This window comes from Erinaceus europaeus, chromosome 7 (assembly GCF_950295315.1).
Source record: "Erinaceus europaeus chromosome 7, mEriEur2.1, whole genome shotgun sequence".
NCBI lineage: Eukaryota > Metazoa > Chordata > Mammalia > Eulipotyphla > Erinaceidae > Erinaceus > Erinaceus europaeus.
The window spans coordinates 115,713,825-115,831,264 of NC_080168.1; the positions used below are offsets into that span (position 1 = coordinate 115,713,825).

A 117,440-nucleotide genomic window follows, 5' to 3' on the forward strand; every position below is an offset into this window, starting at 1 on the left:
GTTGAGTAACCAGCCTGAATCATGCAGTGGGTCAGCCAAGATTTGAAACCTGTCTGGATGACTGCAAAGCCTGTGTTCCGCTACTGTTTATCTGGGCTACAGTTGCCCAACTACTATACAATGAAGCCACGCTCGAGCAGTGGTTCTTGGAGCTGGTCCCCAGCACAGTGATCTCACACCACCCGGAAATTCATTCAAAAAGCACATTTGTGGGTCCTGCCCAGATCTACAAAACTTGTAGTGCTTTGTGCCATGGTCTCCCTGACAAAGCCGCCAAGTGAGTCTGAGGTAGAGGCCTTAGGAGAAGCACTATCAAGGTCTGCCAGTCCCAGCAGATCAAGCTTCAGTTCTTTTGTAAATTGCTCCTTGTGGTTCCTGGATTGAGCAAGGTCCTCAGAGAGGAACTAAGTACTTCCCATTTCCCTTAAATGGCTCCGTGTTTTACCCTCCATGCTAGCAGAAGTAGGCACTGCTCTCCTGCCTCTCCCTCCATATGGGGACTGAGAACTTGAACCCAGATCCTCATGCATGGTAGCATGAGCACTCTACCAGGTTAGCCAAATTCTAACTCACTTCCACTTTTAAATGATTTGTTTATTTATTTATTCCCTTTTGTTGCCCTTTTTTATTGTTGTAGTTATCACTGTTATTATTGATGTCATCCTTGTTAGATAGAAATAGAGAGAGGAGGGGAAGACAGAGAGGTGGAGAGAAAGATAGACACATGCAGACTTGCTTCACCACCTGTGAAGCCACCCCCCTGTAGGTGGGTAGCGGGGGGCTCCAACTGAGATCCTTATGCTGGTCCTTGTGCTTCGTACCACGAGCTCTTAACCAGCTGAGCTACTGCCTGACTCCCCCAATTCCACTTTTTTCCCCCATTTTTCTTTTCTTTTTTTAAATATTTATTTATTCCCTTTTGTTGCCCTAGTTGTTTTATTGTTGTAGTTATTGTTGTTGTAATTGATGTTGTCGTTAGATAGGACAGAGAGAAATGGATAGAGGAGAGGAAGACAGAGAGGAGGAGAGAAAGATAGACACCTGCTTCACTGCCTGTGAAGCGACTCCCAGGTGGGGAGCCAGGGGCTCGAACCGGGATCCTTAGTCGGTCCTTGAGCTTTGCGCCACCTGTGCTTAACCCACTGCGCTACCGCCCGACTCCCCTCACTTCCACTTTTAAATGATTTATTTATTCCCTTTTTTTGCCCTTTTTTTTTTTTTCACCAGAGCACTGCTCAGCTCCAGTTTATGGTGGTACGGGGGATTAAACCTGGGACTTTGGAGCCTCAGGCAGGAGAGTATCATTGCATAACCATTATGTTATCTACCTCGTTTTTTGTTGTTATTGTTGTAGTAGTTATTATTATTGTTATTTATGCCATTGTTGTTGGATAGGACAGAGAAATGGAGAGTGGAGGGGAAGACAGAGAGGGGGAGAGAAAGACAGACACTTGCAGACTTGCCTCACTGCCGGTGAAGCGACTCCCCTGTAGGTGGGGAGCCGGAGGCTTGAACCGGGATCCTTGAACTTTGCACCACATGCACTTAACCCACTGCACTACCGCCAGACTCCCAATTTATTTGTTTTTATTAATGAGAAAGAAATACATGAAGTGAGACAAAGAAGGCGGGGCCAGCAAGATACTTCACTTGGACAGTGTATCTCTTTGCTGTGTCAGTTGCCCAGGTTCAAGCTCAGTCTCCATCACATTGAAGAAAGCTTTGGCCCTGTGGTTTCTTTCACTTTTTCTGCCGAGAGAGAGAGAAAATGAGGGTTGAGGACTAGCATAATGGCTTTCATGCTTGAGGCCCCAAAGATCTCAGCACCACCATAAACCAGAGCTGAGGAGGGCTTTAGTCTTTCTCTCTGTATCACTTGTGTTAAAATAAAATATGGGAGTCGGCGGTAGCTCAGCGGGTTAAGCGCACGTGGCACAAAGCTCAAGGACCAGTGTAAGGATCCCGCTTTGAGCCGCAGGTTCCCCACCTATAGGGTAGTTGCTTCACAGGTGGTGAAGCAGGTCTGCAGGTGTCTATCTTTCTCTCCCCTTCTCCGTCTTCCCCTCCTCTCTCCATTTCTCTCTGTCCTGTCTAACAACGACATCAACAACAACTACAACAATGAAAACAAGAGCAACAAAAAGGGAAAATAAATAGATATAACAAAAAATTTAAAAATTGGGGAATGTTATGCATGTACAAACTATTGTATTTACTGTTGAATGTAAAACATTAATTCCCCAATAAAGAAATTAAAAAATAAATAAAATATTAAAAAATAAATAGATAAATAGAAACTGAGTGAGCAAGAACTAGAGATTGCTGAACAGTATTGTGTATGTTCAAGGGCGTCAATTCATTCCCTAGCACTGAGAAAAAGAAAAAAAAAGCTTAGAGTGGTGTACTGAATTGGAAGCATGCAGGCCTGAGTTAATTCTTGGCCTTGCCCCTCCCCACCATATATATATATGTTGTTTTGTTTAGCCGACAGCCTGTGGCAGAAGTCATGCTCCATGAGTTCCAGAGCTTAAAGCTTCCAGGAACCTTATCCTTCCTGCCATCATTCTCTTAGATTCTTCTGCCACTATGAAGGAGGCTTAAGCTAGCCAAAGGCTGAGAGAGATGCAGACAGCCAGGCCCAGAAGACAGCCAGCACCAAAGCTGTAGGAATGTGGTGTGATTCTTTTAGACTTCCATTCACGTATGAATGGGTCCAGGAGGGCAGGCAGTGGCACACGCAGTTAAATGCAGGGGTTCAAGCTCCCCACCTGCAGTGGGGATGTTTCACAAGTGGTGAAACAGGTCTGCAGGTGTCTATCTTTTTCTTTCCCTCTCTATCTCCCCTTTCTCTCTCAATTTCTCTTTCTCCTATTGAGTAAAATGAAGAAGGAAAAAAAAAAAATAACTAGAAGGAAAAAAAAATGGCTGCCAGGAGCAGTGGATTTATAATGCTGGCATTCCCAGCAGTAAAGCTGGGGGGCGGGGGGGGAATGGTTCCAGAAGAGAAAACAGAATTGCAAAGAGAATCCATTGAAAGATAGATATTGTCGGCCAGACAGGATAGCTCACCAGGGAAGGTGTCTGCTTCGCCCTGCACAGGCTTAAACCCAGTCTCTGCTACTGTGGGGTAAACATTGGTGTTGTGGTATCTTTCTCTCTCTCTCTCTCTTTTTTAAAATATTTATTTTCCCTTTTGTTGCCTTTATTGTTTTTTATTGTTGTAGTTATTATTGTTGTTGTTATTGATGTCATTGTTAGATGGGACAGAGAGAAATGGAGAGAGGAGGGGAAGAGAAAGATAGACACCTGCAGGTGCTTTTAACCCTCTGAGCTACAGCTGGGGCCCCAATACTTTTTTTTTTTTTTTTTGCCTCCAGGGTTATTCCTGGGGCTCGGTGTCCACACACTACAAATCTACTGCTCCTGGAAGCCATTTTTTTCTCTTTTGTTGCCCTTGTTTATCATTGCTGTTGTCATAGTACTGTTGTTGTTGTTGGATAGGGCAGAGAGAGAAATGGAGAAAAGAGAAGACAGAGAGGGGGAGAGAAAGACAGAAACCAAGGACGGAGGATAGACAGCATAATGGTTATGTAAACAGACTCTCATGCCTGAGGCTCCAGAGTCCCAGGTTCAATCCCCTGCACCACCATAAGCCAGAGCCGAACAGTGCTCTGGTAAAAAAAAAAAAAAAAGAAAAAAGAAAGAAAAAGAAAAGGAAAAAAAAAAGAAAGACAGACACCTGCAGATCTGCTTCATCACTTGTGAAGTGACCTCCCTGCAGGTGGGTCACCATGGGCTTGAACTGGGATCTTTACACTGGTCCTTGTGCTTTGCACCATGTGTGCTTGACCCACTGCGCTATCGCCGCCCCCCTCCACTTTTAAAGATTTTATTTATTCATGAGAAATATAGGAGGAGAAAAAAAAAATAGAAGTTACTCTAGTACATGTGCTGCCGAGGATCAAACTTGGGACCTCATGCTTGAGAGTCCAGTGCTTTCATCTACAGTGCCACCTCCCAGACCACAAGCAGTACTCTTCAAAACAAAACACCCTACTTTACTTTTCTGTGAGAGGGACTAGAGCACCATCCTACCATTTGTATTGCTGGGGATGAAACCCAGGGCTTGATGCATACCAGGCATTCATTCTACCATTTTTAGATAGAGACACGGAGAGAAACCACAGCACCAAAGCTGCTTACAGTGCTTAGGGTGGCATGGTGAGGGGTGGGGATTAAACATGGGATTTAGGAGAACGAGACTTGACAGTTATGCTCTGCATAACCATTATACTGTCTCCCCCTACCCACCCCCCTTTCTTAGATAGAGACAGAGAAGCAGAGATAGAGAGTGAATATGACTACAATGCCAAAGCCTCCTTTACTGTGGTGGGAGCTGGGTTCAAGCCTGAACGCCTGGCAAAAACAGCACACTATTTATGTGAGGTTTTTCCTCTGCTCCCTTTTCAAAAGAAAATATATATACTAGAGAGAGCCAGAGCACCACTCTGGTACATTCAGTTCGAGGGAGTCAGTACTCTACAGATACATTGTGGTTTTAGGTCTCCAGATGCAGCCTGGGAGGTGGCATGGAGTATAGAGTGAATTCATAAGTGTGAGGTCTTGAGTTCAGTCCCTAGTACTCCATGTGTAGAAGTGATGCTCTGGTTCTTTTTTTTTTTTTTAAATATTTTTTATTTATTTTATTTTTGAGAGAGATGCAGAGAGAGAGAGACAGAGAGAAACACCAGAGCACTGCTCAACTCTGGCTTATGGTGGTGTGGGGGATTGAATCTGGAATTTAGGAGCCTCAGGCATGAGAGGCTGTTTGCATAACCATTATGCTATCTTCCCTGCCCTGGTTCTTTCTTTATATCGTTGATAAATAAAACAAATTGAGGGAGTTAGGCGCTAGCTCAGCGGGTTAAGCACAGGTGGCGCGCAAAGCGCAAGGACCCGATGTAAGAATCCTGGTTCGAACCCCTCGCTCCCCACCTGCAGTGGAGACACTTCACAGGTGGTGAAGCAGGTCTGCAGGTGTCTATCTTTCTCTCCCCCTCCTCTTCCTCTTCCCCTCCTCTCTCCATTTCTCTGTCCTATCCAACAACAATGACATCAATAACAACAACAATAATAACTGCAACAATAAAAAAAACAAGGGCAACAAAAGGGAATATATAAATATTTTACCAGAGCACTGCTCAGCTCTGGTTTATGGTGGTGCAGGGGATTGAACCTGGGACTTTGGAGCCTCAGGCATGAGGGCTGTCATAACCATTATGCTATCTACCCCTGCATAAATAAATATTTTTTAAAAATAATAAAAAATAAATAAAACAAATCTAACAAATATGTCTAATATTTGTTGAATAAAATAATGCATTGATGATGATGATGACAACGAAATAGCAGACCACCCGGCCACAAATTATAACATTTCTCCAAGAATTGTAGTTCCAAAGTTAGATCTTGGAAGACTGTGGAAACCATGACAATAAAAGAATTGGAGCTGAAGGTTGGGGGAATCAGAACTTTGGCATTCTCCCCACCCCACCTCACCCCACCCCCATCGGAGCACCTCAGAGATTTTGCAAAGGAGAGTTCTAGAGTATTTTCACCAAAAATCCCAGCCAAGATACAACGGGTATTTTTCCACCCGCTATTCTTCGCAGCCATTTGTGATAGGCTGTTAATACGCAAACACCTCTAGGACTCCGGGTTCCTTTCTGTTTCTTTATGAATGAACCGGCTTCACTCTGCGCACGCGCAGCGCCTGGTTCTCCCGCTCCACGTGAGGCCCGCCCTTAGCTCCTGCGGGCAGCCCCGCCCTTACCCCATGTAAAGGACCAATGGGAAGCGACCTGGGGGGCGGAGCCCGGAGAGGCGCGGTAAGGTAATTCCCCCGGCGCCCACTGCCGCTCCAGTCTGGCTGTGTTGTGATCACGTGGCCGGCTCCGGGCGCGGCGCTTGTTTTGGTTTCCGTATAGCTTACCCAAGGCTGCTAGGTGAGCGGCTTTCTAGTGCCGGCTGTGGCGTCTGCAGACATTTGACCATCTCGACTTTGGGCTCGCTCAGCCTGCAGCTCTGCGAGCCCCTCGGAGCGGGCCGGCTCCTGCCATGCCGGTGGTGCGCTACAGGAAGGTGGTCCTCCTAGGATACCGCTCTGTAGGTGAGGCTGCGATCCAGGGAGAGTTGGGACGCGCCACGGCTGTGTAACTGGAGGAGGCGCGCCGCCAGAGCGCGAGCCGGGAGGAAGAGGGGCGAAGAGCGAGGGTTGAAGGAATGGATGGAGGAGGAAAGGTCCGAGTGGTGCTAACGTGAGAAGGGAGGGCTGCAGGAAGCTGGAGCATGCAAGCGCCTTGCTGTAGGGACTTCTAGTGGTTCACAGTGTTCCACTGCAGGATGAGGTATGGGTGGTACTAGCTGTAGGTGCGCTCTGCTAGCCACACTTAATCCTAAAGATTCTGGATCTTTCAAGGAGGTGGGGTGGATGGGGAGGGGAGGGGGGGATGGATGGCTTCCTGCGGTGCTATGGAATGCTTGTTGGAGCCTTGGTGCTGGAACCCTGAGTGAAAAGGAGAGAGGGGTAGGTAGGGTAAGGTAGGTATTGCACGGGCAATCACAGGTCAGGGCGTTAATTTAGGGTCCCCTTTCGTCCTGAGCCACAGCCTGAAAGGACAGAGGGTATGAATGTAAATAGGTGATACACTAACCACTTTTTGCCACAGGGAAGACATCTTTGGCACATCAATTTATGGAGGGCAAATTCCTGGAAGACTATGACCCCACAGTGGAGAATAGTGAGTAAACACCGTAGGGTTTGGTCAGGGAGGTGCTGGTTGCCCCACTCAACTCCATAACTTGAGATTTTCCTGGCGCTGAGGGTCTTTCTTGTTTAATTAGGCATTAAACCCAGTTGTGTCCTATCAGTGGAGCTAGAATGAGCATCATAAGATACTATGTAGAAGATGTAGGCAACTACAATGTCTCTGGTTTTCTGTACAGCTATGTCCCTTGGACTTGGTTCACCTGTCATCCCCAGAATTAAGAAAGTTTGGAGGGTGGGGCTAATATCCCTATGTGGAACCTCACGGTCAAGTTTTCTTTTCAGCTTACAGCAAGATAATGACTCTTGGCAAAGATGAATTTCACCTCCACCTGGAGGATACAGCAGGGCAGGTACCAGTTTGGGGTCTGGTGTCAGTCATGGGAGATGAAAGTCTGGTAGCTTTGGTGGCTCATCTATAAGAGAACTTTTAAAAGAAAGGTATTTAGCAGGTATGTACTATTCCTTGGAGCTACTCTGTAAACATCTGTTGAATAGACATGATGGAGGTAGGGAGTACCACAGTGAGAATTCTCACAATGCAGTCCCACTGACCTTTGCATTTGAGTGTTGTGGCTCCAGGTGCTGATTTGCCTTGATTTCTTTTTTTCCAGGATGAGTACAGCATTCTGCCCTATTCACTGGTTATCGGGGTCCATGGTTATGTGCTTGTGTATTCTGTCACTTCTCTGCATAGGTAAGGAGCCAAAGTTGGGGATGGGGGATTTGGAAAATCTGAGAGCTTTCCCAGAATAAGGTTATAATGTTAATTCCTGTGTTTAAAGTTTCCAAATCATTGAGAGCCTATACCAAAAGCTACATGAAGTCCACGGGAAAATTCGGTAAGTGGATAGAACCACAGTGTGGACATGAAAGGATGGAGGGGAGCACTGGCCCAAGTTGTGGGCGTGGGGTGGCAAGGGCATTGGTTTTATTTAATGGGAAGTTGTCCAGCCCTGATATGAGGCTATTGGGACCTGTAGGGAATGGGAAAGGGCAGGGGTTCCTGTAGTAACTGTGGCTTACTTACAGGCTGCCAGTGGTGCTAGTAGGGAATAAGGCAGATCTCTCACTGGAAAGGTATGGCAATTTCTTTTTATTTTTTAATTTTTTTATTTTTATTAATTTTTTAGCAATTTCTGTATTTCAAGGCAAAGGCAAATGAGCTGAACTAAGAATCTGTCAGGCTCTAGTCTGGCCTCTAGGATTGACGTGAACAAGTCATTTTATCTCTTTTCATTTTTTTTTTTTACCAGTGCACTGCTCATCTCTGGCTTATGGTGGTGTGGGGGATTGAACCTGGGACTCTGGAACTTCAGAAATGGGAGTCTCTTTGCATAACCACTATGCTATCTACCCCCCACCCTCTTCTTTTATTTCTAATTTAAAGATTCAGGCAGGAACCAAGAGAAAGCTTATCCAAGAAAACACACATTTTGGGGGTTGGGTGGTAGCACAGCAGGTTAAGCGCACAGGGCGCAAAGCAGAAGGACTGGCATAAGGATCCTGGTTTGAGCCCCTGGCTCCCCACCTGCAGGGGAGTCGCTTCACAAGCGGTGAAGCAGGTCTGCAGGTGTCTTATCTTTCTCACCCCCCTGTCTTCCCCTCCTCTTTCCATTTCTCTCTGTCCTATCCAACGCCGACAGCAATAATAACTACAGCAATAAAATAAGGACAACAAAAGGGAATAAATAAGTAAAGAGATGGATACATTTAAAAAAAGGAGAGAACACATTTTACCACATGTGAGTGAGGCTTATTTATTTATTTATTATTATCTTTATTTATTGGATAGAGACAGCCAGAAGTTGAGAGGAAGGGGGAGATAGGGAGGGAGAGAGACAGAGAGACTCCTGTAGCCCTGCTTCACCACTTGCAAAACTTTCCCCTTGCAGGTGGGGACTGGGGGCTCGAACCTGGGTCCTTGTGCATTGTAATATGTGTGTTTAACCAGGTGCACCATCACCCAGGCCTCTTTTTTAAAATTAATTAATTAATTTTTTTTTTTTTTTTTTTTTACCAGAGCACTGTTAAGCTCTTCCGGGGATTGAATTTGGGACTCTGGAGCCTCAGGCATGAGAGTCTCTTTGCGTTATGCTCTCTCCTTCTGCCCCGAGGCTTCATGTTTGAACCCCAGTAGGACATGGAGCTATCCCAGCACCAGGGAAAGCAGTATGTGTGGTGGAGCTTTGTCACTTTTTCTGAAACAAAAAGAAAAAAGTTGACCTGGGAAGGGTAGGCTGAAACATGTGTAAGGCTCTACCAACATACACTGGATTACTTTTAAGAGCACTGCTCATGGTGGGATTAAACTGGGGGCCTGGGGTTGGGCAGTGATGCACCTAGTAGACTGCACATATTACCACATGGACCCAGGTTCAAGCTCCCAGACCCCACCTGCAGGGGGGAGCTTCACAAGCAGTGAAGCAGTGTTGTAAGTGTTTCTTTTTCCTCTCTCCCTATTTCCTTCTTTTTTCCCTCTTAGTTTCTCTCTGTCCAAAAAAAGAAAGAAAAGAAATGGCATCTGGGAGTGGTAGATTTGATTTGTAAGTACTAGTGATAACCCTGGTACAGAACAAAACAAACAAACAAACAAACAAACAAAAAACAAGTTTCAGGCATGAAAGTCTTTCATATAGCTGTTATGCTAGTTCCCTAGTGGCTTCTCCCCCAAGTGTTTGTTTATGAGAGAACCAGAGTACTGTTCTGGCACATGCCTACTTGAGACTCTAATCTTTAATCCACTGGGCTTCCCCCCATCTTTTTAAATTTATTACACAGAAAGGAGAACCACAGCATGTGGGATTGAATTTGGGACCTCAGGCTTGAGGATCCAGTGGACTGCAAAGATAACTCATTTATTTATTTGGTTTTTTGTTTGTTCGTTTCCCTCCAGGGTTATTGCTGGATCTGGGTGCCTGTACCATGAATCCACTGCTCCTGGAGGCCAACCCCCTCCCCCTTTGTTGCCTTTGTTGTAGCCTTGTTGTGGTTATTATTGTTGATGTCGTCCGTTGTTGGACAGGACAGACAGAAATGGAGAGAGGAGGGGAAGACAGAGAGAGGGAGAGAAAGATAAGACACCTGCAGACCTGCTTCACAGCCTGTGAAGCGACTCCCCTGCAGGTGGGAAGCCAGGGGGCTCGAACCGGGATCCTTACCCTGGTCCCTGTGCTTTGCCACGTGCGCTTAACCCACTGCGCTACCGCCCAACCCCCTATTTTTAAAATATGTTTTAAAATATTTATTTATTTATGTATTGCCTTTTGTTGCCCTTGTTGTCTTTTTCTTGTAGTTATTACTGTCGTCGTTGTTGGATAAGACTGAGAGAAATGGAGAGAGGAGGGGTAGACAGAGAGGGGGAGAGAAAGACAGACACCTGCAGACCAGCTTCACCGCTTGTGAAGTGACTCCTCTGCTGGTGGGGAGCCGGGCCTCCAACCGGGATCCTTACTCCGGTCCTTGCGCCTTGTACCACTTGCGCTTTGCGCCACCTGTGCTTAACCTGCTGTGCTACCGTCCTACTCCCTATTTATTTGTTTTTTAATTAATTTTTTTTTTTTTTTTTTACCAGAGCACTGCTCTGGTATTATGGTAGTTCAAGGGATTGAACCTGGGACTTTAGAGCTTCAGGCATGAGAATCTCTTTGCATAACCATTATGCTATCTACCCCTGCCCTATTTATTTGTTTTTTATTCCTGCCGGGGTTATTGCTGGAGCTCAGTGCTGGTACTATGAATAACCCCCTGTTCCTGGTGACATTTTTTTCCTTTTAAATTTTATTGGATAGGATAGAGAGAAATTGTGAGAGAACTTGTAGCAAGAGAGAGGGAGAGATCAATAGACACGGTGTGGGGGCGGGGTGCAGGCGGTGGTGCACTCAGTTAAGGACATATCACCCATATCACCATGCACAAGGATCTGGGTTTGTGAGTAGGGAAGCTTCATGAGCAGTGAGGCAGGTCTAGTCTCCCTACACACACACACACACACACACACACACACACACACACACACACACACACTTTTAACTAGAGTACCGTTCAGCTCTAGTTTATGGTGGTGCAAAGGATTGAACCTGGGACTTTGGAGCCTCAGGCATGAAATTCTCTGTATATCCATTATGTTATCTACCCTCGCCCTTCATCTCCCTCTTTATCTCCTCTCTCTCAATTTCTTTCTGTCCTGTTAAAAGTAAAGTAGGAAAAAAAAAAAAGCCGCCAGGAGCTGTGGCTATGTAGTGCTGGCATGAGCAATAAATAAAAAAGACACCTGTAATGTGAGCACTTAACCAGGTGCACCACTGCCCCATCCCTAGACAAAGACACCTGTAGACTTGCTTATGGCTCATGGAGTGAACCCCCTGCAAGTAGGGAGCAGGAGTTTGAACCCAGGTCCTTGCACTTAGTAATAGGTGTGCTTAACTGGGTGTACCACCACCCAGCCCCCAAAGGTAACTCTTTTATTGCAAAAGTTATAACTTTTTTTTTCATGCCTCAGTCCTAGCCTTCTTGTTTTCTTAATATTTTTATTTATTTTATTTTTGAGAGAGATGCAGAGAGACAGAAACACCAGAACACTGCTCAGCTCTGGCTTATGGCGGTGCAGAGGATTGAACCTGAGACTAAGGAGCCTCAGGCATGAGAGTCTGTTTGCATAACCATTATGCTATTTCCCCTGCCCCCTTGTTTTCTCCTTTCTTAATCTTCTCCCAAACTTCAGAGAAGTTGGATGGAGCACAGGAAATCGAGATGCTAAAGATTTTTTTCAGATAACATTAGAACATTCTTTTTAAAAATATTTTGTTTTATTTATTCCCTTTTGTTGACCTTGTTGTTTTATTGTTGTAGTCATTGTTGTGTAGGACAGAGAGAAATGGAGAGAGAAGGGGAAGACAGAGAGAAAGATAGATAGATACCTGCAGACCTGCTTCACCATTTGTAAATCGACTTCCCTACAGGTGGGGAGCCGGGGGCTCGAGCCAGGATCCTTAGGTTGGTCCTTGAGTTTTGCCCTACCTGCGCTTAACCTGCTGCACTAGTGCCCAACTCCCACATGAGGACATTCTAATTTTCCATCTCCATGTCCCAAATTCACTTCTAGGGAAGTCCAGGCAGTTGAAGGGAAGAAATTGGCAGAATCCTGGGGTGCAATATATATGGAATCATCTGCTCGAAAGAATCAGGTACTGGGCCTGGAGATGAGGACGATAGTGTGTATGGGAGAGGGGTGTATCAGTGTTTTCCTAATGCAGTGCTTGGTGGTGAAATGGTGGGAAAGGGGGTTCACTGCTGTCAGTGAACTGACTTCTTGACCCTGATCCCTGTCCTTGCAGATGACTCATGCCGTCTTCACCAAAATCATCCAGGAGATTTCCCGGGTGGAAAATTCCTATGGACAAAAGTGCCACTGCCGTCTCATGTGAGGCCTCGGATCCAGGCAGCCACTTTGATTTTGCCCCTGGCCCTGGCAGGGCAGAACCTCAGGACTGCTATGACAGCTGACTGTTCCCAGCCTTCTGGGCACAAAGTAGTACTCTCATATTTGCACACTTTGTCTGGGCTCCAGTAGCCTGGTTGTCAATGTTTACAATGGGGCAAGGATGTCGCATAGGCACCGACCCCGACCCCCAACCCTGCTTTCTTTCTTCCTTTCCTCCTCCATTCCTTCCTTCCTCCCTTCTTCTTCTTCTCCTCCTCCTCCTCCTCCACCTTCTCCTCCTCCTCCTTCTCCTCCTCTTCCTCCTCCTCCTTCTCCTCCTCTTCCTCCTCCTCCTCCTCCTCCTCCTCCTCCTTCTCCTTTTTTCTTCTTAAATGAGTTGTTATAACCCGCAGGGCTCGGATATGAATCCTGGCCATTGTTTATTCAGGACCCAATCTCATGTAGTTTTGGGTGTTGGTGGGGTGATGGGGAGCTGAGTACTCCTGAGTGGAGCTGGCTACGTGGGGTGATAATGTATATATGCAAATAAACTGAGTAATCTTTTTGCCATTGACTTCTCTTCATTTGAGAACAGTTCAGGATCACTATCTACTTTTCCAAGAAGAGTTCCTGTGTCCTCCTGTTCATTAGTCCTCAATCACTAGGAACAGGCTGTTGCCTTTCCTGCTTTACAATACAGTTAACAGTTGGTTGCAAGTCGCCCCTCCCGTCCAAGTTCATAGCATCTCAAGATCCCTTTAACTGCAGAAATACCACCCTCTAGTGGCGGGCTGCCACATGTTGACCTGGCTTCTAGTCCAGGACCTCGGCATTTGCTGGAATTCAGGGTAGTGTTTGGAGAATAGATATGACAACACAACCCTTCCTTCCTTCCTTCCTTCCTTCCTTCCTTCCTTCCTTCCTCCCTCCCTCCCTCCCTCCCTCCCTCCCTCCCTCCCTTCCTCCCTTCCTTTCTTTTTTTCCTTTCTTTCTTTCTCTTCCTTTCCCTGTTCCCCCCCTCCCATCCTCTCCAGGGCTTCACTTTTCTAAGTGAGCTTTTTCAGATGGAGGCAGAAAAAAGAAGGTACCATAGCAAAGCTTCCTTCAATCCAGTGGGGTCTGGGTCCAAACTTGGATCATATGCATGGCAAAGAAGGCACACTATCCAGGTGAGCTATTTTGCCAGTTTCCTTCCTTTTCTTTTTTTTTTTCTTTCCTCCAGGATTATCACTGGGGTTTGGTGCCTGTACTACAAGTCCACAGCTCCTGGTGGCCATTTTTTTCTTTTTCTTTTTTTCTTCTTATTTTATTTGAGAGGGGTGGGGAGATAGAAAGACCTGCTTCACATCCTTGCTGCAGGTGGGGAACAGGGGCTCAAACTGGGTCCTTGACATAGTACTGTGTGCACTTAACCAGGTGTACCACTGCTCCCCTTCTTCCTTGTTTAGTGGTGTGAGGACTGATGAGCCGGAGGGTAGGAACTAAGGTATTGTAAGGCTTTTGTTTTTCCAAGAGAGTTGAGTAAATTAAGAAGTAATAGGGTACTTCCTTCCACTAGCCCTAACATTCATTTGGCCTATTCTTCCTCTAAGGATTTAAGGGTTACCTGAATGGAGAAGACAGACACAATGGGCATGATTTAACTAGGATCTTGCCAATGCTTAGCTCCAGGGTGTTTGGAGTTCATTTATCTAAGTAAAACAAACTTCCACTTACTTTTGCATTTGTGTAAACCCTAACAAGGATCAGACTGCTGAAAAACACCCAGCAGCTTCACAGTATCTTTAGGTTTGCATCTACCTGGTTCAGTCAGTACCTTGCACTGCATCTAAGAGTGGTGCTTTGGCTTCTGTGTCTTTCCAAAATCTTAGGTAATAAAGTAACTTTAAAAAATTAATCTTTTTGCACATCTGATCCGAAACACTCATAGAAGCCCTCCTGCTGCCATTTCCATGAGGTCTAAGGTAGGCTTGAAACTATTCTGAGGTTTTCTAGAATCTCATTAAGCAGTCAGTCTTATGGCCTGGTGGCAGCATAGTGTTCCAACGATAGGGCTGAAGTCATTTCTTCTCCATAGCTATGTGACCTTGGGTAGTTAACTTTTCTGAAGTTCAGTTTTCCCCTTAGGAAGGTAGTTAAACCATCACCTACTTAAGTAAGGTAATATAGGAAATGTTTGGCAGTACCTTATTCACACATACAATTTAAGAAATGTGCCTGTCCCGTTACTGGAGCTCATGGTGAGGGTCTGTTTCCCTGCATCTGGGCGTAAGTAGGTAGGGGGGAGCCTTCCATTATCCAACTTCTGCTTCCAAGGTAACCTCTTCCATTTTAATGGGACAACTTTGGGGTCACTGCTAGACTTTCCAGGGGAGCTATGTTGGTCAACACTTTCCCCAACCCTCCATCACAGCCATTTACTTGATTTTTAAAATTTTTTCTGAAATAGACCTGATGATCACTACAAGGTACCTATGGATATATAACTGATGACATTGATTACTTAGTCCTGATCCCTCCTGTGACCTGGTCAGAAGGGATCAGCTCTCCTGCATTGTCCAACGTGGAAACCACAAGTCACACAAGCATTTCAGTTTAATTTACTGTTCACACTAAATAAAGTGCTCCTCAGTTGTATCCCTACATTTCAGCAGCTGCACTTGGCTAAATCATATATATTAGGTAGCACAAACACAGTGCATTTGCACTACTGCAAAAAGTTCAGTAGAACAGCACTGCGAATGCTTTTCAACAAAACCAGCCCTGGCCCTTGTCTCTTTCCTCACATTTTCTGGAGCTTTATATAAAATTCCTTAAAAATCCCAGGAAAGAACATAACCACTAATTTGTCTCAGGGGTCAATTAACTGGTTTATTGGGCAATTTTTACCTATGCTAGCCCCAGTCTCATATTTAATATGGACACAATTCCATGTGGTTCATAACAAGTGTGAAGAATACCTAAAACATCTAGCACATAGTGTGTCTCCTCTAGTCCACACAGTGGGGAATAGCTATTGTAGAAAAGCCATTCCAATATTCCTCGTTCAGATTTGTGGCAGGGGGTGGGGGCGGGGGTGGGGGCATGCAAGTCATGTTTGGGATCCTGTTGGGATTAACAGCAGTTCGGTTAGGTAGCAGCAAGATTCCAAGGTACAAAAATAAAGGAGACCCAGGCCCTTAAGACCTGGAAAAGACTGGGGGTGGGAACACCCCAGAAAGGGAGAAACTACATTTATTTATGTTTTGAAGGGAAGGTATGTGTGTGTTGATGAGGGGAGTGGGGGGCTGACAACCCTCTACCCTCAGTAAGGGGTTTTGATAATCAGAGCAGCGACCGAGGACTCATTCCAGTCTCTGAGCCCCCAAACCTGGCAAGAGCCCATCCTTTGCAGCGCTAGGCGCCCTGCCTCACTTTCTCCATTTGCGGACTCCAGTTCCCAGGATGCAGAGCAGCGGCCAATCTCCGGGCTCCTCTTCCATCCCCCTCCCGGGAAAGACTGCTCCTGGCCAAGGCAAGGGGGTAGCTGGAGTTTCGAGGACTGAGAACTCGAAGGAAACGGGATTAGAAAGTGGCTGGAGTCCTCGCTTCACCATCCGGGCGGCCCAAGAGGCAGTCGCGGGGCCGGGGCGCGGAAGAGGGGGGCTTCCCACGTGTCTGCCCAGCGGCCGGCCCGGCGCCGTCGGGGTTAACCCGGGGCGGAGGGATCCCGCGGCGTGTGCGTAGAACTGCAGAGTCACAGCCTTTCCTCCGAGGGGGCCGTATCCCTCCGCCTCTCCGCTCCAACACAAAATAGGGCCGCGTCTTCTCCTTTCTCCCCTTCTCGAGTGGGGTTCCCCCCCGGCCAAAGGGCCTCCCGGATCGCGCGCCGGAGGCGTCCTGAATCTCCACGACCGCGGCCGAGCACTCGGGCCAGGAAGTAGCCCCCTTCGCAGGAACCACCCTACCGGCCGAGCAGGAGGCGGAGGGGGGGGAGGCGGAGCGGCGCCGCGCTGCACTACTTTCCTCTCCGGTTGCAAATGGCTGCCTCGTTCCCCACTTTCCGCTCAGTTTCCTGACCCCCCGGCGCCGGGAGCCGGGGCTGGGCCATGCACCTCTAGGCGCCCCCCGCGATCACTACCAGCCGGGGGTCGAGGGGGTGCCGCGGACCGGAGCCGGCCAGGCCGGGGGCGGGGCAGCTCCCGCGGCCAGAGGGGAAGGGAGGCAAGCGCCGGGCCTGGAGCGGCCGGAGGGGAGCGGGCAGAGGGCTCGCACCGCCCGCCCCTTCCTCTTCCTCGCCCACCTACCCTCCTCCCTTCCCCGGGGGGGAGCAGAAGGTGGGGGGCTCGCGGCCGCCGAGGGCGAGCGCTTGGGGTCGAGGAGCCCGGCGCTGGGTGTGTGTGTCAGCCGCGGCCCCGCCGCCCCGCCGGCGTCGCCGAAGCTCGCGCGGCCCTGCGCGCCGGCCGGGCGCTGAGAGGGGCTCGGCGCTCCGGCTCGCGCCTCCCGTTCCATCCGGGCCCGGCGCGGCGCCGCGTTCCTTCCGGGCTGCCGGGGAGGCGCCTCGACGTTCCATCTGGAGAGCCTCGACGTTCCGGCCGAGCCCGAGCCCCGGCCCCGGCCCCGGCCCCGGCCCCGGCCCCGGCCCCGCGCGGCCGGCCAGGGCGCTGGCCCGGCCCTAGGACTCCGAGGCCGCCCGGCGACGCGGATGCGGAGCCTGCTCGCCCAAGATCAAAGCCACCGGTGCTCTCTTTGTGTCCGCCCGGGACTCGCCGCCCTGGGGCTGTCCGTGGAAACCTAAACTGCTGGACCCGAGGCAGAGAACCCTTCTTCTCATTTTTGTTTTTGCTTTTTTTTTTTTTTTTTTTCTTGGAGGGGGGAGGGAGGAGGGTGTCCACTCCGACCTGGATTTACCGTTCTTGGCCCCTCTCAGCCCCCCCGTGCGGGGGGCGGCCGTGATCGCTCTGGCGCTTGGAGGTCGGGGAGCGGCCCGGGCTCTGGCCATGTTCTCGGATGAGGATTTCTGGATCGCCCTGTGAAGAGGTGAGTGCGCGGAGCCCGGCCCGGGCCCAGAAAGGGCTGCACCGGGGGCACGGCCAGATGGACTCTCTTGGCCGGAGCCGGCCTTTAGGTGGGAGAAAGAAAGGGGTGCCAGGGCCGGGGAGGGCTCCGCTGGCAGGCAGGGCATGCCGAGGAAGCCGAGCCCGTCGCCAGCACAGGACCGGGGCCTGCTGCTCTGGGGTGTGCCGCTTTAAAGACTGGGGGCTCGAGGGAACCACGGGAGTTTGGGAGCCCGGCCAGATCGCCTCTCTGCCTGTTTATTTTTGTGTTGGGGGCAGCTCCGCTAAACTAGGACCCAGGCCCCGATGCCAGCACCAATCCCAGGCGGCTGCTTCTCCCGCAGGGCTCCTTGTGGGCCTTGTGAGCGGAACAACTGGGGGGAGGGAGTCAGGTGCCCCTGCCAGGTCGGACTTACTGCCAGGGTGGACTTTAAGGTTGTTTTCTCCCCCTCCCGCGTGCAACGCAGCCTCCGGGAAGCTCATGGTACCTGAGCTCCTTCATCAGGCCTTATTTCACTTGCAAAGAGGGGCAGAGTGTGTGGAAACTGCCCAGTGGGATGAAGGGGTGACTGAGGCAAGAAGTAGGCGGGGCTGGGGGCAGCCCTGGCCTTGCTGTTAACTTTAAACAGCTCCTGCCTGGCAAAGTGACCCCAGCGAGGCCTAGTGCTGTCTTAGCCTGCTTTGCCGCCCCTCCTCTTGGGATGGGCATAATCTCCAGGGGATTATAGAGGAGGCTGTTGAGATTTGTTCCCTGCAAATGTGGGCTGCAAAAAAAAAAAAAAAAAAAAAGAAAAGAAAAGAAAAGAAAAGAAAAGGAAAAAAAAAAGGTTTTTGTCTCCTGCTTTGTCCTCCGGCCTTGTGTGGAGAGCTGGTTGTCCACAAGCCCCTGGCCAGTCCTGTAGACTCCCTTCCATTGCCGCACCAACGTTTTCAACCACACTCCCTTTTTGATCTGGGATGTTAGCTGTCCCTCTGCTCCTGTCCCAACTCTAGAACAGGATGACTAGTACCTCTCTGGGTCTGCTGAAGCCAGTGTTTCCAGCCCTGGTGGGGATAGTGGGGTGTTGGGGAAAAGGGGTGTGTATGTGAGTGCAATGTGGGGTGCAGCATGAGCCCCCTACCTCTGGGCCCTGGACTGGGACAGCATCCTCCCCCAGCTGTCTTGCTCCCCTGCAGGAACTCAGGTGGTGTGTTTTGTTCCTTCCGTCCGCCCCCTCTAACATACAGGGGCAAGATCTTTTTGAGCCTGGTCTTGCAAATGAAGACATCGGAATTTTTGCCTTTGAGAGATTTCTAGATGTAACCCTTAGGTGAGAGGTGGCACAGTGGTTGGTGGACGACTAGCTGTCATCCATACTCCTGCCCCTGCCTCTCCCTATTGTCCGTCTCTAGTGAACTTCCACAGGAGGGACCTCTTCTTATTAGCTGTGGCTGACCACAGGATGACCCAGGGACAGTCTGAAGGGTCCACAGGACCAGTGTTGCCATTTGAATTCTTCCTGTAGGGCCAACCCAAAATGGGGGTGGAGAGAGGTGTGGCTTGAGTCTCAGGCTGGGAACCAGGAAGTCCTGAGTCCGACAGAAGTGCTGTTCACTCAAGGGCCTGCTTCAGCCTTTCACCTCTCCAAGCCTCCATTTCCCTTTTGGCTGGGCAATTTTAATGAAAGCGGTTGGTCTGGGAAAGAGGCAGTGTGGAAAGTGGGTTGAGATGAGGCCCTCCCTCCCTCTTCCTTGCTGTTTTGGTCCTCCTAGACCAAGTACTAAGTAGAGCCAGCATAGTTCTACAACCTTAGATCTATACTTTGTTGGGTTCTCAAGCTCCCCAGGGAAAGCCTGACTAGGTACTGTTAGTCCATTCAGACTTGGGAGGAAAAAAAAAAAAAGAACAGAACCAAAACCTTGGGCTGTGTGTGCGCGTGCGCACTTTTTGACTGAATGATAGAATGGAGGGAATCTGTGGTCTTCAGCTCTTTAGGTCTCGGCCTCAGCATTTAAGGTATAGGTCTAGAGCGCACAGGTAGAAATGCAGGGCTCACACTTCTTGGGGGTACACTTAGATTCTTTTTGGTAAAGCTTGGAGGACACTCTTCTCCTTGCTCCCTAATCTCTCATCTCTTGCCTCACCATGAATGAGATTCAGCTTTGGAGGTTCTTGCCAGTACGTCTCCTTAGGCTGGAAGAAGGTGGGCTTGAACCTCACAGAGCAGCACCAGCCTCAACAGCATGAGAGGGCTGCGCTTGGGGGAGGCAGAGGAATTTGTCCCTCTGGCCTTGTGTGAGGCAGCCCTCCTCCCACTGGCTGTATTATCACTGCTCCTTTTTATTTCTTGCTGTGCGACTCTTTTAGCCTCAACTTTGAGAGCAGAGCAGGTGAAGAATCTTTGGGGGCCTGTAGTGGTAAGCTACAATAAGGTGGATACATTTAGGTAACTTTGAAGCCTTCTGGGTGTGGTCAGTTCTGGAATGACTGAATAGAAAGAGGGACCTGGCTGGTGCCCTCCCTCCCAGCTCCTTCTTACCATGGGTGGCTTCTAACAGCCCCTGGGAGCCCTAGAATAGCTTTTCTCTGCCAGCAGCCGATCAACCTCCCTTCCTTCAGGGGTGGTTGTGTGGCAGGTTTGGGGAAAAGATGATCAGGGAATGGAGGTAGCAGGTGTTAGGCGATTTTACTCTTCCAACCTAGTAGATTTTGATTGTGTGTGTGTGTGTGTGCGCGCGGGGTGGTAAAATAATTTCCCTTCCTGTGGTATGTCACAGGAGTCATATGACAGGTCTGTGGAAATGGAGTGTAAGCTGGCTCCACTTGCACTGAGAAGTGGGAAGGAGTGACACTGTGGTTCTTAAGCAGTTGGTTCACTGACCCTGGGCAGCGGTGAGGGTCCCTGTACCTTCTGCTAGCATCACTCAGCCCCATATGGCTGACCTGGGATATTTGGTTTGGGAAGAGGGGCCTTGGCCTTCCTAATGCTGGTGTGGTCCCTCTGGCTAAAGAAGGGAATGGACAAGGTGAGACATACATTTCACAGGCGTTTTATTTAGGGTTCTGTCTCAGGGTCCCCCCTCGTTCTCTAGCGACACTGCCTTTTCCCTGTTTAAGTCTCTTCTCACTGAGAGCTTTAGACCCCATTTCCTTTCTCCTTCCAAAGAATCTCTTCCCTCTTCTTCACCTCCATTATACTTCTTCTTTACATTGCTCGTCTTTAAACTGTGTAGTTCCTGCTGAGGTTTAGGAAAGGACTGCCAAAGGTGTGGGTCACCTTCTCAAGAGTAACTCTAGTTTGTTTCGTTTGGCTCTTGTATGGGCAGGTAGATCTTAGAATAGAGGACTGTTACCCCCTACCCCCACAGAATATGTGGAAACCCAGTTTGACGGAAGAGGAAGGAAGCTGCTCTGCTCTCCTGTGTCCTGCCCTGTTTAGAACTCCTCCAAGTGGCAGTGTGCTTCCTGAGACTACAACTCCCAGCATGCCTAGCCTCAGCCCTGACTACACATGCTCAGTAACTCTTGAGGCCCACTTCTGTTAACTACTAGGGATATATGAAGAGGAAGGGCAGTTGGCGTTGCTAAGAGCAACAACCTGAGGCCTCTGAGCTTCATGAGATCCTGATTTCAGTTGCAGCTTGGGGTAGGGGTGTGGGCATGAGCTGGATGAGGGTGAGCAGTGGGTGGGAGTGAGGGAGCTTCTCTGGCTGTGATTGATATGTCCTAGTTGAAACTAGTGGAAGTGGGAGAAGTCCATTCGTATCTGGGCTTTTGCTCTAGTCGTGTTCTACATCTTGCAAGACCGCAGACTGTCTTTGGGGGAGGGATTTTGGCTGGACTCGGGCTTCCTGGGTTATGACTGCTCTTGGGTTGGCAGCAACAGAGCCCTAGGATGGTGGCTGGCTTGGGACATGAGGATAAAGGTCAAGGGATAGGGCCCACCAGAACCAAGAACTCTGAGATGAGGCAGAGGGCCATCTCGATGTAGGTTGCATGTGCTTCTGTTTGGATGCTATTGTCCTGGGAACTCTTACACAGGAAGCTGGAAGTGGAGAAGAGGCTGGGTCTATAAAGAGGGCAGAGTCTCATCTGGAAAGGAAGTAGACAGTGAGACAGAGGTTAGGGAAAAACAGCTCTTTTTGTCATTAGTGTAAAAGTTTGCTCTGATTTCTGTTGGCTCTGGACACCATTAGCTGCCTTCTCCCTGGGGTGATGAGAAAAGTGCTTAGTGGGGAGACGTATTATACAGGTAGATGTCTCTCTTGGCATTCACAGGTCTCCCCGAGAGGGCCGAGCCCAGTCGGAGAGAGGGATGGACAGCCAGAAGCCGCCTGGTGAGGATAAAGATTCAGAACCAGCGGGTGAGTACAGCCAATTCTGGTGTCTTCTCTTCCAAAGCAACCTTAAATTTCTGGTCCTGGAATGAGGACAGAACCAAAGTTCATCTAATAGAACTGTAATTAAAGGACTTTGTTCTTTGGGACAGAGACTGAAATGCCATCACTGTAACCCACTAAGGGTTTAGGATAATCTGCTGGGTCTGAATGTGGACTAGAGTTAAGTAGAGGGTGACTGACGTGTGCTTCTCTGTTTGTTGATTTAGCTGATGGACCTACAGCCTCCGAGGAGTCAGGCACCACTGAGCCAGACCTTCCCAACCCGCATGTGGGGGAGGTTTCTGTGCCCGGTTCAGGGGGTTTCAGACTTCAGGATTCCCCCCAGGCCTGCAGGTAACTGGTTTGGGGAACATCGGCTTTGAGGCCACATAAGCATTTGGTTTGAGAGGCTGGGACTTTTGAGGAGGAGAATTTAAGAAAAATGGAAACTTGGGAAGCAGAGACAGCCAACTCCTTGGGTTTTGAGGGGCAGGGTACCTATGGGCAGGAGCCTGGCGAGGTGCTGATGCTTGTGTGTCCACAGTGGGGGTCTGGCGAGGCGCTGTGCTCTCTGTAACTGCGGGGAGCCCAGTCTCCATGGACAGCGGGAGCTACGGCGCTTTGAGTTGCCATTTGACTGGCCCCGGTGTCCAGTGGGGTCCCCTGGAGGAAACGCAGCGCCCAGAGAGGCACCGCTGCCCGGTGAGGACCTGTCGCAGATTGGTTTCCCCGAGGGCCTGACACCGGCCCATCTAGGAGAACCTGGAGGTAAGTAAGGAGAAACAGAGTAACTAACTAACTTGGCCCGGAAAGGGGGTTGGGAGTGGTTTGGGGCAACAGTCATCTGTTATGTTGACTCTTTTCTTCCTGTTTGTCTCTTCCCATCTCTCCAGGGTTCTGCTGGGCTCACCATTGGTGTGCTGCGTGGTCGGCAGGTGTATGGGGGCACCAGGGCCCAGAACTATGTGGTGTGGACAAGGCCATCTTCTCAGGGATCTCACAGGTAGGGCTGGGCCCGGGGCCATTTGAGAGTATGGGTAGAATGAGAAGGGCAGTGGGCTCACTGGGGCAGAGCGCGTGCCTGACCTGTTGCTCTGAAAGAAAGCCGGCTGGGACTGAAGCTTTGTCTCCACTTGGCAGCGCTGCTCCCACTGCACCAGGCTCGGCGCCTCCATCCCTTGCCGCTCCCCCGGATGTCCACGGCTTTACCACTTTCCCTGTGCAACTGCCAGCGGTTCCTTCTTATCCATGAAAACACTGCAGCTGCTATGCCCGGAGCACAGCGAGGGGGCTGCACATCTGGGTGAGGAGTCCTGCCCTTTGGGCAAAGCAAAGATACCCAAGTGTGTGTTGTTGGGTTTGGTACTTTGAACACTCATCAAACTTGGTAATTCGATACTGCCAGTCTGCTCCACTAAAGTGTGTACTTTGCAAGTACAGGGGCTCTGTCTGTCCTGTTGACCATAGTATCTGCAGTGCTTAGAACATTGCTTGGCATGTATCAGGCATACATGCGATGTCTGTTTATTATTCCTCCATTCAGTACCCATAGAATGCCCGTTACATAGACAATACTATGCTGAGTCTTCACCAGGAACCCATAGCCAACCTGTGTTCTCTGATCCTCCCCCCTTGCAGAGGAAGCTCGCTGTGCAGTGTGTGAGGGCCCAGGGGAACTGTGTGACCTGTTCTTCTGTACCAGCTGCGGGCATCACTATCATGGAGCTTGCCTGGACACTGCTCTGACTGCCCGCAAGCGTGCTGGCTGGCAGTGCCCTGAATGCAAAGTGTGCCAAGCCTGCAGGTAAGATTTTCAATCTTTTATCTGCTTGTTTATAAGAAAAAGAGGAAGGGAGAGAGAGAGAGAGAGAGAACCAGAGTATCGCTCTGACAGGAGGAATGCTAGGGCATAAACGGGGGACCTCAAGCTTAGAGTACCATGCTTTTGGACTGGGGAAGCAGTATAATGGTGACGCAAAAGACTTTCATGCCTGAGGCTCAGAGGTCCCCCAGGTTAAATCCTCAGCACCATCATAAGCCAGAGTTGAGCAGTGTGCTGGCCTCTCTTTCATTAAAAAAAAAAAAAAGTTAAATACTGTCCACTGCACCACTTTCCAGTCTACTTACTTATTTTTTATAAAGATTTATTTATTTATGAGAAAGAATCAGGATCACTGGCATAGTGATGCTGGGGACTGAACTCTGGACCCTAGATTTAGGAGGCCCATACCCAATCCACTGCACCCCTTCCTGAGCCACTTATTTGCTTTAATTTTAAAAATATGTTTTACGGGAGTCGGGCTGTAGTGCAGCAGACTAAGCGCAGGTGGCGCAAAGCACAAGGACCAGCATAAGGATCCCGGTTCGAACCCCGGCTCCCCACCTGCAGGGGAGTCGCTTCACAGGCGGTGAAGCAGGTCTGCAGGTGTCTATCTTTCTCTCCTCCTCTCTGTCTTCCCCTCCCTCTCTCCATTTCTCTCTGTCCTATCCAACAACAACAACAACAACAACAATAAAACAAGGGCAACAAAAGGGAATAAATAAAATAAATATAAAAAATTAAAAAAATATGTTTTACTTATTTATTTTGCATAGAAACAGAACAGACATTGAGAGGGGAAGGGGATATAGGGAGAGAGAGAGAGAGACCTGCAGCACTGCTTCACCACCTGTGAAAATTCCTTCCTACAGGTGGGGACCAGGAGCTTAAACTTGAGTTCTTGTTTTTGTTTTTTTAAGATTATTTATTTATTTACTTATTCATGAAGAATGATAGGAGGAGAGAGAGAAAGAACCAGACATTGCTCTGGTACATGTGCTGCCAGGGATTGAACTTAGGACCTTATACTTGAGAGTCCAATGCTTTATCCACTGCACTACCTCCGGGACCACAAACTTGGATTCTTGTGAACTGTAATGTTTCCACTCAGCCAGGTGCATCACCACCTGGCCTCTTATATATTTATTTTAAAGACTTCTTTATGGTGATCTGGGAGGTGGTGCAGTGGACAAAGCATTGGACTCTCAAGCATGAGGTCCTGAGTTTGATCCCCCGTGGCACATGTACCAGAGTGATGTCTGGTTCTTTTTCTCTTCTCCTGTCCCTCTCATAAATAAATAAATAAATAAAATATTAAAGAAAAGAAAGACTTCTTATGAAGTGCAGGAACCCGTGCAAGAATCCTGGCTTGACCCTGACTCCCTGCCCGTGGGGGGTGGGGCGTCGGGGTCACTTCATAAGCAGTGGAGCAGATCTGTAGGTGTCTGTCTTTCTCTCCCCTCCTCTCTCAATTTCTCTCTGTCCACCAGGAGTAGTAGACTTGTGCAGGCACCAAGCCCCAGCGATAACCCTGGAGGCAAAAAAAGGATTCCTTTATGGACAGAGAAAGAACCAGAGCACTACTCTGGCATATGGGAACCTGTTCTTCCCTTTTTCTTTCTTTTTAAATATTTATTTAAGAGAGAGAAATTTAGAGGGGATGGAGAAACAGGAAGGAAGAAAGCCCTGCAACACTGCTTCACCACTTATGAATCTTCTCCTCTGCAAGCTGGGGGCCTGGGGCCTGAACCTAGGTCTTTGTGCATGGTGATGTGTACATTCCGCCGGGGGAGCCGCCGTCTGGCCTCTGGGACCTCATTCTGGCAAATCTTTTACGCTACCAGGCACCATTTCCTGACTTCAGGAAGGAGGCCTTAAGCAAAGCACGGGTGAGGAATGAAAGTGAGGGGGACCAGGCCGTGGCGCACCTGGTTAAGAGCTCACATCACAGTGCACAAGGACCCAGGGTTCAAGTCCCCGGTCCCCACCTGCAGGGGGAAAGCTTCACAAGTGGTGATGCAGGGCTGTAGGTGTCTCTCTGTCTCTCGCCCTTTCTATCCCCCCTCCCCCTCTCCATTTCTCTCTGTCTCTATCCAATAATAAATAAATAAGTCTTAAAAAAAAGAAAAGAAAGTGAGGACAGGGAGGACTCTGTTATGTGCCCTGTGCCCTTACAGGAAGCCTGGGAATGACTCTAAGATGTTGGTCTGTGAGACATGTGACAAAGGATACCACACCTTCTGCCTGCAACCACCTATGGAGGAACTTCCTGCTCATTCGTGGAAGTGCAAGGTAACTTCTTTGTCCGCCTATGATTCTGCCTCAGTTCCATCTGGAGTTCCTCTGCTGTGTCAAGTGCCTTGCTCCCTTCCTCTCTCTGCTGTATGACCAGTTCCTGTTCTGCCTGCTCCCTTTCCTAGGCATGCCGGGTATGCCGAGCCTGTGGGGTGGGCTCAGCAGAGCTGAATCCTGACTCAGAGTGGTTTGAAAACTACTCGCTCTGTCATCGTTGTCACAAAGCCCAGGGAAGCCAGCCCATCAGCTCTATTGCTGAGCAACCTCCCCCAGTTTGCCACAGGTGAGTGGCCTGGGGTGGAAGAGATTGGGATGGGGGATCAGAAGTACTGAGGTTGGCAGGGGCCACATTCAAGTGGATTTTGCAAGGAGCACCCTAAGGTATGGGCAGTATGAGCCAGCATTCATGCCTCGCCCCTGTGAGCTCTCTAGTTGATAGCTAATGAGAGCCACGGTTCCTGCTCCCCTGTGCCCTCTGCAGATTCTCACCCCCAGAGCCTGGCGATACCCCCACTGATGAGCCCGATGCTCTGTACGTTGCATGCCAAGGGCAGCCAAAGGGTGGGCACGTGACCTCTATGCAACCCAAGGAACCGGGGCCCCTGCAATGTGAAGCCAAACCACTAGGTGAGTAGGGTCTTTGAGGGTCCCTGAAAGTCATCCCCACCTATCCTGTGGCAAGGGACAGTTTCTGATTTGCTGGGAGTGGAGCTGAGCCTGGGTAAGAACATCATGTGTTGTGTCTACAGGGAGAGCAGGGGCCCAACTTGAGCCCCAGTTGGATGCCCCCATAGATGAGGAGATGCCACTGCTGCCCCCACCTGAGGAGTCACCCCTGTCGCCACCACCTGAGGAATCACCTACATCCCCACCGCCTGAGGCTTCTCGTCTCTCCCCGCTGCCTGAGGAATCACCCCTCTCTCCACCTCCTGAGGAGTCTCCTCTGTCTCCCCCACCCGAGTCGTCACCTTTTTCCCCCCTGGAGGCGTCACCCTTCTCTCCTCCAGAGGAGTCCCCTCCATCTCCCCCACTCGAGACACCTCTTTCTCCACCACCTGAAGCATCACCCCTATCCCCACCACTTGAAGAGTCTCCCTTATCCCCACCTCCTGAGGCATTACCTACTTCCCCACCACCTGAAGCCTCACGCCTGTCTCCACCACCTGAGGAGTCACCTATGTCCCCACCACCTGAAGAGTCACCCATGTCACCACCACCTGAGGCTTCTCGTCTATTCCCTCCCTTTGAAGAGTCACCTCTGTCCCCACCACCTGAGGAGTCTCCTCTCTCCCCACCACCTGAGGCATCTCGTCTGTCCCCACCACCTGAGGATTCACCCATGTCCCCACCACCTGAAGACTCACCTATGTCCCCTCCACCTGAGGTATCACGCTTATCCCCCCTACCTGAGGTGTCACGCCTGTCCCCACCGCCTGAGGAGTCTCCTCTGTCTCCACCACCTGAGGAGTCTCCTACATCTCCTCCACCTGAGGCATCACGCGTGTCCCCACCACCTGAGGACTCACTCACATCCCCATCACTGGAAGACTCACCTGCTTCCCCAGCACCAGACAACGCACTCATGTCCCTACCACTGGAGGAGTCACCCCTGTCACCACTGCCTGAGGAGCCTCCACTCTGTCCCCTGCTTGAGGAGCCACACCTGTCTCCTGTACCCAAGGAGCCTCATCTGTCCCCTGTACCCAAGGAGCCTCATCTGTCCCCTGCACCGGAGGAGCCTCATCTGTCCCCTGCACCTGAGGAACCTCGTCTGTCCCCTGCACCTGAGGAACCTTGTCTGTTCCCTGCACCTGAGGAACCTCATCTGTCCCCTGCACCTAAGGAACCTTGTCGGTCCCCTGCACCTGAGGAACCTCATCTGTCCCCTGCACCTGAGGAGCCCCAGCTGTCCCCCGCACCTGAGGAACCCCAGCTGTCCCCTACACCTGAGGAGCCCCAGCTGTCCCCTGCACCTGAGGAGCCCCAGCTGTCCCCTGCACCTGAGGAACCTCATCTGTCCCCTGCACCTGAGGAGCCCCAGCTGTCCCCTACACCTGAGGAACCTCATCTGTCCCCCACACCTGAGGAACCTTCTCTGTCCCCTGCACCTGAGGAACCTCCTCTGTCTCCTGCACCTGAGGAGCCTTTTCTGTCCCCTGCACCTGAGGAACCTCCTCTGTCCCCTGCACCTGAGGAACCTGCCCTGTCCCCTGCACCTGAGGAACCCGCCCTGTCCCCTGCACCCAAGCAGCCAAGTCTGTCCCCTCAGCCTGAAAAGCCATGCCTCTCCCCTATACCTAAGGAGCTACATTTGACTCCCCAGCCTGAGAAGTTGCACCTGTCCCCTCAGCCTGAGGAGACTCATCTGTCCCCTCAGCCTGAGGAGCCCCAGCTGTCCCATGTACCTGAGGAGTCATGTCTGTCTCCACAACTTAAGGAGCTGCAACCATCCCCCAAGTCTAAGGAGTCATGCGTAGCCCCCCAGCCTGAGGAGTCGTGCCTGTCTCCCCAGCCTGAGGAACCACACCTTTCTCCTCAACCTGAAGAGCCCCCTGAGGAGCCAGGCCTGTGTCCTGCACCTGAGAACTTGCCCATGTTCCTCCCGCCTGGAGAGCCACACTTAGGCCCCTTGCTCAGAGAGCTGGCCCTGTCTGAGCCTGGGGAACCACCTCTATCCCCTCTGCCAGAGGAACTGCCATTGTCCCCATCTGAGGAGCCAGCCTTGTCACCTCAGCTGATGCCTCCAGGTAAGGGAATGCTGGTATCTTAACTCTTACAACCGCCCAAGCTCTTCCTGATGTGTTTAAATCTAAAAGCTGCTCTTTCTCTCTTTCCCTCTAGATCCTCTTCCTCCTCCGCTCTCACCCATCATCACAGCTGTGGCCCCACCAGCCCTGTCTCCTTTGGGGGAGTTAGAGTACCCCTTTGGTGCCAAAGGGGATAGTGACCCTGAGTCGCCATTGGCTGCCCCCATCCTGGAGACACCCATCAGCCCTCCACCAGAAGCTAACTGCACTGACCCTGAGCCTGTACCCCCAATGATCCTTCCCCCATCACCGGGTTCCCCAGTGGGACCTGCCTCCCCCCTCCTGATGGAGCCCCTTCCCCCTCAGTGTTCTCCATTTCTTCAGCAGCCCCTGCCTCCCCCTGCCTCCCATCCTTCCCAGGGCTCTCCCCCCACTCTGCCACTAGCTCTTCCCTCCCCACTGAGCCCCATGAAGAAAGCAACAGAAATCTCAGAAGAGGCTGAGCCGTATGAGATGGAGATTGAGAAAGTTCCAGAACCTGAGTGCCCAGCCTTGGAACCCAGCCCCACCAGTCCTCTCCCCTCCCCCATGGGGAACCTTTCATGCCCTGCACCTAGCCCTGCCCCCGCTCTGGATGACTTCTCTGGCCTGGGGGAAGACACAGCCCCTTTGGATGGGACTGACACTCCTGGTTCACAGCAAGAGGCTGGACAGGTCCCTGGCAGCTTGGCCAGTGAACTTAAGGGTTCCCCTGTGCTCCTGGACCCCGAGGAGCTGGCTCCAGTGACCCCTATGGAGGTCTATGGCCCAGAAGGCAAGCAGGCGAGGCAGGGCTCACCCTGTGAAGAGCAGGAGGAGCCACGCGCACCAGTGGCCCCCACCCCGCCCACGCTCATCAAGTCTGACATCGTTAACGAGATCTCCAACCTGAGCCAGGGCGATGCCAGCGCCAGTTTTCCTGGCTCAGAGCCCCTGCTTGGTTCTCCAGACCCCGAGGGGGGTGGCTCCCTGTCTATGGAGCTGGGGGTCTCTACAGACGTTAGTCCAGCCCGAGATGAGGGCTCCCTGCGACTCTGTACCGACTCTCTGCCAGAGACTGATGACTCCCTATTGTGTGATGCCGGGGCAGCTCTTGGCGGAGGCAAAGCCGAAGGGGACAAAGGGAGGCGGCGCAGTTCCCCAGCTCGATCCCGCATCAAGCAGGTGAGGGACTGACCAGCCACCGGATGTGACCCAAGTCTGTCACCATCAGAGTCATTCACCCTAGGTGCTCAGAGACCCTTCACTCCTCCCTGTGTATCAGGAGGATGCTATACCTAGTGTTCGGAAACGACTTGCCCGGTCCAGGGTTACTCAGTAGTGGAGGTGGGACTAGACAAATGCATCTCTCTACCACTGCTTTTCCTTGCTGGACTACATTGGCCCTTTTCAAGAGAGGTGGGTTGGTTTGGGTCAGAGCCACCTGGCTGTTGCTATCTGAGATCTCTGCTTTTTATCCTCACCCTGACCAGGACTCCTGGACTTGACTACCTATCATCTATTTTATTTTTTTTTTTGCCACTGGGGCTTGGTGCCTGCACTATGAATCTACTGCTTCCGGAGGCCATTCCCCCCCCCCCCTTTTGTTGTCCTTGTTTATCGTTGTTGTTGTTAGTATTATTGTTATTATTGTCATTGTTGGATAGGACAGAGAGAAATCGAGAGAGGACAAGAAGACAGAGGGGAAGAGAAAAATAGACACCTGCAGACCTGCTTCACTGTTTGTGAAGTGACCACCGTGCAGGTAGGGAGCTGGGGGCTCAAACCAGGATCCTTATGCCGGTCCTTGGTCCTTGCACTTTGCACCATGTGCGCTTAACCTGCTGTGCTACCGCCCGGCCCCAAATTTCTTTCATTTTTAAAAAAATATTTATTTATTTACTTATTCCCTTTGTTGCCCTTGTTTTATTGTTGTAGTTATTATTCTTGTTGGATAAGACAGAGAGAAATGGAGGGAGGAGGGAAAGATTGAAAGGGGAGAGAAAGACAGACGCCTACAGACCTGCTTCACCGCTTGTGAAGCGACTCCTCTGCAGGTGGGGAGCCGGGGGGCTTGAACTGGGATCCTTACGCTGGTCTTTGCACTTTGCGCCATGTGCGCTTAACCTGCTGCGCTACCGCCTGACTCCCTAATTTCTTTCATTTTTTATTGGAAAGGACAGAGAGGAATTGGAACCAAGATCCTTGTGCAGGTCCTTAGGCTTTGTACTATGTGAGCTTGACCCAGTGTGCCACCACCTGGCCCCTTTCTTCTTCTTCTTCGTCTAACACAGAATTTCACCTGTGATACAGGTCTAGCCAGATAAATCTTCAGGTTTAAAGGGAGCCCGAATAACTTTTTATTTTTAACATTTTTTTTCCTTTACTGGGGGATTAATATTTTACAGTTACCAGTAAATACAATCTGCAAGTGTCTACTTTTCTTTTTAATTTCTTTATTCGGGGATTAGTGTTTTACAGTCAACAGCAAATACAGTAGTTTGTACATGTATAGCATTTCTCAGTTTTCCACATAACAGTACAACCCCCACTATGTCCTCTGTCATCCTTCAGGACCTGTACTCTTCCCCCAACTCACCCCAGAGTCTTTTTTTAAAATTATTAGTCTGTTAATTTTTATTAAAAATTTATTTATAAAAAAGAAACACTGACAAAAAACATAGGATAAGAGGGGTAAAAGTCCACACAATTCCTACCACTAGAACTCTGTATCTGCAGTTTTATTTTTAGAGAGAGGCAGAAAAAGAGAGATCACAGAGGGGTCAGTGGTGGAGCTCTGAGTGAAGTGCAAGGACCTGAGCAAGGATCCTGGTTCAAGCCCAGGTTTCCCACCTGCAGGGGGGTTGCTTCACAAGCGATGAAGCAGGTCTGCAAGTGTCTACTCTTCTTTCTAATTTCTTTATTGGAGGATTAATGTTTTACAGTTGACAGTAAATGCACTAGTTTGTACATGCATAACATTTCTCAGTTTTCCACATACCAATACAACCCCCACAAGGTCCTCTGTCATCCTTTTCCAGGACCTGTACTCTCCCCCCAACTCACCCCAGAGTCTTTTACTCTGGTGCAGCACACCAACTCCAGTCCAGGTTCTGCTTAGTGTTTTCTCTTCTGATCTTGTTCTTCAGCTTCTGCCTGTGAATAAGATAATTCCATATTCATCCTTCTGTTTCTGACCTATTTTACTTAACATGGTTTTCTTCTTTTAAAAACACCTATTTAGTAGGAGAGCTGTGGGGAGGGGAACCAGACTATCACCCTGGCACATGTGATACTGGAAGTCAAACTTGGGACCTCATGTTCAAGAGTTGAAGGTCCCATCCACTGTCCCACCCCCTAAGCTGCCATTTACATTTTGCCTTCACTCCAAACTTGCAGACCCCGTGTAGTGCCCCAGCACTTGCTCCTGTAAACCTCCCCGTTCCCTCACTCAGGGTCGCAGCAGTAGTTTTCCAGGAAGACGCAGACCACGTGGAGGGGCACACGGAGGACGCGGGAGAGGACGGGCCCGGCTAAAATCAACTGCATCTTCTGTTGAGACTCTGGTAGTAAGGAGAGGACCCCGTCCCCTAAACATTGCTTCTGCTGACCCCTTCAAGATTAAATGCCCTTTAAGTCTTGCCAGGTCCCTGCATGCTCACCATTCTGCCCACTAGCCTTGAAGATGTAAGGCGGCTTAATTGCTTTGTCCACTTGGCCCCCAGCTTCTCTGAAATAGCTGTCATTCTCTGGAGTTTGGGAGCTGGGCTATTCTTCTGCCTGTTAGACCTGGCTCCTGGCCTTCATTTTTTACCTAGGGCGTTGTTTCTATCTCCTTTTCACAACACCAAAGAGAAAAACAATTTAGTTGGGGCAAATTTGCATAATCATTATGCTGTCTCCCTAGCCCTATTTGAGGCAAATTAAACTGCCTGACTTTCCCACAATTTTCTGCCTGTAAGGTTGCTGATATCGATAGCTCTCCCAGCAAGGAGGAGGAAGATGATGATGATGACACCATGCAAAATACCGTGGTCCTCTTCTCTAATACAGACAAGTTTGTCCTAATGCAGGTACCATATCTGACTGGCATGGGCCCATCCAAGGAGGGTGGGAGATGGGGGGAAACTTAGTGCCTGTCTCTGGGAGTATCTAGCAGGAGAGCAGATAGGCAACAAATCAGAATCACACTCATTCATTGGACTGTCCATCCCGTTTTTCTGAGTGTATCTGGGCACTGAGCTCAGAATACAGCATGAAAAAAGGGCAGACATGATCTTCACCTTTATCATAGTCTGTAAGTTATAGATTGTATGTCAGACTAAGCTCGTGGTCTCTGTCAGTACAAGTGTTGATGAGTAGTTGATCTAGACAAGCTGGGAAGCAGCAGAACTGCATGGTGACTTACAGTGTCCTTCTACCAGGGACTGGACTCTTGACTGACATTGCAGGCACTTGCTGGGACTGAGTGGGTTGAGGTGACCTACTCAGACATGCGGGTCTCTGTTTCCGCAGGACATGTGTGTGGTATGTGGCAGCTTTGGCCGGGGGGCAGAGGGCCACCTCCTTGCCTGTTCCCAGTGCTCTCAGTGCTACCACCCTTACTGTGTCAACAGCAAGGTGAGTTCAGGCTCCAGAGGTATGGTAGGCTGGGAAGTAAGGTAATTTCTTTCTTTCTTTCTTTCTTTCTTTCTTTCTTTCTTTCTTTCTTTCTTTCTTTCTTTCTTTCTTTCTTTCTTTCTTTCTTTCTTTCTTTCTTTCTTTCTTTCATTCATTCAACCAGAGCACTACTCAGCTCTGGCTTGTGGTGCCGGGGATTGAACCTGGGGTCTTGGAGCCTTAGGTATGAGAGTCTCTTTGCATAACCACTATGATATCCACCCCTGCCACTTCTTTCTTAATCTTGGGCTGCTGGACTGGTTGAACGCATTCACCATGCACAAGGACCCAACTCGACTCCCAGCCTGCAGGGGGAATGTTTCACAAGTGGTGAAGCAGGTCTTTAGGCGTCTTTCTCCCTCTATCTCCCCTTCCCTTCTCAATTTCTCTCTGCCCTGTCAAGTAAAAGAAACAAGAAACAATAATCACCAGGAGTGGTGGATACGTAATGCTGGCAATAAACCACAGCATTAACCCTGATGACAATAAAATAAGAAGGGGCTGGGCGGTAGCGCACCTGGTTAAGCACACACACTACAGCGTGAAAGGACCCAAGTTCTAGCCCCTGGTCCCCACCTGCAAAGGGAAAGCGTCATGAGTGGTGAAGCAGAGCTGCAGGTGTCTCTCTCTCCCTCCCTCTCTGTCTCCCCTTCTCCCCTGTTTCTCTCGTCTCTATCCAATATTAAATAAATAAAATAAAATAAATTTTTAAAATTAAGAATAATAAAAAGTGATTGCTGGGCAGTCATTTGTCAGTCACTAGTAGTTAATTAAATTCATCTCGAGGAAATGGTGGTGGTCTTCACAGGGTTTTTGTGGTAGAGCATGACTTACTGGTATAATTCAACCCATCATTTCAACTATGCAGACTTTTCCTGGTAGAAAACAATAATGCCATGTGGTCTGGAGAGAAAATGTAAATTCAAAGCCATGTCTGCAAAGCAGTAACTGTTTTTGACTCAGATGTGATCAGTTGTTTGGGGGTTTTCGTTAACATGAATTTAGATACTCGCAACAGTAGTAGGTGCTAATGCAAAGCTGGGGAAATATAGCCTATTCTCTCCACAACCTTTTTGGAGGCTTGCCTAATGAAAGCTTGTCATTCCGCTCATAGCAGGCATTGGAGGGCAAGGCTGTTCTTTCAGCAACAGAGGTTGCTGACAGCCTAAATTCAGAATCACTTTCTGGGGTCATGGTTGTCTGCATGGCCTCCCTGTTGTCAGGAGGAGATCGGATCTATGCACTGGGGGTCCCACCCCTAAGGCCCCCCCCCCCCACACACACACATACGCTGAGGAATTGCCGTCTTCTGCACCAGATCACCAAGGTGATGCTGCTGAAGGGCTGGCGCTGTGTAGAGTGCATTGTGTGCGAGGTGTGCGGCCAGGCCTCGGACCCCTCGCGCCTGCTGCTCTGCGATGACTGTGACATCAGCTACCACACATACTGCCTGGACCCTCCACTGCTCACTGTGCCCAAGGGTGGCTGGAAGTGCAAGTGGTAAGATGCCCCGGGATCTCCTGAGGTGCCTGAGTCGAAGGGGTGGAGGCGGTGCGGAGTACACACTACGGGTGTGTGTGTGTGTGTGTGTGTGTGTGTGTGTGTGTGGCCAGGTGAGGCTCTGGGTTCTCAGGAAGGCTGTCTCTGGGAGCCCTGGGTACATTAACTATTGAGGCTCTGTCTTTCTGCCCCCACCAGGTGTGTGTCTTGTATGCAGTGTGGGGCTGCCTCCCCCGGTTTCCACTGTGAATGGCAGAACAGTTACACTCATTGTGGGCCCTGTGCCAGCCTGGTGACCTGCCCCATCTGCCATGCCCCATACGTGGAGGAGGACCTGCTCATCCAGTGCCGCCACTGTGAACGGTGAGCCCCTGCCCACCTGCTGCTGCTCCCTCTGCCCCGTGTCAGCCTCTCACTGTCGGGCTTTCCCCTGCTGTCCTCCGCCCCCAGGTGGATGCACGCCGGCTGTGAGAGCCTCTTCACAGAGGATGATGTGGAACAGGCGGCCGATGAGGGCTTCGACTGTGTCTCCTGCCAGCCTTACGTGGTAAAGCCTGCAGGTGAGTCGGGGCTGGGGAGCAGGGTGCGCCAGGGCCTACCTCTGCGGCTGGGTCTCAAGCTGCCTTGGTTTGTTTTCCCACAGCACCTGTTGCACCTCCAGAGTCGGTGCCCGTGAAGGTCAAAGAGCCCGGTGAGTCACAGGCACTGAGCAGCTAACCGAGAGGCAGCTTTGCCCCATTCAGCTACAGGCCCCTAGCTGCACCTCCCCCTTTCTGGAGGAGAGAAATGAAGACCCAAGGAGTGGGCTGCCTAAAGTCACCCCGGTAGAGTCATGGCAAAGTTGGGCCATGAGCTAAGGCTCCCATTCCCCAGGCTCTTTCTCCCGCGTGAAGGGGCCAGGGCCATCTTCTCCAGTGTGATGTGGGTCCCTGGCCTCTGGGATGCCAAGCTCTGTAAATCGGGCCCTTCTAGCCCCAAGTAGGTGGAGAATAGATTTGGTGAGCCAGAGTCATTGTGAGCAGAGCCAGACTTCTCTCCAAATGTCTCTGTGTCACTTTGGGGACTCAAAGCTCACCTGCTGCCTGCTGGTGGCCTGTCACGTCCGGTCCTCGGATACCTTTAGTCTCTCACTGCTCCTATTCCGCTTAGGGACTTAGGCTGAAACACGGAGTTCTGGCTCTGCTGGGAGGGGCCTCCTCCATCCAAGGCTCACGTATTGTTCCCATCTGTTCAGAGCCTCAGTACTTTCGCTTCGAGGGTGTGTGGCTGACAGAGACTGGCATGGCAGTGCTTCGGAACCTGACCATGTCACCCCTGCACAAGCGGCGCCAGCGGCGAGGACGGCCGGGTCTCCCTGGAGAGGCAGGGCTGGAAGGTTCTGAGCCCCCAGATGCCCTTGGCTCTGATGACAAGAAGGATGGGGACCTGGATGCTGACGATCTGCTCAAGGGTGAAGGTGGGGCAGGAGACTCTAGAGTGCCAACATCGTAGGCCTGGGAGAGTTAGGATCGTGGGTGGGGGGCAGCATTGTCACTCCCAGTCACCCTCAAGCCACTGTGGGTGGCTTACCCATTGTCGGTGTGGCAAGGCACCCAACTCCCTTCTTGGGGTGGGGGGGTAGGATGACCAGGTTAAAGGGGCCTGTGCCTCGGACCCACCACCCCTTCCGACCCTTCCACAGGAGGTGTAGAGCACATGGAGTGTGAAATAAAACTGGAGGGCCCCGCCAGCCCCGATGTGGAAGCTGGCAAGGAGGAGACCGAGGAAAGCAAGAAACGCAAACGCAAACCTTACAGGCCTGGTGAGGCCCCGGGCGGGGAGGTGGCTGTGGGGCAGCCCACTGGTCACCAGCAGCTTCTCAGCCTCCATTCTGCCTCCTCACAGGCATTGGTGGTTTCATGGTACGACAGCGGAAGTCCCACACACGTGTGAAAAAGGGGCCTGCTGCACAGGCGGAGGTGTTGAGTGGGGATGGGCAGCCCGACGAGGGTGAGACGGGTGAGGGCACCAGTGGGGCCTGGGAGAAGGGAGGCTCATGGGCACCGTCAGGGAGGCTTGGGCTGGACTCGCTGAAAGGTGCGAGAGGGTGGTGGGACCAACTGGTGTTCGAGGAGAGAGCGGGCAGAGTGTCCACTGGCTGCACTGGGAGCAGTGCGCCCATTGTATGCAGAGACGATGACACCTCTTCCACCCTGTCCCCAGTGATAGCTACTGACCTGCCCGCAGAGAGCTCCATGGACCCAGGCTTAGCGGATGGGGATGAGAAGAAGAAACAGCAGCGGCGAGGCCGGAAGAAGAGCAAGCTTGAGGACATGTTCCCTGCCTACCTGCAGGTAGGCCTCAGGCTCTGAGGGTGCGGCGTGTCTGCCCTGTCTGGCATGAGAAAACCTGTTGTCTCTCACTTCTCCCACAGGAGGCCTTTTTCGGGAAGGAGCTGCTGGACCTGAGCCGGAAAGCCCTTTTTGCAGTCGGGGTGGGCAGACCGAGCTTTGGACTAGGAGCCCCCAAAGCCAAGGGGGATGGAGGCTCAGATAGGAAGGAGCTGCCCTCCTTACACAAAGGTGAGTCATAGTTCACGCCCAACCACACTGAAGCAGGCTTTGGTACTGTGGTCTCCTTTACTATCTTCTGGCCTTTTTTCTCAAAAAAGGAAGAATGAGGTAAAGTCAAAGCTTCCAACTTCCTATGCTTAGGAACTAGCAAGGAAATTTGGAGGGGAAGTGGACTGGTCTCCCAGAATTGAGAGTGGGTCATAGGGGTGGCCTGTGGAGCTGGGGAGCAACTCTGGGCCTCTGGTGGAAGGTGTATCTAACAGAAGTACGACTGTTGCCTGTAGGAGATGATGGTCCGGATGTTGCCGATGAAGAGTCGCGTGGCCCTGAGGGCAAGGCAGACACACCAGGTGAGGACTCCTGGGAGGGCCATGTACTGTCTTGGTTTGATCTCTCGGCTTGTCCTGCTCTGAGTGCCACATGTTCGGGGCTGGAAGCTGGAAGCTGGCCCACGTCTTCCATGGTTAGGGTGGCTCCCTGTTCCGTCTCCATCCCCATCTTGGCTGATGGGTTTCTCCTGGCAATTGCAGGACCTGAGGATGGGGGCGTGAAGGCATCCCCAGTGCCCAGTGACCCTGAGAAGCCAGGCACCCCAGGTGAAGGGATGCTTAGCTCTGACTTAGACAGGATTCCCACAGAAGGTGAGGCGGTGACCGCACTCTGCATGTGTAAGGGTCCCCTGTGGCACTCATCTGTGTAGCTTCCCTGGTGGGAAGTCTGGGGCGTCACGCCTGGCTATGGCCTGTGTCCCCTCCAACTCCCCAGTCTTCCTTAGCGGCATCATTCATTCATGCCCCGCAGAACTGCCCAAGATGGAATCCAAGGACCTACAGCAGCTCTTCAAGGATGTTCTGGGTTCTGAACGAGAGCAGCATCTGGGTTGTGGTACCCCCGGTCTAGATGGCAGCCGCACACCGCTGCAGAGGCCCTTTCTTCAAGGTGATACAGGTGGGAGTTGTCAGAGACGAGGTGGGCAGGTATGGCCAGACTTGCCCCCAGCGTGGTCCACTTACTCTCTTTTGCTAATCCTCTCACTTTTACAGGCGGGCTCCCTTTGGGCAGTCTCCCATCCAGCAGCCCAATGGACTCCTACCCGGGCCTCTGCCAGTCACCGTTTCTGGATTCAAGGTTGGTATCTATGCTTGGCCTCTGTGGGCAATTTCTGTCATCCCTTCTCTCTAACGGGCCACGTGCTGGGAGGGGACGTTGGACTCCTGGGTGCCGCAGCTGCTGTTTCCCCTGTTAATGGTCTTGGGTTGGGGTAGGACAGTGACCTACGGGGCTCTGGGCAGTTTGTCTTGGGTGGGACTTGGCATTCCTGCTCCCTGGTGACTCTTTGCCCCTGCGCCCCAGGGAGCGCGGGGGCTTCTTTAGCCCGGAACCCGGTGAGCCAGACAGCCCCTGGACAGGCTCAGGGGGCACCACCCCCTCCACCCCCACCACCCCCACCACCGAGGGTGAGGGCGACGGGCTCTCTTACAACCAGCGGAGTCTGCAGCGCTGGGAGAAGGACGAAGAGCTGGGCCAGCTCTCCACCATCTCACCTGTGCTGTATGCCAACATTAACTTTCCCAATCTCAAGCAAGATTACCCAGGTACCTTTGGGGTAGGGGCAGGGGGAGCCCAGTAACGAGGTGGGTGCAGGCCAAGTCTCTCATGCAGCCCCTCTGTCCTCCAGACTGGTCTAGCCGTTGCAAACAAATCATGAAACTCTGGAGAAAGGTTCCAGCTGCTGACAAAGCTCCCTACCTGGTGAGACACAGGGGACCCCAGGCCAGTGTGGGGACAGAGAGAAGGGGGTGCCTCTGGGAAATTCATCTCAGTTTTTTCCATTCCCTACTCCTAAAGCAACCTGGGCCGGAAGGGATCAGCTTCTGGGTAGGGAATATGAGTGACATTGTGAGGGATGGGGGCTGGGCACAGGACTGAGCCCAAAGACTCAGGCTGTGCTCTGTCTCTTCCTCAGCAAAAGGCCAAAGATAACCGGGCGGCTCACCGAATCAGCAAGGTGCAAAAGGTGAGCTGGTGTCAGGCTGGGCCGTGTACCCCCCCCCCCCCCGAGTCTTGCAGCAGGTGGTCTTGCTGGGGGGAGGGGGGAGGCCAGAGCTGCCTACTGCAGCCTGACTGCTCTGGGCCTGCTCTCCTCTGCAGCAGGCTGAGAGCCAGATCAACAAGCAGACCAAGGTGGGGGACATGGCCCGGAAGACTGACCGACCGGCCCTTCATCTTCGCATTCCCTCCCAGCCAGGGGCACTGGGCAGTCCGCCCCCTGCTGCCGCCCCCACCATTTTCATTGGCAGCCCCACTGCCCCTGCCGCCGGCTTGTCTACCTCTGCGGATGGGTTCCTGAAGCCGCCGGCGGGCACAGTGCCTGGCCCCGACTCGCCCGGTGAGCTCTTCCTCAAGCTGCCACCCCAGGTGCCCGCCCAAGTGCCTTCGCAGGACCCCTTTGGACTGGCCCCCGCCTATGCTCTGGAGCCCCGCTTCCCCACGGCACCACCCACCTACCCTCCCTATCCTAGTCCAACTGGAGCCCCCTCACAGCCCCCAACGCTGGGTGCCTCATCGCGTCCTGGGACTGGCCAGCCAGGGGAATTCCACACTACTCCACCTGGTACCCCCCGACACCAGCCCTCCACACCCGACCCCTTCCTCAAACCCCGCTGCCCCTCACTGGACAACCTGGCTGTGCCTGAGAGCCCAGGGGTAGGAGGAGGCAAGGCTTCGGAGCCTCTGCTGTCGCCCCCACCATTTGGGGAGTCTCGGAAGGCCCTGGAGGTGAAGAAGGAAGAGCTTGGGGCATCTTCTCCTAGCTACGGAGCCCCAGGCCTGGGCTTTGTCGACTCACCTTCCTCTGGCCCTCACTTGGGCAGTATGGAATTAAAGGCGCCTGATGTCTTCAAAGCCCCCATGACCCCTCGGGCATCTCAGGTAGAGCCCCAGAGCCCAGGCTTGGGCCTCAGGCCCCAGGAGCCGCCTCCCGCCCAGGCTCTGGCTCCCTCTCCCCCTGGTCACTCGGACATCTTTCGCCCTGGCCCATATCCCGACCCCTATGCCCAGCCCCCACTTACCCCTAGACCCCAGCCACCAGCCCCCGAGAGCTGCTGTCCCCTACCCCCACGCTCTCTGCCTTCTGACCCTTTCTCCCGAGTCCCCGCCAGCCCCCAGTCCCAATCCAGCTCCCAGTCCCCACTGACACCCCGTCCCCTGTCTGCTGAGGCTTTCTGCCCCTCCCCTGTCACCCCTCGCTTCCAGTCCCCTGACCCTTATTCCCGCCCACCCTCACGCCCTCAGTCCCGTGACCCATTTGCCCCATTACATAAGCCACCCCGACCCCAGCCTTCTGAAGTTGCCTTCAAGGCTGGGCCCCTAGCCCACACTCCACTGGGGGCTGGGGGCTTTCCAGCAGCTCTGCCCTCTGGGCCAGGAGGTGAGCTCCATGCCAAGGTCCCAAGTGGGCAGCCCCCCAATTTTGCCCGGTCCCCTGGTACTGGTGCATTTGTGGGCACCCCCCCTCCTATGCGCTTTACCTTCCCTCAGGCTGTAGGGGAACCTTCCCTAAAGCCCCCCGTCCCTCAGCCCAGTCTCCCTCCACCCCATGGGATCAACAGCCATTTTGGGCCTGGCCCTACCTTGGGCAAGCCTCAAAGCACAGATTACACAGTAGCCACAGGGAACTTCCACCCATCGGGCAGCCCCCTGGGACCCAGCAGTGGATCCACAGGAGAGGGCTATGGGCTGTCCCCACTACGTCCCCCGTCGGTCCTCCCACCTGCACCCGATGGAGCCCTTCCTTACCTGTCCCATGGAGCCTCACAGCGGGCAGGCATCACCTCCCCAGTCGATAAGCGAGAAGACCCAGGGGCTGGAATGGGCAGCTCTTTGGCAGCACCTGAACTGCCAGGTAGCCAAGACCCCAGTATGTCCAACCTGAGCCAGACAGAGCTGGAGAAGCAGCGCCAGGTAAGTCTGCGGCCTGGAGCCAAACCGCAAACTCTGTCGCCCTCACGCCAGCCCTGTGGCCAGAGCAGAATGGAGACTCACCCCTTCTCTGGTCTTAAAACAGCGCCAGCGGCTCCGGGAGCTGCTGATTCGGCAGCAGATCCAGCGCAACAACCTGCGGCAAGAGAAGGAAACAGCGGCGGCAGCTGCAGGAGCAGTGGGGCCTCCAGGCGGCTGGGGTGCTGAGGCCAGCGGCCCTGCCTTTGAGCAACTGAGTCGAGGCCAGACCCCCTTTTCTGGCACCCAGGTAGGTAGCGTGGCAGGGGGGCGATGGGTCCAGGATTCTGAAGGTGGTGGCTTCATCTTCCTCTCTCTCCTAGGACAAGAGTAGTCTTGTGGGGCTGCCCCCAAACAAGCTGGGTGGCCCTATCCTGGGGCCTGGGACTTTCCCCACGGATGACAGGCTCTCTCGGCCACCTCCACCAGCCACCCCTTCCTCTATGGATGTGAGCAGTCGGTGAGGCTCCAAAGGGTTCCCTGAGGGTCAGCTGAGGGGATAGGTTTTACTGCTGTTGTACACCATTTCTGATTTCCCTGTGTTTCCAGTCCTACTGCAGTATCAAACTTAATTACACTCACTCTTTGTTCCCCTTTCCCCCTTCTCCCTCCCTCATATTAAGTGCATTCTGCCCTGCTATCCTAAGCCCATGTTCTTCTTTTTTTTTTTTTCAATTTTAATTTCGTTATTGGGGAATTAATGTTTTACATTCAACAGTAAATACACTAGTTTGTACATGCATAACATTTCTCAGTTTTCCACATAACAATACAACCCCCACTGAGTCCTCTGTCATTCTTTTTGGACCTGTACTCTTCCCCCCCGCCCCCCAACCACCCCAGTCTTTTACTTTGGTGCAAAACACTAACTCCAGTTCAGGTTCTACTTGTGTTTTCTCTTCTGCCTGAGAGTGAGATCATCTCATATTCATCCTTCTGTTTCTGACTTATTTCACTTAACATGATTTCTTCAAGCTCTGTCTGTCTATCCAAGATGGGCTGAGCCCATGTTCTAACTGTTGTACTGACTACTGTGTCTCCTTGCAGGCAACTGGTGGGAGGTTCCCAAGCCTTCTATCAGCGCGCACCCTATCCTGGGTCCCTGCCCTTGCAGCAGCAGCAGCAGCAGCAGCAGCAGCAACTGTGGCAGCAGCAGCAGGCAACAGCAGCAACCACCATGCGACTTGCCATGTCTGCTCGCTTTCCATCATCAGCTCCTGGCCCTGAACTTGGTCGCCAGACCCTAAGTTCCCCCTTGGCTGGAATTCCTCCACGCCTGCCTGGCCCTGGAGAGCCAGTGCCCGGCCCGGCCGGTCCTGCTCAGTTCATCGAGCTACGGCACAATGTACAGAAAGGACTAGGGCCTGGAGGGGCTCCCTTTCCCGGTCAGGGCCCCCCTCAAAGACCCCGCTTTTACCCTCTAAGTGAGGATTCTCACCGACTGGCTGCAGAAGGACTTCGAGGCCTAGCGGTACCAGGCCTTCCCCCACAGAAACCATCAGCCCCACCACCAGCTCCTGAACTGAACAACAGCCTCCACCCAGCGCCCCAGGCCAAGGGCCCCACAGTGCCCGCTGGCTTGGAACTGGTCAGCCGGCCTCCCTCGGGCACTGAGCTTGGTCGCCCTCCTCCACTGGCCCTGGAAGCTGGGAAGTTACCCTGTGAGGATCCCGAGCTGGACGATGACTTTGATGCTCACAAAGCCCTAGAGGATGATGAGGAACTCGCTCACCTGGGCCTGGGTGTGGACGTGGCCAAGGGGGACGACGAGCTGGGCACCCTGGAAAACCTGGAGACCAACGACCCCCACCTGGATGACCTGCTCAATGGGGATGAGTTTGACTTGCTGGCCTACACTGACCCTGAGCTGGACACCGGGGACAAGAAGGACATCTTCAATGAGCACCTGCGGCTGGTGGAGTCAGCCAATGAAAAGGCTGAGCGTGAGGCCCTGCTGCGGGGAGTGGAGCCAGGACCCTTGGGTCCCGAGGAGCGCCCTCCCCCTGCTGCTGATGCCGCTGAGCCCCGCCTGACATCAGTGCTCCCTGAAGTGAAGCCCAAGGTGGAAGAGGGCGGGCGCCACCCTTCCCCCTGCCAGTTTTCCATCACGGCCCCCAAGGCAGAGCCGGCAGCTGCTACGCCTTCCCTGGGCCTGGGACTGAAGCCCGCACAGAGCGGAGTGGGCAACCGGGACAGCCGAATGGGCCCGGGACCCTTTCCCAGCAGTGGGCAAACAGCTGAGAAGGGCCCCTTTGGGACCACAGCAGGCCCCCCAGCTCACCTGCTCACCTCCAGCCCACTAAGTGGTCCAGGTGGGTCTACCCTGCTGGAAAAGTTTGAGCTAGAGAGTGGGCCCCTGACCTTACCCGGTGGACATGCAGCCTCTGGGGACGAACTGGATAAGATGGAGAGCTCACTGGTAGCCAGTGAGTTACCCCTGCTCATCGAGGACCTGCTGGAGCACGAGAAAAAGGAGCTGCAGAAGAAGCAACAGCTTTCAGCACAGCTGCAGCCTGCCCAACAGCCGCCGCAGCCGCAGCCGCAGCCACCGCCCCTGCTGTCTGCACCAGGTCCTGCCCAGGCCATGCCTTTGCCACACGAGAACTCCGCTCCTGGCCTGGCTGGGCCCCAGCAGCAGCTTGCTCTGGGACTTGGAGGTCCTCGACAATCTAGCTTGACCCAGCCACTGATGCCCACCCAGCCACCCGCCCATGCCCACCAGCAGCGCTTGGCTCCATCCATGGCCATGGTGTCCAACCAAGGGCACATGATGAGTGGGCAGCATGGGGGACAGGCAGGCTTGGTGCCCCAGCAGGGCCCACAGCCAGTGCTGGCACAGAAGCCCACAGGTACCATGCCACATTCCATGTGCATGAAGCCCCAGCCATTGGCGATGCCGCAGCAGCTGGCCAATAGTTTCTTCCCGGATACAGGTAACTTCAGCTGGAGACAGCAGCTGAGTTTTTCAGGAGTGATCACTGTTAGCGTTAAATAAGCTCCGAGGACACAGACCTAAAGTAATCCCTAGTTCAGGGAGTTAAGGCAGAAAAGGCTTGGACTATTTATTTGTGGTGTGGGTGGAAGCACTAAAGCTTTTTAACAAGGGAGGAATATCCCCGGCTCCTCACCTGCAGGGGGATCGCTTCACAAGTGGTGAAGCAGGTCTGCAGATTTCTATCATTCTCTCCCTGTCTCTGTCTTTCCCTCCCCTCTCGGATTTCTCTCTGTCCTATCCTACAGCAATGGGGGGAAAAAAGATGGCCACCAGGAACAGTGGTTTCGTAGTACAACTAGGCACTGAGCCCCAGCAATAACTCTAGAGGCAGAAAAAAAAGGGGGTGGGGGAGGAATAGTGCCTGATGTGGCAGGGATTCAGAGATTGGAATGAATGGGGAGCCTGGCGATAGCGTGCCTGGTTAAGCACACAGACTATGAAGCCCAAGGATCCTCACAAAGGGTCCTGGTTCAAGCCCCCCAGCTCCCTACCTGCAGGAGAGTCGCTTTGCAAGCAGTGAAGCAGGTCTGCAAGTGTCTTATCTCTCTCCCTCTCTATTTCCCCTCCCCTCTCAATTTCTCTCCGTTTTATCAAAAAAGAAAAGAAAATAAATGAAATGAAAAGGAAAAGAAAAAATGGCCACAGAAGCAGTGCAGGCACCAAGCCCCAGCGATAACACTGAAGGCAAAAAAAAAAAAGAGATTAAAATGAATGCATGTATCAATGAACAAAGACTAGCTGTGTTAAGATAGGAAGCCGAGAATTTGAAGAGCAGTGATGTAAGCAAAATCAGGTAGGATGACGTGAGCAGCCAGGGAGGTGGCTCAGTGGTAGAGCATAGGATTTGCTTGCCTGAGGTCTTGAGTTTGATCCCTGACACTGAATAGGCCTGAGTGATGCTCTGGGTCTCTGTTCAGAAAAAGACGAGTAAATGTGGGGTGGGGGAGAATAATGAGAAGAGAAGATTTGAGTGAAACTGTAGTGGCGTGAAAGCTCACGTGGCAGGTTTAGAAAGTGAGGTGAGGTGGGGGAGATAGCATAGTGGTTATGCAAACAGACTCTCGTGTCTAAGGCTCCAGGGTCTTGGGTTCAATCCCTACACCACTATAAACCATAGCTGAGCAGAATTTGGGGGCCTGGGGGGAATAAAAATGACAAAGAATGAAGTAGCTCTGCTGAGCTAGACTCTTGAGTAAAAAGCAGGCAGGTACTGAGGAAGGTCTAGTATTACAGTAGTATATAAAGTCGTATATATATATGCTAATGATGGCATTACTACAGTACCACTTAGTAAACGATTCCTATTTGCCAAGCAGTATGCTGAGTGCTATACATTTTTTTTGGTCAGATTTAATTATCATAGTGAACTCAGTAGTTGGTATTATTATGATATTTGGCTGCAGGAAAGGAAATTAAGTCATGAAAGTGAAGTAATTTGTCCAGGGTCAAACAGCTGTCAGAGATAGCTAGTATTGTCCAACAACCCAGAGATAGAATTTGAACCCTGGGCCTTTGATCTTCTTAACTGTTTCACTTCTGCAAGATACCAGGAAAAGGGGGTTTGCTTGGTCACTTTAAAAGTAGAAAAGTGGGGCCGGGAGGTAGTGCAGTGGGTTAAGTGCACATGACATGAAACACAAGGACCAGTGTAAGGATCCCGGTTCGTGCCCCCAGCTCCCCACCTGCAGAGGGGTCGCTTCACCAGAGGTGAAGCAGGTCTGTAGGTGTCTTTCTCTCCCCCCTCTTTTTTTTTTTTTTTTTTTTTTAAACCAGAGCACTGCTCAGCTCTGGCTTATGGTGGTGTGGGGGATTGAACCTGGGACTTCGAAGCCTCAGGCATGAGAATCTCTTTGCATAATCTTTATGCTGTCTACCCCTACTTCTCCCCCTCTCTGTCTCCTCCTCTAGATTTCTTTCTGTCCTCTCCTCTACCACCACCAACAGCAGTGGCAACAATAACAACAACAAGGGCAACAAAATGGGAAAAATGGCCTCCAGGAGCAGTGGATGTGTAGTGCAGGCACTGAGTCCCAGCAGTAACCCTGGAGGCAAAAAAAAAAAAAAAAAAAAAACTAGGCAGTCAAATTTTATGAGCAGTGGAGAAATAAATACTCAGTGTGCTGTATTTCAGGAAGTTGTTTTTTTTTTTTTTTTTTGTCACAGTTATTTACTTGAGAGAGGGAGAGAAGATAAACCATGGTCTCACTGGCACATACAATGCTGAGGATCAGTATTTTATTTATTTACTATTGTCATGGGATTTCACTGATCCAGACTGACTTTCTTCAGATAGATAGACACACAGAGAGGGGAAGGTACCAGGACACCAAATGCATCCTCCGGGGCGCTGGGTTGAGCACATATAGTGTGGAGAGCAAGGACTGGTGTAAGGATCCCAGTTCGAGCCCCCAACTCCCTACCTGCAGGGGGGTCGCTTCACAAGTAGTGAAGCAGGTCTGCAGGTGTCTCTTTCTCTCTCCCTCTCTGTCTTCCCCATCTTTTTTGATTTCACTTTGTCCTATCCAACAACAACAATAATAGCAACAACAGAATGATAAAGAACAAGGTGAACAAAAGAGAAAAAATAGCCACCAGGAGCAGAGCATTCATAGTACAGGTACCAAGGCCCAGAGATAACCCTGGAGGCATAAAAAAGAAAGAAAAAAAAGACCACAATAATAACAACAAGGGCAACAAAGTGGGAAAAATGGCCTCCAGGAGCAGTGGATTCGTAGTGCAGGCACCGAGCCTTAGCAATAACCCTGGAGGCAAAAAAAAAAAAAAAGGGAAAAAAAGCTTCTTCCAGTGTGATAGAGGCCTGACTCTAACTTAGGTGGTGCATATGGCAAAGGAAGTACACTATCCAGATGACCTATTTTACTGGCTCTATGTATTTTTACTGCTCTGTGTAATTTTTGTCATTGCCAGGGCCTCATTGTTCCAAACTGACTTCAGAGAGAGAGAGAGAGAGAGGAAGACACTATAGCACCACCAAAGCTTCCTTTATTGTAATGAGGACTGGGCTCAGAATTAGCTTTTGGTGGGGCTTATTTTTCTTTTTCTGGACAGGTGGGCAGGTAGGTAGGCAGCACACAGCATATCCCAGGAGCTTTGGTAGCTAGGGCTATAGCACACTCAATACTTTGGGTTGTTGGACAGTACTAGTTGTTCTCAGAACACCACTTAAAAAGAGTGCTTGCTTTCTTTTTAAATATACATTTAAAATTTACTTATTATTGGGTAAAATAGAAATTGAGAGGAGAGGAGGATATATATATATATATATATATATATATATATATATATAAATATGTGTGTGTGTATATATATATATAGAGAGAGAGAAAGAGAGAGACAGATACTTGCCGTCCTGCTTCACCACTCATAAAGCTTTCCCTCTGCAGGTGGCGACCAGGGTCCTTGTATACTGTAATGTGTGCGCTCAAGCATGTGTGCCACCACCTGACCCCGCATAAAGAATGCTTTCTAATCTATGAAGTGTACTTAGATTCTTGCCAAGTAGCCCACTGCACTCGTACCAATAACTTCATAAGAGGCTCATGACCTTTATGAAGCGAGAAGTAAACTGAGGCTCAAGGATGTGAAATGACATTGAAATACCGACGCAGTACACACCTTTTCTTGGCACTGCAAGTGTTGGCAGACTAGCTCACTTGGATAGTTTGCTTACTTTGCCATATGATAAAGCTGCCCGGCTCCTAGTCCATTGGTCTCTCCGTGTGCCATTCCGTGTGCCATACCAGCCAGCATTCAGCTTGGTTGATTGGTGGCGGGTGCAAGAAGAAACAGCTGATGTGGAATGGAGCACTGACCGTAGTACTCAGTTCACTTTACTCTTCCTTTTCTAGACCTGGACAAATTCGCTGCCGAAGATATCATTGACCCCATTGCAAAGGCCAAGATGGTGGCTTTGAAAGGCATCAAGAAGGTGATGGCTCAGGGTAGCATAGGAGTGGCACCTGGTATGAACAGGTAAGACTTGGTGGCTTGGGGTGTGTATTGAGGGTGGGGTGGGGTGGTAACCTTTTGCTTTCCCCAGACCCACTCCTTCCTGGCCCCCATCCTATTCTATCTCTTTGCTTTTCAACTTTTTCCATCACCGACTTTACTTACCTCTGTACTTTGGCAAACTCCAGGCAGCAAGTGTCCCTCCTAGCCCAGAGGCTCTCGGGGGGACCTGGAAGTGATCTGCAAAACCATGTGGCAGCTCGGAGTGGGCAGGTAGGTCAGTGGGCAGGGGATGGGAATGTGTGTCCTGTGACTTCAAGCCATCCTTCCTTGGAAGGGGTGAAACAACAGCCTCCCTTAGCAGTCTCTCTCATCACAGGATCGGAGCACTGGAGACCCGTCTCAACCTCGTCCCAATCCACCCACCTTTGCCCAGGGAGTGATCAGTGAGTATAGGACTGGAGAGGGCCAGGAAATGGTCTGCGTGTTGAGGAAGAGGGCTTGGAATCACCTTTCTGCATGTCTGACACCTTGCTTCCTTTTCCAGATGAGGCTGACCAGCAGCAGTATGAGGAGTGGTTGTTCCACACCCAGCAGCTCCTGCAGATGCAACTGAAGGTGCTAGAGGAGCAGATTGGTGTGCACCGCAAGTCCCGGAAGGCACTATGTGCCAAGCAGCGCACTGCCAAAAAGGCTGGCCGAGAGTTCCCAGAGGCTGATGCTGAGAAACTCAAGCTTGTTACCGAACAACAGAGCAAGATCCAGAAGCAGCTGGATCAGGTAGGGGAAAATAAGCTTCTGTCTCGCAGCAAGGAGCTTGGGGGGGAGGAATGGCATGGGTGGGTAGGCTCCAGGCTGACCTCTGTGGCCTCTGTGTTAGGTCCGGAAGCAGCAGAAGGAACACACTAATCTTATGGCAGAATACCGGAATAAGCAGCAGCAGCAGCAGCAACAGCAACAACAGCAGCAACAGCAGCACTCTGCAGTACTGGCCCTTAGCCCTTCCCAGAGCCCCCGGCTGCTCACTAAGCTCCCTGGCCAGCTTCTCCCTGGCCATGGCTTGCAGCCACCACAAGGGCCCCCCGGTGGCCAACCTGGAGGTCTTCGCCTGCCTCCAGGCAGCATGGCACTCCCTGGACAGCCCGGTGGCCCATTCCTTAACACAGCCCTGGCCCAACAGCAACAACAGCAACATTCTGGTGGGCCTGGACCCCTAGCAGGCCCTTCAGGGGGCTTTTTCCCTGGCAACCTTGCTCTTCGAGGCCTGGGACCTGAATCGAGGCTTTTACAGGAAAGGCAGCTGCAGCTGCAACAGCAACGTATGCAACTGGCCCAGAAACTACAGCAGCAGCAGCAGCAGCAGCAGCAGCACCACCTCCTTGGACAGGTGGCAATCCAGCAGCAACAGCAGCAGGGCCCAGGGGTACAGGTGAACCAGGCTCTGGGTTCTAAGCCCCAGGGGCTTCTGCCTCCCAGCAGCCATCAAGGTCTCTTAGTCCAGCAGCTGTCCCCCCAACCACCTCAGGGGCCCCAGGGGATGTTGGGCCCTGCTCAGGTGGCAGTGTTGCAGCAGCAGCAGCAGCAGCACCCTGGAACTTTGGGCCCACAGGGCCCTCACAGACAGGTGCTTCTGACCCCATCCCGGGTGCTGAGTTCTCCCCAGCTGGCACAGCAAGGTCAGGGCCTGATGGGACACCGGCTGGTTGCATCCCAGCAGCACCAACAACAGGGATCTATGGCAGGACTTTCACATCTTCAACAGGGTCTAATTACACACAGTGGGCAGCCCAAACTGAACACCCAACCCATGGGCTCCTTACAGCAGCAGCAGCTTCAGCAGCAGCAACAGTTTCAGCAACAGCAGCTTCAGCAACAGCAGCAGCAGCAACAACAGCAGCTTCAGCAACAGCAGCAGCAACAACAACAACAGCAACAACAGCAGCAACTTCAGCAGCAGCAACAACAGCAGCAACAGCTTCAGCAACAGCAGCAGCTGCAGCAGCAACAGTTTCAGCAACAACAGCAGCTTCACCAGCAGCTCCAACAGCAGCAGCAGCTGCAGCAGCAGCAGCAGCACCTTCAACAGCAGCAACAGCAACTGCAACAGCAACAGCTTCAGCAGCAGCAGCAGCAGCTTCAACAGCAGCAGCAGCAGCAGCAGCAGTTTCAACAACAGCAACTTCAGCAGCAGCAGCAGCAACTTCAACAGCAACAACAACTGCAACAGCAGCAGTTTCAGCAGCAGCAGCAGCAACAGCAGATGGGCCTCTTGAACCAGGGTCGAACTTTATTATCTCCACAGCAGCAGCAGTTGCAGCAGCAGCAGCAACAGCAGCAGCAGCAGCAGGTGACACTTGGCCCTGGCATGCCAGCTAAGCCTCTTCAACACTTCTCTAACCCTGTAGCCCTGGGCTCAACCCTTCTGCTAATGGGCAAGGATCAAAGCATTGTAGAAACACCCCTTCCACCAGAGGTCACTGAGGGACCCGCTACTCTTCAGGGAGGGCCATTAGCAGTAGGGCCTATACCTGAGTCAGTGGCCACTGAACCAGGGGAGGTAAAACCGTCACTTTCTGGGGATTCACAGCTCGTGCTTGTCCAACCCCAGGCCCAGGCTCAGCCCAACTCTGTGCAACTGCAGCCACCATTGAGGCTCCCAGGACAACAACAACAACAGCAGCAGCAGCAGCAGCAGCAGCAGCAGCAGCAGCAAGTTAACTTGCTTCACACAGCAGCTGTGGGAAACCATGGGCAAACTGGCAGCGGATCCTCTTCTGAGGTCTCATCTGTGCCCCACCTATTGGCCCACTCTTCTGTTTCCTTAGGGGAACAGCCTGGATCTATGACCCAGAACCTTCTGGGTTCCCAACAGCCCCTTGGACTAGAGCGGCCTGTGCAAAACAATATAGGACCGCCGCCTGCCAAACCAGGACCTGCCCCACAGGGCCTGCCTGGAGTTGGTGTCATGTCCACAGTGGGTCAACTTCGAGCACAGCTCCAAGGAGTCCTTGCCAAAAACCCACAGCTGCGGCACTTGAGTCCACAGCAGCAGCAGCAACTGCAGGCACTCCTCATGCAGCGGCAGCTGCAGCAGCAGCAGCAGCAGCAGAGCCAGGCAGTACGCCAGGCCCCACCCTACCCAGAGACTGTGACCCAGCCCTCTCCCCTCCAGGGCCTCCTAGGCCGCCAACCCCAACTTGGAGGCTTTCCTGGACCCCAGACAGGCCCCCTCCAAGAGCTAGGGGCAGGGCTTCGATCTCAGGGCCCACCCCGGCTCCCTGCCCCACAAGGAGCCTTATCCACAGGACCAGTCCTTGGCCCTGTCCATCCCACACTTCCACCATCCAGCCCCCAAGAGCCAAAGAGACCTTCCTCACAATTACCTTCCCCAAACTCACAGCTCCCCTCTGACACCCAGCTCACCCCCAACCAGCCAGGGACCCCCAAACCCCAGGGGCCGCCCTTGGAGATGCCTCCTGGGCGGGTCTCCCCTGCTGCTGCCCAGCTTGCAGATACCTTTTTTGGCAAAGGGCTGGGACCTTGGGACCCCCCCGATAACCTAGTAGAAGCCCAGAAGCCAGACCAGAGCAGCATGGTACCTGGACATCTGGAGCAGGTGAATGGCCAGGTGGTGCCTGAAGCACCCAGCCTCAGCATCAAGCAGGAGCCTCGGGAAGAACCGTGTGCCCTTGGAGCCCAGGCAGTGAAGAGGGAAGCCAATGGAGAGCCAGTAGGGGCACCGGGTACCAGCAACCACCTCTTGCTGGCAGGCCCCCGCTCAGAGGCTGGGCATCTGCTTTTGCAGAAGCTACTACGGGCAAAGAATGTACAGCTTAACACTGGGCGGGGGCCTGAGGGCCTGCGCGCTGAGATCAATGGGCATATTGACAGCAAGTTGGCTGGGCTGGAGCAGAAACTGCAGGGTCCTCACAGTAACAAGGAGGTGAGTATTCTAGCGCATGTGTGAGCTGCCTGGAGCCCACAGGCAGAGTGAGCTGATCTGGGTCAGATGCGCTGAGGACAGCAGCCTTCACTGTAGGTTTGTCTGCCTTAGGACACAGCAGCAAGGAAGCCTTTGACACCGAAGCCCAAGCGGGTGCAAAAGGCAAGCGACAGGTTGGTGAGCTCGAGAAAGAAGTTGCGGAAGGAGGATGGGGTCAGGGCCAGCGAGGCACTGCTGAAACAGCTGAAACAGGTAATCTCCAGGAGCCAATTCCCTGGTCCCATCCCAGGATAGGGGACACCCTGGTCCCCAGCTATACAGTGGCAGAGAAATCCACCCTGCAGGTTTGTGACCACGTTGTCTGGGCCCTTCTAGGAGCTGTCCCTGCTGCCCCTGACGGAGCCTACCGTCACCGCCAACTTCAGCCTCTTTGCTCCCTTTGGCAGTGGCAGCCCAATCAGTGGGCAGTGCCAGCTGAGGGGGGCCTTTGGAAGTGGTGCCTTGTCCACTGGCCCTGACTACTATTCCCAGCTGCTTACCAAGGTCAGAAAAGGGACGATACCTTGCAGGGTTGGTGAGGTTCTTGGGGAGGGTGGGAGCAGGAGAACTGAGGGAATCGCTAATGTTGTGTGGGGCCAGGAGATCGTGTCAGTCTCCCTGTGCCTTCTTGCACACAACACCCCACCCCACCCCCAGAATAACCTGAGTAACCCGCCGACACCACCCTCGTCGCTGCCCCCCACCCCACCCCCATCGGTGCAGCAGAAGATGGTCAATGGTGTCACTGCATCTGAGGAACTGGGGGAGCACCCCAAGGATGCCACCTCTGCCCGGGAGACTGAAGGGACACTGAGGGGTAAGTCAGGAGCAAGGGGGGGGGCCTCTCCTTCTCTGGTGGGGCTTTGCGGCTCAGGTCCCAGCCAGTTGGTGCACCCTGTCACACAGTTTAGAGTGGGTGGGTTACGTGCTGCTCTGTGTACACAACTGGTTACTTAAGATGGAAAAGCTCAGGAGTCGGGCGGTAGCGCAGCGGGTTAAGCGCACGTGGTGCGAAGCACAAGGATTGGCATAAAGATCCCGGTTCGAGCCCCTGGCTCCCACCTGCAGGGGAGTCGCTTCACAGGCAGTGAAGCAGGTCTGCAGGTGTCTGTCTTTCTCTCCCCCTCTCTACCTTCTCCCTCTCTCTCCATTTCTCTCTGTCCTTTCCAACAACGACATCAACAATAACAACAATAATAACTACTACAACAACAACAACAACAACAAAAAAATAAGGGCAACAAAAGGGAAAATAGATATAAAAAAAAAAAAAGATGGAGAAGCTCTCTTGAGAACTGACTGACCTGGGGCAAGGATGACCTCTGGAGTCTGGAGCAAGAGCAGTGGGTGGCAGGAAGAGCCTTAATGAAGCTTTTGTCCATCCGAAGCAACCTTGCTTTTGTAGGCATAGAACTAAAGTGAGCGCTGGGTTTGTTTCCTGCTTCCTGTATTCATTTAGCTGTGGTGCTCCAGCCAGGTTACTGGGTTGACTTGTGAGTTTGAGATGAAATACCCACCCTGTAGTTTCCTGAAAAGACTAAAGATGAAGTCTGTACCTACAGCCCAGGACTTGGCTCACCAGCAAGGCTCAAGGGATGTAGCTCATTTGCCCCAAGCAAGCAGATGGCTGGATGGGTAGATCACATCATGATAGCTCAGCCTGCAGCATGGGAGAGAGCACCATCCTCTGACCACCCGCAGCCTGACTCTCTATCTCTCCCTCAGATGCTTCCGAGGTGAAGAGTCTAGACCTGCTGGCCGCATTGCCTACACCCCCCCACAATCAAACTGAAGATGTCAGGTAGGGATGGGGAGGAGCAATGGAAATGGGCTCAGGTTGCCTCGCTTTTGGCCTGTGGCAGATTTCTAGTGGCCTGGGAGGTAGGACAACAGGTAGAGAACCAGACTCCTAGGTCTGAGATCCCAAAAAGACAAATACCGGCTACTAATCTCTAGATTTGGGCGGGGGTAGCTGCAGGGCAGCAGCAACCAGTGTCTGTTTGTGGACCACAGGATGGAGAGTGATGAGGACAGTGATTCTCCTGACAGCATTGTGCCAGCTTCGTCCCCTGAGAGCGTCCTGGGGGAGGAGGCCCCTCGTTTCCCTCAACTGGGCTCAGGCCGGTGGGAACAGGATGACCGGGCCCTCTCCCCTGTCATCCCCATCATTCCTCGAGCCAGCATACCTGGTAAGGACTACTCTGGGGGCCTGGGCCAGGTCTGGATTATCAGAGGCAGAGGGAGAAGGGCAGCTGGAACTGACAGTGCTCCCTCCTTGTTCAGTCTTCCCAGATACCAAACCTTACGGAGCCCTGGACCTGGAGGCCCCTGGAAAGCTGCCTGCCACAAATTGGGAAAAAGGCAAAGGGAGTGAGGTGTCAGTCATGCTGACGGTCTCTGCCGCTGCAGCCAAGGTGCGTCTGAGGGGTGCCTTGAGGTGAGAGGACACTGTCAGAGGGCAGGTCTTAGAACTGGCCTGGGTAAGCTTCATCATTCAAAACTGTGTGATAAGGACCTAATATGTGTGGAAGGTGGGGCTAGAGTCTGTAGGATTGGGGTCCTTACTTCCCAGGGGCTCATAGTCCAGTGGTAAAGACAAGTCAGTAAGTAAGGACAATGCCTCATGTGACCAGTGCCATGATACCAAAAATTCCCAGTTTTAGCAGAATTCCCCCACCACCACCAACTGTCAACAGGGTTTTATGATCAAAGAAAATGGGAAATCTGGGGTGGGGATAGATAGCAAAGCATAATGCTTATGCACAGAAACTCATGTCTGAGTCTCCAAAGTCCCAGGTTCAATCCCCCACACTACCATAAACCAGAGCTGATCTGGTGGAAGGAAAGAAGGAAAGAAAATTGGAAATCCCATTTAAAATCACATGAGAGATTAAGTTGTGGCAATAGTGTGCTTCGTTTTCTGAACTTAGCTCCCACAGGACACTGAGAGCACAGCTCCCCGTTATGCCCCGGAGTGAGAGAAGAGCTGGCCGCCAGAGGGCAGAGGGGCTGCTGGGAGGAGCTGTGTTCTTGTCCACCCTCACCAGGCTTGTGGTAGTGCTCGCTCCACAGACTTAACACGGCGTCCCCTTCCCCTTTCTGCTCTGGCAGAACCTGAATGGTGTGATGGTGGCAGTGGCAGAGCTGCTAAGCATGAAGATCCCCAGCTCCTACGAGGTGCTGTTCCCTGAGAGCCCTGCCCGAGTGGGCACTGGGCCTAAGAAGGGGGAAGCTGAAGGCCCTGGTGAGTTGGGACAGGAAAATTCTTTGGGACCTGGGGGGAATAATGCTGGGAGACCTTCCTTCCTTCCTTCCTTCCTTCCTTCCATCCATCCTTCCTTCCTTCCTTCCTTCCTTCCTTCCTTCTTTCCTTCCTACAGGTGGGAAAGAAAAGGGCCTGGGAGGCAAGAACCTCGAAGCTGGCCCAGATTGGCTGAAGCAGTTTGATGCAGTGCTGCCTGGCTATACCCTCAAAAGCCAGCTGGACATCTTGAGCCTCCTGAAACAGGTGAGTCTGGGGAGAGAAAGGGTGGATGTCAGGACAGAGGTGTGGCTAGGGCAAAGAAGACAGAGGGCTTCTTTGGGAGTGTGATGGACTGGCAAAGTGAGGAGCTGGCACCAGTGACACAGGTTGTGCGCCTCCCCACAGGAGAGCCCCGCCCCTGAGCCGCCCACCCAGCACAGCTACACCTACAACGTCTCCAACCTGGACGTGCGACAGCTCTCTGCTCCGCCTCCTGAAGAGCCCTCCCCACCCCCATCCCCTTTGGCACCCTCTCCTGCCAGCCCCCCTGCTGAGCCCATGGTTGAACTCCCAGTTGAACCTTCGACTGAGCCACCACTCCCCTCACCTCTGCCACTGGCCTCATCCCCTGAGGCAGCCAGGCCCAAGCCCCGGGCCCGACCCCCTGAAGAAAGTGACGATTCCCGGCCCCCTCGTCTCAAAAAGTGGAAAGGGGTGCGCTGGAAGCGACTGCGGCTGCTGCTGACCATCCAGAAGGGCGGTGGGCGGCAAGAGGACGAGCGGGAAGTGGCAGAGTTCATGGAACAGCTTGGCACCGCCCTGCGACCCGACAAGGTGCCCCGAGACATGCGGCGCTGCTGCTTCTGCCACGAGGAGGGTGACGGGGCCACCGACGGGCCTGCCCGCCTGCTGAACCTGGACTTGGACCTGTGGGTGCACCTCAACTGTGCCCTGTGGTCCACAGAGGTCTATGAGACCCAGGGGGGGGCCCTGATGAATGTGGAGGTCGCCCTGCACCGAGGACTGCTAACCAAGTGCTCCCTGTGCCAGCGCACTGGTGCTACCAGCAGCTGCAATCGCATGCGTTGCCCCAACGTCTACCACTTTGCCTGTGCCATCCGCACCAAGTGCATGTTCTTTAAGGACAAGACCATGCTGTGTCCGATGCATAAGATCAAGGGGCCCTGCGAGCAGGAGCTGAGTTCTTTCGCTGTCTTCCGGCGGGTGTACATCGAGCGGGATGAGGTGAAGCAGATTGCCAGCATCATCCAGCGGGGAGAGCGGCTGCACATGTTCCGCGTGGGGGGCCTCGTGTTCCATGCCATCGGGCAGCTGCTGCCCCACCAGATGGCCGACTTCCACAGTGCCACCGCCCTCTACCCCGTGGGCTATGAGGCCACGCGCATCTACTGGAGTCTCCGCACCAACAACCGCCGCTGCTGCTACCGCTGCTCCATCGGCGAGAACAACGGGCGGCCGGAGTTCATGATCAAAGTCGTTGAGCAGGGCCTGGAGGACCTGGTCTTCACGGACGCGTCTCCCCAGGGTGAGCACTGGGCCCTTGAGGCGGTCGTTTGGAATTGGGCAGGGTCCTCCTGGAGTCACCTTTACAGTACTCAGAAGAGAGCCGCAGGCGCTTGGAAGCAGCTTCCTCCCCCACCTCGGGAAGTCTGGATGATCCCCAGAGAAACTGTTTTAGCTTCTCAGTCATCTTAAAGTTCCTTGTATTTGAAGCTACTTTGTTGCTCTAATTTCATATTACGTATTTTTGCTCCTCTTTTTATATGCATTGGAACTAAGAGTTCTGAGAGACACATTCTGTCATCTGACTCAACCAACCAATTTTTTTTTTTTTTTTTTTTTTTTGCCATCAGGGTTATCGCTAGGCCTCACTGCCAGTATTAGCAGTTCACTACTTCCTGCTCCTTGAAACCATTTATCCCTTTCTTTTAAAATTATCTTTATTTATTTATTGGACAGAGACAGCCAGAAATTGAGAGGAAGGGGGAGATAGAGAGTGGGAGTCGGCGGTAGCTCAGCGGGTTAAGCACACATGGCACGAAGCGCAAGGATCAGCGTAAGGATCCCCGTTCGAGCCTCCAGCTCCCCACCTGCAGGGAAGTCACTTCATAAGCAGTGAAGCAGGTCTGCAGGTGTCTATCTTTCTCTTCCCCCCCACCCCCATCTTCCCCTCCTCTCTATTTCTTTCTGTCCTATCCAACAACAGTAATAACTACAGCAATAAAAAAACAAGGGCAACAAAAGAGAATAAATAAATATTAAAAAAAAAAAAAGAAGGAGTCGGGCGGTAGCACAGCGGGTTAAGTGCAGGTGGCACAAAGCGCAAGGACCGGCATAAGGATCCCAATTCAAGCTCCCGGCTCCCCACCTGCAGGGGGGTCACTTCACAGGTGGTGAAGCAGATCTGCAGGTGTCGTATCTTTCTCTCTCCCTTTCTGTCTTCCCCTCCTCTATCCATTTCTCTGTCCTATCCAACAACAACGACATCAGTAACAACAACAACAATAATAACTACAACAACAATGAAAAACAACAGGGGCAACAAAAGGGAAAATGAATAAGAGCCCCCGGCTCCTCACCTGCAGGGGAGTCGCTTCACAGGCGGTGAAGCAGGTCTGCAGGTGTCTGTCTTTCTCTCCCCCTCTCTGTCTTCCCCTCCTTCCTCAATTTCTTTCTGTCCTATCCAGCAACAATGACAGCAGTAGCAACAGTGATAAACAACAAGGGTGACAAAAGGGGGGGGAAATGGCCTCCAGGAGCGGTGGATTCATGGTGCAGGTACTGAGCCCCAGCAATAACCCTGGAGGCAAAAAAAAAAAAAGAGACACCTGCAGCTCTTCTTTACCACTTATGAAGCTTTCCCCTGCAGGTGAGGATGGGGGCTTGAACCCAGGTCCTTACACACTGTGACACATGCGCTCAACCAGGTGCATCACCTAGTCCCTCCCCTTTTCTCCCTCTTTTTTTTTTTTTTTTTTTGATTTTTTGATTTTTTTTTTCCCTTTTGTTGCCCTTGCTTATCGTTGTCGTAGTTATTGTTATTGCTGTCATTGTTGTTGGACAGGGCAGAGAGAAATGGAGAGAGGAGGGGAAGACAGAGATGGGGAGAGAAAGATAAACACCTGCAGACCTGCTTCACCGCCTGTGAAGCGACTCCCCTGCAGGTGGGGAGCCGGGAGCTTGAACGGGGATCTTTATGCCGCTCCCTGCGCTTCATGCCATGTGTGCTTAACCCGCTGTACTACCGCCCGGCTCCCTCTTTCTTTCTTTCTTTCTATTATACTTGATAGGACAGAGACAGAGAGAGATTGAGAAGGGAGGGGGGAGACAGAGAGGCAGAGAGAGAGACACTTGCACACCCACTTTACCACTCATGAAGTATTCACCCTGCAGGTGGGGAGTAGGGGCTTGAACCTGGGTCCTTGCACATAATAACATCTGCTCTTAACAAGGTGCACCACTTCCTAGCCCCCCAATTGATTGTAATCTTGAGTTCCTTATGTTTGCTTTTCCCTGAGTAGAATTCTTTTGATACTTAGTTTTATTGTTAGTGACAAAAATAACAGTTTCCATAGTGGTTAATATAGATTATTTTGTTCATGACCCCCTATAGGTAAGTGCTACTGTTATGGTCGGTTTATACATAAAGAAACTAAGTCTTAGAAAGATATATAACGTGGTCCAGGAGGTGGAGCAGTGATAAGGCATTGGACTCTCAAGCTTGAGGTCCTGGGTTCAATCCCCGGCAGCACATGTACCAGAGTGATGACTGGTTCTTTCTCTCTCCTCCTGTCTTTCTCATTAATAAATAAATAAAATCTTAAAAAAAAAGAAAGAAAGAAAGATATGTAACTATTGGGGCCCACTGGTGGTACACCTGGTTGAGCGCACATGTTACAATGTGCAAGGACCCGGATTTGAGCCCCCCAGTTACCACCTGCAGGGGGAAAGCTTTGGGACTGGTGAAGCAGGGCTGCAGGTGTCTGTCTGTCTGTCTCTCTTCCTCTCTATCTCCCCCTTGCATCTTGATTTCTGACTGTCTCTGTCCGATAAGTACATTAAAGATAATTTAGGGAGAGAGAAACTATTTGACTTAGTCCCTTGGCCAGTACTGGAACCTGAGTCCAACTCCAAAACATGGCTGTTCTGACTCTCAGCAAGGCCTGAGGCCTGTGCTATGTCCCTGTTTCCTGGGTTTGTGCCTCTGGGTACTGGGCTCTCTGGTGGTTCCTCCAGGCTTGACAGTCTCCTAGCTTGTGGAGGGAGAGTTGGACTCGGGGCTGCAGGTGGAGGACAAGTGGCAGCTCTGTAGACCCACACACCTTTGTGACAGGGAGGCATGCAGGCTAAAGGCTACAAGGCACAGCTGTGTGTGTGGATGGGGCCAGGCTGTGGGATCAGTAAGCAGAAGTTGCCTCTGAAAGGTGCTGTCTTTGCCTCTTAGCCGTGTGGAATCGCATCATCGAGCCGGTGGCTGCCATGCGAAAAGAGGCTGACATGCTGCGGCTCTTCCCCGAGTACCTGAAAGGCGAAGAGCTCTTTGGGCTAACGGTGCACGCTGTGCTTCGCATAGCTGAATCAGTAAGCAAGGGCCGGGGGCTGGGCGCCATCCGGGCACTGGGCACCTCTGGTCCTGTCCCCAAGTGCTCGGGCTGAGGTGAGCACGATCTGTGCCTACAGCTGCCTGGAGTGGAGAACTGTCAGAACTATTTATTCCGCTATGGACGTCACCCCCTGATGGAGCTGCCACTCATGATCAACCCCACAGGCTGTGCCCGCTCAGAGCCTAAAATCCTCACACACTACAAACGGTGAGCTTGTAGGGCTGGGGCCAAGGGATATGTGGGTGTGAAGGTTGGCAGGGTCCCTCTGACCAATTAGGAGAGTTTGGGGTCAGAGGTCATAGTTCCCTTAGGAGAAACCAGGGGAACTCCAGGTCTTTTGACTAGAGGGTGCTCAGATGTCAGAGGGTACCCTTTCCTCCTCCCCAAGCCTCTCCGTAGTGTGGGGTCGGCTAAAGTCGAGGACAGACTCATCTCAGGCACCCTGGGAGTAGCTGTTGGGGAGGTTCTGGGTAACACTGGTGAAGTTGTCTGGCATGTGCAAGGGATCCAGTGACCTCCCCTTCTCCTGTTTTATTTTTGGGGGGAGGGGGGCTGTGATTCTCCCAAACCTCAGATGCCCCCTGAGTGTTAGGGCCCCCTCCCCTCCCCTTCCCTTCCCTAGGCTGAACTGGTATCAAAAAATAATCAACTAGAAATATATTAGAAAAAAAATAATAAAACCTTACATTTGTATAGCACTTTATACTTTTTTTTTCAAAGCGTTTTCACATCCATTATCTCATTTGATCCTCACAACAACCTTATGAGGTAGGTAGGGCAGGTGGTATGACCCCCATCTTACAGCTGAGAAGCTGACAACCCAGGAAGGTTAAGTGACTAGACAAAGGTCACACAGCCGGGATCAGAACCTTCCCTCTTGACTTGTGGCTCACTGTTCTTTCTGCGGACCACAGTGGCCTGACCTCGGTCCCTGGGTAGAGGGAGGAAGAACCCACGGCAGCAGGGCTCTCTTGAAGACCTTCTGTTGCTCCTCAGGCTGTCGTAGAGTGTCACGCTCTACCCCAGTCAGCCTCAGTCCTTGATGCTCTTCAGCAGTGGTTTTCAAACTGTGTGTTCCAGAGAACACTAGAACACATGAGCCGAGGGGCGGAACTGGCCCTCCCCGTGTAGCTCCCCCTTCCTCGAATTGGTTTCAGCCAGAAGAGCTCCATTTCTATCTAGCTCATCGGTACTAGAACTCAGTGACATTTTAAAAATAAATAAATACAGAGGACAACAAACAACCAAAAACATTTGAAAACCACTGCTCTGGGATGGGTGAGACTTTGGCTGGTGCCTTAGGGTGGTGAGAAGGCATCTGCCAGGCAGCAGTCATTCCCCTGCACTGAGCCATCTGCAGAGTCCGATGCTATGTCTGAAGAGAGGAAAGGCTCCTGTGTTGGAGTTGTGACTTCAGAGCCAGTTTTCATTCAAATCCATCCCACTGGTAGGCACGGCCCCCATCCTTGGGGCTGCCAGTAAGTGTAGGAGGCGGGACTCTGCTATTGGAGCAAACTGTGAGCTTACATTCCAGGCCTGAGCTGCTTGGGGGAATACCTCCCAGGGAAGCATGGCCTGTGGATATGGTTCGGGGGTCTGGGAGAAGTAGAAGGTTGGGAAATGGGAGAGCGGGCTCAGTGTAGGGGAATTGGTGCCCCCCGCCCCCACTTCCCACTCCCGTCCTGTGCTCTCTGTATCACCCAGGGTGTTGGAAGGGTCCCTGTAGCTAGTTGCTGTCTCATCAAAAGCCAAGATCCAATGCCTCCACTCCACTCCCAAGACGGCACACGCCCCCAACCAGCGTGCTGCTCTCTGGGGAGGAGAGGCAGGCCGTGTGCGTGTGTGCGTGCGTGCATGCGGTCCGCGGGAGAGCTGTCTTGTCACGGACTGTCTCGCCTCCCAGGCCGCACACCCTGAACAGCACCAGCATGTCCAAGGCGTACCAGAGCACCTTCACAGGCGAGACCAGCACCCCGTACAGCAAGCAGTTTGTGCACTCCAAGTCGTCTCAGTACCGGCGGCTGCGCACCGAGTGGAAGAACAATGTCTACCTGGCCCGCTCCCGAATCCAGGGCCTGGGGCTCTATGCCGCCAAGGACCTAGAGAAGCACACCATGGTCATCGAGTACATTGGCACCATCATCCGCAACGAGGTGGCCAACCGGCGGGAGAAAATCTATGAGGAGCAGGTACGGGCTGGCCTCGGAGGGGCCTTCGTGGCCTTGGGCCTTGCTCAGCCTAGCGGGCAGAGGGCAGTTGGGGAGAGGCAGGACGAAGGAAGAGTAAGAAGGGAAGATGAGCCGATGGTCCGAGTCTGCTGCCTGAGCTCGCCATCACCACCTCTGCTGTTGTCTCACTCTCTTGCCCCTCTACACCCTCTGCCTTTCTAGAATCGAGGCATCTACATGTTCCGAATTAACAATGAGCATGTGATCGATGCTACGTTGACCGGAGGCCCTGCCAGGTGAGAGAGGAAGGAGGGATCTAGGGGTCCCTAAGGGTGACCCTCTGGGGGTGGGCCGACAAGGAAGCAGAGTCATCCCAACTCGTGTTACCTGGCCTCCCTGACTCTGTCCTGCCGCCCAGGTACATTAACCATTCCTGTGCCCCTAACTGTGTGGCGGAAGTTGTAACCTTTGACAAGGAGGACAAAATCATCATCATCTCCAGCCGGCGAATCCCCAAAGGAGAGGAGGTGAGAGGGAGCATCTTGAGTGGCAGTGGCCCCCTCTCCACCCCCCCAGGAGCCACGTTTCAAGGCCACCACCCTCAGTTCAGCTCTTTCTCTGGAGGCTGGCATTGATTCTGCCCTCTTCTCTTTCCAGCTGACCTATGACTATCAGTTTGACTTTGAGGACGATCAGCACAAGATCCCCTGCCACTGTGGAGCCTGGAATTGCCGGAAATGGATGAACTAAGAAGCTTTTGAGGCTACCAGGCAGGGGAGCCCCCCCACCCCCAACCTCTTCCCTGCAAGGGATGAGGGGGGAGAGAGGTAGCAGCCAGGGCCAGGACCCAGGGCTGGGGCTGCCGGCTGACCGGAGCCCCTGGAGCAGGAAGCTGGGGCAGAGGGCCCTAGGCCAAGCCCCCCCTGGGCACCAAGGACAACTCTCTTCCCCGCCACTGGCCCCCAGGCTGGCATCTCTGCCCCCAGCTCCAGAAGGGGCCAGCTAGAAGCAGCCATTGGGCATCTCAGGTTTGAGGGGGATATGGGCCGGGAACTACCCAGAAGCTTCTGGGAGGCAGCAGGGAGAGGGGAGGAGGATGTGCGGCCGGGCCTCACAGCTCTGCTGCTCCCGCCGACCTCTCCGGCCCAACTCAAGGCTGCAAAGAGACTTGACTAAGCTTGACAATCCCAAAGGCCGGGTCTCACACCTGGCCCTGCCTGCCGGGTCCTGCCCCCGCCCCCACCCCCACCCCTTCCCCCTCGATCTGTCTCTGTCTCCCTCTTCTCCTCTGTGTTTCTGTCTCTCTGTGGGTTGTGTTTCCTTGTTTTCACTCTGACAAATGCAACATGAACGGGAAAGAGGCACCCAGCCGCCCAGGAGGGCAAGCTAGGCAAGCCGGGCAAGGAGACCCCGCACCCACACCTACCTCATTTAAGTGTTGGATTTTTTGCTGTTTTGAAATGTGAGACCCTCTCCAAGCCCCCTGCTGCCCCAACCCTCTCCCCCACCTCACTGCCCTCTTCTGAGTGGGTGGAAGGGGGTTAGGAGGAGGAAAAAAGAAAAAAAAAAAAAAACACAACAACAAAAAATCCATCTTTGTTTTGAATTACGGGCATGGGATGGTGGTTGAGGCTGGTGATGAAGATGCTCTAGGACCTCCCTTCTCCATCTGGACATGGGGGCAGGAGGGGTGCTGAACCTAGGACCAGGAAGGATATCTGCCTCCTGTTTCCCCAGCCCCATCATAAGCCCATTTGCCCTCCAGCCCCTGGATGGGGTGGGTGGGTGCTAGGGTGAGGGCAGTCCCTGAGTGGCATGCCCATACCCAGTGAGGCAGAGTGTGGCCCGGAGCTCCCACTTGCCCTCAGTCACCAAACTGCTGCTGGTCTGGTGGGAAGGGGTGGTGATGTGGGGGTGGGGGAGCTTAGTGTCAGCGCGGGGAGGGTGGGGGGTATTTATCTATTTATACATGGGATTGTACATAGTCTTGTGGGGCATGGGGGAGCCGGCTGGAGGTGAGAACCCTCCCCTCTTCCCCCCAACCCCCCCCGGGGAGAGCAAATGTAAAACTACTAATTTTTGTGCTTTATATATTCTATATAAATATATCTATTTTCTTTTTACAAAACCAGTTTATAAATGGTAGGGGACGTGGGGCGGACACATGGAGCTCCCCTTGTGGGGGAGCCCCTCCATTACCCAACCTACCGCCCTTTTCCTCACCCCCTCCTCCCCACCCCCCTGGCTGTGACTGCTGTAAGGTGGGGGTACAGAGGCTGGGCGATTCTCACCCCCTGTTGTATAGTTGGACTACGTTGTAACGCACAAAAGTGAGCTGGCCCCAGGGGAGCCAGAGGGTGATGAGTTCCCTGCTTCTTTTTCCTTCCCTTTCTGCCCAAGCTTGTGCTGCAGTTGAACCTCTTCCTAGGGCTAGGGATAGGGGTGGGTCAGGGGATGGGTGAGACCCCAGACCCTTCTCTGGTAGGGAGCCATGGGGACATAGTTGAAGCTTATATGCAGTTCTCTCCTAGGGGCTGTGGGCAAAGGGCATTTTGTAATATTTTCAAGAATCAAATGTCTGGAGTGTAGGGGTGGGCTCGGTGGAGGTGGATGGACAGAACTGCTGGAGGAGGAGCACGGTCACTGTTGTGATTTTAGGTTTGTTTTTGTTTTGTTTTTGAATTTGGGGGGTTGCAGATTGATGGGGGTAGGGAGGTGTTTTTTTTTTTTTTTAAGCTGCTTCCTCAACTATTTCAAGCTGCAAATGTTTAATAACACACACACACACACACACACACACACAAACCACTGTAATTCAATCAGACAGTGGGGAGACTGGGCTGCTGCCCCCAAAGCCATTGGATGTTCCTTTTCCAAGAACAAACAACAAAAAGTCTAGGCTACCAGGAGAGGGAGGTTGGCTTCAGCAAGTCAGGCTCTGGTTGGGGCTTGTGCCCTGGGATTAGGAAAAGGGGTCGGGGCAGACTTTGTAAGCATACGCGCTAGGTATCCGAATAGTCGTGTAGTTTAGTGAAGAAATCTTATACAGTTTTTAATTTTTATATAAACTAACTCAGACCCAAGCTACAAGGTTGGAATTTTGGTTGTTGGTTGTTTTTTTTTTTTTTAAGTACCCCGCCTGTAAAATTGCATCAGGATCCCCACCCCCACCCCGTGTCTGTATTTTGGGTTGGTTTACACTTGCACATACTCCATTTTCAGTTTTCCCCTTTCCAGTCTTCTCCCCCCTCACCTCCAGGACCCTCCCCCCCTTTTTAAAAAAATAAATCGCTGACAAGTGTGAATCCGTGAAGACTTTCTTTTGTGTTGTGTGTATCCTGTACAGCAAGGTTGGTCCTTCGTAACAACGGATGAAATGATTACCTTTTTTAAAGCGCCCTCTCTCCCTCCACCCCCAGCGCCCCTGTCCTTGGCATGTTTTGTATCAGCGATCATTCTGAACTGTACATAATTTATGTTGCAAGAGGCAAAGGGCAAGTTTTGAATTTTGCTTCTTCCAAGTTTGTTTTTAAACGACAAATAAAAAAAGAACATTTTAAATACAAGCGGCTCCGTCCCGTTCCCGTCTCCCTCGCCGTCATCCGGACCCGCGAGGTCCAGGAGGAGCCGGGGAGGGCGGTCACTAGAGCCCCGGCCTGGCCGGAAGGGCGAGCTCCGCCTTACGTCACCCCTGACGTAGGCGGAAGTGGCGTTGCGACACCGGACGCGGGGGCGGGGCCTCTTTCCCCACCGCCTCCTGCCCGCACGGCCAGCGGGCTTCCGAAAGCAAACGAAGCCAGCCAGCCCCTCGCAATGGAGACGGTGAGGAGCGCGGGAGGGCGGCGGCGGCCGCCGGGGAGCCTCAGGCCCCGCTAGGGGCGCGGGCCTAGGCAGCGGGGTGCGGGGTCTGCCCTGCCCCTCGGCTGCTCCGCCCGCGGCGCCCTGGGCTGCCTGTTCTCTTAGCTCTTGGGGCCATTTAGAAAATGTTCGCCCGAGAGTTGGGTTGGGATGGGGCTTCCGAGGACCCTCGCTTGCAAGTAGCGCTGCCCCCTGTAGGACAGCCTCCGAGAAGGAATCAGGCCGCTTCGTGCTGCCCCGGGAGTTTACCTGCAGGAGGGAACCGCCCGGTGCTAGAGGCCGCTATGTCCCCGGGCAAGCTCAGGTCATGTCTCGCTCTGTGATTCCAAGCAGCCAGGCTGGCGTAGCTGACTCTTGGCGAACAGGTCCCTCTCGTCTTCCTGGAGATGCTGCAGGGTGCCTGCTACGCCTTTGGGCAGCAGTCGCACTCCTAGGACCCTTTTCTAGGACTTTGGAACCCTTCGCATTCGTACCTACCCCCCACCCCCAACCAGAACACTGCTCAGCTCTGGCTTATGGTGGTGTGGGGGATTGAACCTGGGACTTTTGGAGCCCTAAGCATGAGAGTCCCTCTGTATAACCATTATGCTATCTCTCCCCCAACTCTCCACCCCCGTCCCCATTCACTTCTCTTTCCACCCGGTTTTTAACCTTGTATCTTCTGTCAGGTGGAGGAACTCTGCCTGTCTTTGGCAGCTCAAACACCTGCTGGAGTAGTTGTTGTGTTACGGTGGCGGTTCACCTTTCTCTGGATCAGTTCCATGCCCAGAGAACCTCTTTGACTATACCCTTTTTTCTGCCAGCAGAGAAGTCATATCCCTCAGCTTATAAAGAAGAAAACAACAAAGTGGTAATTTGAAGTTGGTCACTCAGGCAAGGCAATTCGGATTTACAGATTAAGGAGATGTTCAGAGCAGAGTTCCTTTCAGTTCAAGATAACGTCACTTTTTTTTTTTTTTTTTTTTACTTTCTTGTAAATGCATTGTGGTTTTCAAGCATTTTCATAATTTTAAAAGATTATCCTTCATGTTTTGTTTTGAATTGGGTTCTTGGGATAGAAAGTATTTCAAGGGGCAGGAAAAAAAGAAAACTCTGAAAATCCTCAGCATAGCTGGAATGGGGAGTGGGGAGGCAAGCCAGTAAAATAACAGCTGTTCTGTCAGACTGTAATAGATGTGGTCCTTTAGATGCAAACAGAGACTATGGTAGTTTAGGGAAGAAATGACCACCAGTAAAATAACAGCTGTTCTGTCAGACTGTAATAGATGTGGTCCTTTAGATGCAAACAGAGACTATGGTAGTTTAGGGAAGAAATGACCATGAATCATGCATGTTAAGAGAAGAGCACTGAGCCAAGACACAGAAATTTGAGTATGCGGGGATTAACTAGGGGCGAACTGATGACATGATGTTGAAGTTTTCGCTTTCAGTCACAGTAGGAGAAAACACTAACCATAGACCTAGGACAGATACTGTGCACCATGCCGAGTTTGAACTTTTTTCCCCCTCATGTACCAAGATTTCATGCTTATGAATTTCTGTTTGTTTGTTTGTTTTTTATTATTTAAGATAGAGAGGAGGGACACCACACTACCTTTCACGTATATGGTGCTCCCATGTGGTGCTGGGGGCGCAAGCCCAGGTCTTCAAACATGATAAAGTCTTCTATTTTGTCTTGAAGCATTTGAGGAATGTCTATGACCTCTGCTTGTAGAACTGACACTTCAGGGGCCAGGCGGTGGCACACCTGGTTGAGCGCACACATTACAGTGTGCAAGGACCCAGGTTCGAGCCCCTGGTCCCCACCTGCAGGAGAGAGCTTCACGAGCAGTGAAGTAGGTCTGCAGGTGTCTCTCTCTCCCTCTCTATCTCCCCCACTCCTCTCGATCTCTGGCTTTCTCTGTCGAATAAATAAAGATAATTAAAAAAAAAAAGAGGGAGTCAGGCGGTAGCGCAGCGGGTTAAGCGCACATGGCGCAAAGCCCAAGGACTGGCGTAAGGATCCCGGTTTGAGCCCCCGGCTCCCCACCTGCAGGGGAGTCGCTTCACAGGCGGTGAAGCAGGTCTGCAGGTGTGTCTGTCTTTCTCTCCCCCTCTCTGTCTTCCCCTTCTTCATTTCTCTCTGTCCTATTCAACAACGACATCAATAGCAATGATAATAGCTACAACAAGGGCAATAAAAGGGAATAAATATAAAAAAAATAAGTAAAGTTAAAAAAAAATAAAATAACTGACAGTAGGGTCAGGAGTTTGAAGAATAAAAAAAAAGAAAGTAATCGTGTGTCAGATCTGGCTTGTGTTTGTGTGGTAATGTTTTGTACTTATGTAGTTTGCTGGTACATTTTCAGGTTTCCTGTGTAGTTCAAAGTAGAGAGGAGTGAAATTAGGTTCAGTGTTAATAAAAAAAAGGTAGAGAGGAGTGAACAAAATTACCCCCCTCCTTTGTGGAGAAGTGGGCAGATAGTCATGTCTTCAGTTCTGTCTGGCTCTTCTAGGTAGGCATCTCTAACTTTATGTTTGTGCTTTCTCCCTGTGACTTCACCTTAGTTCTCTCTCTACACCATTATCAGTGTGAGAATTAGAAGACCATACACTTGAGAATTACATGTAAAAAACCATACCAGGTGGTATGGGAGATACAAAGAAACCTAAGGTAGTTCCAGACCTCCAGGAATTTATCATCAGCTTGGCTAGATCGTGAACCAACTAACAGAGTCACAGTGCATAGTGTGTGTACCATAGGATGGGCACAGTCTGCTTCTGCAGAAGTAACTTTCTGTATCTCTGTTAGACTTTAGTATACCAGGTGTGCGTCTTATGGCTAAAGGACAGTCTCTGCCACTTTTTTAAAAAAAAACTAATTTGTTTTCTCTTTTGTTGCCCTTGTTGAGTCTCTGTCATTTCTAAGGGGCGAGGCTGTTGTTCCAGTAGCCTGCCAAGATGCCAGACTGAGCTGATGGTCTTGTGCAGCCCAGAGAGATTTCTCCCTCCCCATCCCCGTGTCCCCCACTAAGGAGAGAAGTTTAGGACTGTCCTGCCAACTTGGCCCTGTTTACCAGCCAGCTTGCCAGGTTCAAGCCAACGCTTTAGTTTCTCGTTACTACAGGAGCTATCAAGGTGAAGCATGCCTTTCAGTTAGCTCTGGGATACTGCTCAGAGTAAATGAAACCCACACTGTTGATGCCAGTGGAAGAAATTTGTGATAATTTCCTCCTGGGTTTCTAGATAACAGTGAAATTCCCAAATGTTTCCACTTGAGGGAGCTCAGAGTACGGTTCTGAAGTCTGCATTCAAAGCCCTCTGTAAGCTGAGACTGTCCTGAGCAGAGAAAGGGGAAAACCAGCATGTTGTGAGGTGTCGTAGCCTTTGACTTACAACGCTGCTGAGAATATTCACATCCCCAGATTCAAAACATTTATGCTGTGCGTCCACCGCTCAGGCAGTGAGGCTTCACCTCAGTGACAGTCAGGTGCTGGCATCTTGCCGTGGATATGACCTTCTCTCAGTGGGAAAGGGCATGTCTGTGAGTAGTGTCCACAGCTATGCTTAGTGAATGCTTGGGGGCAACCCAGTATTGTTTCTCAGAACTCTATGATTTTATAAAGTAGATCTGAAAGAAGCTTGTAGGTCTGTTTTTAAGACCCGATGTATATCAGTACATGAGATTTGGAACTATACAAAGTTGTAAGATTTGGGGCCAGGTGGTGGAGTTGAGTGCACCAACCCTCTTACACTATTGTTGGACTAAAATGGATAGTGCTTAGAAAAGGCTGGACCGTTTTTGTTTTTTAATTTTTTTTTTGAGATGTTATTTATTTATTTATTCATGAGAAAGATAGGAGCAGAGAGAAAGAACTAGACATCACTCTGGTATATGTGCTGCTGGGGATTAAACTCAAGACCTCATGCTTGAGAGTCCAATGCTTTATCCACTGTGCCACCTGCCGGACCACAGGCTGAACCTTTTTATCCTTTGTTTCTCCAGGTCACTTCTTCAGACAGCTCCCCAGCTCTGGAAAATGAGCGTCCTCAAGGTAAGTGTGCTGGAGAAAGGAAACTGGGCATGAAGGCAGTAATCCAGCCCGGACTTGGCTTCAGCAATGCTTTTGAATCTTTCCCAGGGCCCCTTTGGAGAAAAATCAAAACTGGGCCAAGTAACATGCCAAATTAAGAAGAATAATGTGGCAAGATCACCTGGGAATGAATCTTGGGCAAAATTGGGGTGATTAACATCATTGAGTGGTGAAGCAGGGCTGTAGGTGTCTCTCTGTCTTTCTCCACCACCCCCTTCCCTCTCGATTTCTGGCTGTCTCTAATAAATAAATAAAGATAATTTAAAAAAAATTTTAAGGGGCCGGGTGTTGGCGCACCTGATTGAGCACACATGTTACAATGTGCAGGACCCATGTTCAAATCCCTGGTCCCCACCTGCAGGGGGGAAGCTTCGTGAGTGGTGAAGCAGGGCTGCAGCTGTCTCGCTGTCTCGCTATCACCCCCTTCCCTCTTGGTTTCTGGCTGTCTTTATCCCATAAATAAATAAAGATAATTAAAAATACACATATGTATATAAATAAATTTTAAAGGTGAGACATTAAAAAAGAAAACAATCTAAAGAAAACGAGTGTGTAAATAATAATAGTTACAGATTAAGAAAAGTGATAACAGAGGGGAGGGGACAGACAGAATGACACATTGTCTGGAGCTGAAAAGTTTTTTGTTTGTTTATTTTTTTTACTAGAAGGACCTGTATATATAGCATAATGGATAAAGATTGACCTGCCCAAAATAAGAGTAATCATGATACTTCAGAAAACTGGAAACAAAATTCCTGAGTTTCCAGAGAGGAGGTGGGAAAAGTCACATAGTCATACAGAAAGAATCAGAATCACTTTAGGCCCTTAACAGCATCAGCGGGTGGGAGGCAAGGAAGCCAACGCCTTTAATGCTCTACAGGAAATAGACTCCAACGTAGATGTCTGTATTCGGTCAGATCGTGAGTAAAGGCGAGGGTGAAGGACTGAGAGGTAGCTTGCAGGGTAGGACACCTGGCTTTACTGTGCCAGCTCCACGTGGGAGGACTGCCACTCCATGGATGGCGGGTCAGTAGTGTGGTGTATCTCCCTGCCTGTTTTTCTCTTTGAAATAAAAAATATTTGAAAGTTGACTTGGGTGCTGTGAAACCATGAATGGGCAAGACCCTGGTAACACTGAAACAGATGAAGGTAAGTAAAGAAATCTGGCCTTGGGAGGCGGGCGGTAGCGCAGCAGCTTAAGTGCAGGTGGCGCAAAGCACAAGGACCGGCATAAGGATCCCGGTTTGAGCCGCCGGCTCCCCAACCACAGGGGAGTCGCTTCGCAAGCGGTGAAACAGGTCTGCAGGTGTCTGTCTTTCACTCCCCCTCTGTCTTCCCCTCCTCTCTCCATTTCTCTCTGTCCTATCCAACAACGACATCAATAACAACAACAATAACAACTACAGCAATAAAACAAGGACAACAAAAGGGAATGAATAAATATTTTTTTAAAAAAGTAAAATATGGACTGGGGATATAACTTGATGGTTACACAAAAAGACTTCAGTACCTGAAGCTTTGACGGCCCAGGTTAAATCCCCAACGCCTCACAAGACAGAGCTGAAACATGCTCCAGTAAGAAAAACAATGAATTAGGGAGTCGGGCGGTAGCACAGCGGGTTAAGCGCAGGTGGCGCAAAGCGCAAGGACGCGCAAGGACCGGCGTAAGAATCCCGGTTTGAGCCCCCGGCTCCCCACCTGCAGGGGAGTCGCTTCACAGGCGGTGAAGCAGGTCTGCAGGTGTCTGTCTTTCTCTCCCTCTCTGTCTTCCCCTCCTCTCTCCATTTCTCTCTGTTCTATCCAACAACAATGACATCAACAACAGTAATAATAACTACAACAACAAGGAAAACAAAAGGAAAAATAAATAATAAAAAAATTAAAAAGAAAAACAATGAATGAATAAATAAATAAATAGAGATTCTGGAAAGACGAGTAAAGTGGAAGATAGGTGCTTTTTTATGGAGTCTTGATAGGAACTAAAAATACTCAGCTTTCACGAGTGAAAGTATACCATGCAAAAACAAAATCATCAATCTATTTTTATTTGATAGAGACAGATAAGTAGAGAAAGGGGAGGAAGAATGAGAGAGACAGAAAGATAAAGAGTCACCTACAGCACTACTGCACTGTTTGCGAAGCTCCCCCTGTAGGTGAGGGCTGGGAGCTTGAACCTGGGTCCCTGTGCGGTGTAACCCCTTGTGGGGTATAACCCCTTGTGCGGTGTAACCCCTTGTGCGGTGTAACCCCCTGTGCGGTGTAACACACTGCAGTATAACACCTTGTGCAGTGTAACACATTGTGCGGTGTAACACCATGTGCGGTGTAACCCCTTGTGCGGTGTAACACATTGTGCAGTGTAACACACTGTGCGGTATAACACCTTGTGCAGTGTAACACATTGTGCAATGTAACACCTTGTGCAGTGTAACACCATGTGTGGTATAACACATTGTGCAGTGTAACACCTTGTGCAGTGTAACACATTGTAAGGTGTAACACAAGGACTCTATCAAGTGTGCTTCCACCTGACCCTCACATGCTTCTTTTTCTTTAAAAAGATTGTAAAAAGACTATAAGTTTTTGTTTTGTTTTTTGTGTGTTTATTTTCCCTTTTTGTTGCCTTTGTTGATTTATTTTTATTGTTGTTGTTGTTGATGTCGTCATTGTTAGATAGGACAGAGAGAAACGGAGAGAGGAGGGGAAGACAGAGAGGGGGAGAGAAAGATAGACACCTGCAGACCTGCTTCACCGCTGGTGAAGCGACTCCCCTGCAGGTGGGGAGCCGGGGCTCAAACCAGGATCCTTATGCCGGTCCTTGTGCTTTGTGCCACGTGTGCTTAATGCACTGTGCTACCGCCCAATTCCCGTAAAAAGACTTTTTAAAAAATATGTACTTACTGTGGTCCAGGAGGTGGCACAGTGGATAAAGCAGTGGGCTCTCAAGCATAAGGTCCTGAGTTCAATCCCCGGCGGCACATGTACTAGAGTGATGTCTGGCACTTTCTCTCTCCTCCTGTGTTTCTCATCAATAAATAAATAAAAGATATTTTAAAAAAACATTTATTTTAATGAAAGACTGGAGCACTGCTTAGCTTTGGTATATGGTGGTGCTGAAGATAGAATCTGGGACCTCAGAGCCTCAGGCATGGCAGTCTTTTGCATAACTGTCATGCTATCTCCCCTGTTATTTTTATTTTTTGTTATATTTATCAGCCCTGTTATTTTTTATTTATTAATGAGAAAGAGAACCAGAGGGGTTGGGTGAAATAGCACAGGTCCCCAGGTCTGAGTTTCAATACCCAGCACCACTATAAGTTGGAGCTGAGCAGTGACAGGGTAAAAATAAATAAAATAGTAAGTGGGGGGCGGGTGAGCATCACTCTGGCACATAGGATGTCTGGGATTGACTTGGGACCTCATGCTTTCAAGTTCAGTGACTACCTCTCATGCATCTGAACATACTTGTTAGCATAGAAATGGACCAAAATGGGAGTCGGGCAGTAGCGCAGTGGGTTAAGAGCATGTGGCGCAAAGTACAAGGATCCAGGTTCGGGTCCCCAGCTCCCCACCTGCAGGGGAGTCACTTCACAAGCGGTGAAGCAGGTCTGCAGGTGTCTGTCTTTCTCTCATCTTCTCTGTCCTCCCCTCCTCTCTCCATTTCTCTCTGTCCTAGCCACCAAGAAAGAAATGGACCAGAATAAACAGTTAAAAGAAAAACTGCTTTTTCTTTTCTTTTTTAACACAAAATGTGTAGAACTATTTAACTCTTTTTTTTTTTTTTTTTTGGCCTCCAGGGTTATTGCTGGAGCTCCGTGCACGAATCCACTGCTCCTGGAGGCTATTTTTTCCCCCCTTTTGTTGCCCTTGTTGTTTTACCGTTGTTGTGGTTATTGTTGTTGTTATTGATATCGTTGTTGGATAGGACAGAGAGAAATGGAGAGAGATGGGGAAGACAGAGAGGAGGAGAGAAAGATAGACACCTGCAGACCTGCTTCACCGCTTGTGAAGCGACTCCCCTGCAGGTGGGGAGCCGTGGACCCAAACCGGGATCCTTAGGCCGGCTCTTGCGCTTTGTGCCACGTGTGCTTAACCCGCTGTGCTACCGCCCAACCCCCTTAACTCTTTTTTCTTTTTAATTAATGAGAAAGATGAGAGAGATAAAGTACCGGACATCACTCTGGTTCATGTGCTGCCAGGGATTGAACTCAGGACCTCATGCTTGAGTCTAATGCTTTATCTACTGAGCCACCTCCCAGACCACCTATTTAACTCTTTAAGCTGTGTCCTGAATAACTTTGATAAAAGCAAAACAAAATTGGACATAGGAATTAACATGAACTTTTTTGGAGTCAGGTGGACCTGTGTTTGAGTCCTTCTTGTCACTTACTAATGGATGTGACCTTGGACAGTTTCTTCAGCTGCTTTCCATCTGTTTCTCATCTAGAAAGTGAGGACAGTATTTGCCTTACTGATTTGTTGTGAGGAGCAGATGACGTCATATGGTTAAGTATACATGACATGTAGCACACTCAGGCTATTATTAGAGGGGAGGACTGCTTCTCCAGTATAGAACATGTAATTAAAATCAGAGGACTGGAAAGATAAACACAGTCAGGGTCTCCTATTTGTCCAGAAGATATGGGAAAGATTTCTGATTCACAGGAGATTCTGGATATACTGGGCCAGGTTAATTGAATACTGGATTCCGACTTAATTTGCTCTGAAATGGCCCAGCTTGAACCATGGCTTTCTCTTCTAGTCTTAGAAGAATGTAGGATCCTAACTTGAATTTCTTCTTCTTCTTCTTTTTTTTTTTTTTGCCTTCAGGGTTATTGCTGGGGCTTAGTGCTACTGCTTCTGGAGGCTATTTTTTCCCCTTTTTGTTGCCCTTGCTGTTTCTCATTGTTGTTAATTGCTGTCATTGTTGGCAAGACAGAGAGAGATGGAGAGAGGCCAGGAAGACAGAGAGGAGGAGAGAAAGATAGACACCTGTAGACCTGCTTCACCACTTGTGAAGCGACCCCCTTGCAGTTGGGGAGCCGGGGACTTGAACCGGGATCCTTACGCCAGTCCTTGCACCTAGTGCCATGTGCGCTTAACCCATTGCACTACCGCCCCCCCCCCAACTTGAATTTCTTAAACTGAGGAAAGAGGACTAGTTTGGAAAATGTGCTAAATATGTGAAAGGAAAAATTGAGTCAAAGAAAAATTTAGACTGCAACAGGTTAATAAAAGGAACTACACATACTCTCTTAGTCAACCCTCTCTCTCTGGCTTAAGGAGCCAGTGGATACTTGGAGATAAAGGTGGATGAAGTGACTTGCATGACTATTATCTAGTTTAGAGCAAGCGGTTTAAATCAGAGGACTGGAAGTATCTAGGTTCTATTCTTCTTCTAGCGTTTGCCCTTCTTCCGTAGCCAGTCAACAGCATCAGGTTGAGCCTGATGTAAAGTTTCGAGACCTCCTTTGAATCTGGAGAGGTGGCAGTCGTTGACTATGTGGGTCAGAGTCTGTCTGGAGCCGCAAAACCTACCATCTCGGTTTTATGGGAACAAGGAACAGAACAGCTAGCACAGACCTGATAGCAGATCATACTCGGGTTTGAGGGGGTGTTGGGTGTTTAATCCAGGGTCTCATAACTAAAGATGTGCTCCCCTCTCACTATGCTCGAAACGTTTTTGTTTTCTACCTTTTGACTGTGAGGAAGGACACTTAGAACCCACTCTCCGCAGAGTCTCCAGAATCCAACAACAGTGTGTACACTTCCTTCATGAAGTCCCATCGCTGCTATGACCTGATTCCCACAAGCTCCAAGTTGGTTGTATTTGATACCTCCCTTCAGGTAAGTCGACGTGCTCGTTTCCCTTGTCCTTTCCTGGGGCCTCTGGTTCAATACGTCTGACCCCACCTAACCCAAAGGGTAGTCTCCTCATCTTTCAGTGGTGATAGTCTTGTTTTTTTCCAGCTTGCCTGAGCACTCTTACTCTGCAGTCTTGCTCCCTGTGAGTTTCCCCATGTGATTACCACTCTCTTCGCCACAGGTAAAGAAAGCATTCTTTGCTCTGGTGACTAATGGTGTGCGAGCTGCCCCTTTGTGGGACAGTAAGAAGCAAAGTTTTGTGGGTAAGTGAAAAAACTCCCACAACGCAGTATTACTGGCACCTTGTGCTGGGTAGGCAGAGATTTGAGCAGCTCTGAGGGTTCTTATCTTGGCCTGCAGGCATGCTGACCATCACTGATTTCATCAATATCCTGCATCGCTACTATAAATCGGCCTTGGTAAGAAGCAGACCTAATCCCCCTTCTCCAAATCACTCATTTCCTTTCCTCCAAGCAAACCACAAGGGGTTAATGAAGCAGGGAGATCAAATCTCAAATTCTGTTGCTTCTTCCAGGTCCAGATCTATGAGCTGGAAGAACACAAGATAGAAACTTGGAGAGGTGTGTAGAGTTGGAAGTTGTAGAAGGTTAAGGGATAGCTCCCTTGGGAATCAACTTCCTGCGGTGGTATTTGACGAGTCTCTTGTCCTTCCAGAGGTGTACCTGCAGGATTCCTTTAAGCCGCTGGTCTGCATTTCTCCTAATGCCAGGTGAGTTCTAGTGACATGTCTGTCCAGAACCTTGCCACACAGAGCCACAGCTGTATGCCCCTGAAGACCCAGAGGCAGAAACACCCACACACACACTGTCAGCCGCTCTCCAGAGAGCTATTTAACCACCCTCAGCCCCAGCACAGTGGAACTCACTACCTCTCACCTTCCCACAGCTTATTTGATGCCGTCTCTTCATTAATTCGAAACAAGATCCACAGGCTGCCAGTCATTGACCCGGAATCAGGCAACACCTTGTACATCCTCACCCATAAGCGCATCCTCAAGTTCCTCAAATTGTTTGTAAGAATTTCTTGGCCTACTTTTTTCCCTTTTTTCTTATATATTGGATTGAAAGGGGTGACCATAGGTGGCTGGGAGGAGGTGGCCTTAGAAAGTCAAGTTGAGGGGGAGACAGCATAATGACTATTGCATGCGTAAGGCTCAAAACCTCAGGTTTAATTCCACACACTGCCATAAGCCAGAGCCCAGCGGTTCTCTGGAGGGAAAGAGAAGAAAAGGGGAGGCCGTGGGTTGGGAATCAAGTTAACAGAAGCTGGGGAAATAGCTCAGCCTCTAGAGCACCAGGCCCACATGCAGGGCTCCCCGGCTCCATCCTCGGCACTGTGCGTGCCAGCGTGCTGCCCTGGGTTATCTCTGTCTCTCTGCTCTCATATGTAATAAATACGATTTAACAAAGAAGCAACTAAGCTGATGGCTTCTTCCGCAGATCACTGAGTTCCCCAAGCCAGAGTTCATGTCCAAGTCCCTGGAAGAGCTCCAGATTGGCACCTATGCCAACATTGCCATGGTCCGCACCACCACCCCTGTGTACGTGGCTCTGGGCATCTTTGTTCAGCACCGAGTCTCGGCCCTACCAGTAGTAGATGAGAAAGGTGAGAGACTGACTGGGTAAAGGGATGGGGCGGCGGGGGTGGTGGGGGTGGTGGTGGGAACTCCGGGAAATATGTTCCCTTCAGCCCAGCCCCCAAAGTGATTTTGACAAGGGGAGCCTGGGGTTCCACACTCTCCTTGCTGAGCTGTCTGTGTTTCCCTAGGGCGTGTGGTGGACATCTACTCCAAGTTTGATGTTATCGTGAGTGCTTGTGGAGGGGCCGGGTGGTGGTGTGCAGTGTGAAGAGAGAATCTCTTCTGGGGTGTAAGGGTATTAGAATTTGCAAGCATTCAACCCCTGTTTGAAAGGAATGATCAGGGTGTGATTTGTGGCATGGCGGATAACTACCCTAAATTCCTCTGATGAGGCTGGGTGGTTCCCTTCCTTCCGTGCAAGTACTCTCTGGCCCTCTCTCCCCAGAATCTGGCCGCAGAAAAGACCTACAACAACCTGGATGTGTCTGTGACCAAAGCCCTGCAGCACCGGTCACATTACTTTGAGGGCGTCCTCAAGTGCCACCTGCACGAGACTCTGGAAACCATCATCAATCGGCTGGTGGAAGCAGAGGTGGGGGACAGTGACCCCAAAGGAGCAGGGAGGAGCAGACTTCGTAGTGGGGTTTGCCAAGAAGGGTAGGGGCTGAGGGGCTCCACCTAACCAAGGATGGTACTAAACAGCCCACTTTCTCCTTTGTTGCCCTGTGCCAGGTTCACCGACTTGTGGTGGTGGATGAGAATGATGTGGTCAAGGGAATCGTGTCCCTGTCTGACATCCTGCAAGCCCTGGTGCTCAGAGGAGAGAGGAAGCCCTGAGCTGGGGCAGAGGCCAGGCAGCACCAGAGACTAGGCCCCAGTCTCCGCTGCCCCAAGTTCTGAGCTGCAGACGAAACCTTGAGAGCATGATTAGGACTGCTGTCTGCCCGGGAGCACCCTGCCACTCTACCTAGCAGCTGGGGGCAGAAGCAGAAGGGGTTCTTAGCTTTCTTACCCTCACACAAGCACTTGAGAGAAACTCGTAGTCTAGCCCATCGTAGCCCCTGTGCTCTCCAAGTAGCCCCTTTTCTAGGTGAACTGTGGGCTCTGTGCCCCTCAGGCAGATCTGATCTCCAAGAGATCCCCAGACCTCACCCAAACATTGCCTCTGTCTCTCATCCTGACTCCACCCAAAGATAATAGCACAACAAGCGTCTTCATAAAGATATTTTTATTCATGCTGTTTCATCAATGGAGGAGGCCGAGTCCATTTTGTGACACTTTTTCCCATAATGGGAGGTACCGGGAGGGACGTGGGGAGGAGGGCCGAGCGCCTTTGCTGTGGACATAGGAAGGGAGCTGGGGTGGAGGAAGGCGGTGAAGTTAGCTGAGGCTGCTGCTTTTCATGGCAGACAATGAAATGACAGGATTGTCTTTATGATATTGCAGTGTTTGATTTTTGTAGTTGCTGTTGTTCCAACCTTCCTACTTCACAAGGCTTCTTCAGCTCATAACGACACACACACACACACACACACACACACACACACACCCCTGTGTGCCAGGAACCACTCTCAGTATCTTATGCAGATTCGCTTATTAAATTATCAGCAGTAGAATTCAGCTTTATAGACTTCTCTCCCACCCTGGAGTTGTGCTCTGCTACTGAACGATCCCACCCCTCCCAGTGGGTCCTTCTGTCTTTTTTTCCTTTTCACCAGATAGAGGATGAAAGAAAGAAACAGAGAAGGAGACACTTAGCCCTGTCCAACCTTTATTTATTTATTTTACATGGAGACAGAAACTGGGGCGGGAGGGGAGCTAGACAGCTGCAGGGAGACACCCACAGTGCTGCTTCACCATTGGGAAGCTCCCGCCCTGCAAGTGTGAGCCCGGTCCCTGCGCATGGTGATGTTCACTCCGTCAGGCACACCACCACCTGGCCCCTAGATTTTTTCTTTTTAACTGAGGCACAGAGAAACTCAGTGACTAGCCCAAATCCACACAGTTAGTAAAAAGCTAGGATGTAAACCCACAGTTTGCAGAGCTCCTGCTATTCACCACCACAGACCATCTGCTTTTCCACTAGTATCTGTTCCTCACCTGTTTGCTGAAGTTCTTACTACCTTACTTTCCCTCTGCCTGGACTATCGCTGGGATCTGAGAGAAATCCCGTAACACTGGCAGTTCTCCAGAGAGTAGACAGGCTAAGGGTTTCCTTTATAAAGAGAGACCTGTCATCTTCATCCACTGCTCATTTTTTAGTTCTTAATTATTGGACAGAGACAGCCAGAAGCTAAGAGGGAAGGAGGAAACAGAAGGAGAGAGAGAGACACCTGCAGCCCTCCTTCACCACTCACAAAGCTTTGCCCCTGCAGGTGCAGACTAGGGGTTTAAACCCGGGTCCTTATGCATTGTAGCATGCGCTCAACCAGGTGCGCCACCACCCTAACCCAGCCCCTCTTTTTAATTTTTACTGCAGAGAGACAGCCAGAAATGGTGGGGAGAGAGGGCGGGGGGTAGATAGCTTAATGGTTATGCAGAGATTCTTGTGTGAGGTTCCAGAGGTCCAGGTTCAATCCCCCACACTACAAGTCAGAGCTCTGGTTAAAAATAAAAGGTGGGGGAGCTTGGGCAGTAGCGCAATGGGTTAAGCGCATGTGGCATGGGTTAAGTGCAAGGACTGGCATAAGGATCCCGGATCGAGTCCCGGCTCCCCACCCGCAAGGGGAGGGGGTTCCTTCACAGGTGGTAAAGCAGGTGTCTATCTTTTTCTCCCCCTGTCTTCCCCTCCTCTCTTGCTTCTCTCCGTCCTTTCTAACAACAGATGTAAGAACAACAACAACCACAACAAGGGTGACAAAATGGGAAAAATAGCCTCCAGGAGCAGTGGATTCCTATTGCTGGCACCAGAGCCCCAGTGATAACCCTGGAGGCAAAAATAAAGTGGGGAGGAGACACCTGCAGCCCTGCTTCACCACCTGAAAGCTTCCCCCCTGCAAATGGGGACCAGGAACTCTCGAGCCTGGGTCCTTGTGCGTTATAATGTGCTCAACCAGGTACACCACCACTCAGCCCCAATTCTTACATTTCTTATAAAGACCGAGGCAGAGTAAGAGACCACGGCACCAAAGCTTCCTTCAGTGCATTGGGCACTACACTCAGACCTGGGCTGCCCACATGGTACAGCTGCACACTATCCAGGAGAGCTATTTCATCCGCCCTTTTCTTGTTAGATTTATTATTAATCAAGAACTAGAACATCACTCTGGGACATGTGATGCTAGGGGTTGAATCAGGCCCTCATGCTCACAAGTCCAGTGCTTTATCTACTGTGCCACCTCCCAGGCCGTTACCACCAACTTAGAGGATGCTGGAATTTTCTGAGCTGGCAGTCCTAGAACTTAAGTTCCTTGCCTTTCTTCCACAGTGGTGATGATGAACCACAGTCATCCCAACAGATCTTGTGCTGAAACCACGTGGGCCAAAACAGTCGTCGGCACCAAACACCATAAGGATGCCTGGGTGGCTGGGCATCTGCCAGATTCTGGGCAGCATCTCACCACTGCCTTGTGGGCATGCTGCCATTTTCCATCTAAGACCTGAAGTAGTGTCGGAGCGATCCCTTGCACCTGCCCGCACTGTGCTACGAACACTGTGGAGCCCACTTGTATGTACCACACTGACTGCCCACAGAGGCTTCCTGAGGGAACCCAGAAAGCAGCCAGGCACCCATGAGAGCTGAGCTCCCAGTGCTGCACCATGGCTTTGGAGCTGCTCCTGAGCGGCTCTCACCTTTTCTCAGCTCTCACAGCACATTCCCAGACTGGAGGGAGTGAGGGAGGCTTCTAAGTAATTAGAACTAGAGTATGTTTGTGTATGTGGGGGCGGAAAGGACAGATGTCTCCTTATGTCACATTCCACCACCACAAAGGAGGGTTTGTCTAGGGAGGAGGCAGGGGCTTTAAAAAGCCTTTGGACTTGGTAAAACTTGGGATGGAAGCAGGAAACTTCAAAGAACCATCACTGCAGCTGGTAGGTGTAAAGGTGTGCGTGTGTGGGGGGGGTCAAAATGGATGGGCTGTGGGGTGCTGAGAGTCTGTCTCATGGTCCCTGTGAGGGAGCAGGAGACCTGAACTTCGTTCCTCTGGTTCTTGGCCGGGCTCACTCCATTAAAAAGAAGGGTCTGCGTGTACTCCAGTGAGAAGTGCAGTCTCCTGCCTCTCCTATGCCCAGCACCTACAACCCAAACCTTTTCAGTGTGTGAAGATGAAGCAGAAGGAAGAACAAGGGGGTAAAATCAGGAAGTCTCATGGCTTTCTATTCTTACCTATTCCTCTCAGGAGAAGCAAATTATCCATCTTACTTAGGAACCATCACCACACACACTCTTCCCCACACCTCCTCACATCCCTCCCTCCACTGGAGCTGCTGCCATGGTTGCCAGGCACGGTTGCTAAGTCTGCATGGAAGGGTTGGCGTGGGCTGTGCTGCCACCAACATTACCATGGTGAACCAGGGGACACCTGGTATAGACGGGAGGGTGGGGGGGAGCGTCGTGTGGAGGCCAGCAACACCTCCCCAAGACAGAATGGCTCCAAAAGGTGAGCATCTTGACACCACTTCTGGTGGGGGCTGAGGAAACTAGGCCTGGCGGCCGTGGGAATGGGAAGCAAACAGGGGTCACTGTTTCTGGCTCAGTTGCTAAGGGACTGGCTTTGCCAGGGGAGCACACCACTTCTCCATTCCTCTGAAAGGGTGCAACACGCACCCTAGTTTGTCCTCCAGAAGGCCAAGCAGAGCTGTGTGGGTTCAGAATGGTCTGACCTCAAAATCCTTGCTTCTGGATGGAGGAAGAGAGTGCGCTGCTGGAGAAGCTTCACAAGTGGCCAAGGACAAGCATCTAGAAGGGGGCATCTAGGCTGAGACAGAGCGTGGAGGGGTCACTCAGCTGGGGGGGGGGGGCAGCTGTCCCCTAGAGTCGCACAAAAGCAGCAAGAAAGCCACCGCCGCCTCCTTCCACCGCATGGAAGCTGGTTACTCATCTCCTCTGCACCCGAACTGAACTGCCACAGCCGCTAAAAATAGCCCCCCCCCAGCCGTGGGCCAGCCCCTCCTGCACCCCAGCCCCATGGAAACCAGCAGAGTGGCAGGCGGAGACCTTGAGTTCCAGCCCCATCGGCTCTCTGTCGGGGAAACTGGAGGCCGAGGCTGCAAGTCAGGGGCAGAATGCCGGCGGCGGGTCAGGCACCCTGACACGGAGGAGAGCGAAGGGTTAAAACAGGAAGAAAGGTGGAAGGAACCAGGGCGGGGGAGGGGGGCCAGCCAGCCGGGCGGCATCTGAGGTCCCCTGCCCACCGGTGCGGGGCGGGCTCCCTCAGGCAGAGGGGGCAGGAGAGGTGGAAAGGGGAGCCCAGCAAAGGCCCCCGGGGGGCGGCCTGCACACGGGGGAGGCAGCAGCGCGCGCCGTCCGCGTGTCACATGCGCGCGCACAGACAGGCACACACGTGTGCCCGGGTATATATAGTCCCCAGTCGCTGGGCCCGCCGCTCTGCAGTGGGCGCCGGCTCCCCGAGCTGGGAGGGGGGCTCTCGGGGCGGGTGGGAGGGTGGGGGGCCGGGGTGGGGTGGGGCAGGATGCTGGATGGCCAGCTATTCTCCGAGGGGCCCGACAGCCCCCGGGAGCCCCAGGATGAGGAGTCGGGCAGCTGCCTCTGGGTCCAGAAATCCAAGCTGCTGGTGATCGAAGTGAAGACTATTTCCTGTCATTATAGTCGCCGCTTCCCTCCTCGACAGCCCATGGACTTCCAGGCCAGCTACTGGGCCCGCGGGCCCCAGAGCCGCATGTGAGTGAAAGAGGGGTGCAGGGCAGTGCGTGGCGGGGCGGGGGCGAAGGGGAAGAGAGCGGCGGGTGCGGTGCGGAACTCCACGCAGGCACCAACCTGACTGCTGCCCCCCTCCTACCCCTGCCCTGTCCCCTTCCCCGCCCCCACCCACCACCACCCCTGCCCCAGGTCCGGGGTCTGCCTCACCTGCCTCACCGGTGGGGGGGGGGAAGGCGTGTGCGTGAGGAAGGCCAGGAGGTGAAATGGGTCAGGCGCTGATCCAGTGTGCCTGGAGCGATGGCTGCGAGTCCCGCTTCGACTTCGGCCCGCACATATTCGCACGTGCACACCCGCGCGCGCTCGCACACCCCCCTCCACTCTGTCCCAAGTGGCCTCCTGTGCTCCCAGCGCCCCGGACGAAGGCTCCCTTCCCCCACAAACTGCTCACCTGGGTTCCTGCTCATTGTCCCAGGTGTGGGCCGCGCCCGGTATCCCCTGAGCCGCCGCCCCGCCGACCCTGGGCCTCCAGGGTGCTGCAGGAGGCCACCAACTGGCGGGCGGGGCCCCCGGCCGAGGCCCGAGCCCGGGAGCAAGAGAAAAGGAAAGCGGCGTCGCAGGAGCGGGAGGCCAAGGAGATCGAGCGGAAAAGGCGCAGGGCCGCCGGGGCCCGAAGGAGCCCCCCTGGCCGGCCGCGCCCGGAGCCCCGGAACGCGCCTCGCGGGGCCCAGCTCGCAGGGCTCCTGACTCCCTCTCGGCGGGAGCGCCCGGGGCCGCTGGGGCGGTCGCCCCGTCCATCGGCGCAGCCGCACGGCGACCCGGGGGTGGCGGGGGCGGGGCCCTGGGGGGGTCGCCGGCCCGGGCCGCCCAGCTACGAGGCACACCTGCTGCTGCGGGGCGCTGCTGCCGCGGGCCCGCGCCGTCGCTGGGACCGGCCGCCCCCCTACGTGGCGCCCCCCTCATACGAAGGCCCGCACAGGACCCTGGGGACCAAGCGAGGCCCCGAGCCGTCCCCGGCGCCCGCCTCCCCGGGCCCTGCGCCGACCCCGACCCGGACAGAGGGAGGGGGCGCGAAGAAGAGGCTGGATCCTCGCATCTACCGGGACGTCCTCGGGGCCTGGGGTCTCCGGCCGGGGCGGGGCCTCCTGGGGGGCTCCCCGGGCTGCGGGACGGTCAGGCCGAGGCTGGAAGCTGCCAGGGGGACGGCGGAGAAAAGCCCGGGGCCGGCAGCCGTGAGCCTGAGCAGCGGCAGTCACGGCCACCCCCGAGCCCCCGTGGCTGGCAGCTCGGACCCGGAGCCGGCGCCCGCGGGGTCCCCCAGCCGCCCGCGCCCGGCCCCCAGGTCCAGGCCGCACCCCAAGGGCTCCGGGGAAGGGAAAGAAGGCAGAGAGCACAGGGCTGTGCCCCCCGCTTCCAAGGGCTGGGTCCCCTCACTCAGCAAGCAGCTGCCCCGACAGAGCCAGACCCTCCCCAGACCCTGGGCCCCAGGAGGCACGGGGTGGCGGGGTGGTCCCAGAGAGGGGGCAGGACCCGGGGCCCCAGAGGGGTGCAAGGAGGCCCGCCGCGCCCACACCCTGCCCCGCGGTTCCCGCGGCCCCGCAGGAGAAGGCGTGTTTGTTATCGACGCCACATGCGTGGTGATCCGCTCCCAGTATGTCCCGAGCCCTCGACCGCAGCAGGTGCAGCCCGCACCCCCGGGGGCGCCGCGCGTGCAAGGAGAGGCCCCCGGGGCGGTGCGGGGCGCCTCCAGCCCGCCGAAGCCCCCAGGCGAGGAGCGCGAGCGGGCCGCGGGCTGCCCCTCCCGGGGCCCGGAGCCTCCGCACAGCGATCGCGGGTCACACCAGCCGGCTGGGGAGCGCGGGTTCGCAGCCGGGGCGGGGGAGCGGGGTGCGTCCTCTCCGGAGGCGCGCGCCTCCCGCATCCCGGGGCTCCCGGCCGGCGGCGCAGCTCCGCAGGAAGCCCCGGCACAGCGGGGCAGCCCGCGGCACTCGGCGGCGGGGGGCGCGGCCAGAGCGGAGGCTTCGGAGCCCGCGGCGGCGGCGGCGCGGTGCGCGGGCCGGGGTTGGGCGCGAGCCCCGGGGCCCTACGCAGGCGCCCTGCGGGAAGCCGTGTCCCGCATCCGCCGCCACACAGCCCCGGACTCGGACTCGGACGAAGCTGCGGAGCTCAGTGTCCATAGCGGCTCTTCTGATGGCAGCGACACGGAAGCCTCGGGCGCCTCCTGGCGGAACGAGCCGGCCCTGCCCGGGACTGGGAGCTCCACCCAGCCCAGGCAAGGCGGGAAGACAGCGGAGATTCTGGGTGTCATCAGCCGAAGCGAGGAGACCCTCTTCGGGGCGAGGGACGCTCGGGGGGGCCCACAGGGACACAGGGACTGGCAGTGAGACTCTTCCTTGTATTTACGTACCCCAAACTTGGGCACGCAGCTCTCCTTTCCTGCCCTCAGACTTCCTTCTCTCTTGTTCCTGTACTCAAAAAAAAAAAAAAAAAAAAAGAAAAGTTGAAGTTTCTCCAAGGAAAGGGAGCCTCAGTAGAGTCACTTTTCCCCAGGCGAGGTGAAGGTGAGCAGTGGGCTTCAAGGCGCAGCGCACTCAGGCCGTACAGGTGAGGTGCCTGGAGGCGCCCCTGTGCTAAGTGTGGGCAGAGCCATAGCCAGGGCCAGTCAGTCACAGGTCACCCTGCTGGTGTGTGGGGGGCAGGGTCGAACACAAGTGATGGGGAGGCTTCAGGCTGAGACACCTAGAGGTGTCTCAGAGAGGCTCTTAGCGGAAGAGGAGAAGGTCCAGAAGCAGCTAGCAAAGCAGGAGGAAGTGTCGATTTGCTGCCATAAGTATTGACTTACAATCTCAGTTCTGCCAGCGACTTGCTGGGTGACTTTAGGCAAGTCACTTCCCCTCCCCAGGCCTCTTCATGTGGAAAATGAGGACGCTTTGAGGGCCATCCCTGACGTTTGTGAGTGAGCTGGGGTTGGCTTCTAGTTCCTCCCCCAATCCACACACTCATTAGCAAGAACTGAACAGACCACCGGGGCCCCTGGGTGACGTCATTGTCACCTGCCCTCATTCTCAAGCCATCGACTGTCCAGGGTCTGCGGAAGAGCTGAGTAAGTGGGCAAGGGCTCCTCAACCAATCTCTCTGGCTTAGGCGAGAGTTCCCAAAGCAGGAGAGCCTGTGGCGGTCCGAGCTGGGGAGGGAAGGCAGCCAGTGAATCGGCTTGGGACCTTGTTAGGCGTCCCCTTGTCCTTCTTGCCGGTGTTCCTTCATGATGCTCTGAGTCGATCCCACGATCTCCCAGGCAGGAATTATCACCCATCTGAAGGAACCCTGAGCTTCTTTTCTTCTCCCTTCCAGAAACCTGCCAGGGAAGAAAGAGGGAGTCTGGGCCTTAAGAAAAAAGAAAAATAGAAACTATAGACTTGGGGTGAGATACTCACTGAAGTCACTAGGGGGCGCGCGCAGGTCGTGGATTTCCCCCGTAGATAGTCCCTGAGCTCCCTCTGCCGGGTACTGCCTGTCAATCAATTGAATCCCAATGACCGCGCGGGGTCTCCGGCGATCCCGGACTGGGCTCTGGCCTTGCAGACCTGGGGAGCGCGCAGAGCCCCCCTGTCCTCCGTGTATTCCTTCATGCCAGCCGGCTTGGGACTCAGGCACTGAAAGTATTTTCTGCCATCTCGGGCACCTCCTGTTTCTGCCATTTACCGGGCCATGTGAACTCGGCTAAATCACTTTGCCTCCTTGAGCCTCAGTTTCCTCATCTGTCAAATGGGGGTTTATAAACACCTACCTCGCAGGGTTGTTGTGAGGACTTACTGAGATCAATGTGTGTAAAGCGCCTTGCATAGTGCCTGGCACACAGTAGGCGCTTAATAAATCTAAGTTTCCCTTTGTCCAGCCTGGACATCTCCCTGCTTCAGACCCATCGCCCACAACGCCTCTCCCCCAGGGCTCCTCCGTCTCGGTAGGGTTGGGGTGGTGGGGATTCCTTTCTCGGATGGAAACTCCCGGCCCACCCTTGTCTCCCCCCAGTGCGGAGCTCCCTTCCTTGCACCCGTCCCCACCCTGGCTGGCTCTTCCCACTGCACCGGCAAACTGGCCCCAGCCGCCCCCCCATTCCGGGCAAGGACTGAGTCAACCTGGGTAAATTTAGCCACTTTACTCGGCGGGCTTCGCCCAGAGTCAGTCGCGGAGTCCCCGTCAGGCCTTTCGCCTCGCCCCGCCTCTGCCCCCGCCCCCACCGGCCCAGCTCAGGCTCTGAGCTGAGCACCCAGCACCCAGCACCCAGCACCCAGCACCCAGCACCCAGCACCCAGAGTAGCTTGCAAACCTCCTACAGGTTTGGTCTCCAATTATCTCGACGTCATTCCCCACCCACCCGGAGAACAGACAGCCCGGGGTGTCCCGGGCAGCTGCTGAACCCGACCCTAAGCTTGGGGGACATATGGGGGGAGGCTTCTTTGGGTCTGAAGCTAATAGGACAGCACTGGTAAGAGGCTCCCCAGATGGCCCCTCTAGAACCCACACTCCCAGGCCTCAAAGTAGCTCCTGGAAGAGGAGGTAAAGGAAGTGGGGGTCACCACAGGCAGGGACCAAAACTTCCCCAAGTCTGCCTCCCTTCCACCTCCAGAGCTAACTACTGAACACTGGAGAGGAGTCAGGCTCTGGGCTGGGATCCAGGAATGGGAGCCTGGCAATGGGGCGAATGTGAAAGCCACACGCAGCACTGACATGACAGCAGTGAACAGTGAGTTTGTGTGGATTATGCCAGCTCAGGAGCTCAGCGAAGATGTCATGGAGGAGGGGGCATCTGAGACAGAACTGGGGGTGGGGGTGGGTGGATGCCAAGTCCAGGGAACAGCACAAATAGAAGCATGGATGTGAGCTGACTTGATTGGAGCTGAGAGTACAGCCTCGAGCCTCCAGAGCTCTGAGAGATAAAGGCAGGGGTGAAGGGACTGGGCAGGTGGTACAACCAGTTAGCCAACAGGCTTTCATGCCTGAAGCTCGGAGGTCCCAAGTTCAACCCCTAGCACCACCATAAACTAAACAGTGCTCTGGTAAAGTCTGATAAAATTGCAACAAGAAAGGGGGAAGGCTCCGGTGGTTCAAGCTACCCAGCTCCCCACCTGTAGGGGGTGGAGGGGGTGCAGGGGGGTTGCTTCAAAAGTAGTGAAGCAGGTCTGCAGGTGTTCGAAGAAAAAAAAAAAAACGGAGTTGGACGGTAGCGCAGCACAAGGACCCACGGAAGGATCCAGCTCCCCACCTGCAGGGGAGTCACTTCACAGGCGGTGAAGCAAGTCAGCAGGTATGTCTCTTTCTTGTCTCTTTCTTCCACCCCTCTCTCCATTTCTCTCTGTCCTATTCAACAACGATGACATCAATAACTACAACAATGGTGGAGGGGTGGCCCTGTAGTGTGGGCCCTTGAGCACTCCCACAGGGCCCAGACTGAATTCCGCCCCCACCAAGCCCGGCATCCCAGTTACTCCTCGATGGCTTTAGCTGCCCTGCCAGCTGGCACAGGGTCACTAGTAGCTGGGAGACTGGCTAGGTGAGAGCCAGAAATATTCTGACCTTCAGAAGACCTCACTTGAAATAGAAGTTGAGGGGCCAGGTAGTGGTGTACCTGATTAAGCACACACCTTACTGTGTGCAAGGACCCAGGTTCAAGCCCCTGTTCCCCACCTGTAGGTGGAGAGAGCTTTACAGTGGCGAAGCCGGGCCATTTTGAGGCTTTGTTACAAAGTGAACCACTCAAAATGGAATTAAGGAGTCCTATGAGAAAGGAAGGTTCTCACCAGAGTAATGAAGTCGAAGAGTTGACATTCCACGCCTGACATCTCTGGACATAGTCTGAAGTGAAGCATGCTGAGGTGGTACTGGTTGCATTGGTCAGGATGGGATCAGCAGATGCAGTATCAGTTGGTGTGAATTGAGAGAAGCATGCAGGAAAGTGAGCCCCACCCTAGAGGCTTCAGGACTGGGAGAAATACAGACTTTATAGAGAAAGGGGAAGTTTCCTGCTGTCTTAGAGTTTAAGAGGGCAAGGGATGGTTGTTGCTGTAACCAAATTGTTTGGCAATTGGGTTAACTTTGAGAATCCCGTTGTTAAGATTTGCTGTATCATAGAAGACCTCACCACGATTTCTGTATGTCCTTTAATGCTATTTAAATATAGCTAGATCTTAAAAAGTAATGCACCAGTTACTTCTGTTCTCTCTGTTCTAAGCTTTTAGGAGACTTAATATTTCAAAGAATAAATCATTATTAGAATTTTAAAAACTACAACAATAAAACAACAAGGGCAACAGCAGGGAATAAAGACATAAATATTAAAAAAAAAAAAAAAAACAGAGAGACTTTCAGAGGCGGGGCTACGAGCAGCAGCAGATCTGTTTCTCTCCTCTCCTCTCCTCTCCTGAATCAACTAGGAATACCAAAGGAGACCACCTGGGACTGAAACAAGACAGAACTAGAACGACTACAGGAACCCACCAAATCACCGGTGAGTGCAAACACGTGTGGCTGGTGGACAGAGAAGAGCCTAGGGAGAGATTAAGTGGCTGGTAACAGTCCAGCAGTTTATCAGAGATACCACCTCCAGTCTGTTCCACCAACAAGGGGACAGCTGAAGGGAGGAGAGGACTCCCCAGAGACTCACCAAGTGCAACTCTGAGTCTCCATTGCTACCGCCCTCAGAATCTGGAGCAGCAGCAGGGAGGGTCACTGGGGGACAGAGATCTATCCAGGAAACTCAGGAGAAGACCTATACCTCAGTGGCATAGCTGTGGGGCTGTGAAAGTCTCTTTGCATAACCACTGGACTATCTCTGCCACACCCTGCTTTATCTCTTGGTCAGGAGTCAGTGATTAAGCTAAGAAGCCTACTTATAGTTAGAAGCCCTCAGGCTCCCATAGCCCACAGAGAAGAAGAAGAAGGAGAAAAAGAGGCTTTTAAATCACTGAGCTTCAACTCAGGGATTAAAAGACTCTTGAAACAACTGTTAACTTCCACCACTGTGAACCCTCTAATTACCTCACTTAGACACAAGTCAATCCAGGAAATAGTGATCAGTAATTTGAAAAGTACTAAGAGAGGGAACTCATAACATAATATATAAAATGGGTAAACCAACAAGAAGAAATATTGGAGAAACTAACCAGGACAACAGTCCAACTAAAAGCTCCCCAAAGGGTGAAGCACAAAATAACGAGTTCAACATCCAAACATTAGCTAAGGAAATAATCACAGGAGTGAGTAAAGAGTTTGAAAGAATTGTAGTCAGAAATACGGGAACAACAAATGAGACTCTGGAAGAAAACACTAACTATCTCAAGGTTATTAGAGAGCTGAAAGCTGAAATAGCTGAGCTAAGAACACAACTAGTTGAACAAGCTAAAACAGTATCAGAACAGGGAAACAAAATAGATGAACTCCAGAAAACAGTAGAGGGCAGAGAGAATAGAGTCAATGAGGCTGAAGACAGAATTAGCAAGATCAAGGACGAATAAGAGACAACTAAAAAAGAAGTAAGAGAACTCAAAAAGAGATTAAGAGATGCTGAAAACAACAACAGAGACCTATGGGATGACTTCAAAAGAAACAATATACGCATTATTGGCTTACCAGAGGAAGAGAGGGAGAGGAAGAAAGCATTCTTCAGGCCATAATAGCTGAAAACTTCTCTAGTCTAGACAACATCAAAGACATAAAGATTCGAGAAGCCCAGAGGTTCCCAAACAGAATTAACCCAGACTTAAAGACACCAAGACACATCATATTTAGAATGGAAAGGAATAAGGATAAATAAAGGATCCTGAAGGCTGCAAGAGAAAAACAGAGTCACCTACAGAGAAAAACCCATAAGATTAGCAGCAGACTTCTCAACACAAACACTACAGGCCAGAAGAGAATGGCAAGATATCTATCGAGTTCTCAATGAGAAAGGCTTTCAACCAAGAATACTATATCCTGATAGACTGTCATTCAGACTAGAGGGAAGCATCAAAACCTTCTCAGACAAGCAACAGTTGAAGGAATCAGCTATCACCAAGGTGCCCTGAAAGAAGTTCTGAAAGGTCTTCTATAAACAGTCAGACCACCACAAATAGGACATATATCAGAACACTCTAAAACTCTACAAGAATGCCGTTAAAATATCTTCAATCTTTGATATCAATAAATGTCAATGGCCTGAATTCACCTATTAAAAGACACAGAGTAGGAAGATGGATCAGAAAACACAACCCAACAATATGCTATCTACAGGAAACCCACCCAACTCAACAAGACAAACACAGAAGAAAAGTGAAAGGATGGAAAACTATCATACAAGCCAATGGCCCACAAAAAAGGGCAGGAACAGCTATTCTCATATCTGACATGATAGACTTTAAAATAGATAAGATTAAAAAAGATAGGAATGGACACTACTTAATGCTCAGAGAATCAGTCAATCAAGAGGACTTAACAATTATTAACATCTATGCACCCAATGAGAAGCCATCTAAATACATCAAACTTCTACTGAAAGAGCTACAGAAATATATTAACAGTAACACAATCATAGTAGGGGACTTCAACACCCCACTATCTCAACTTGACAGATCATCCAGGCAGAAAATCAATAAAGACATAAGGGAGCTAAATGAAGAGATAGATAAACTAGAACTATTGGACATTTTCAGAGTCATTCATCCCAAGAAACTGGAATACACATTTTACTCAAATCCACATGGGTCATTCTCAAGGATAGACCATATGTTAGGCCACAAAGACAGCATCAGCCAATTCAAGAGCATTGAAATCATCCCAAGCATCTTCTCAGACCACAGTGGAATGAAACTAAGACTTAACAATCAACAAAAGATTAGTAATAGTCCCAAAATGTGGAAGCTCAACAGTACACTTCTTAACAACCTCTGGGTCAAAGAGGAAATCAAGGAAGAAATCAAAATGTTTTGAGACTTCAATGAAAATGAAGACACAAGCTATCAAAATATTTGGGACACAGCTAAGGCAGTACTGAGAGGGAAGTTCATAGCTATACAAGCACACATTAGGAAACAAGAAAAAAGCACAAATAAATAGCCTGATTGCACAACTTAAAGACCTAGAAGAAGAAGAACAAAGGAACCCTAAAGCAACCAAAAGGACAGAAATCACTAAAGTTAGGGCAGAAATAAATAACATTGAGAATAGGAAAACCATACAAAAGATCAACGAAAGTAAATGTTGGTTCTTCGAAAGAGTAAACAAAATTGACAAACCTTTAGCCAGACTCACAAAACAAAAAAGGGAGAAGACCCAAATAAATCAGATACTAAATGCAAGAGGAGATATCACAACAGACATCACAGAAATTCAACATATCATGCGAGGCTTCTATGAACAACTATATGCCACCAAGCTAGAGAAACTGGAAGAAATGGATGATTTCCTAGATACCTACCAACTTCCAAAACTAAGTAAAGAGGAAATGGATAACATGAACAGGCCCATCACAGCTAATGAAATTGAAACAGTTATCAAAAATCTCCCCAAAAATAAAAGTCCTGGACCAGATGGTTTTACAAATGAATTCTACAAAACCTTCAAAGAAGAACTAATACCTCTACTTTTAAGAGTCTTCCAGAAGATTGAAGACACTGGAATACTCCCTGCCAGCTTCTATGAAGCCAACATCACCCTGATACCAAAAGCAGACAGGGACACAAGCAAAAAAGAAAACTACAGACCAATATCTCTGATGAACATAGATGTGAAAATATTGAACAAAATTCTAGCCAACCGGATACAGCAGTATATCAAAAAAATTGTTCATCATGACCAAGTGGGGTTTATCTCAGGCATGCAAGGTTGGTTTAATATACGTAAATCAATCAATGTGATCCACCACATCAACAAAAGCAAGACCAAAAACCACATGGTCATATCAATAGATGCAGAGAAAGCTTTTGACAAAATACAACATCCCTTTGTGATCAAAACACTACAAAAAATGGGAATAGATGGAAAATTCCTGAAGATAGTGGAGTCTATATATAGCAAACCTACAGCCAACATCATACTCAATGGTGAAAAACTGGAAGCATTTCCACTCAGATCAGGTACTAGACAGGGCTGCCCACTATCACCATTACTATTCAACATAGTGTTGGAAGTTCTTGCCATAGCAATCAGGCAGGAGCAAGGAATTAAAGGGATACAGATTGGAAGAGAAGAAGTCAAACTCTCCCTATTTGCAGATGACATGATAGTATACACAGAAAAACCTAAGGAATCCAGCAAGAAGCTTTTGGAAATCATCAGGAAATACAGTAAGGTGTCAGGCTACAAAATTAACATGCAAAAGCCAGTGGCATTCCTCTATGCAAACACTAAGCTAGAAGAAATTGAAATCCAGAAATGAATTCCTTTTACTATAGCAACAAAAACAATAAAATATCTAGGAGTAAATCTAACCAAGGAAGTGAAAGACTTGTATACTGAAAATTATGAGTCACTACTCAAGGAAATTGAAAAAGACACAAAGAAGTGGAAAGATATTCCATGTTCATGGGTTGGTAGAATTAACATCATCGAAATGAATATACTACCCAGAGCCATCTACAAATTTAATGCTATCCCCATCAAGATCCCAAGCACATTTTTTAGGAGACTAGAACAAATGCTACAAATGTTTATCTGGAACCAGAAAAGACTTAGAATTACCAAAACAATCTTGAGAAAAAAGAACAGAACTGGAGGCATCACACTCCCAGATCTCAAACTGTATTATAGGGCCATTGTCATCAAAACTGCTTGGTAATGGAACATGAACAGACACACTGACCAGTGGAATAGAATTGAGAGCCCAGAAATGAGGCCCCACACCTATGGACATCTAATCTTTGACAAAGGGGCCCAGACTATTACATGGGGAAAGCAGAGTCTCTTCAACAAATGGTGTTGGAAACAATGGGTTGAAACATGCAGTAGAATGAAACTGAACCACTGTATTTCACCAAATACAAAAGTAAATTCCAAGTGGATCAAGGACTTGGATGTTAGACCACAAACTATCAGATACTTAGAAGAAAATATTGACAGAACTCTTTTCCGAATACATTTTAAAGACATCTTCAATGAAATGAATCCAATTACAAAGAAGACTAAGGCAAGTATAAACCTATGGGACTACATCAAATTAAAAAGCTTCTTCACAGCAAAAGAAACCACTACCCAAACCAAGAGACCCCTCACAGAATGGGAGAAGATCTTTACATGCCATGCATCAGACAAGAGGTTAATAACCAACATATATAAAGAGCTTGCCAAACTCAACAACAAGACAACAAATAACCCCATCCAAAAATGGGGGGATGACATGGACAGAATATTCACCACAGAAGAGATCCAAAAAAGCCAAGAAACACATGAAAAACTGCTCCAAGTCTCTGATTGTCAGAGAAATGCAAATCAAGACAACAATGAGATATCACTTCACTCCTGTGAGAATGTCCTACATCAGAAAAGGGAACAGCAGCAAATGCTGGAGAGGTTGTGGATTCAAAGGAACCATCCTACACTGCTGGTGGGAATGTTAATTGGTCCAACCTCTGTGGAGAACAGTCTGGAGAACTCTCAGAAGGCTAGAAATGGACCTACCCTAGGATCCTGGGGATATATCCTAAGGAACCCAACATATCCATCCAAAAAGATCTGTGTACACATATGTTCTTAGCAGCATAATTTGTAATAGTCAAAACCTGGAAGCAACCCAGTGTCCAACAACAGATGAGTGGCTGAGCAAGTTGTGGTTTGTATACACAATGGAATACTACTCAGCTGTAAAAAATGGTGACTTCACCGTTTTCAGCTGATCTTGGATGGACCTTGAAAAAATCATGTTGAGTGAAATAAGTCAGAAACAGAAGGATGAATATGGGATGATCTCACACTCAGGCAGAAGTTGAAAACAAGATCAGAAAAGAAAACACAAGTAGAACCTGAAATGGAATTGGCATATCACACCAAAGTAAAAGACTCTGGGGTGGGTGGGTGGGGAGAATACAGGTCCGAGAAGGATTGAGAGGACCTAGTGTTATATTGTATTGTTATATGGGAAACCGGGGAACGTTATGCATGTACAAACCATTGTACTTACTGTTGAATGTAAAACATTAATTCCCCCCCCCAAAAAAAAAAAGTCAAAAAAAAAAAAAAAGAAAAAAGAAATGAAAGAGACAAAAAACAAAAAAAGAATGATAAATTCATGGTCCAGGAGTTGAAGCAGTGGATAAGGCATTGGACTCTCAAGCATGAGGTCCTGAGTTCAATCCCCAGCAGATTGTATGCCAGAGTGATGTCTGGTTTGTTCTCTTTGCTCTCTCTCTCATTAACAAATAAATAAAATCTTAAAAAAAAAAAAAACAGGAGTGAAAACTGTGACCAGCTGGGGGTGGGGTGGGGATGGGAGTGGGGGTGGGGGTGAGCCTGGCTTAGTTGAAGAATCTGAGCTTTGCTCCTCTGGGCTTGAGAGGAGGATAGACTTCAGGGTAAGAGGAGGACTGAGTAAGCCGGGGCTGCAGGGGCACATCAGCCTGCATTCTCCACCCCAAGAGCTGCAGGCTCTGCACTGACTGGAGAAGTGAGCTGCATGGGCTGGTGGAAGGGCTGGCCCTTGAAGGAGAGCTCCATCATCCACCCCAGCTTCTTGGAAGTAGGACACAGAGGAAGCCAGTAGCTAACGGCTACATGGTCAAAGAACCAGGGTATCATTGCACCATATTTATTTAGAATGAACTCTGGGTGTCTGGAGGTCATTCAGTGGTAGGGCTCAGGACTTGCATGCCGGAGGCCCAAGGTCTGATCCCTGCACTGTATATGCCAGAGACGAGCAGTGGTCTGGTCTCTGTCTCCCTCCTAAGAGATATATAAATAGGCTGGGGAAAGTACATCCAGTAGTGCACCCGGCTTGCATACCTGAGACCCCAGAAGGCCCAGGTTCAGACCCCATCACCACCATATGCCAGAATTGGGCAGTGCTCTTGGTGTCTCTCTCTTGCTCACATAAATGTGTGTGTGTGTGTGTGTGTGTGTGTGTGTGTGTGTGTGTGTGTGTGTGTGTTACAGAGAGAGAGAGAGAGAGAGAGAGAAGGAGACCACAGCTCTTAAGCTTCCTTTAATGTGGTAGGGCTAGGTTCAAATCTAGGTAATGCACATGGTGGAACAGTACACTAGCCAAGTGACTTATTTCACTGGCTAGTAAATAAATCTTTTAGAATTAACTATTTAATAAAATTAAAGGGCCAGAGGGGCCAGGTGGTGGCTCACCTGGTTAAGCACTTACATTACAGTGCACAAGGACCCAGGTTCAAGCCCCTGGCCCCCACCTGCAGGGGGAAAGCGGTGAAGCAGGTCTGCAGGTGTCTATCTTTCTCTCCCCCTCTCTGTCTTCCCCTCCTCTCTCCATTTCTCTCTGTCCTATCTAACAAAGACGACATAAATAACAACAACAATAACTACAACAGCAATAAAAGAACAAGGGCAACAAAAAGGGAAAATAAGTAAATAAATATTAAAAACTTTAAAAAAAATTTTAAAAAAGTAAAGGGCCAGAAAGAAAGACAGTTCATCAGGTATAGCTGGTGCCATACCATGAGCCCCAGCACCACACGGGAGGTGCTATGAACTAGAGGAACCTCTGGTTCTCTGGTATCTTTCCCTCTGTCTGTTTCTCTCTCTCTCTTAATTTTTATTTTATTTATCATTATTTTTTATATTTATTTATGTATTTATTTTGAATAGATGCAGAGAGAAATTGTGAGGGGAGGGGGGAATAATGCGGGAGAGAGACAGAGAGACACCTGCACACCAGCTTCACCACTCACGAAGCTTTCCCCCTGCGGGTGGGGACCAGGGGCTTGAACTCGGATCCTTGCACACTGTAGTATGTGCGCTTAACCAGGTGTGCCACCGCCTGGCCTCTATTATTTTTAATATTTATTTATTCCTTTTTGTTGCCCTTGTTTTATTGTTGTAGTTATTGTTGTTGTTGTTATTGACGTCATCGGTGTTGGACAGGACAGAGAGAAATGGAGAGAGGAGGGGAAGACAGAGAGGGGGAGAGAAAGACAGACACCTGCAGAGCTGCCTCACTGCTTGTGAAGCGACTCCCCTGCAGGTGGGGAGCCGGGGGCTCAAACTGGAATCCTACGCCGGTCCTTGCGCTTTGCACCACGTGCACTTAACCAGATGCGCGCTGCTGCCCGACTCCCCTCTCCTAATTTTTAAATTTATTCATTTGGGTAGAAACAGAGAAACTGAGAGGAAGGGCGTATAGAGAGGGAGAGGAAGAGAGACACCACAGCACTGCCTCACCACGTTGGAAGCTTCCCCTGTGCAGGTGGGAACTGGAAACGGGAACCTGGGTACTTGTGCATTATAGCATGTGCACTCTACCAGATGCACCATAGCCCAGACCCCTCCCTCTGCCTCCCTACGCAAATGAAAAAGTGGTTTGGAGAAGTGAAATTGTGTATGTGAGGGAACCAGTTCTGGAAAACATAAAACAAACAAACAAACAAACAAAAGAACTCTGGGCTTGACAGACTAGATTAAAAAAATTTTTTAAACATTAAAAATTTTTTTGATATTTATTTATTTCCGTTTGTTGCCCTTGTTGTTTTATTATCATTGTTGTTATTGATGTCATTGTTGTTGGATAAAGCAGACAGAAATGGAGAGAGGAGGGGAAGACAGAGAGGGGGAGAGAAAGACACCTGCAGGCCTGCTTCATTGCCTGTGAATCAACCACCCTGCAGGTGGGGAGCCTGGGCCTCGAACTGGGATCCTTACCCTGGTCGTTGTTCTTTATGCCACGTGTGCTTAACCCACTGTGCTACCACCCAACTCCCTAAAAAAATTTTTTAATATTTATTTATTTATTCCCTTTTGTTGCCCTTGTTGTTTTGTCATTGTTGTTGGATAGGACAGAGAGCAATCAAGAGAGGAGGGGAAGACAGAGAGGGGGAGAGAAAGACAGACACCTGCAGACCTGCTTCACTGCCTGTGAAGTGACTCCCCTGCAGGTGGGGAGCCGGGGGCTTGAGCAGGGATCCTTACGCGGGTCCTTGCGCTTCGCTTTGTGCCACCGGCACTTAATCTGCTGCACTACCGCCTGACTTTCGACAGACTAGATATAAAATTTTTGTCTAAACTTCATATGCTCTGTGGGCAAGCTACTAAGTTACTCAACCTCTCTGTGCCTTGATCCCTCAGCTACAGTACAGGGGAATACACACACACACACACACACACACACACACACACATATGTATTATAACAGTGCTTTGTCTCTCTCTTTTTAAAATCATGTTATTGGGGGACAATGGTTTACATTACAGTTGTTGACCCCCAGATACAGCCTCTCACCTCCCCATGATAGTCGCTTGCGCACTTCCGCCCCCAATGCGTTCCTCCTCCACTGTCTGACACCTCAACCCCAATGCCTGCTCCACCTACTTTCGCCCTCTCCTCCCCCAGAATCCTTTGCTCTGGTGAAGTACACCACACCCAGCCCAAGTTTCACCTTCTATTTCCTCTTTCTTTTCTTGTTTCTTAAGTTTCACCTATAATAGTGCTTTTAATTTTTTTTTTCCTTCTTTGTTTTTTCTGGAATGGCTTATGGTATAAAACACTTAGAAGAATGCCTAGCACATAGAAAACATCACAAGTGCTATAATCTGGATGTTATTTCTCTCTAGGGATCTTCCATCAGTGTGGGGGACACAGGGACAACAAGCTCAAAAGAGAGGAGCAGAGGCAGATGAGGAGGGGAAATAGGCGGCAGAAGCCAGGTGGGGAGGGAAGAGGATTCCTGTGAGAACAGTCACTTGAATGGCTGAGTGGTTTCTGGGAACACTTAGGTGTTTTAGAGTATCAGTGAAATATTTCTTTTCCAGGGACTGCCTCCACCTTTGCCTAAGAGTGGGGCCAACACTAGCTCTGAAGATCTAGGGAGAAAGGGAGAGACGAGGGCGGCTGGTTGGTGGTGCATCTGGTTGAGCGCACATATTACAGTGCACAAGGACCCGGGTTCGAGCCCTGGTCCCCACCTGCAGGGGGAAAGCATTGTGAGTGGTGAAGCAGGCCTGCAGATGTCTCTCTGTCTCTCTATCTCCCTTCCTCCTCTCAATTTCTGGTTGTCTATATCCAATAAATAAAGGTAATAAAAAAATTTAGGGAGTCAGGCGGTAGCTCATCAGGTTAAGCGCACATGGTGCAAGGCGCAAGGAGCAGTGTAAGGATCCTGGTCTGAGACCCCGGCTCCCCACCTGCAGGGGAGTCACTTCACAGGCGGTGAAGCAGGTCTGCAGGTATCTATCTTTCTCTCCCCCTCTCTGTCTTCCCCTTCTCTCTCTAGTTCTCTCTGTCTTATTCAACAATGACTACATCAATAACAACAGTAATAACTACAACAATAAAACAAGGGCAACAAAAGGGAATAAATAAATAAATAAATATTTTTAAAATTTTAAAAAAATAATAAAGGGAGAGAAGGGACAGGGCACTAGCTCTGGGGACCAGCCCTGGTAGCCTGTCTCAGGCTGGCCTGCAGAGCCCTGTGGGTGGGAGGCTGGAGGCTCCCTGCTGCGAAAATGACTTCTAAATCTGGCGAGTCTGCCAGCCAGACAGCTTCAGCATGCAGGATGGAGGCCACAACCACCCCTCCCTGGGGCAGCCTCCCAGGTCAGGTACAGGTCGCAGTCATGAGAGGGCATGGTCAGGTTGGGATGGCAGGTCCCGGCTCGGCATGGGGACGCTTCTCCCTTCACAACAGCTGTGTGTGTGTGTGTGTGTATGTGTGTGTGTGTGTGTGTGGTTTTGTGCATGTGCAGCCTTCACTACTCCTAGATCATCTTTCAGACAGAGAGACACAGAGAGGGGACAGACCCCTCTGTGCTATAGTAATTCTGTGTGGTGTGCTGGACTCAGAACAGCCATGAGGCCAGGTGGTGGTGTGGCCAGTAGAGCAAACACATTGCAGTGCGCAAGGACCCAAGTTTAAGTTCTCAGTTCCTACCTCTGGGGACCTGGGGTGGGAGTAGAAGCCTTGTGAGTGGTGAGACAAACAGTGCTACAAGTCTCTCTCTCTTTCTCTTTATTATTATTTATTTATTTTTACTAGAGCACTGCTCAGCTCTGGCTTATGGTGGTGCGGGGGATTGAACCTGGGACCTTGGAGCCTCAGGCATGAGAGTCTCTTTGCATAACCATTATGCTATCTACACCCACTCCCTCTCTTTCTCTCTCTATCCTTCCCTCAGTTTCTCTCTGTCTCTATTAAATAAAGAAAGGAATGATGAACTCCACTAGGAATGATGAATTCCTCATGCAGGCACCAAGCCCCAGAGATAAGCTTGGTGGGAAAATATGAGGTCAGTTTGATCTGACTTTCCAGAAGCTAAGTAAGAGCTCCTTCTCCTTGAAGATTCTCAGGCGAGCCCTGGGCCTTCCCTGGATCAGGCATAGATGGTTAAAGGAAGCACAGAACAGGCTTTAATTCTGAGGTTTCCCACCAATAGTGGGGGCAGGGGGCAAGGGGGGGAGAGTACCACAGCTCGGGGTGGTGCCAAGCAAACATGCATGCAGAGCTCATGCAGTGTGGGGGGCAAGAGTTAAGTTCACGGTGGCAGTGGCACACCCTGTTGGGCACACACATATACCATGTTCAAGGACTTGGGATCCAGCCACTGCTCCCCACCTGCAGGGGAGACACTTCAGTTCTGCAGCTGTCTTTCTCCCTCCCTGTCTCTCCATCTCCTCTCAACATCTTTCTGTCCTATCAAATAAAATGCAAAGGAAAAAATTGGCCACTGGGAGCAGTGGATTTCTGAGACTCAGAGACAAACCTGCTGGCAAGAGAGACAAAGAGAGAGAAAGAGAGAGAGAGATAGTTCACTAAAGAATCCATGTATTCCCTCACCCTGAACACATGTGCACTAGGCCCTTGACACAGAAGAGACTCTGCCGTGGGAGCTGTCTTCCAGGATGCAGGTGTGTGTGATGGGGGGTGGCATGGCAGAGGGTGCCCATGAGGATGCAGAGGGATGAGGTCCTTGGAAATGTGTGGGAGTCACACACCATGGAAAGTGTTCAGGAGGGTCCTGCGAGGCTTGCTTCTGGGGTGTGGGGCGTACACTGAAGACGCTCGTGCTATTGAAGGGGGACTTGGCCTGCCTTCTGTCCTTCCACAGAATGGCTTGGCATGTGGGGGCTCCTCCCCTTAAAGCCCCTGCTACTGCAGATCTGGCTGTGAATCCTTTGTGAGACAAGATGCATGCATCCACCACTTGGCTTGCCCAACTTGCATTCTCCCATCTCTACATATATCCCACCCATCTGTCCATCAACCCATCTGCCATCCATCTGTCCATCCAGGCGTGTATCTGTCTATTCATTCTCATCTTTGCTCGCCCATCCATCTACTCGCTTAATGAGAGAATGCAATGTGCCTGGCTCAGTGCCTCCAGGGAGACCAGCAGGAACAAAACCTGGAGCCCATGTCTTCAGGAAGCTCTACGCCTTGTAGGAGGATGAGTAAGTGCACAGATAACCACCCACAGGGCAGTCAGTATGTGCTGCCAGCAAAAGCCCTGCCGATAAGAAGTTTAGGAGCTCAGAGACACAATCACTTTGTCAAAGGAACTTAAGAGAAACTTCACGGAGGAAGGTACACGTGGGATGGGGATGAGGTGCAGCTCAGGGTGTGGAATGAGGTAGAGGTGATAGGGTGGCTTCCGTCTGATATGTCCCCTACATTCCCCACCACAGGAAAGGAAGGACCCAAGACCCTTTGCTCAAACTCCCTCAAGAAGCACGGGAAGGTGGCGCTGCCCCCACTGGAGCTCTGGCTTCTGCCAAAGGCTTTTTAAAATGTTTGCAGCTGGTGCCCATTCAAGAACTGTTCAGGAATGGTCTAGTCATTTCCTTCCCACAAGTCCTGAGAGAGAATGAGGAGCCTGTGGAACAAGTGTATCTGTGGAAGAGAAGAGCCGACAGATGACTTTCACAACACAACTGCAGACTCCATCCATCCATCCATCCATCCATCCATCCATGCATCCATCCATGCATCCATCCACCCACCCACCCACCCACCCACCCACCCACCCATAGCTACTACATGACAGATGTAATGTTAGGTCCCCTAGAAAAACAACAGAGACCAAGACATAGTCCCTGTCCCTAAGGAAATGACATCTTCTCCTCCAAACCCAAGGTTCCCCCAAGGCTGCTGCCTCCCCCTCCCAGGCATCCTGCCAGCTCTGGGAGCCTTAAGAGCTCTGCTGGGTGTGTCTCACAAGGGCTGGGGACTCACAACACCTAGGGCTCTGGAACCTTCTGGAGGGAATGTGAGGTGCATCCATGAAGGGTCACCACCAGCCCAGCCCAGAGGAGTTGGGGGAGTCCAGCAACATCCCCTGCATGGCCTGAGCACACCTGGGTCTAGGCAAGGCAGGCTGCCTCGCGCCTGCTTCCTGTATGAGACCTCTCCATCCTGGTGGTGGGGAACTGAAGTATCGTGGGACATTGTCCATTTTCCCAACATGCTCCAGGGCTCAACTTAGCCCTGGGAGGGTTTGGGAGAGGAGAGGAGGGAGGGTGGGTGCTGAGAGTGGGATCCAGGCCATCAAGGTCCCGGGAGTGAATGCCGCATTGTTGGCCAGGCCAGAGTCACAGATAATTACCTCAATTAGTGACAATGGGAGAGTAATAAATACAGGCTTAGTGTCTCCTACCCCACCAGGGCTCCGAAGATTAATCCAGGCTGACGGGCGGGCCCTGAAAGGCGTGATGGACAATTCATTAAACTCCCCAAATGCCAGCACAACCTGGGCGTGAAGGCTGAGTTAGCCCCCTGGGGGCTGCGCCTTTGTCCCGATTGTGTGTCTCCGCCGCGGCAGAGCCGGGCAGCCCCCAGAGAGCCGGGAGGTGAGTGGGGCTCCCCCAGCCCGGCCGGGCAGTGGGGGGATTAGGCCTCGGTTGGGCCCTGGTTGCCTTGGCACAGCAGCACGGCCGGGCTGGAATGTCCGTGGGGGGGAGCAGGCCGAGCGGAGGGGCGGGGCCGACAAGGTGGGGTAAGGGGGGCAGGAGGAGTTAATTAGACGCCAGCGGAGGAGGGCGAGGGGCCACAATAGGACTGAGGGGCCGCTAGGGACGGCCCCTTCACTTCCGAGGATTAATGGGGAGGAGGGAGGAGGGAGGAGGGAAGGGCCCAGCCCTGGGGAGCAGAGCTGGAACCTTCCCAGGCTGGTACTGCCCCCTCTCACACAGCTTGGCACCTCCTTGGCAAGTGGCCGGAAGACAGGCAGCTCTGCCAGCCTGGGCAGGTGCCCCCAGCATCCCACAGAGTGGTTGTCCTCTTCCTCCTCCGCCCACACTTACTCTGGAGGATCAGTGGGTGGGGCATAGAGAAAGGAGCCCTGGTTTATCAGGGAGGGGATACTTCAGGCGTGTGCATTTAGCAGGTCCTCAACAAATGCCTGCTGAATGAATGAATGAAAGCATGAGCTCCAGTTTTGCTGAGAGTGGAGAGAAAGGTGCTACCGGCTGCAGCCCAGCACAGAGCACAGGGTGGTCCCCTGTCCCTCCAGGAAGCAGATGAGCAAAGGTTCAGGGAAATTTTTTTCTCTTTGAAAAAAAAAGGGGGGGATGGCAGGAGCCAGGAGCTAGCTCATTGACTAAGGTGCATACCTAGCCACGTGGGAGGCCCTGTGTTTGAGTCTCGGCATCACATGGGAGCACCTTGGGAACCCACACAGGTGAAGGTGTGGTGCTTTGGTGTCTCTTTCTCCCTCTGTCTCTATCTGGGGGAATATATATATATATCGGCCTGGGAGCAGTGCACTCTTGCATGAAGCCCCAGGACTGTTAAAAAAAAAACAAAAAAAAAAAACCCGCAGTGTCCTCCGGGCCTCAGGGAGCAGAGCAGTCCTGGCTCCGCCCCAGGAGCCACCCCTCCTCCCCCCACCCCCGAGGGGATGACAGGAGAGCGAGTTGGCCGCAGTTGCCGGGCATATTTATAACCTGCCGCTCGCTCACCAGCGTCTGATTTTAGCCCAGACGGGGGAGGGGTCTGGGGGGTGGTCTGTCTCACGCCGGGCGCCCCGGCTGGGTGTGGAAAGTGTGAGTAAGGGTGAGTGGTGGGCAGCTCTGCGCGGATATTCCTGCTCACACCACAGCCAAACAGCTTATTTTCTCCTCGTTTTGTTATTTTTCTCCCTCTGGCCTCCAGAGGACTGAGCCAGCCTGGGCGGGGGGCGGGGGGTGGGGAGCACCTAGACCCTGGAGTATTTGCAGCCCTACTGACCGGCTTTTTCCAGGGTGCGTGCGTCGGTTCATGCGCAGGGCGGGTGTGGTGCAGCCCCCCCACCCCCCACCCCGGGGCTGCTCGGGCCTCTCAGCTTTTCCGCTCCTCTAGGCATATTTTAGGATTAGTGCCTCCCTCATTCGCTGGGGCCAGGATGTGTCGGGGTCCCCGCCAGCCTCCGATGCCCCAGGTGGGTGGCACCTGGCACCTGGGCGTAGGTCCATTCCTGACAGCATAGCCCTGAGCCGCCCGCGAGTCCTCTCTGGGGCACCTGGCTTGCTCCCCAGGGTTCTTCCACTCTTAATGCAGCACAGAAGATGGCAGGACTGAACCAGCCGGTGGGGGGGCGGTAGCAGAGCCTACAGCCCTCCTGCTGGTCACTTCCTTTGACTGTGAGCCTTCCACCCGCCTGGATCCCGAGGGCCTAATGCTCTAATGCCTAGGATTGCAGAGCTCAGCCTGCGCTTCAGGTGCACCTGCTGCCATGACCTCCCAGCTTTCACTGCGTTAAAAGGCTAGCCATCTCTTGGTGTGCTTGAGTGACAGGCCATCAACTCCTGCAGGATGGTGCTGTGGTCACACAGCATTTGGCTGTAGGTCCCCTCAGCATCTGGGAGTGCCTGGCACAGAAGAAGGAGGTCAGCTAGTGTTCAGATGACCTGAGCTTGCACCTGCATGATCTCATCTGACTTACAACTGTTCTGGTTCAGAGGCAGAGAGGGCAAGAGATTGGTTGGCAATCTAGTTAAATTGGCTCAGGAGGTGGAACAGTGGGTAAAGCTTCGATTTGCCAGCAATAAGGTCCTGAGTTGGGTCCAGGGCATTACAGATACCAGAGTGATGCTCTATTCTGGCTCTCTATCCTGGTGTGAGCCCCAGGGCCGCCAGCACATGGGAATAGGAGGTGAGGGCCTTCCAGTGGAGCAATCCTGCTTTATCTCAGCTTCTCTGTCTCTCCCTCTCCATCTTTCTATCTCCAATTCTCTATCCAGAGGAAAGAAAAGTAAAAGTCGCTGCTACAAACACTAAACCTCATTTGGTGGTTAACTCTGATGGGAAAATTATATAAGTAAGTAAGTAAAATCAAGATGGGAGAGATTGCATAACGGTTATGCAAACAGATTCTCATGCCTGAGGCCCTGGGGTCCCTGGTTCTATCCCCTGCACCACTGTAAGCCAGAGATGAATAGAGATGTCCTGATTAAATAAATAAATAAACATGACTGGAGAGACAAAATAATGTTTATGCAAAAAAGACTATGCCGGGGGTCAGTAGCTCAGCGGGTTAAGCACACTGGTGCAAAGTGCAAGGACCTGCCTAAGGATCCTGGTTCAAGCCCCCACTCCCCACCTGCAGGGGAGTCACTTCACAGGTGGTGAAGCAGGTCTGCAGGTGTCTATCTTTCTCTCCCACTCTTCTCTCCATTTCTCTCTGTCCTATTTAACAACGATTACATCAATAACTACAACAATAATAAAACCCAACAAGGGTAACAAAAGGGAAAATAAATAAATATAAAAATTTTAAAAAAGGACTATGCCAGGGGCACCAAAGATCCCAGGTTCAATGTTCAATCCCCAGTACCACCATAAGCCAGAGCTGAGCAGTGCTCTGGTAAGGAAAGACAGAGAGAGAGAGAGAGAGAGAATAAGTAAGACAAGAAAATCTAGTTAGGTCAGGCCAGGAGCCATAGTTTTCCCTTGTACTCCTTCCAACTTCTAAAGGTCAATTAGTCTAGAGCTGCTTGTCCCCATGCATGTCCCCCCCACCCCACCCCAGCAAGCAAACACTGCTTCTTGCTCTTGGAGTCAAGTGAGAGTGGTTGTGGGCAGCTGCCAATCCACCCTGCTGCCTCTCCCCAGCTCTGGGCATTATCATGCCCACTGTCCCTGCTCTCTGCTTGCTTAGACAACCAGAGGACCTGGTAGCTCATTGGATTATAGACTGGCTATTCTCTGCAGGTGGTTCTTTTTTGGAAATTCAAGGCCTGTCAGGTGCCTTCAATCCAGGATCAAGCAGGTTTCTCTGCCTCCTTCTCAAGTGCCCAGCAGAACTGAGCAGCTGCTCACTTGGGGGGGGGGGGGGCGGTGGAGATAAAGGGAAAGGGATTTGTTGCAGGGCTGAGCAGCTCCTTCTCCACCCACCTACCCCCCACCCCACATAGATCCCAAAGGCCAGTAGGGGTCAGAGTTCACAGATCCAGGGAAAGGTGGGGGGCAGCAGAAGAGTCCCAGGGAGAGGGGGCATTCCCCAGTGACTGGAATCTGTTGTTGCCTCCCTCTCCCCCACCCCTCCCCTGGGGAGAAGTGCTAGGATTAGGGAAGGTGTCAGCATTTGTCTGACGTTAGGGTTAAGGCTAAGGTTAGCCCTGGTCTAGGGGCAGGGGAGGATTAGAGTTAGAGACAGGTGCAGTGCTGTGGGCAATTGTTTCCCTGTCTGTGCTGGGGAGGTGTCAGCGTTGGAGCAGGGTACTGTTGGCCACTACTTTAAGGTTGGTTTGTGGCCTACCCTTAAGGTTTCTTTTTGGCCATGTTGGGTTAGTCCTAGCCTGTGTCTGGCTTCTACCTCTCCTCATCCTTTCTTTTCCTCTACCATCATCTCTGAGCTTCTGGCACCAGGACTAGAGTCCTTCCTGAGTCCAAGGTGGGGAGTTAGGATCCTAATAAGGTATTTCCTGGCTTTGAGAGGCAGAGGGGAGCATCTCCCCACACACACACCAGGCAAGCTTTGGGGAGCAGTAGCTGTTGGGGGAGGGCAGCAGCACCCCGACTGCTTCTTCTCATTTTCTCTCTTTCGGCTGTTTTTTTCAGAACATGGTTATGGCTATCATTCAGTTGTAGCTATTTTTACAACTCTTCCCCAGAGGAGAGGCAGGTCAGAGTTTGTCGAGTCCCCATTCAGCAATGGAGGTAACAGGTGGCTTTGCACTCCTCTGGAATCCCACAGCCAGTGGGTGCTGCCTTTCCTGTACTGGCTTTCTTCTGGAGATCTGCACCCCCAGGGGCCCCACTAAGGTCACCCAGGGGTCAGAATCCTAGGGTACTCTTGCAAGACCAAGAACCAGCCGCTCAACATTTTTAGCAGAGCACTGCTCAGCTGTGGCTTCTGCCATTGCTGGGGATTGAACATGGGCCCTTTGGTGGCTCAGCCCTGAAATACTTTTTGCATAACCCCTGTGCTATCTCCCCATCCCCAATTGTCTTTTTTTTTTGTTGTTAATTTTTATTATCTTTATTTATTGGATAGAGAAAGCCAGAAATCAAGAGAGACAGGGGCTATAGAGAGGGAGAGAGACAGGTAGACACCTGAAGCCCAACTTCACCACTTGCAAAACTTTCCCCCTGCAGGTGGGGACTGGGTGCTCAAACCCAGGTCCTTGCACACTGTAATGTGTGCACTTAACCACTTGCGCCACCATCTAGTCCCTTTTTCTTTTTTTAAGGGTTTATTTATGACCAAGAGGAGAGAAGAGTTAGAGAACCAGGACATCGCTTTGGCACGTGTGATGCTGGAGATCAAGCTCAGGACCTTATGCTTGAGAATCCAGTGCTTTATTCCCTGTGCCACGCCACATCTAAGGCCTATAACATACACTTTTTGTTGAAGAGAGGCAAACAACAAGGTGTTCTGGATTCAAAAGAAAAGCCACTGTGTCATTGATAAAAATAGAGACTTTATTTTGCAGAAGAAGATACTACAGTGGTGGGGGCGAGGAGCCACTAATAGCTACAGGAAATACTGATTCCAGTAGGCTAGGCATCTTTGGGAAGCTGAGGAGAGGAGCCAGGTCAGAAAAGGGGTGGGAGGAAGGGCATAGCACGCAGAGAGGAAAGAAGAGGGGTGGGTTGGACTGTAAGTGGTCTCTGCAAACCAGGCTGGAACCCAGCACAATAAATAATTGTATTTACAACAACCAAAACGCGTGGCTCGCTTGTCCACGTTTCAGTGCAAATTATTTACACACTGCTGAGGAGGCAGGGCAGGAAGGGGTAGGAGGTGGCGGAGGGAGGCACCTCACAGCTGTTCAGTGGCCCCAGGAGAGGCTGGGGGCATGCTGGGGGTAGGGGACTTCTGCTGGGTCCCCCAACCTCATTCCACATCACCACAGCTGCCCTCCCAACCCCAAGGCCCAACCCCCCTACATTTAGTTGTAGGGGAGAACGACCCAGTACCCAGGTGTCCGGCCCGGCTCTGTGCCCTGGGCCAAGTGGGGAGGGGCTCGTGGAGTGAGGGGGGCCAGAAGGAAAAGTGTGTGCTAGCGGGGAAGGAGAGAGGCAGAGGCGGGGAGCTGACCCCATGGGGAAGGGGGCGTTGCCTCCCGCCCCCAGACCTTAACAGGTGGCGGTGGAGCTGGGGTCCCCTGCAGGGAAGAAAGGAGGTAGGTGGGGCGAGGCCAACGAGAGTGTCAGGGGGTCGGAGCCGCCCGCTAGTGGTTCCAGGAGCCCCAGGGTAGCGGGAGGTGGGAGGCGCGGAGGGAGGCGCTGGGGGCGCTCGTGGGCCCCCCTCACAGGCACTCGTGCAGCACGCGCGTGTGCGTGCAGTTGCGGCAGCTGACGTGGCAGCACCAGTGGAAGGTGCAGTTGCAGCGCTCGGTGACGCGCTGGGTGCGCGTGCGGTGTCCGCGGCCGCAGCACAGCAGCTCGCAGCCGTCGAGCGCGGGCGACGAACTGTTGCAGGCGCGCCCCGTCGTGCCCGCCGTGCCCAGCCGGCCGCTGGACGTGCAGAAGTTGGGCGACTTCTCGAAGTAGACGAGGTCGTGCGGCGAGGGCGGCTTGTGCGCGGGGTCCTCGGGCTCCAGGCGCAGTAGCTCGGCCCGCGAGGCGCGGTTGCTTCCGCGGTTGCCGTACAGGACGCGGGAGGCGCCGTCGAAGCGGTCGCGCAGCACGTCGCCCACGGCGCGCAGGGTGGGCAGCCGCATCCAGCAGGTGCGCACGGTGCACGAGCCCGACATGCCGTGGCACTTGCACTCCTGCCGCATCTCGGAGAACACCGTCTGGGGCGGGGAGGCGAAAGCAGAGGCCATTCGGGAGCTGGCAGAGACACCGCCCTCCCGGAGGCCGCCCCCTCCCGGACGCCGCCGGGATCTCAGCAGAGACCCAGAATAAGGGGGTACCCACGGGGAACGGAATGCCCCGCGGAGATTTGGACGCCAGGCCCAACTCCACTGCACACCAGAGTCTCAGTCTCAGCACCCCCCCCCTTTTATTCTTTTTACTTTGCTCATCCGAGGTGCTGAAACAATGCATCCTACGAGTTGATGGCCTTCCACCCTTAGAGTCATCCTCCCTGAGACCCGAGCATCCCTTCGCATCTAAGCCCCCACAACAACCCCATGTTCTGATTTCCTGCTCCCTCGGGGCGCCTTCACAGGGGTTAACGCGGGCTGTGACTCCCCAGTCCAGGCTTGCCCCTGTGGGGGTGGGCAAGCTCCCGACCTCCCCCCACTGGCGGGTGAGGAGCCTGCAACTAGGCTCACCGTGCGGCCCGCCTCGTTGTTGTGAAGGTCCATGAGGAATCGCAGATCACGCCCCTTCTCCCCGGAGTCCACGAACTCCCTGCCAAAGAGGCGGCCAAAGTCTATGTTGTCGCTGCAGCCCCCCCAGTGCCAGTCGGGGCCCCCGGGGCCACGCCGCCGGTAGTCGCAGGTGCAGGATTCGATGGAGCCCTCGGAGCAGGAGCGCGCCACCGAGTGCGTGACCCCGGCGGAGGTGATGGCGAAGATGAAAGCTGTTTCTCGACAACCTGAGGAGGGCAAGTTGGGGTGGGTGGTGGTCGGCGAGGAGAACGAGGTGCAGCCAGCACTCTCCAGCGGACAACCTGAGGTCCTTGAGTTCCACGCACCATGGCATTTGGAGAGCCCGGCTCTAACCGAGGTGGAATAGGGGCTCACGGAGAAAGCACGTGGGTGATCTATGCTTGTAATCATGTCTTACTGAGACTTGGGGAGCATGTTGGCCTTTCAGTGCAAGAGGGGCAGCCCGGAGGAAAAGCCCGAAAAGAGGGGAGCAGAAGACTGTGCAGGCTGTCCAGGCCGAGGCCAAATGCACGGTCTCGGATTGCAGCTTCCCAGGCGGGCGCCAAGGACAGGGACTGCAGAGCAGGGGGGGCTGCGGAAGCCTGCGGAGGAAGTTTGGCCCAGAGTAGCTCTGAGCCGACACTTCCCTGCACTCCCCCGCCCCTGCCCCTGGGGTGACCCCACAGTCCCCTGGGCCCGGAAGCGTCGCCTTCCCGGGTACCCACCTCGGTTGACGATCTTGCCGAAGAGGTGGGGCCCAGAAGCCGTGGGGCAATTCCAGCGGCGGTTCCGGAACTGCCACTTGCACTCGCGCACGGCGCTCTGCAGTCCTCCGCTCACGCTGTGCAGGATGCCCGGGTTCTGGCGGATCAGCCGCCGCTGCTTACGGCTCAGCAGCTGCAGACTAGGCTCCAGCACCAGCTGCAGGCTCTTGGAGTCGGTCAGCAGGTTTGTGGAGGAGGCGACGTTCACGATACCCCTGGTGAGACGGGGACAGGAGCTCAGGCTCTGGAAGGGGACCTGTACCCTAACCAAAAAGCCGGTGCCCACCCTGCCCTCTTCCTACGAGCCCAGGCCAGGTATCGCCCACTGCTTCCGAGCTCACCAGCTTAGCAGCGCCCCGACAGTCGCCTGACAGTAACTGTCGCGGAGGGCTCTGCAGTCTAGGGGGCCCTGGGGGCCTGCCTGGAGCTGTCCAGGGGAGGCGGAGGGCACCCCGAGAGCTTTCAGAGCCTGGCTGGAAGGGCTTCTGGTCTGTGGTCCAAGCCCAACCAAGGCATGAGGTCTTAGGAGTCCCAGCCTCCTCTCTGCGCACAAGCCTGGGCCTGGGCTCTCCGGGCTCCCCGAGGCAGGGAACCTGTAGTGTGGCTTCCCCTTGAGCCCGGCTCGGGGTTCAGAGAAGGGCAGTACTGGACGGGAGTGGGCTCCCCGCTTGGCACCCAGAGGTTCAGACTCCGAGAGAGAGACAGAGCTGGGGATGAGGAAGCCTGGATGGGGCTGGCCCCTGACCGCGCCCCCAAATTTGCGGCGACCCCTCACTGGCTCACTTACCACCATCGGCCGCTGCTGTTGGCAGCCAGGGCTGCGGGCAGGGCGGCCAGTGCCAGCAGCAGCGCGGCGGGAGCCCACGCGGGCAGCGCCCCGCGCCCCATGACCTGCCCGGGGCTGAGAAGGGGCGGCTGTGGCTCCTGCCCGCGACGGTGGGGCGCGTCTCCGCGGTGGCGGCGACCGCTGGCAGTCTGGCTCTACCAGCCCCGGGGGCGGGCGGCGGGCAGCATGGCTCTCGGTCCCCGCTGGTGGGCTGAGGCAGCCACGGCGGGCGGCACCGCTTCTTATAGCTGCGGCGGGGCTGCAGTGACGAGGGGAGGCTGCCCCGCCGGCCGCTGTGGCACTAGGGCGCACGGCTCAGGGGCGCAGACAATGGGCCACGAGCGGGGCCCTGGCTCCCGCCCGTCTGCGCCGAGAGCTGGCAGGCTGGCCGTCGGGGCTCACCCCCGCCCCCTGCCCGGTGACTCCCGCCCCCCAGGCTGCACTGGCCACCGACCCCTCCCCTTGGGGCACCCTCCCACGCGCGCCCGCCAGGCTCCGCTCGGCTTCTGAAGCCCGTCGGGGCCTAATGTCCGCTAGGGGGCGCGGCGACCATGCGCTGGGGGCGGATGAGCCAGGGAGTCCGCCGCTGGGCTTCTAGCCTCGGGTCTGTCCCCTCGACGCCACCTCGGACCTCGCGGGCGGCATTGCCTCTGCGCCAGCCCGAAGGTGGAACGGTGGCCCGAGAAATCTCCTGGGTGGGCTGGAGGATGTGCTGGCCCAACAGACCCTGGCTGTGGGGAGAAACCTAGGCAGCCAGCTGGAAAGAGTGCAGTGTGTCCGTTTTCACGTGTGACAAGGACTGTGAGCTGCCCTGGAGGGGGCTCGACTGTCAGATCACCCCACTTGCCTGCCTGAGGATCCTGCCGCCAGTCCCCATACTGCACCGTGGGGTGCTCTGGCGTGCCTCTCTCTCTCTCTTAAAAAACACACACACCATTTTTGTTATCTTTACTTATTTATTGGTAGAGACAGCCAGAAATCGAGAGGGAAGGGGGTTATAGAGAGGGAGAGAGATAGACACCACTCACAAAGCTTTCCCACTGCAGGTGGGGGCCAGGGGCTCCAACCTAGGATCCTTCTGCACTGTAACATGTTCGCTTAACCGCTTAACGAGGTGCACCACCACCTGGTGACCGGCCTCTCTCTCCCTCTCTCTGTCTCATGTTCTCTCTTGGGTAGTAAATAACATAAATCTTTTAAAAAGGAGGAAGGAAAGAAAACGTGCATGCGTGTGTTCTGGTCAGGGATGGCAGGAGCCTTTCTAAAGCCTCTTGGGATATAGCTCAGATCAGAGGAGCCCAAGGAGTCATCTTGTCACAGACGCCACCTGGAGCAGTGCCTCATCATCCTCTGCCGGGCCGGGGGTGGCAGCCGATGGTCAGGAGAGACCCAGAAGGTCGGCTGAGGGGTAGACAGTGTCTGGGACAGTGTGTGGAGGTGGATGGATGAGTGTGCATGGGGAGATTGAAAGTGCTTGTGTGTGTGTGTGTCATTCTTGCCCTGTGTGCCTTGTGTGACCCTATGGTGTGTCACCCTGTGGCATGTGCCAACCTGTGTATGTCATGGGGTGGGGGCGATGGTTACAACAGCCAAAGCAGCATGAGGATGAGGATGGATTAGGTCTGGAGTGGCTGAGCTCAACTGGAAGGGCAGAGGGAGGTGTCGGGTGAGTGTGTAAGAGGGGCGTGGGGGGCTCTGGGAAGAGAAAGGCTTGCCCCTCCTGTGTCATCTTCTGGTAGATTTTCCTGCTAGGTTTCTGTCTTCCTCCAGAACTCTGTCTCACTCCACTCTCATCATCCTGGGATGCCTACCGTCACTACAGTGCCTCGGCTGCACCCTATTCTCTTCCCTCCCAGACACTCTGACCCGGGTTTTTTACATTTAATTAATTAATTAATTGGGTCGAGACAGAGAAACTTAGAGGGAAAGGGGAGAGAGGGAGGGAGAGACACCTGCAGCACTGCTTCACTGCTTGTAAGACTTTCCCCCTGAGGTGGGAGCTGAGGGCTTGAACCTGGGCCCTTGTGCATGGTAACACACAGAGTGTGCCCTCACTCCAACTCATTTTTAAAGGATTTTAAAAATATTTATTTATTTCCCTTTTGTCGCCCTTGTTGTTTTTGTTGTTGTTGTTGTTATTGATGTCATCATTGTTGGATAAGACAGAGAGAATTGGAGACAGGAGGAGAGAAAGATACCTACAGATCTGCTTTACCGCCTATCAAGCGACTCCCTCCAACTCATTTTTAAGGCCACTTCGACTTCTGCTGAATAAGTAGTTGCTGTTCCCTATGTGGGGCATAGGGGGCACTGGCAGTCTGACACAGAAGGTTTCTTGAAGAGAAGAGCTCTTCCTTTCTATCTCCTCTCTCTTCCTGTGTTACAGAGGAAAACCAAGCCAGCCTAGACAGTTAATTGTCCAAGGCCCACTATCTATCTATCTGATAGAGCAGGGCTCAAACCCAGAAGATTTTAACTTAATGCTCATGTCCTTTTTAAATTTTTTTGATAGGACAGAGGTAAATGGAGAGGGGAGGGGAGATTGAGAGGGAGAGAGAAAGATAGACATCTGCATACCTGCTTCACTGCTCATGAAGTGTCCTTCTGCAGGTGAGGAGCGGGAGCTCAAACTGTATCCTTGTACATGGTGATAGATATATGCCCTTAACTGGGTGCACCACCACCCAGCTCCAATGCCCATGTTCTTCAGACCTTGCCAGATGCCAGTGAATATTTGGTCCCTTCTTAAAACTGACAGGTAATGATCTTTGAGACTTTCCTGCCTTCTTGGATTATCTGTCTGTCTTTCCTGTCTTTTCTGCCTTCTTGGATTATCTGCCTGTCTTCCTCTTTTTAATATTTTAGTTTAGGGAGTCGGGTGGTAGCACAGCGGGTTAAGCGCAGGTGGCACAAAGCGTAAGGACCTGCGTGAGGATCCTGGTTCGAGCCCCCGGCTCCCCACCTGCAGGGGAGTCGCTTCACAGGCGGTGAAGTAGGTCTGCAGGTGTCTGTGTTTCTCTCCCCCTCTCTGTCTTCCCCTCCTCTCTCCATTTCTCTCTGTCCTGTCCTACAATGATGACATCAATAACAACAACAACAATAAAACAACAAGGGCAACAAAATGGAGTAAATAAATAATAAATTAAAAATTAAAAACAAACCAAACAAATATTTTAGTTTAATGAGTGAGACAGACATAGAGAAAGCTACACACAAAAATAGAGAGACCAGAACACTGCTTAGCTCTGGATTGTGTTGATGCTGGGGATTGAACCTGGGATCTCAGAGCCCCAGGGATAAAAAATATGAAGCTTTTCTGACTAACATACCCATGCCAGATCAAAAAAGCCTAAATTCCAAGTCTCATAAATTATCAGATTTCTTCTTCAAGTTAGGGAAGTCACTGTTAAGGAGCAAATCCTTGATAAATTATGTATTTTCTTTTTTAAATTTTTAAAATTTATTTATTAATGAGAATGATAGGAGGAACAAGAGAAAGAACCAGACATCACTCTGGTACATGTGCTGCTGGAGATTGAACTCAAGACCTCATGCTTGAGAGTCCAGTGCTTTATTCCATGGCACCACCTCCCGGATCACAATTCTTTATTTTCTTTATTATTGTCACTGAGATGTCACTGGTGCTCAGTGCTTGCAAGACAGATCCACCCCCATTTTCTTCTTTCTTTTATTTTGATAGGAAAGTTATAAATTGAGAGGGGGATAGAGACAGAGAAAGAGAGAGACGCCTGCAGTTCTGGTTCACTGCACATGAAACTTGTCCACTCAGGTACCAACCAAGGCCTTGAACAGCTGTCCTTGTGTATGGCAATGTGTGTGCTTAACCTGGTGCGCCACTGCCTGACCCAAGTTCTTTCCCCTCCCATACCAGAGCGCTGCTCAGATCTGGCTGATGGTGTTGCTGGGTAACAGTGGGACTTCAGAGCCTCAGTCATGAAAGCTTGATGTACTTACTACCTGATGACTGTCTCCCAACCCTGATTAGTATAATTAATCTTTCTAGGACAGTTACATTTTTTTTCAATTTACTAAAAGATACATATATATGTAAATAGATATGTATATCCATTTGCCTCCAGGGTTATTGCTGGGGCTCTGTTCCTGCACTACAAATCCACTGCTCCAGGAGACTATTTTTTCCCTTTTGTTGTTTGTCATTGTTATTATTGTTGTTGTTATTGCTGTCATTGTTGTTGGATAGGACAGAGAGAAATGGAGAGAGGAGGGGAAGACAGAGAGGGGCTTGAAACAGGATCCTTACGCCCGTCCGTCCTTGCAGCTTTGCACCACCTGTGCTTAACCCACTGCACTACTGCCAGGCCCCCAAAAGATACTTTTTAAATTTTTACTTATTTATTAATGAGAAAGATAAGAAGAGAGAGACAGAGGGGGAGGGAGAGAGAGAGAGAGAGAGGGAGAGAGAGAGAGGGAGAGAGAGAGAGAGAGAGGGAGAGAAAGAGGGAGAGAGAGAGAGAGGGAGGGAGGGAGAGAGAGAGAGGGAGAGAGAGAGAGAGGGAGAGAGAAAGAGAGAGGGAGAGAGAGAGAGAGAGGGAGAGAGAGAGAGAGAGAGAGAGAGGAAAGAGCCAGACATCACTCTGATACATGTGGTGCCAGGGATTGAATGCTGGTCTCGTGCTTGAGAATCTAACACTTTATCCACTGCACCATCTCCCAGACAACAAAGACACTTGTAGTTTAAATTCACATGAACTCAAATGAAGTCTGCTGAAGATTGGTTTTGATGGAAATATCCTTCCTAGACCCGTTGTGTACCTGGCCCAGCATCTTCCAAAGCCCCAAGATTTCTGGGCAGGTCACATCCTTTGACCTAGCAGAGTAATAATAACCCATGGAGGTGGGAGGTGAACTGGAAGACAGGGAAGTCCCTACTGTGGCCACTGGCGAGGCAGGAAAAGAGGAAAAGATCAACTGGCAGCCTTGTTCTATCATTCTGTCCAGGAGGAGGCTCTAAATCTGAGTCACACTCAGTGTGACCTGATCCAAAGTTACATTCAAATAAAGTCGGCACTTAAAATTTTTTTAAATTTATTGATTCCCTTTTGTTGTCCTTGTTGTTTTATTGTTGTAGTTATTATTGATGTTGTTGGACAGGACAGAGAGAAATGGAGAGAGGAGGGGAAGACAGGGAGGGGGAGAGAAAGACAGACACCTGCAGACCTGCTTCACCGCCTGTGAAGCGACTCCCCTGCAGGTGGGCAGCCGGGGGCTCGAACCTGAAGTCGGCACTTTTATCAGTTGTTTTCACTTTCCTATATCTTCATGTCTTCATTAGCAACACTTTCTTTATTCTCTTCTCTCTCTCTGACCAGATTTTTGAACCCATGAATGTGGGGCTTCAGAGCTTTAGGCATGAAAGTCTTTTCACATAGGCATTATGCTATTCGCCCCAGCTGAAGTTTTTCCCTCTCTTTTAAAGTTTTATTTATTTGGGGGCCAGGTGGTGGCACACCTGGTTATATGGGGGGGGGATGGAGAGATAGAGAGACATTCTGCAGCACTGCTTCA

At 51.8% G+C, this 117,440-nt stretch overlaps 5 protein-coding genes across 21 annotated transcripts; 4 read left to right on the forward strand and 1 right to left on the reverse strand.

Annotated features, from left to right (window-relative positions):
- The first annotated feature begins 5,939 nt into the window (after positions 1-5,939).
- On the forward strand, positions 5,940-12,818 carry RHEBL1 (RHEB like 1). The gene is made up of 8 exons (XM_007528542.3): positions 5,940-6,169; positions 6,729-6,800; positions 7,112-7,179; positions 7,441-7,523; positions 7,612-7,668; positions 7,859-7,906; positions 11,931-12,012; positions 12,163-12,818. Exons 1-8 carry the CDS (start codon positions 6,118-6,120, stop codon positions 12,250-12,252), a joined length of 552 nt encoding a protein of 183 aa, XP_007528604.1. The 5' UTR covers positions 5,940-6,117; the 3' UTR covers positions 12,253-12,818.
- Positions 12,819-17,127: 4,309 nt separating this feature from the next.
- Positions 17,128-65,781, forward strand: KMT2D (lysine methyltransferase 2D). 17 transcript variants are annotated; one of them, XM_060195435.1, is made up of 58 exons: positions 17,128-17,267; positions 21,543-21,628; positions 21,871-21,997; positions 22,188-22,411; positions 22,537-22,646; positions 22,784-22,946; positions 23,282-23,447; positions 25,640-25,754; positions 25,883-26,040; positions 26,239-26,384; positions 26,507-28,504; positions 28,599-29,707; positions 31,978-32,091; positions 32,485-32,595; positions 33,038-33,142; positions 34,500-34,681; positions 34,880-35,044; positions 35,132-35,241; positions 35,325-35,372; positions 35,916-36,137; positions 36,363-36,482; positions 36,566-36,679; positions 36,884-37,014; positions 37,095-37,242; positions 37,518-37,583; positions 37,764-37,874; positions 38,035-38,181; positions 38,277-38,361; positions 38,587-38,828; positions 38,912-38,985; positions 39,082-39,111; positions 39,200-39,250; positions 39,385-41,196; positions 41,300-41,482; positions 41,556-41,692; positions 42,280-44,165; positions 48,097-48,220; positions 48,385-48,469; positions 48,576-48,642; positions 48,744-48,976; positions 49,077-50,543; positions 50,877-52,139; positions 52,251-52,391; positions 52,515-52,682; positions 52,836-52,995; positions 53,904-53,979; positions 54,192-54,367; positions 54,462-54,592; positions 55,290-55,422; positions 55,559-55,686; positions 55,828-56,968; positions 59,888-60,024; positions 60,124-60,254; positions 60,768-60,815; positions 61,951-62,236; positions 62,438-62,511; positions 62,634-62,742; positions 62,873-65,781. In XM_060195435.1, the coding sequence occupies exons 2-58, from the start codon at positions 21,580-21,582 to the stop codon at positions 62,963-62,965; spliced, it is 17,130 nt and encodes a 5,709-aa protein (XP_060051418.1). In that variant the 5' UTR covers positions 17,128-17,267; positions 21,543-21,579; the 3' UTR covers positions 62,966-65,781. The 17 variants fall into 17 exon arrangements, with proteins under 17 accessions (XP_060051418.1, XP_060051404.1, XP_060051414.1 ...); XM_060195421.1 differs by having other exon boundaries at positions 49,077-52,139; XM_060195431.1 differs by having other exon boundaries at positions 49,077-52,139; positions 52,905-52,995.
- Positions 65,782-65,922: 141 nt separating this feature from the next.
- PRKAG1 (protein kinase AMP-activated non-catalytic subunit gamma 1) lies at positions 65,923-78,854 on the forward strand. The gene is made up of 12 exons (XM_007528516.3): positions 65,923-66,037; positions 70,059-70,107; positions 75,884-75,993; positions 76,193-76,274; positions 76,372-76,430; positions 76,547-76,592; positions 76,687-76,741; positions 76,918-77,044; positions 77,472-77,637; positions 77,800-77,837; positions 78,057-78,203; positions 78,344-78,854. The coding sequence occupies exons 1-12, from the start codon at positions 66,029-66,031 to the stop codon at positions 78,446-78,448; spliced, it is 993 nt and encodes a 330-aa protein (XP_007528578.1). The 5' UTR covers positions 65,923-66,028; the 3' UTR covers positions 78,449-78,854.
- Positions 78,855-83,213: 4,359 nt separating this feature from the next.
- DDN (dendrin) lies at positions 83,214-87,319 on the forward strand. Its single transcript, XM_060195440.1, has 2 exons — positions 83,214-83,453; positions 83,905-87,319. Exons 1-2 carry the CDS (start codon positions 83,245-83,247, stop codon positions 85,811-85,813), a joined length of 2,118 nt encoding a protein of 705 aa, XP_060051423.1. The 5' UTR covers positions 83,214-83,244; the 3' UTR covers positions 85,814-87,319.
- A 21,950-nt stretch (positions 87,320-109,269) lies between these two features.
- On the reverse strand, positions 109,270-112,259 carry WNT1 (Wnt family member 1). Its single transcript, XM_007528517.2, has 4 exons — positions 111,855-112,259; positions 111,029-111,282; positions 110,265-110,530; positions 109,270-109,781 (listed from the first exon to the last, which is right to left on the reverse strand). Exons 1-4 carry the CDS (start codon positions 111,953-111,955, stop codon positions 109,293-109,295), a joined length of 1,110 nt encoding a protein of 369 aa, XP_007528579.1. The 5' UTR covers positions 111,956-112,259; the 3' UTR covers positions 109,270-109,292.
- Positions 112,260-117,440: the final 5,181 nt, after the last annotated feature.

Excerpts from the sequence above, each read along its gene's own strand:
- PRKAG1 (XM_007528516.3), top strand. Across the intron at positions 76,431-76,546 it reads GCTACTATAAATCGGCCTTG|GTCCAGATCTATGAGCTGGA; the intron begins GTAAGAAGCAGA and ends TGCTTCTTCCAG. Across the intron at positions 77,045-77,471 it reads TCAAGTTCCTCAAATTGTTT|ATCACTGAGTTCCCCAAGCC; the intron begins GTAAGAATTTCT and ends CTTCTTCCGCAG.
- WNT1 (XM_007528517.2), bottom strand. The coding sequence starts at position 111,955 with ATGGGGCGCGGGGCGCTGCCCGCGTGGGCTCCCGCCGCGCTGCTGCTG. Across the intron at positions 110,531-111,028 it reads CGGCAAGATCGTCAACCGAG|GTTGTCGAGAAACAGCTTTC; the intron begins GTGGGTACCCGG and ends TGCCCTCCTCAG. Across the intron at positions 109,782-110,264 it reads ACAACGAGGCGGGCCGCACG|ACGGTGTTCTCCGAGATGCG; the intron begins GTGAGCCTAGTT and ends TCCCCGCCCCAG.
- DDN (XM_060195440.1), top strand. The coding sequence starts at position 83,245 with ATGCTGGATGGCCAGCTATTCTCCGAGGGGCCCGACAGCCCCCGGGAG. Across the intron at positions 83,454-83,904 it reads CGCGGGCCCCAGAGCCGCAT|GTGTGGGCCGCGCCCGGTAT; the intron begins GTGAGTGAAAGA and ends TCATTGTCCCAG.
- KMT2D (XM_060195421.1), top strand. The coding sequence starts at position 21,580 with ATGGACAGCCAGAAGCCGCCTGGTGAGGATAAAGATTCAGAACCAGCG. Across the intron at positions 37,584-37,763 it reads GGGCAAGGCAGACACACCAG|GACCTGAGGATGGGGGCGTG; the intron begins GTGAGGACTCCT and ends TGGCAATTGCAG. Across the intron at positions 38,829-38,911 it reads TCTCAAGCAAGATTACCCAG|ACTGGTCTAGCCGTTGCAAA; the intron begins GTACCTTTGGGG and ends TCTGTCCTCCAG.
- RHEBL1 (XM_007528542.3), top strand. The coding sequence starts at position 6,118 with ATGCCGGTGGTGCGCTACAGGAAGGTGGTCCTCCTAGGATACCGCTCT. Across the intron at positions 6,170-6,728 it reads CCTAGGATACCGCTCTGTAG|GGAAGACATCTTTGGCACAT; the intron begins GTGAGGCTGCGA and ends TTTTTGCCACAG. Across the intron at positions 7,907-11,930 it reads GCAGATCTCTCACTGGAAAG|GGAAGTCCAGGCAGTTGAAG; the intron begins GTATGGCAATTT and ends ATTCACTTCTAG.